This window comes from Phyllopteryx taeniolatus, chromosome 10 (genome assembly GCF_024500385.1).
Source record: "Phyllopteryx taeniolatus isolate TA_2022b chromosome 10, UOR_Ptae_1.2, whole genome shotgun sequence".
Lineage (NCBI taxonomy): Eukaryota > Metazoa > Chordata > Actinopteri > Syngnathiformes > Syngnathidae > Phyllopteryx > Phyllopteryx taeniolatus.
Window position 1 is genome coordinate 18,990,987 of NC_084511.1, and position 121,302 is coordinate 19,112,288.

The 121,302-nt window shown below is 39.8% G+C and overlaps 8 protein-coding genes across 29 annotated transcripts; 4 read left to right on the forward strand and 4 right to left on the reverse strand.

Moving 5' to 3' along the window:
- The first annotated feature begins 386 nt into the window (after positions 1–386).
- On the forward strand, positions 387–29,242 carry zdhhc2 (zinc finger DHHC-type palmitoyltransferase 2). 9 transcript variants are annotated; one of them, XR_009790410.1, is made up of 15 exons: positions 387–702; positions 3,516–3,542; positions 4,006–4,100; positions 4,905–5,025; positions 5,775–5,844; positions 5,957–5,989; positions 6,412–6,532; positions 6,667–6,705; positions 6,859–6,991; positions 7,343–7,469; positions 8,661–8,753; positions 9,435–9,547; positions 9,633–9,698; positions 21,175–21,281; positions 29,116–29,242. XR_009790410.1 is itself a non-coding variant. In XM_061787096.1 (14 exons), exons 1-13 carry the CDS (start codon positions 576–578, stop codon positions 9,671–9,673), a joined length of 1,140 nt encoding a protein of 379 aa, XP_061643080.1. In that variant the 5' UTR covers positions 387–575; the 3' UTR covers positions 9,674–9,698; positions 29,116–29,242. The 9 variants fall into 9 exon arrangements, 7 of the variants coding, with proteins under 7 accessions (XP_061643080.1, XP_061643078.1, XP_061643079.1 ...); XM_061787096.1 differs by lacking the exon at positions 21,175–21,281; XM_061787094.1 differs by lacking the exon at positions 29,116–29,242 and having other exon boundaries at positions 21,175–21,310.
- cnot7 (CCR4-NOT transcription complex, subunit 7) lies at positions 13,653–21,928 on the reverse strand. Of its 4 annotated transcripts, none has more exons than XM_061787098.1 (7): positions 21,768–21,928; positions 21,115–21,238; positions 20,821–21,014; positions 20,432–20,593; positions 18,326–18,470; positions 18,125–18,235; positions 13,653–16,254 (listed from the first exon to the last, which is right to left on the reverse strand). In XM_061787098.1, exons 2-7 carry the CDS (start codon positions 21,229–21,231, stop codon positions 16,123–16,125), a joined length of 861 nt encoding a protein of 286 aa, XP_061643082.1. In that variant the 5' UTR covers positions 21,232–21,238; positions 21,768–21,928; the 3' UTR covers positions 13,653–16,122. The 4 variants fall into 4 exon arrangements, with proteins under 4 accessions (XP_061643082.1, XP_061643083.1, XP_061643085.1 ...); XM_061787099.1 differs by having other exon boundaries at positions 21,717–21,846; XM_061787101.1 differs by lacking the exon at positions 21,768–21,928 and adding an exon at positions 21,319–21,454.
- Positions 24,682–35,460, reverse strand: mtmr7a (myotubularin related protein 7a). 2 transcript variants are annotated; one of them, XM_061787089.1, is made up of 14 exons: positions 35,281–35,460; positions 34,833–34,955; positions 34,593–34,755; positions 33,806–33,963; positions 33,591–33,719; positions 32,438–32,572; positions 32,059–32,191; positions 30,152–30,261; positions 29,129–29,254; positions 27,770–27,819; positions 27,092–27,292; positions 26,851–26,985; positions 26,336–26,462; positions 24,682–26,260 (listed from the first exon to the last, which is right to left on the reverse strand). In XM_061787089.1, the coding sequence occupies exons 1-14, from the start codon at positions 35,302–35,304 to the stop codon at positions 25,922–25,924; spliced, it is 1,953 nt and encodes a 650-aa protein (XP_061643073.1). In that variant the 5' UTR covers positions 35,305–35,460; the 3' UTR covers positions 24,682–25,921. The 2 variants fall into 2 exon arrangements, with proteins under 2 accessions (XP_061643073.1, XP_061643074.1); XM_061787090.1 differs by lacking the exon at positions 35,281–35,460 and adding an exon at positions 35,033–35,212.
- A 5,821-nt stretch (positions 35,461–41,281) lies between these two features.
- On the forward strand, positions 41,282–56,543 carry slc7a2 (solute carrier family 7 member 2). Of its 2 annotated transcripts, none has more exons than XM_061788368.1 (12): positions 41,282–42,621; positions 43,445–43,822; positions 43,911–44,066; positions 45,333–45,498; positions 45,688–45,824; positions 46,668–46,890; positions 48,329–48,465; positions 50,793–50,895; positions 52,134–52,348; positions 52,878–53,044; positions 53,137–53,245; positions 55,428–56,543. In XM_061788368.1, the coding sequence occupies exons 1-12, from the start codon at positions 42,570–42,572 to the stop codon at positions 55,580–55,582; spliced, it is 1,998 nt and encodes a 665-aa protein (XP_061644352.1). In that variant the 5' UTR covers positions 41,282–42,569; the 3' UTR covers positions 55,583–56,543. The 2 variants fall into 2 exon arrangements, with proteins under 2 accessions (XP_061644352.1, XP_061644351.1); XM_061788367.1 differs by lacking the exon at positions 48,329–48,465 and adding an exon at positions 47,969–48,108 and having other exon boundaries at positions 41,284–42,621.
- Positions 56,544–58,977: 2,434 nt separating this feature from the next.
- pdgfrl (platelet-derived growth factor receptor-like) lies at positions 58,978–64,834 on the forward strand. The gene is made up of 6 exons (XM_061786988.1): positions 58,978–59,227; positions 60,687–60,960; positions 61,087–61,238; positions 62,818–63,111; positions 63,224–63,360; positions 64,537–64,834. The coding sequence occupies exons 1-6, from the start codon at positions 59,173–59,175 to the stop codon at positions 64,723–64,725; spliced, it is 1,101 nt and encodes a 366-aa protein (XP_061642972.1). The 5' UTR covers positions 58,978–59,172; the 3' UTR covers positions 64,726–64,834.
- Positions 64,835–65,767: 933 nt separating this feature from the next.
- On the reverse strand, positions 65,768–97,672 carry mtus1a (microtubule associated tumor suppressor 1a). Of its 8 annotated transcripts, none has more exons than XM_061786984.1 (16): positions 97,264–97,672; positions 96,258–96,352; positions 87,737–89,766; positions 87,289–87,511; positions 85,802–86,020; positions 84,956–85,048; positions 81,608–81,715; positions 77,297–77,502; positions 72,072–72,138; positions 70,062–70,276; positions 69,800–69,905; positions 68,631–68,704; positions 68,455–68,547; positions 68,008–68,121; positions 67,814–67,911; positions 65,768–66,845 (listed from the first exon to the last, which is right to left on the reverse strand). In XM_061786984.1, exons 3-16 carry the CDS (start codon positions 89,723–89,725, stop codon positions 66,614–66,616), a joined length of 3,837 nt encoding a protein of 1,278 aa, XP_061642968.1. In that variant the 5' UTR covers positions 89,726–89,766; positions 96,258–96,352; positions 97,264–97,672; the 3' UTR covers positions 65,768–66,613. The 8 variants fall into 8 exon arrangements, 7 of the variants coding, with proteins under 7 accessions (XP_061642968.1, XP_061642964.1, XP_061642966.1 ...); XM_061786980.1 differs by having other exon boundaries at positions 68,008–68,124; XM_061786982.1 differs by lacking the exon at positions 97,264–97,672 and adding an exon at positions 97,114–97,230 and having other exon boundaries at positions 68,008–68,124.
- Positions 97,673–97,958: 286 nt separating this feature from the next.
- sybl1 (synaptobrevin-like 1) lies at positions 97,959–105,789 on the reverse strand. Of its 2 annotated transcripts, none has more exons than XM_061786990.1 (8): positions 105,651–105,789; positions 105,092–105,256; positions 103,080–103,137; positions 102,688–102,825; positions 102,436–102,526; positions 101,045–101,112; positions 100,854–100,946; positions 97,959–98,683 (listed from the first exon to the last, which is right to left on the reverse strand). In XM_061786990.1, the coding sequence occupies exons 2-8, from the start codon at positions 105,235–105,237 to the stop codon at positions 98,618–98,620; spliced, it is 660 nt and encodes a 219-aa protein (XP_061642974.1). In that variant the 5' UTR covers positions 105,238–105,256; positions 105,651–105,789; the 3' UTR covers positions 97,959–98,617. The 2 variants fall into 2 exon arrangements, with proteins under 2 accessions (XP_061642974.1, XP_061642973.1); XM_061786989.1 differs by having other exon boundaries at positions 105,574–105,710.
- Positions 105,790–105,864: 75 nt separating this feature from the next.
- Positions 105,865–115,077, forward strand: polr1d (RNA polymerase I and III subunit D). Its single transcript, XM_061786991.1, has 5 exons — positions 105,865–106,132; positions 106,534–106,631; positions 106,730–106,806; positions 110,508–110,590; positions 114,817–115,077. Exons 1-5 carry the CDS (start codon positions 106,094–106,096, stop codon positions 114,862–114,864), a joined length of 345 nt encoding a protein of 114 aa, XP_061642975.1. The 5' UTR covers positions 105,865–106,093; the 3' UTR covers positions 114,865–115,077.
- Positions 115,078–121,302: the final 6,225 nt, after the last annotated feature.

The following is a 121,302-nucleotide window of genomic DNA, read 5'->3' on the forward strand; positions in this document are numbered from 1 at the left end:
GGGTCTGCAATTCAAAATTATAGATGACATAACAATTCATGTCCTAAATATTTCAACCGCATGGTGGCAGCTCCGATTTGCTCCTAAATAGGACTTGCAGTCCTCACACGTAAAACAAAACAAAAAAAACCATATTTGCCTTTCCAATGCTTATTTTTAGTAGTACGTACTTCCTTCATAAAATTACAAAGTCACATGACCATGACTATTAAAACGCGCTTGCCTACTTCTTGGCTGCCTCTGCCTCTCACATTTCAACACTCGCGCACGAACCCGCTGAACCCATCTGGTTCAGTCTAGGTGAAAGAAGGTGCCAGCCTTGCAGCATCATGCGGCCGTCATGGCAACGCGGGTGGGGGCGGAGCGACTGTTGTGTTGTAGTGTGTAGTGTCTGAGCATGCGGCAGCATCACATGGCGGGGGGATTTGGGGGATTGATGAGGCCGACGGCATCCGATGAGACGATGCACATGCACTGACAGTCATTAGGGAGACACCGAGACGCGCGTGCACATAGGCGAGTAATCACGCACACACTCACGTGAACCCACATTGGATATGATCCGCTCCTAGACTATGGCACCGTCAGGTTCGCGGAATGTCAAACGGAGCTGCAAGAGAGTTTTCTACTGGATCCCGGTCCTATTCATCGCACTCATAGTGGCTTGGTCGTACTACGCCTACGTTGTGCAGCTTTGTTTGGGTAAGAAAACGCATGTCTGGCCACTTGGTGTGCAATCGGTGTGCGTGAGAGTGTATTTGTGAGAGTCGTGAGTCTGATTTGACGATTAGTTTTGTAAACGTGTTCAAACTGACATTGTCTCTAAATATTGTGGATGGAGTGAGTAAATAAGACTCACATGGTCTTGACAGTTCAGTCACCATTTTGAAATGCATACATCTTTTTGGCATTATGTAGTTGTTTACAGGCTTCTCTCTACCTCTCTTTTTTAAACTTGTTATCAAGATATATTCATAGACGTCACTACTTCCCTCTAAACATCTTAAAGACTTAGCGTCATGTTAATGCCCATCTTAATCTGAAATCCAACAAGTACAGCGTTATGTGTTGACAAGAATGAAGCGAGGCCTGGTTTGTTTGTATTGTTAGTCTTCCTCCCTTCTGAACATTAATCGTTTGGGTGTAAACACAGAATCCCTGAATGCTAAACACAAAGTTGGCCTGCATAGAAAGTAATGGCAAATGAAAATAAAGTCTGGAAAAGTGTAAAGCTGAGGGAATGAAGCGGAGTCAAGAATCACAAACCCTGAACCCTGGGATTGAGTGTCCTGGAATGAATTTCTTGAGTTTTGAAGATGACTTGTTTCAAGTGCTGGTCACAGGACAGTGTGACATTGTTTATACATGGGGTACAGCCATCCAATAAAAAGTATGTTTTCCATGTTGTGGAAAAACTAATGATGCTGTAATGGATTTGGGTCACATGGGGCAGCCCGGTGAGAACAAGAGGACAGGACAGTGGCTTGCATATGCTCCGCAGACAAACACAGAGACTGTTGTGTTGGACTAGCGTCAGATGACACTCTTTCAGCAGCTCAGTTAATCCCATTGTCGGGTTTATATAATTCACCTCAAGCAATCTGCGGTTGACCCACTTTTTTTTTATTATTATTTTTTAAAGCAACCAACATCTGCTTTTCAACACTCAGACCATCTATTGCAAGATGAGGCGATTGTTGGAAATGTACACTATAGGTTGGTGTTGGAGTATGAGTACGCCTCACTGTTACACATGTGCAATCTAAAACAGTTACTTTTTTTTAGTGTAAATGCGAATACTATATGTGTTAAGGCAAAGCTCTCGATTTAATGGTCGGTCTACGTCTTTGCCCTCACCGATGGTCATGATCTGTGGGTCGTGACCCAAAGAACAATATCACTGATACTCCGCAGGGTGTCTGGGCTCTCGCTTAGAGACAGGGTGAGAAACTCGGTCATCCGCGAGGGGCTCAGAGTGGAGTCGCTACTCTTCTGCAGCGAGAGAAGCCAGATGAGGTGGCTCAGGCATCTTATTAGGATGTCCGCTGGACACCTCCCTGTTGAGGTGCTCCGGGCACGTCCCGCCAGGAGGAAGGCCGGCTGACCCGGGACGCGCTGGATGTATCCCGGCTGGCTTGGGAACATCTCGGGACCCCCCCGGAAGAGCTGGATGGAAAGTGGCTGGGGAGAGGGATGTCTGGGCTTCCCTGCTTAAGCTATTGCCCCTGCGACACAACCCTAGATCAGTGGAAGAAAATGGATGGATGGATGTGTTAATGGAAGAAGCATATTGAAGTAATAGTTTTTTTTCCTTTTATTTACAATAAGGATTGTCTGTCATTTTATATAGCCAAGTACTTGCCCTCATGGGTTATAACGGTACTGACATACAGTTCGTCATTCCGAGGTTACAAATGGTGTAAGAAAACGTTTTCACACAATTCAAGAAGACACGCTTAGTTAGCACTGTATTTGCAAGTTTTTCATTGGATTGTTTTATATTTATGGTCTATAAATGTTTCTCATACAAATATTTACTCTACTTATGACTTTAATACTCTGTTAGCATAAGTTAATGATATAGCGTGCTTCGACTTACAAATTTGGGTTATGTCGCCACCGTAGAAGCAGTGAAATATTGAATGTGCATCCCAGGTCGGAGTTGCCTTTTATTTAGAAAACAATCTTATTTTGACTGGCATGAATCAGAAACGTTATCACTTGGGGTGTAAACACAACTTTCCAGTGGCATTTAAACAGCCTCTAAAAGATACCATTGGCGTTTTAATTGCATAATTCTCAGACTGCGTAACTGTTCCAGTTCCTTTGGTCTGCATCCTTTGTTTCCTAAAAGGAAGAAAAAATATTGATGTTGCACTTTCCTAAAACATATTCATTTTTGTACATGTAGTCGTAATCAGTTTCTGGGACTCTGAAAGCCGCTTAGGACATGTAAGCACGTGTAGTTAAAATATGATACCAATGTGTTTTCAAAGGCTATTTTAAAAAAATACATTCTCTTTATTGTTCTTATCGCCTCTTAAAACTGCAGGTACCGGTGTAACAACAGTTGAGAACCAATGCTCTATACTATACTATACTATTCTTCCAATACAGTGTAAGTGCTGATGATGGATGATTATGTATGCTTGGCTGAATGTTGTTTAGATAAAGCAGTATCAGTGAATCCCTGTGAAGCAGTGTCTCATTTTATCTGGAATTTTGAAGTCAGCATGAGTGACAACTTCCAGGTGCTTATCAAGTTTGTAGAATGTTTATATACTGTACTTTATACTATACTATACTATAGTATACTATACTATACTATACTATACTATACTATACGTGTCTGGAGCAATCACTAAAACTCAGAACCTGCTTAATTTACTGTACATTTGGTTTCAATGTTAACAAATTCCCACTTCACAAAACACAAGCATGGATTTGTGTTATATAGGTCTCAAGACCACCATATCGGAATATCGTAACATGTATTTGCTTTTTTCATTTTGCAGTTTCAGTTGAAGACACATGGGAGAAGGGTAAGTGTTTCATAAAATGTCTCAAATCAATAAGAATTATTAAATTCCTAGGCATCAGATGTTGAGTTGAATCCAGTCTTTGAGTCCGTGTGGATGCAGCTCTTATCAAAACATTTCTACCAGTCTTTTTCATCTCTGTCCTGACATACTTTTTATGAACTCACTCACTTGGCTAATGTGGAATGCTATTCCACCTTGGAGGATGTTTTAATGTTTTCTATGTCTTTGGAAAAAATCTTAGTAAATATAATGACGTTGGAAGATGTTCTTCTTCAGGAGAAGAAAAAAAAATAATTCCAAAAATGTTATTTGAACCCTTGATCATTTTGTGTGTAATTTGTATGTTTTCTAAGCCTTTTATTTTGATAGGAATTATTAATTGAGATACTCCTGTAACATTTGCATTAAATGACCATTATGTTGACAGATAACACTCACTTGTTTCTTTTTCCCCCCTTTTCAGTTGTCTATTTAATGGTGTACCATGTCATCTTCATCATGTTTATTTGGGCTTACTGGCAAACCATCTTCACCAAGCCCATGAACCCTTTGAGGGAGGTGAGTGAGACAACGATGCAGCTTTATTGACACCTAGATTGTGGCCTCACTGCATTTTGGACTAAGACTACTTCCTGCGGAAATGCCAAGTGGTACACTGATGCTGAGCGCTTAGCCTGACCACTTCAATTCAGCTCTGCATGTAGTGAGAACACGCAACCATTGCAGAGGGCATTTACAGAAACAAAATTCACTTCATTGGAGCCTTTTCTTTATGAGATCACCAAAATTCATTTCCAATTTGGTGATTGTAATATAGATCAGTGATTCTCAAAGTGTTGTACGCTTACCAATAGTACAGTTCAGTTCTACTTAACTTGAAGTACAACACGTTTTCTTTTGATTTTTTACCACGGTTGGTTTTCAAACATTTATTTAGGTACAGATTTCCTTAAAATTTTATGTACAATGCATTTTAATTGAATCATGACTCAATAATTATTTTATTATTACAGTTTTTTTAATCTTACTTGATATAAGCGCAGTGCTAATGATGAAATCCTGAATAATGTTAAAGTGGCTTACAATGTTAAATATACTTTGAAGTATAAAACCTCTGCCTTGTTTTTGATAAATACTTAGGCCTACTATGCTACTGTATTTGAATGTTGGTCATGATGGTTGAACTTGAAGAGTCACATATTTTTTGAGGTGGTACTTGGTGTAAAAACTTTGAGAATCACTGATAAAGATCAAACCTAGGAGCCATTTGTCTCCATCAGGTGTAATTGTTTCTTCATGTATCCTTGGACAGGCAGAACATTCAAGACAACTTTGTTTTGTATTTCCTTTGCGTGGTTCTAGTTCTGCCTGTCTTACTCGGACAAGGAGCTGCTGGAGCGTGAAGACCGGGGTGAGTCTCAGCAGGAGATCCTGAGGAGAATAGCTAAGGAGCTGCCTATCTACACACGCACCAACTCTGGAGGTAGGTCAAGTCCTGGGTGGTTGTTCATATGGGAAAAATTGGTTGTCACCACATAAATAAATGGGCTACATTCCAGTAAAACATTGTCTGAGGTGTGATTTTAACCCTCTTGTTTTATTGAGAGTTGATTTGACCTGTAAATGTCTTTAGAAAAAAAATTTTTTTACACATTTTTGGGATAGAACTTGCTTATTGTTTCTTTTTGTTCTTATCTTATAATTTTTAAAAATCCATTTTTCTTTTTTTATGATTAATTGTCAAAGGAAAATATGACCCATTTTAATTATGATATAGGAGAAGAGAAAAACAACACCAGCATAATCACCCCTCCTCAAGGAAAAAACAATATTTTAAAAGCTGTCAATTATTAAGTATCTAGCAGGTGCAGTCAATTAATGGAATTGCTCAGAATAATTTTTCCTGATCATGTCACTTGTTTGCCTTGACACTTGTTGCTAAGCAGAGTTCGTTGGGTTCAATCATATCTGCCCCATATTGCCACTGAAATAAAAACTATATATTTATAACTAAAATGCCAGTGATTTGACTGAATAGCAAACTTGCGACTGTTAGCACTGTGGCTCTGGAAAGGAACAGGAAGTCAAACAGATGCGGGGTAAGGAAATCAATCCACCAAGAAGCAGCAATATTATGAGACAAATTTATATGCATTCATTTAATTAATTAACTGGTCAAGTGCTTGCAGGGCACTGCTGACGTTAGTTTGATTAAATCGTCTGTCTCCTCAGCAATCCGTTTCTGTGACCGCTGCCAGCTGCTGAAGCCTGATCGATGTCACCATTGTTCAGTTTGTGATGAGTATGCCTCTCCTCTACTCGTGTATCTAAATTTTAAAAAAAGTGAACTCATGATGTACTGACTGACACAATAAGGTTCAATAACACTGATGTCTGACCATGTTGTGTTTCAGATGCATTCTAAAGATGGATCACCACTGTCCCTGGTATGTAGAGTACATGTTGAGCAATAAAGAAAAAAGAAAAACACATTTGGAATAACCAAAGAATTAGACATTGACTGTAATGAGAGCTATAATTATTATTTTAATATTTTCCATATATTTTGTCAATGGAACAAATATATTCAATGTTAGTGACACACAAAGTAAATCTAACAAAATACTTTTGTGTACTAAAAAACATTAACCTTTAGCATTTTCATGACAAGAAAAGCAAACCTAATACTTATCATTGATTTCATTTTGTGAGTGTATTAATCAGCGTACATACTGTATGATGAGTGAGCCCTAAAAGCCAACTTGAATATTTCAAGTTCTTCACATATTTAAATTAGACTGATGGGTGTATGCTGTGTGAATTATATAAGAAAAAAAAAAAATTCTAATGTTTTATTTTGTTCTCTCAGGGTGAACAACTGTGTGGGATTCTCCAACTATAAATCATTTATGCTGTTTTTGGCATATTCGCTACTGTATTGCCTTTTTATAACTGCTACAGACCTTCAATACTTCATTAAGTTTTGGATGGTAAGTAAATAACTTAATAAAATGTACATAATGGACCTACAGTACATTTAGCAGAAGTGTAAGTTACAAAAACGCAATTGTTGTTGGATTTTGGCCTGGTGGTAACGAAAATGTACTGTACATTTTTCCACAAGGCTGGGGGTAAAGCCCATTTTCGTCTGAAAGAATACCTGGTAACCATTTTAGCCATTTAATAAAAACAGTTATAAAATTATTGTAGCTTTTACACCTTATACTAGAGTAGACAACACCCGCTACCTGTCCAGAGGTCAGCATCCACTCTGTTGACATGTATTTGTGTATTTGTAATGCTTCCCCCCCACCAGAATGGCTTTCCAGACACTCAGGCCAAGTTCCACATCCTGTTCCTCTTCTTCTCTGCCTCCATGTTCTCAGTCAGCCTCGCTTCACTTTTCATCTATCACTGCTGGCTTGTCTTCAAGAACAGATCCACTCTTGGTAGGTGTCGTCTGTACTGTGTCTGTCTGCCTCTTCAATGTGGATCTGAAAATAAAATCTGCTCTCAGTCTGCTTGTGTCATGTCAGAATCAACACCCTCATCAGTGCAGGATATTAGACAGGTTTGTGTGTGTGGAGGGAGCAAGTGGATTATCCATGGATAGTGTATGTAGTATTAAAGCCAGACAAATGGGTCAGAAGTGTAAGACATTAAAGCCATTGCTACTCAGGAAGAGAAGTCACAACTGCTCTGACACCAGTCTGGGAACTTCATTGCTGAGGCTATGCTTTTTCCTTTGTTATATACAACTGCATTAAATAAAACCTTCTTCTCCATGGCTGTTTTGTCAGAGGCGGTTCGTGCGCCAGTGTTTCGTCATGGTACAGACAAGAACGGTTTCAGTCTGGGCTCCAGTAAGAATTTCCGTCAAGTGTTTGGTGATGAAGCCAAATACTGGCCTTTCCCGATTTTCTCCAGGTAAGGTTATTTGGTATGACACAATACTGACAAAAGTCATGGGGCACTGCTCTTAATCAGTTAATTAACTATTGTGAAGTACCGGTCTGGGCCACTTAGTTCCCTTGAATATTTATCTTACCAAGACGTAATGGGGCAATTCCATGCTTTTAACTTTGTGGGAACAGTTTGGAAAAAGGTCTCGCATGACTGTGCAAAAAGCAAGGTCCATAATGGCTTGGTTCGGCGTGTAAGAATTTGAGAGCTGTGCACCATGAACTGGTCGCCAGTGAATCGTAGAGCACAACCATTCACACTCACACAGACCGGTTTTAGTAATTTTGTAGACCAGCGGACCCTGTTGGTTCGGAGAGTGGGTGGGCTGCGTTACTGTGGGTGTTTACCGGTAACGTAATTCACTGCCAATTAAAGGGGCTCCTCTCATTCCCTTTGAATGTGGCGCAATGACAGTCTCGCATGGAGACATCTCTTTGCGGACGAGGACGATGCGTAATCGCAGCGATCCATGCGTGAGTGGAGCATTGTCACCGCTCTTCGCAGGTGTGGCAACAGACAATATGAGCGGGTACACTTATTAAATACAGAATGAGCTGGTGATAACCACTAGCGACTTAAATATGTCTGCGGACTTCAGTATCTATCCCCACCCGATCGTTCGTGTGCCCCTCTATAGCTGTGCCGGCCAGTGGGATGATTTCAAAAATATAATAAGGATAATGAAAATAATAATAATGCATTCAATTAATTGATTTCAACAATGATTCAGAGGGTTGCATGCCCGCCGTTCACATATTTATGAATGGAGTACGTCTGATGTCCACCACACGTCTGCAGAACTCACCTATCTGTCCGCCTGTGACCTGATGAAATTCACCAAAATCGCATTAGCCCAGTGGTCTACCTACTGCACCGGAACACACAGGAACACCGAGCTTCTCACAGAACGGTCTGCCAAACTGGCAAACACGCGCAGCATGCCGTGCACTTGCACGAAAATCAGGATACGCCAGCATTTCTATGAAACTAGAGCCCAAAGATTCAAACCAAGAACCTCTCACCTGTGACGCAGAGACACTAACCACAATGTTCCACCACAAACTAGCTGAGACAAAAAAAGATTGTTTGTCCTCACAATTTCCAATACGGTCTGTATAAAATGTATTTTGTTTTTGTATCATCTCAACTGTACAGTTTAGGGGATGGGTGCTCATTCCCAACATGCCTGGTGAATATTGACCCTGAGCAACCCTCTTCGCCCACTAGCTACAACCCTGCACAAAAAGGGTATGTTCACAATACAGTTTTGGCAAATAGCAAAAAATGCAAAGCTGTCTGCAAGTCAATGATTCATGAATATCCCCACGAAGTCATTGGATGAGGCCACATCTGATTCCACCATGTTTGTAGAATTTCTCATCAACTTACAACTTTTCTGAACAAAAGAAAGAACCTGGTGTCCTCTGCATGATATTCAGTAGCGGAGCTAGCTGTTGCTACCCTCCTCCCAGTCATAACAAATGTTAAAAATCTCATGTTCTATGCCTCGGTCCAGGAAATAAATAAATAAAAAGAAAACAAATTCTGCATTACAGTGTATACGACATAAGACGGTTGTAGTCAAAGCATTGCGTTTCTCCTAAACACAATTTTTAAATCCTCATACTGAAATAAAAATATTATTTTACATCAACGCAAGAATACAATAGTTTTTCATATTATTCATATTTCATATGCTTTACTGATCTTGAAACTTCGGTGACTAATTAGAGCTGTTAAACCACACACATGAACTGTGTTGGTTTAATAAAGGATTGGCATCAACCTGTCAGGTCTTGTAAAATGATTTCAGTGTTTACTTTTAGTGATTATAATTACTGTTAAGTATTTAAAGAGAAAATCAAGTGAGGAGCTTTTTTTTAAAGTGGATTATTAAAGTGGATTCTTTGTGGATATTTATGCCTGCAGTACTGCAGAGGTTCACCACTTCCCTTTCAAATCAGTGAGGGAGAGTCAAAGCCGGTTGCTCAGCAGTACCGCCTCTTGGACTGAAAGTGACATCGCGGCAGATGACAAGAATGGTATACTGTACCGTCAGTGAATTGATATGTTTATATTTTTCTGATATTCTTATAACGATTGTTATTTCATTGTCTATTTGTTTAGGCACTAATAACCCACTGATGACCACAGAAAATGAGCCATAGGGAAACAGATCTTCTATTGAGAAGTGTAAGTTTACATACATAAAGACATTACCTACATACAGTGGGTACGGAAAATATTCAGACCCTCTTAAATTTTCCACTCTTTGTTATATTGAAGCCATTTGCTAAAATCATTTAAGTTCATTTTTCCTCATAAATGTACACACATGACCCCATATTCACAGAAAAAAATGTAATTTTTGCAGATTTATTAAAAAAGAAAAACTGAAATATCACACAGCCATAAGTATTCACACCCTTTGCTGTGACAGTCATATTTAACTTGGTTTCTTCTGATCATCCTTGAGATGGTTCTACACGTTCATTGGAGTCCAGCTGTGTTTGATTATACTGATTGGACTTGATTAGGAAAGCCACACACCTGTCTATATAAGACCTTACAGCTCACAGTGCATGTCAGAGCAAATGAGAATCATGAGGTCAAAGGAACTGCCTGAAGTGCTCAGAGACAGAATTGTGGCAAGGCACAGATCTGGCCAATGTTACAAAAAAATTCTGCTGCACTTAAGGTTCCTCCATAATCCTGAAATGGAAGATGTTTGGGACGAGGTGGCCGTCCGGCCAAACTGAGCACTTGGGGGAGAAGAGCCTTGGTGAGAGAGGTAAAGAAGAACCCAAAGATCACAGTGGCTGAGCTCCAGAGATGCAGTCGGGAGATGGGCGAAAGTTCTAGAAAGTCAATCATCACTGCAGCCCTCCACCAGTTGGGGCTTTATGGCAGAGTGGCCCGACGGAAGCCTCTCCTCAGTGCAAGACACATGAAAGCCCGCATGGAATTTTCTAAAAAACACCTGAAGGACTCCAAGATGGTGAGAAATAAGATTCTCTGGTCTGATGAGACCAAGATAGAAATTGTTGGCCTTAATTGTAAGTGGCATGTGTGGAGAAAACCAGGCACTGCTCATCACATGTCCAATACAGTCCCAACAGTGAAGCATGGTGGTGGTGTTTTTCAGCTCCAGGGACAGGATGACTGGTTGCAATCGAAGGAAAGATGAATGGGACCAAGTACAGGGGTATCCTGGAGGAAAGCCTTCTCCAGAGTACTCAGGACCTCAGACTGGGCCGAAGTTTCACCTTCCAACAAGACAATGACCCGAAGCACACAGCTAAAATAACGACGGAGTGGCTTCAGAACAACTCCGTGACTGTTCTTGAATGGCCCAGGCCGAGCCCTGACTTAAACCCAATTGAGCATCTCTGGAGAGATCTGAAAATGGCTGTCCACTAACGTTCACCATCCAACCTTAGAGAACTGGAGAGGATCTGCAAGGAGGAAGGATCCCCAAATCCAGGTGTGAAAAACTTGTTGCATCATGCCCGAAAAGACTCATGGCTGCATTAGCTCAAAAAGGTGCTTCTACTAAATACTGAGCAAAAGGTCTGAATACATATGGCTGTGTGATATTTCAGTTTTTCTTTTTTAATAAATCTGCAAATATTTCAACAATTCCTTTTTTTTCTGTCAATATGGGGTGCTGTGTGTACATTAATGAGGAGAAAAATGAACTTGTATGATATTAGCAAATGTCTGCAATATAACAAACTGAAAAATTTAAGGGGGGTCTGAATACTTTCCGTACCCACTGTATGTGATTACCGTTGAATGCCATAGAATGTTTTTTCTAATTTAACAGGTCAGTGCTGCTCCCTTCTCAGTGGGATGTGTAGCAATGGTGACATAACTAGTGCATTTTCCTGACGTCTAAACAGTGTTAACTTCAATGTCAGCAGCATGCCCTTTTGGTCTCTGAAAGGACTTTCATAGTAAAGTGTGACAATTCTCACTTTGTATTCCAACGACCTTGATATCCTTTTGATGTCAAACTCAAGGCCCGGGGCCCAGATCCAGTCAACCACATCAGTTTGCGTGGCTGACTACAGCAACTACTTCGTTTCTTTCTAAATGAATTTGTTCTTTTCATTTTTGTAAAAATATGCAGAAAATTCTTTACTTTTTCTCAGTGTTTACTGATTCTACAAGCATTTCTTTTCACCAAATCCCATAATATAAATTGTGCAATTATATTTGTTTGGTTGTCACTTTTACATGGCTTTTGATTTCAAATGCAATTGGTTGTTAAACATATATATATATATATACCAATAAAATGCTGGGGAAATTGTGTATATTATATGATATTCAGTCATAACGCCCCTCTGAGGAAAACCATAACCATGATTTGGCCCGGGATGAAAATGAGTCTTACACCCTTTGTAAAAAATAAATAAATAAATAAATAAAAAATGCCCTAAGTTATTGACTGTTTGTAAATGGAGGACCAGTGGCAATGTTTTCATGCTAAGCTGCATATGAGAATAACTGTATTGTGTTGTAACTTCTCTGCAAAGCAAGAGATTGGTTGTTTACCTATGGTATGGTGCATTTCAAAAGTTGATTATCATAGAAAACTTTAAGTAGTTTAATTACAAAAATGAAAATCATAATTATATACTGTATATTCACTACATACAGTGAAATATTTGTTTATATGATTATAGCCAAAAGTCACAAGACATTGGAAAATTACATAAGAAACAATATTTTTTAAAATGAATACAGAAATTAGGTAGGAATATGTAATGAATCTCCACTACTCTCAAAAACAAAATTTCAACTGCACCTTTACTGGTGAACTTAATTTGACTTCTAAACGTTTAAATGCACATTTGCAACTGTTCAACATTTAAGTACTTTTTGAACAACTTGTTCTCAAATAAAGTCATAACAGGTGTTTGATCCATGAATCAACCAATACATTTCCAGGTTCAATTAGAATTGGTATTTAAACAGTCTTCTATCGTGTTGTTCACATTTTGACATCGTGAGACCAAGACGAAAAATTGATCAGCAGTAACCTGCTACAAGGATTCTAACAAGAATCGGTACATAAGAATTGTTCTCTGCAAGTGTCACAGAGTGGCATCAGAAGGTTGCAACAGAGATACAGAGACTGGAAGAGTCACAGAAAGGCACAAAAGTGGACAACCCTGTAAATATATAATTTATATGAACAGTTGGACGTGTATTAAAAAATTATTAACTCATATCAAGTTCATGTGTAATGGTTAGAGTGCGTTTTAGGTTCATCCTGAAATTTCACCCAAAATCCGAATATCCCTAACTTTTTCCACTTTTGAAGTTCTGAAAATAATGAACTTTTCTATGACATAATAAAATTCATTGAGATGCACTTGTATATTCAATTTTGAATTTAATCATGCTGTAAAATTTGAAAAATGTTAACGTCTTTTTTTTGTTTTTAAAGCCCCATCGTGACAGCTAAGCTCTATTTTTCTATCCTTCTGTCTGTGTGAGTCTAAATCCAGTGTGGACGTGATCTATTTTTGTGATCTTTACAACAATTGAAGAAAAATGTTTATCATCTCATTCCATTCTCTAACTCACATAAAAACAAATGTTCAGATATTCAGTCAAAGATGCAAAATAGCATGTTTTCATTATAAAAGCTTTGGGCCTTTATTAACAAAATCTAAAAACAATCCTCAATATTGCATACTCTTGTTCCTTTACAGTGTCAAGGACACTGCAAACAAGAAAACACAAACATCAGTCATCATCCTGACACTAAATTGGATTCATACCTACAGTATATGTAAGAAAATCCACACACCCGTTCAAATGGCAAGTTTTTGTGATAAACAAATGATAAGATAATTATTACAAATTTTTCCCATTTATGTGACCTATAATCTGAACAACTCAATTGAAAAAATATTTGGGTGAAGTAAAAAAAAAAACTGCTATGATGTGGTTGGACACCTTCTTATGACTGGGGATGTGGCTGTGTTTGCAAATACTGTTTCAATACAAATAACCAATCACATTAAAGCTCATATTAAATGGGAGTCAGCATCGTTAAACCCATCGTCATTAACCCAATATGAAGTTCAGATGTTCTAATATGCTTTTCCTGAAATATTTTGGAGTCACCTCTTACAGAAGAAGAATCACCTTTATTGTCATGAACATGCATGCACACGAAATTTGTTCTCTGCATTTTACCATCACAGTGAACACATTGGAGCAGGGGTCAGCTGAAGCACCTGGGGTATCAGTATCTTGCTCAAGGACACCACAGCTGTGAGTCTGGGTGATGTTGGTGGATGGTCCAGTTGGGGTCTTGAACCTAAATCATCTACAGCCACAGGTGATGATCTTAACCATTGGGCCACAACTGCCCAGCACAAGCAATGAACCTTAGAGAGCTTCCATCGCATCAGAGAGATCTCATCAGGAGGGGTACAAAATAATTTCCAATGCATGATATGTACCAGTGAAGTCAGTCATCATCCAATGGAAAACATATGGTACAGCAGTGACATTAACAAGAATGTTAAATAGACTGCACTTATATAGCGCTTTAGCTACACCTCATGGTCCCCAAAGCGCTTTACAAAGCCTCACATTAACCCATTCACACACATTCATTAGGGACGCTACCACGAGGCCGACAGCAACTGCTGAGCTACAGGAATTTCTGCCAAGTACGGACCAGCTGTTTAGAACGTGACAATAATCATCTTGCATTTTCTTCATATGCCTGGGCTATGGGATAGGGTGGCATCACATAAGTCATCTCACAGAGAAAAACATCAACGCACTGCTACATTTTGCAAAAACACACTTGAACTGCATGTGGGAAAATGTATTTTGGTCCAATGAAAGCAAGGTTGACATTTTTGGCCATAATTCCTAATGAAACATTTGGTGCAAACACAACAGTGCTCTGCATCAGAACACCACCATGCCTACAGTGACGCATGATAGTGGCAGCATAATGCTTTGGGGGTTTTACTGGGGCCTTAGTCAAGGTGGAGCGAATAAAGAACAGTTGCAAATACCAGTGAGTGTTAAAAAAAATGGTCAGGAAAGGCCTACTTGAACAGCTTAACTTTATCTGAGGTGATTCAGAGGCACTGCCATGATGTCAGGTGTGTGGTGACTCACATTTAACATGAGCTTGAATGTGAGTTGTTAATTCTGAACACATCACCAGTTATAAGAGGGTGTTCACGCTTATGCAACCACATTACCTCAGTTGTTTATTTTTACTTCCCCTCTTGAAAATGTATTTTATTTGCCATTGATTTGTACAGGGTATAAGTCACATTAGTGGGAAAAGATCTGAAATTATTTATCTTGGTGTCAATTTTTATATCACAATAAAACGGGATTTAAACAGGGGTGTGTAGACTTTTTATATCCACTGTATATGCCAGAACACGTACAAATGTACTACTCAACAACACAGCTTTTGTTGAAAACTTTTGGAACATGCGGTTCCCCTATGCAGCATCTTAGAATAGGAAAGCAACACAAACATAAAACAATCACTTCCAAAGGCCAATGCTAGACACAAACACCACCCAAAAAAATTAAATAAATAAATAAAAAAGTATGTTAAAATGCTAGGTGTTTTCCAAGGAGTAAAAGTGTATTTTTTTTTCTTTTATTACAACACTAAAACTCTACAAAAGCAACTTCCATTAAAACAAAATGAATGAAAACGTACTCACGACAGAGTATTTTAGAAAGATAACCTCTGCATGTGCTACATCAGGTGAGTTTTCTTACATTTCAATTTGGAGATCATTGTCACCTCATGTGGGCATACAGTATGTCTGCAATCGCACGCTTCTTAAGTGAACAATAGCATTTGTGTGCACAAAAAATCCAATCTAAGCTTTGACATTTCACAGATACATACATGCAAAAATGTACGATGGCTGACAGACTTCTCACATTGGGGTTTTTCAGTGGAAATAACAAAACAAACAAGCACAGAAAGCACAGGATTGTAAAAATTATACCATCCATGTTCATATGGGCTCCCTTTCTCATTTTGAGGCATTATGGTAAAGTGTGGTATCTGTGGTATAGAGCTGTGCCTCTTTCTAGAGAACTGGCAAAATAAATTAAATGTTTAAAAGGATGCAGTTAACCTTAAGGCTGAGTGTGGCAAAATGTTAGAACATTACGTGAGCACTGCATGTTCACAATGTAAAATGTGAACGTATAGAAAAAAACAAAGAGCAGAGAGATCAAGATACATACTTTCCATATAAAAGCAAGTTAGAGCTTTAAAGTGCAAAAAAATTCTACAGAATATTTTAGTAAAACTAAAATCCCATTTTTTCAAGCATGTTAAATTGTTTTGAACCACCCAGACGCCTGCGCTGCTCTGCAGGAGTTTAAAGATTAAGCTCACACCAGCGTAGCTGTGTCATGTGTGATGCCAACTGTGGTAATTTTCACTGTTAATCATTTCAATTGTCTACGACAAATGACAAACCAATGACAAACAGCTGGCTAAATGTAGCAATTCCTCAATTCCTTATCATCCGGGTGTCCAAGCTTGGCCTCTGGGCCGCACTGCGAATTGCAGGATAGTGTGAGTGTGCTGTCATGACTGCTGCTTGTTAGCTTCTTCTTCATAAGCGTTCCCTGTTCCGTTCTGGACATAGGCGGATCCAGAGCCAAGCCCATACAAGTGGCCACAATACTTTGCATCATCAATATGATCCTCAAAGAACATCTGGTGGAAACACATACATTGAGCGTAGACATCTACAAATAAATACACTCATTTGATGTACACACATCGCAAGAGCTGTCTTGAAGATTTGACTTCACAAAGATAATGCTCCAGTGTAGAATTGCACATTTGTAATGTTTTGGGCACCCTGTTCACTTACATTTGGAAGGTTGAATATTAGAAACAGCTACTCACTGAAAAATACAACTTCAACAATAAACAGTGTGTGAACATAATTATGTATTGGTAGAATTTCTAATACAGCTCTTGTTTTGGGTCTTACTAAATTATGCACTTTGTTGTTGCCAGTGAGTGTATAACAGCATTAAAAGAATCAGAATTACTGCATCGGTCAATAAGAACATGGGATTTTCCTGTGCAAAAGCATTAAAGTGTCCTGTCGTTCTGGTAATGCCTGGATCAGATGATAAATTTGGTCTTTCACGATGGCACAACATCAGACTACTGCCTTAAAAACTTGCCACATCTCGGTCAGCCACTGGCAACACTACACAACATTTATTACGACGTCCCATTTTTTACAATCTCTGGGCGTTATCGTGTCAAATCAAAGACTGTCCGGGAGGCGGTACCAGAAAACATGTCACCGGTCAACGCGACTGGATACAATCATTACTATGGCGACAACAACAACAAATGATCACACCAATGTATTGTGTAGGGGGTGGGGGATGGGAATGAGGAAAAACGTGTGGTGGTCATCATTGGTGCTTGGAAGAGGACATTTTGGGCTGTCTGTTAAAGGAGGGCTTGAGATAAACTATATTGCCAAAAGCATTCACCCACCTGCCTTGACTCAGATATAAATATACAGTAAGTGAAGTCCTATTCTTAATCCACAGGGTTTAATGTTGTTGGAACACAAAGGGGCCCATCTCCAAACTGTTCCTACAAAGTTGGAAATGTCCAAAATATTAGCCCCTGAGCTTCAGTGAATGTCTGGGTCTGACTTTTGGACAGTCAAAAGGTCTGGGTCTGACTTTTGGACAGTCAAAAGGTTTGGGGATTACCCCTTTCTGTTCCAACATGACTGTGCACCAGTGCACAAAGCAAGGTCCATAAAGACATCGATGAGAGAATTTGGAATGAATGAACTTGACCGGCCTGGACAGAGTCCTCCCCTCAACCCGATAGAACACCATTGGTTTGATTTCGAGTGGTTGGTGAGTCAGGCCTTCTCGTCCAACATCAGTGTGTCTCACAAATATGCTCCTGGAAGAATGGGCAAAAAACTACCATAAACTCACTCCTAAACCTTGTTGAAAGCCTAAAGTTGAAACTAGCTGTTAGAGCTGCAAAGGGCTCGAGAATGGGCTATCACTTAAAATCATATGTGAGTCAAGGCAGGTGAGCGAATACTTTTGGCAATATAGTGTATGTTCACATACTTTTAATATGGCTCGCAAGCAGACAACAAAACATTATGTAGCCTAGCAAGCTAGCACTAAAATTTGTACATAAATATGCCGACGTTCTGTCGAATTATGCTCCGAAACTTCGGTAAACATTGTTTTGTGCGTGTGAATAAATGTTGACAACGACAAGCAGGGGAGGCGATGCACCGGTCACAATATGCAACCTTATTGGTCAACGTGATCTGTTGGAGAGTTGATATGTCACACTACATGGAGGATTAAAAAAATAAATAAAACATGCGAGACTTTTCATTTTGGCATCGTAGCGCTATCGCAGGGCCAAATCGCTGGTCGTGGATTATGTCACACTACAAGAAGTTTTGTCTTCCCCGACAAAATATGTCGGGCCCGATCTGAGAAATCGCCCGCGATAGAAAATCGGGCCAATATCCAGGCTAAAATCCTGTGGTCTGATCTAGGCATAAGGGACCTACCTCCCTCATCTTGAAGAAAGCCATGCCTGTGAGCAAAGAGTCAGAGCCTGCTTGATGTTGTGGTCCGATCCTCTCTAGCTCCAGCTGCTCAGCTACTTCCTGCAGTCCACCCTGAATACATACAATACCTGTCAATCATGTCACCAGCCACATCCTCGGTCAAAATCAAGCCCTAGAATGATGAAAGAGAATGTTGTGTACCTTGAGAATTTTGCAGCTCTTCATTAGGTACTTGACATCATAAATGATTGGAAAGTATAAGCGAACAAGCTCAAAGAAATCAATCTCTTCCTCAGGCAGTTTGGAATTGGAGAGAACCTTGATCAGGTATCCAAAGTCATACCCACTGAAAAACAGTCACACGTTATGAGAGGTAAACGGAATTACGTCCCTTCAGCACATACATCCAGACCAATTAAAATTGGGCGAGAATAACAATTTGCTGATTAATGTTCAACAACTTGGCAGGACAGTGTCACATTAGTTAGTACAGCCGTCTCATAGTCAATTAATTCATAACTCCAGGGGAGGTTGCATGTTGGATGCTTCTGTGGGTTTTCTCTGGGTACTCCAGCTTTCTCCACATTAAAAAAACAGGCATGATAGGTTAATAGAAAGGACCACGAGTAGCTGTGGGCCTGTTTCAAAAATAGCCCACCAGTTGTAGCAGTGATCACCTTAAAATATAAACACTTAAAGAGATTCATTGAAATAAAGTATTGCATGTTGATATTTAGTGCCCGACTGGTTAGCCTCACAGTTCTGAGGACCAGGGTTCAAATCCGGCCTCCACTGTATGGAGTTTGCATGTTCTCCCCGTGCCTGCGTGGGCTTTCTCCAGGTACTCCGGTTTCCTCCCACATCCCAAAAACATGCACGGTAGGTTAATTGAAGACTCTAAATTGCCCATTGGTGTGAATGTGGGTACGAATGGCTGTTTGATTATATGTGCCCTACGATTGGCTGGCGACCAGTTCAGGGTGTACCCTGCCTCTCGCCCAGAGTCAGCTGGGATAGGCTCCAGCACGGCCGTGAGCCTAGCGAGGATAAGCGGTATGGAAAATTAATGAATAAATTAATGAATGTTGATATTTGTTTCCTACCTTGTTAAAACTTGTTGATAATTATTGTGAGAAACATGATGATTAAAATGATGTGTCCTCACAAACAATATCATTAATTATATAATTAATAATGGATAGTAATTAGAGCAAATTTGTTATTTCATTCGTGTGTTTCAAACCGATAAGCCCTGTTTCAAAAAAGGCTGGGCAGCACCTTTGCAAAAGTGTTTTGTCAGTTTGTCAATACCCTACACAGAGACACTGTCAGGAGTGCATTAGTGTACGTATTGTTAAATGTAACAGGCACACAAATTGAATCCCTGATACATGCAGAGACTAAGCGATATAGAATATTATTTAAATTATCTTTTGAAATTTCATCCCTCCCTGGCCTTATCTAATGCCTTCAATTTAATTTCTAATTATTATTTTAAAACTTGTCAGTGCGACAGAACAACATCAGTGACTGTAGAGACAGAATTTGCACACGCACTGCCTCGCTGTCTGTACACCCAGCAGCCTCGCGCAGACTTGTTTATTTTCCCCCAGGTTAGCAAAAAAACAAAAAAAAAAGTAAAAAAGAAGGAGTTGGACAGATTCTGAAACAAAACAAGGGGAAACATATGTAACGTGCACAGTCCATTAGTGAGGGGCGTGGCTTTAATCACAGATGCAGAGCAGGAGAAGGGAGTAGTGAAGTGAGGCTACATTCAAATTATACTAGCAATTTGAGAACTGCAAACTCTACCTTTAAATGTAGAGTAAACGTGTCTGGGAAGAAATTGGGGGCAAATCGGAGTGCACTTCTTGGGCGCAACCACCAGAGGCACTAATAATTCAGTCTCAACTAGTTAGTGATCTAAAAATACAAAGTATTGAACAGGGCTGCACAATATGAGAAAAAAATGAATGTATATGATTTGATAAAATGAATGAAAATTATTTTTGTGTAACTCTTCGATATATACTGCAATCCGAAAGAATACAGGATAACATAGTCGTGACATGTTGAGGGACCTTCCCAAGTGGAACCAAAAACTAACAACAAAATTATTAATTTATTTATTTATATTTTGGGATCCACCTCACCCGGCACCCGAATGAGTATAATCGAGATAGAAAATGGATGGATGAATTACATTTATTCAAATGTCCATACCTAATAGACTGTTGATTTGAGTAATGCAGCTTTGTGAGTTGCAATAAAATGACAGCAAATGGATAAAAAAAGATGACAGGATACCTGTGAAATGACAGCCACTTGATCCCATCACACAGTACCACTCCTGATGTCATCAATAGCTCTGCAAAGTACAACGCCTCTATGCCTTCGTCCTCGAGCTTCTTGAACTGAATTCCTGCAGTTGTCAGAAGTTCAATAGAGTCCTGTGCGTACATATCCTCTCTAAAAAGGAGATGGGGAAAAGTGGCGAGTTTAGGGATGATTCAATTTTGATTTTAGCTCACTTAGCATCACATAACTGCAAACATCACATCACTCGCGCAGTTCTACCTCTGTGCAGCTCATTTCCAGTTTGCTAATGTAAGATACAATTACGTGTAAAGCATTTTAAGCATTTCACTGTGTTTAAAACCCATGACAGAGTGAAAGAAACAGGAGAGTCATCTTACGTGAGGTTAAACTTAAAATTGAACTGCCACGTTGATGTTCCTGGAGGATATTCCCCTTGCTCATTCATAAAGGTGAGGCCCAGCTGGATTATCTTGAGTAAATCCACATTGCAGCGCATTAACTGGTATTGATAATCAGCATTGCTTCGGAATTCTCCAATTGGTCTGGCTACTACGCCTGGAAACTCTGTGTCCTGCAGAGGACAAACCTGTTACCTAAAAGGGAAGCCAATATACCACAAGTACATCTTTTCAGGGCACTGTGCATTTACAGTACCTTTGTGTATCACTCACCATGGCAATATAGTTGTATTTTCGAATGACATGTCTAATTCTCTTCATCTCCTCCTCCAGATTGCTGGCCCAAACCTCACATATTCTTTGGCTGTGATCCACAGTAGCTGCGGGCATAGTGCCACTACAACATGCAAACAGAAAAAGAACTACTTATCAAAAAAGCGGTTCGTAATGATTCCTTGATTCACTAGACATGCTTACAGTCACAGGAGGTGGCAAGGCAAATGAAGCATGGATGTCAACAAACTAATCATCACACATGAATTGTTAAAATAGATAATCCTCTGACGGTCACTAGTGAGCAGTAGGCAGTATGCATTTTTGATTACTTGCACAGCTAAATGTGTAAGTTAAGCAAACACTGTGTGTAGCTGTGTCTTTGGAAGCCGGCTGTTAACATTAGCTCGCAGCGGCACTTTGGGCTAACTAGCAGCTAGCTAGTTTCCACACTAAGCATCTGCGAACGTGTGCAAGACAGTTGGCTCTCAGGCGTGTATTTCATTTCCACGCCTGTTTCTTGTTCACAGCCGTCCCACGGAATAAACAAGAGTGTGTGTTGACGTGAGAAGTCAAGTTAGAGCAGGATACACACACGTTACCTCGCTCACAGTCGGGTGCCACTTCGACTTACTGAAGCTACGTTAACTTACCCTTCCCCAAACCGTTTCAAGCGTCTACTATCTAAACCTCTTAAATTCACCGTGGGTTTCCCTCTAACTTTTTTTTTTTTAATAGTCGTCAATTCAGCATTGAATGGATGTCAACCTGCGCTTGCCATCATAGCTAACCTACAACGTGACGTCATCACGTAGCCTATTACGCAACGAGCGTACGTTAACGTCGATGGCAAACATTATTTCAGCCAAATACAAAAAGGTTTACATTCATCAGACACATTAAAAAGTTAAATAAACTGTTCATTCATTAAAAATGAAAATCTTGAATTGAATTTTCTTTTGTTGCCTCACATATAAAGCGTGTGAAATCCTTTTCAGTGTAAATTACTGTTTACCTCATTACATTAATCATGAATCATCATATCATATATCAATACGAAAGTGAAAATGTGTGCTACTATTAATATTGTGACCTAAATGCTTAACACCAACTGAAAATGCTGTTTTTGAAGTATGACAGATATATGATCGGACCAAGAGTACCAAAATAATAAGAATAACAAAAGAATACAGGAATACAATATTAATTAAATGTTTCATGAAGTACCTAATTATTTCAATATTTATTTATTTCAATACTTATTTTTCTATTTCAATATTCATTCATTTATTTCAATATGTATTATATTATTTCAATATTTATGGCAATATTTATGTAATCTTTTCTATAGTTAATTATTTCAATTTTTATGATGATAATGATAATGATGATTGTTATTCTTATTATTATTATTATTATTCAATTATGTCACTTGTCTCATGCAGGGATAAGCAACTGGATGGGGCTGGATCAACGCTAGTCCCGCATAGAGAATGTCAGATAAAATTATTTCATGACACGCAGGGGAAAACAGTGACAAAATTAAATAAATAGTGAAATACCATAATTAAATATATAAAAATAATTTGCAAAATATTGAAATACATTCATAAATATTGAAATATTTAAATACATTGAAACAAATATTTAAATAAATGAATATTTAAGGCGGCACAGTGGACGACTGGTTAGAGCGTCAGCCTCACAGTTCTGAGGACCTGGGTTCAATCCCCGGCCCCACCTGTGTGGAGTTTGCATGTTCTCCCCGTGCCTGCGTGGGTTTTCTCCGGGCACTCGGGTTTCCTCCCACATCCCAAAAACACGCATGAATTGGAGACTCTAAATTGCCCGTAGGTGTGAATGTGAGTGCGAATGGTTGTTTGTTTGTATGTGCCTTGCAATTGGCTGGCAACCAGTTCAGGGTGTACCCCGCCTCATGCCCGATGATAGCTGGGATAGGCTCCAGCACGCCCGCGAACCTAGTGAGGAGAAGCGGCTCAGAAAGTGGATGGATGAATGGATGGAGGAATATTTAAATTAATCAAATACATATTGAGGCGGCACGGTGGACGACTGGTTAGCACATCTTCCTCACAGTTCTGAGGACCAGGGTTCAAATCCCAGTCCTGTGTGGAGTAAGCATGTTCTCCCCGTGCCTGCGTGGGTTTTCTCCGGTTTCCTCCCAAAAACAAGCACGATAGGTTAATTGAAGACTCTAAATTGTCCACAGCTATGAATGTGAGTGGTTGCTTATTTATATGTCCCCTGCGATTGGCTGGCGACCAGTTCAGTGTGTACCCCGCTTCTCGCTTGGAGATAGCTGGGATAGGCACTAGCACGCCCGAGACCCTAGTGAGGATATGCAGAATGGAAGATGAGTGAATGAAATACATATTGAAATTAATAAATATATATAAATAATAGGCGGCACGGTGGGCGACTGGTTAGAGCGTCAGCCTCACAGTTCTGAGGACCCGGGTTCTATCCCCGGCCCCGCCTGTGTGGAGTTTGCATGTTCTCCCCGTGCCTGCGTGGGTTTTCTCCGGGCACTCCGGTTTCCTCCCACATCCCAAAAACATGCATGAATTGGAGACTCTAAATTGCCCGTAGGCATGAATGTGAGTGCGAATGGTTGTTTGTTTGTATGTGCCCTGCAATTGGCTGGCAACCAGTTCAGGGTGTACCCCGCCTCCTGCCCGATGACAGCTGGGATAGGCTCCAGCACGCCCGCGACCCTAGTGAGGAGAAGCGGCTCAGAAAATGGATGGATGGATATAAATAATATATATAACTAAATAAATCCACATTGAAATGAACACAAATTGAAATAAATATTAAAATATATATATTAAAAGGATAAATACATATTGACATCAAATAATTAAATACATATTGAAATAAATGAATAAATATTGGAATTAAATACATATTGAAATAAATGAATACATATTGAAATAAATGAATATTTATTTCATTTTGGCACTCTTGGTTCACCATATATAAAAGCAACAAGTGACTAATGTACAGTATATTTCACTATATAGGAAAACTGATTTCACATCATTCCATTGTTTTATTTTACTTTTAAACCCATCTACTCCACCAGTATGTCTCCACACTTATCACTGAAATTCTATATACAATATATAGTTATTATCTGTAGTGCTCAGCCAGTGAACTAACATCTCACCAACCAGTCTCAATGTTATTGTCCATTTTTGGTCCACAGCAACCAACTAAGCCTTAGTCTACTAGAAAGGAGGTACAAGGTCTATGTTCAACCTACAAAGTTCTGATTGCCACCTCAGTACAATATACAGGATTGGTTGACGTCGCTCTAAAAATCTACTTTTAGTCTTGCCAGAATCTATATCAGTAATTGATAAAACTACTTGTTTTTCACCATAAGACGTTTCCAACATGCTGTGTAGTATAAAGTAATAAGATACATCTATAGTATTTCCATTTGAATACAAGCCAAGGGTAGAGGGCATTGTATTTTATTGAATTTGGAGACATTTATACATAAGTAGTGATTGTAATAATAGGCAATTTATTAGGACAGTACAGGGAAGAGCATTACCTTTATTTTGTTTTACAAAGAATTGCAATTAACGAACCTTTGGAATACAATAATACAACCAACATGGGCTCTCATTCTACATCTGAATACATAAATCCACTGTCAAAATAAATGTAACTTAGTCTAGTACTTTTTTTTTTTTTTTTTTTTAACACTGTTTATAATAAATTACATGCACAGCAAGATTTTCAAAAGTACAAAAATATATTTACATGCTGCATTGTTCTCTGGCAGGATTGTACAGTACAGTAAAACACCATATTTGCAGACACTGGAATAGGACCTCAATACTTTGCCACTAACACTGTGATATGCTCTCTACTGTTGGCTCCAGCCATCACTATTATGCACAGCTCATACTCAGAAAATATGTTGATGTTTAGAGTTGCTGCTTTGTTCAGTCACAGTCATTCAGCTGAGGAACATGCTCACCCCCCCCCCCCCCCCCAATGTAAACACATTGTATTGTTGAAATCGCTTTTTTCAGTCAATCACACTGAGGTGACCACAAAACATGTCGACGAAATTTCCCATATGCAAATCAGCACAATGTGATATTTACGTGACATATTTTGATTTTGTTCCAAATGGTCCTTTATTCAAATATTTGTTTTGTTTTGTAAGATAAAGCTTTCTTAACTCACAATGTTCCACTGATATTCCAATGATAAATGTCAAGTACTTCCCATTTGTAGCGGTCCATCATCTCTTATTAGGTTATTCCATGTATTTTTGTGTTTATGCTGCTAAGCAAAATATTTGATACATAAAGAAATGGAAGATCGTTGTGAAAGAGGGGATGTACTTGCACATCCTCTTCAACACAAAAAGATGTGTTGAAGTGGATCACTCAGGGGTAATAATGTTTTTGGAGTGGATAATGGTTCCACAAAATGGCCCAGGAGGCACATGATGCACTTCACTATTTTAAACTCTGTCTGCACAAAGGTTTTATTTGGCCCCCGAACATCACAGACAGGAAACAATTAAACTCTTCATTGTGTGGAAGTACAATGTGGACAACTACAGTATACAATGTTAAACTAGTTTATGTGGTAACAGGAAGGGTCCACCACACCACATGCAAAACAAAAGTTTTGACTGAAATTTGCTACTAACTTGCTATTTTTATCCTTTTTTGTGCATATATAGGTAGTGTTTGGTTAATGGCTGTGTGGGGCCATGTGGTAGCTGCTACATCTGCCACAACATACAAAATTTTTTTTAGGCAGCCGAGTAGTCATCATCGTCAGAGTCTTGATCTCTGGTACTCTCCTCACTAAAGGGCGAACGCCAGCTCAGATCCGCTATCCCAGACTCCCGATCACTGCCGTTGGAGTGAATGGAGTCGTATGTTTTGCTTAAGTCTTGGGGCGAGAGGGTCAGGCCGCTGCATGGTGTCTTTAGCTGACAGGTGCTGCTGGTGAGGAAGCCTGATGTGTAGTCTTGAGGGGTGTTTGCCAGGCCAAGATCATGACCAATAACCCAGGCTGTAGGGCTTTTATCAAAGGTGGCTTTTGGGGTATAATTCCTCGCCTGCTTCTCCTCCAGTTTAGAAATTTTCTATTGAACATTTAAGATGAGTGCATCTTTAGCATTAGAAATCAAAATAAAGGTTTATAATTTAACCTATTTTACCTGTTTGTGTGAAGCAAGCAACTCCTCTAACTGTTCGGTTTCCTCTTTAATGGCCTGCAGGTAATCCTCTACAGACTGACGAGGATGCATTCCACGGTCAAACCGGTTGTACAACCGAGCCCAAAATCTGCACAAGACAATAACAATGTACACTTGTATTGACTGTATATAGAACCTTGAAAGTAATGCAAGGATACTTTAATGGTTCAATTCACAAACAGCATACATTGCAAAGTCTTGCTACTGAATTCAAAACTGGCAAACTGTTTTAACAATACAGTGGAACATCCAAAATCAAATGCACCTGAGGTCGTAAAGTGTCCACACCTAAAGTCGCACTGGTATGACAGTTAAGAATAGTCAAAAGATATTTAAAATCTTGCCATTACATTTTGTTTTGTATGTATTATGACAGTTTGACTCTGGGTTGGATCCTTTCTATCGCCATTCTTATTTCCTATGTGAAACATGAAGTCCAAGCGAATCAAAGGCGTTTGATATATCATGTGACATACTTGAACCAACAGGGGGCGGTAGATGGCCGAAGGAGTCCCTGTGCCTGGCCTTGGTCTGGTCTGTATAAGGGGTTGGTGTAGTCTGCCCGGTTTGACCACAGATAACGCCACAGAGAGTGGGTTCTCTCACGCAGCCTATATGATGTGACATTAATTTGCATCCAAGAGCTCAATCATTTGTAGTTTTTTGTAGTCATATTTGTGTACACTGTTAAAAGCAGAAAGAAAATAATGATATTACCCGAGTTCTATCCTTTCCCGCTGGTTGTTGCCAATAAAGTTGCCATACTGGCAGGAGTTGATGTGGCTGTGAATGGTGATCAGAAACCTCTCATTGAACTCAAAGGCGCAGGGAAACTGCTCCATCAGTTGCCACACACACTCCAAGAACTGATCGATAATGGGAGAAACTTCTTTAGGGTCTCCAACTAAGTGGTTGCATCTGGATAGGAAATTAAAAGCGTTAGAACACTGCATTAAAAAGATCATGCGATGGAACTAATGGCTTAAATCAGGGGTGTCAACCTCTTTTTTTTTTGTCTCGGGCCGCATTGTAGTTATGATTTATTTCCCTCAGAGGGCCGTTAGAACAGGGAAACCATATAAATGTTTAATCCTCAAAACATATTATTACCATTTAACAACAAATTGAGGGATAACTAGTTTTGAAATCAGAAGACAAGGATAATAGTTTGTTCAAGTATTGTTTAAGTTGCTGTAAAAGAAGGGTTTGGTAACAGAAAAATGCAATATCAACATTATTGTTTATTATTATGACAATTTGGAATTTGGGTACAGATATTAGCAAAAATAATGGAAGTTGACAAGCATGATTTGCTTCCGCGGGCCACATAAAATGATGTGGCGGGCCACATCTGGCCCCCGGGCCTTGAGTTTGACACCATGGCTTAAATCAAACCTGTGAGAAAACTTGTGGCCGAATGAGACCCAGTCTTTCTCGATGAGAACCTACGTGCAAAAAGACGTCAAAGTCACTTTATAAACAGTTTTGAATATTATTAGCACCACAGAGAATATCATTAATCGTGAACACTTGCAGTTGAAGGAAAACAGCCGTTTGAGAAACATTATGAACAAAAGTATTGAGACAGAACTCTTAAACAATTACTAAATGAATCAGGAAGTTGAACTAGAGCAGGGGTGTCCAAACTACAGCCTGTCACTTGCCAGCCACTCTGTTTTTTAGTGGCCTGCTGCATATTATAAAATGAACAATTAACAGGGCCCATATCATATACCTGCATTGTGCTACTTTCTACATTGAATGGCAATGCAGGGGAGAAGAACAACAACACATTTGTTCTCATCTCCCACTTCCTTGTCTTCCAAAAATCACACCTTATTCGGTAAGCCGCACCGTGGTATCGGTATTGTTTGCTCCATATTCTGTTGTGTGTCAAGATCAGTTTAGTACAGATTGTACTTGCTTTGGTTCTGAATGTATCGATGTCACAGACTCAGTACAGGGGCCGATCTATCCTAGTAGGACACAGAGTCGCTGTGCACGTTTTGCTTTATCACCGAGCTGTTTTTTAATAAATAAAAAAATACTTACATAATACATACATACTTTTCTATACATTTATTTATATATTTATTTTTTATAAAACAGCTAGGTGATAAATAATATAAAAGTTGCTTTGTACTTCTTTGCATACACTGAGTTGTTTTAGAATGTTAAATGTATTAAAGGTGAAGAATGGCCCTTGAATTCATCACCTTTTCCTGTATGCAGCTCTTGGGAGAACAGGTTAGGACACCACTGAACTACATTATCCAGATTATCCCCTTATCTTCATTTTAAGGGAACTTTGCCAATGCATTTCAGACAAATTCCTTGCTTCTACCTTTTTGGTAACGGTTAGGGAAAAACCTTTTCTGCTCTGGCATGACGACCACAAAAACAAACCAAAATTATTCCATGACTGACAAGTCATGATAAAGATTAAAAAATGACAACAAAAAAAACACCCAAAAAACTGTTAATCTGTAAAGAGAAGATCCACCTTCCAGTTTTTTACCATTTTCAGTGCCTGGCAAAGTAATGGCCATTTGGCCACCTATACCTTGGACCATTCTCTGTACATGGTCATACTGTACTGTATGCATCTGCAATGCAATTCTGGATTCCATAGCTAATCCTTTACCTCAAACAGCCCACACCGAATGAAATACAGTAGGTTATATAAATATCAACACGCTACTTCATATACAAACTGTAGTTATAATTTATCTATTTTGCAGAGTCAGTCTGTACCATAAGTCCTTTGATGGTCCGGTAGTATGGCTCCAACAGCACACAGGCCACAGAGCACACCTGAGCAGTACGATCCCAGCCATCTGAACAGTGAACCAGGACGCTGACACCCTCCTCTGCAATGGCCTGCATACATAGACGCGCACACACAGAATATTACACTGACGTTTCACCTGAACGTCTGTACTAGTGTACATAAAACTTGTCATAGCCTAGGTCTGAGGTCTCAGGAAAATTATAGCATGTTGTTATGCAATATAGAATACTTGCTGTTGTATGTTGCTGTTCAATCGTAGAAAATGTTTTTTAGCATAGCATTGCAATATTTGGGTTACAATGGAAGAATGTAATGAATCTGAATAAAATAATACTTTTTAAGAGAAAAACAATGTGGGCTATATTAGAATAAAGTCAAAATTGAAGGAAAATGAAAATTAAAGGAATAAATGAAAAACTCTTTTCCACAAAACCCTTTAATGGCCATGGCTAGAATCAGGAACCAGTTGGTCCGTAGCACTGGTGGTATGTGCCATAGCTGTACATGCGAATGCATTCAATCAGGACCGCCAAGTCAAAGAATGTTTTCCGACCAAAGTGTCATCAAAAAATACATTTAAAAAGAAAAGAAAAAAAAAAAGTGCAATTTTGTGAGATAATGTCTACTAAAAGAGTGACTTTAAAAGCCCCTGTACATCGGATGCTACGTTTGTTTACGCAAGTTCTCCTGGAAGGACATTAACAAGGATTAAAAAATTTAAAAAAAACCTTCGGGGCTCCGTAAATTTCCCCTTGAGGGACACGGGTAAGTATTATAAATTAAGAATTCAAATCTCAAATTTTACTGTATAATTTTCTACACAATTCAAATGGTTTAATCATTTTTAATGGGGGCATATGTAATAGTCAAAGAGCATTATTTTGCAAATTCTATCATTTATCAACTCAGAAAGTAAGAACAACATTGACAAGATAATATTTATAGTGGTGGTGTAGAGGACAGCAGGGATTAATCTCCAGACTGACCTTGGCGATGAAGATGCCTGCATCCAAAACAGCTTTGATGTGCTTCAGCCAGCCTGTGCTCTCCAGGCCTCCCAGGAAGTCAGACATAGAGGGGGAACGCAGCTCACACACTGCATTTCACAACACAGCTGTCTCAGTAGCAGGAAACACACAGAATACTAGACTTTATTAAACAACACACATAGAGTATATTTGTTTTTTGCTCAAAACACATTTTCTTTAACGTCGACTCAAGTGATGCTTCTTTTGACTCTTGATGATAAGTCGATCAATTGAATCAGTTTGTTTTACAGTGAATCACTGTTCATCATTCGTGCCCTTACTAAATCGCTGATTTTTAAGCACTCTTTTTTAATGGGTTTTTACAGTACACAGGCATGTCCAAATTTAGAGTTGCACACCTTTCTGCAACAAGATGGGCAGCACTAAGCTCTACTGGAGGAGATGCAGGATAATTAACAGCAAATAGAAGAGGACGCTCCTTCAGTGTAAGTCAATATGACATTTTACTTAGGCTTTACACGATCAGGATTTTTGGGACCGATCAGCGAGTTTAAAAAAACGATAACCGATCACAAGATGGAGCAATGTGTCTATTTAAATGACTTGTTCATTTTCTGTATATACTTGTGTACTGCATACTGAGTATCTTCAAAAGTATTCTCTAGCATTTTCGACAAACTGTAAAATATTAATGACCTCTAGGGGGTATTCAAGGATTGGCCACTGACATAAATTTAAATTTTCAGTCAGGTCAAACCAACATTACAACATGACAGAAATAATGAGTGCTAACTTAGTGTAGTTAAATGACTTTATTGTAATTAAATTACTTCGCACACACCAAAACTTTTGAGCATGAGTCAACAGAACACCGGCATGTTTACGTACAACTGTTAGTGCTAGCACTAGCTTGCAAGGCTACAGAATGTTTTGTTGCATGCTTGCGAGCCGTATCATATTAAAAGTATGTGAACATACCTCAAGCCATCCTTGAATGAACGTCCACTCTCAAGCATCGGTGCTGACCACCACACACGTTTTCCCTTAATTTATTATGCCCCCCCACAATAAATTGCCGTGATCTATTGTTGTTGGTGTCGCCATGGTAATGAGTGTATCCGGTGGCATTAGATTTGACAAGATAAAGCCCAGTGTTGGTAAAAGACGGGATGCGGTGGTATCGGAATACAAGATTTTATTGCAGTAGTCTGACATAGTACAATCGTGAAGGACCAAATTTGTCTTGTACTCTGATCCAGGCAGGTGAACAAGTTCATATTTACTTTGATTACTTACTGTACGAGAGTACGGCTACCACCAAAATGAAACATTTAAGTTGATGCTGCCAGGTGGGAGTCTTTAAAATTGTATTTAAGCATGCAATAGGACACGCTAGCAATCTCTGGAGGGCAGAGGCTTTGTCTCAACATTTTAAGACTCTTCTGAGCAGCCAGGAGCCAAAGAGTTATAACAAATGGACAGCAGCTACAATTTTTCAGACTAGGAATCACATCATTCTCACGCCCTCAGTTTTGCTTTGGGGGTAGGTCGCAGATTGTGCACTCCAGGAAACCAAAATAGCTCAGAAATAAAACCCAGATGGATTCAAAGTCTTCCAGGGTTCACCCCGGCACAATACCCAGAAATTCTCCTGTGGGCTCAATTGAGGCCCGACTGCAGCACATTGCAGTCTGGCTGAGTACATCTGAAAGCCAAAGTATAGACATGGGGCTATGTGCTATAGTCGTGTGAAAATTACAAAAGAGTTTGAAAGATGATGCCAAATATCAAACATTTTTCCATAAACACCAAAGTGATGAAAACATTTCAGACACAGTCACGGATGCACTGCCAACGAAACATTCCAGGAATAAAGCCTCTTTGAGAATTAGTGGTTATTGTACCTTCCAGCATTTTTTGTTGGCTGCTCCTCATCACATGGATGTTCTCAATGGCGACGAACTGGAATTTAATGTGGGAGTAGTTGTCCTCATTTTCATAGCCTTTTCCTGCTGCTCGATTTGCCATCGCATTTAACTGGAAGGATATTTGGCTAGTTGTTAGAAGATTAGTTTGTTTGTGATGTTTTAGATCAATTACGGTTAGACATTACTGATTGATCATTGTGTTCCTATCCCAAAGCCAAGATTTTCCAGAGTGTTTATCTATGAGCATATCCAGCTGCAAAAATAGATGTTTGGAAAATAAAGCCCACCTAAACATACACCACAATGCTCCTGACTTGTATTATTACACAGCGTTCTTTCCATCTATGGGGCTCACCTTGGGCCTGGTGTCCACCACATACATGAAGTCACTGAGGGGATTGGACCTCAGTATGGCCTCCAGCATCTGCTCATCCTCCAGGCAACGAGCGCTGAAGCCTGAAAGGGGTTGGCTGCTACGGCAGATGGCAGCCTGGGAGGAGGCGAGATTAAGCTTCATATGTTGATGTTTTCTCACCAATGAATTACACTATGGTCACCTTGTCAATTACTACAATCATTACCTTCAATTGACATTTTGGGGGACAATTCTAAAACATTGGAAGCACTTGACATGCATGTTAAAAGGAATAATCTCATGTCTCCATTTATTAGCCACGGGGGATGAGGCAAAGAATTATTACTTAGTTCTTTCTCCCTTCAGACCGATTAACCAAACTTAAGCCTCTTGCGTGTTTTGGGCTTCACACGCTGGACCCTCAACCCTGGGAAGTTGACCTCACACTCATAAAGCACTCCCAACTGTTGTGTTAAGGACTAATAGAATGATTTATGAACATTAAGGATTATGCGCATAAATGTAGCCAAGATGCTTTAGCTCAAGAGTCATATGGGGCCTGTGATTGAACCAGAAGAATATTCAAACATTTACCCAGAATATTGTGCAACCCTTCGCACAAAACCTTCTTTGATCAGAAGCTTTTCACTAAATCGCACTTGACAAAAAGGATGTAAAAATGATAAATGGAGTGCACATATATCTAAGGCTGTATCTCGACCATCACAGTGCCCAAAGCGCTTTACCAAGGCTCACATTCACCCATTCACACACACGCACACATTTATACACCAATAGGCAGCTGCTGCCATGCAAGGCGCTGCCGTGTCCACTCGGAGCAATTTAGAGTTCAGTGTCTTGCCCAAGGGCACTTCGCCAGTAGACGGAGGAGAGATTGAAACCGCTGACCCTTTTTTCACTGGACGACCCACTCGACCAACTGAGCCACAGCCACGCCAAGGAAGAAATGTGACAGCAACAAGAAAACACACCACAGTTATCATACTTAAGTAAAAATGAATCACAATCCAAGTTGTTTCATTTAAACCTATGCTACTGCTAAGACACTACTTGTATCAGAAGTTGAATTTGTTTCCTGACAACTATAAAATTCTATCAGAAAATCAAAAGGAAATATATGCTATCAACTTACATGATTTTCTTTGGAGTAGTATGAAAGAGTAGGAAATCTCCCTCTGCTCCTGAACTTGGAGCTTCCTGTGATGACTGATGGAGTTGTTGACTTGGGTACAAAGAGTTCAGCAGGGTAAGTGTCACTCACCTACAAAAATAAACAAAACCTAGTTATTGCAAGGTCCACATTAGTATGAAGATCATTTGCCTGGTCACTGATCTCAGTGCCCTGACCTTGTAGTGCCGGTTTACTGAGGAGAGTTTCCAAAGGGAGTTTGGGATTCCCATTCTGCTGTACTCAGCTCTGAGATCCAAGAAGTCCCATTCCTGCCGTCTTTCCGTCTCATCGACATTTGGTTTATAGGAAAAGCAATACAGTTCCTCATAACGCTCTACAAGTAACAACAAAGGTTGACAGATGTCAGGTTGCAAATTAAGAGTCTGACATTTGTAATCAGGAAATCAAAGACTGGCAGATCTTTTTTTTAATCTATTTTGTTAATATACCACAATGTGTATATATATATATATATATATATATATATATATATATATATATATATATATATATTGCATTTTTCCCTACTGTAAATTAAGCACTGGCTGATAATCATTCCATGACACACCACAGACTGGTTGCCAGTCAATATCCGGCTGAGTATTTATATACATTTTTTGATAATTATTAAATGCCTTGATCATGTCAAGGTTATTTATGTTATTTATGTGGTGTAGTTGCTCTGTCTTGAGGCAATGGACATCAGAAATCATCAAAAAATCATGAGGTTCTGGGTTTAACAGTTTAACTTCAATACTGTGGTGCTAACTGCAATACAGAGGAGGTTCCAATTGACACTCACAATGTGTCTTTTTCACCGCAGCTCCAGCTACTACATCTGGGGTATCACTGGCTCAAAACCCATGCAAACTAACTAAGCAAACACCATCCAAACTGCTCATCAAATGCTTTTCATGCTTGATGGAATTAATAACCTGCACAGGCTTGAAGCAAGCAAGTCACCTGGCTGGGAGAGCCGCTGCAGGGACACACATACATCATGGCACTCCCGCTCTTGAGGGATGACAAAATGAAGAACCTGGAAGTTTTTGCAGTGTATAAGCAGCGGACAACCCGATGGAGTGGCCTCTTGTTTCTCCAAACTGAAAACCAAACTGTGAAGCACCTAATAATACAAAAGAAAGTCCATACATGATGATTATGTGCTGAGCCGATCCCTTCGTTCATCCAGCTTCTGCTTACCCATGTTTCATTGCGCATTCCACCCTCACTCTCCACAAAGATGCTGTGGGTGGCCGTGAGATAGAGGGTGCCCACCCTGCTCCTTTTGGTGAACACTCTGTCCAGCAGCCTGACCTTCTCCACCTGGTGGAGGCAGAAGAGGAATCAAAACCCCCATGATCCTAATGTGCCCCCTCACGAATGATGTCATTCTCAATCACCTTTGACCCGGCAGCAAGGCGTGGATTGACTTGCACGACAAAGTAGATACTGAAACGCCCCCCCGCCCCAAGCTATCAGTCTACGTGGCTCGCACTACTTGACCCCCTTTCAATGTTGACTGTATGTTTATTCTATATCGCTGCTTATAACCATTACAGAACGTGTGAGGGCTTCACAGGGGGGTGACTTGACTTGTCAGCGGGGGTGCATTGCGGAAATGACTCCATGCAATCAGAATTGCGGTTACCTTTGGAAGTCGGATGTGCTCCATTGGCAGGTATGGAGCGAGTCACAGTTTCGCCACTGACGATAAGCGAGGCACAAATGTCAAAGGTTAGCTTTGATTCAGAACGCCTAGTCAGTGGCGCTCAGGTAAACGCAAGCATAGACAGTTAGAACACGCAAGCAGTTATGATATGATGTGCCCTGGAAGCGCTCAGTAGCGTTGCGCCGCTGGGTCCTAAAACCCCATAGTTTATTACAGTGGCATAAAATTGAACAATTTTTTTTTTTTTTAACAAAAATTTTACAAAAGTTGAATGTTATTTAAACAATTGTACATGTAAAAACGTATTTGTTTGTTTGAAGTTGATTGTTTCAAGCCAGATTACATGTCACAAGCTTTTTCTTTAAATATGTTTAACTGCATAATTTATGTTGACCTCCAGCATATTGGATGGTTTCTAACTTGTTTCATAAACATAAGTTGAAGTGCCATACCCCCTCCTCCCATTTGTGGGGAAAAACAAACAAACAAACAAAACAATTTAAAAAAAAAACCTTTGGACATCGGGGTGGTTATTATGTACATTAGCCTCTGTGTTGCACAACAGTCAGCCTGTGGTACAGATTGCTCGCTTAAAGGCACTTTTTCCAAAAATAGGTAGATGAAAAAAGATTTACACATATTCATTCACAACAAATAGGTAGATGACAAAAGATTTACACATATTCATTCACAACAGTTCAGTGGAGGCAACTGTACTCCTCTTGTTTGTTTTCCCTTTATTCCAAAATGGTTCTTCAGTTCTAAAATTTTAAGGTTGGACTTCTCCCTATTTATGTCTCTGGTTGGTGTGTCCAAAAGGGTTGTTGTTGTTGCCCAGTGTGGCCAGTGAATGACTGTCCTGCATACCCACCAGTTATTTACCTGCCTGTTGGCAAACAGATCATCGATGACCACTTTTCCTGTGGAATGAGAATGTCTTTGGTGGTAAGATGTAAAGACATTGTTGCAAGTAGACAATTGGTGAGAGCAAAAACCTATTCCTCTGTTTACAGAGAGCCTTTCTAGTTGGACGTACTGTAGATGGCTTTGTTCACACAGTCCACCCTATCCAGAATTTGTACATTATTGTCTTCAAGGGAATGTCCCTCCTTTTTGTGCTACAAATGAACTGCTGACTCTAGACCTGAAGAAGCTGCTCTCATGTTCTGCCGTGTGTTTTGTGTAAAGGCTGCTTGGTTTCTCCAATTTATAGGTCATTGCACTCCTCATTACACTGAACTGCATAAACAACATTGCTGAATTTGCTTTTCAGGATTTTGTCGTTTGGATGCAATGAAACAATAAAATTACATACATAAAATACAATTGTTAAATGAAATATGATACAGCCAGAGGATAACAATATTCATAAATTACAGCCATATAGTAGCAAGACAAACAATCGACAAAAGGGACTAAAAGGCGTCCAAATGTGTCAAGGGTAGGTCAGTACAAAATTTCCCCATCAACAAAAAAGATTTTATAACTAGAAACTGAACTAGAACTGAATCAACTACTGCTATGACAGGCCTATTCTGTACATTTCTGATGATGGAGTTGGATAGGCTTAGAATTTAAAGATTAGCATTTTATGTACAGTAGGAATGAATTATGCAAGCAAACAGTTTGTGCACTGGAAGCTCTCCTCAACCTCCTCCATATTGACTGAAAAGTACTGAAAATATTTGTTTACTTTATTTATCGACCATCTGCTTTTGGATATCATTCAAAATCATGTTTTTTTTTTCTCCTCAATGAATAAAATCACCATTTAAAATGGCATTTTATGTTGACTTGGGTTATCTTTTTTCTGATATTTACATTTGTTTGATGATCTTAAACAAAGTGGGGCAACTAAGCAAAAAAATAATACATTGAGAAGGGGGACAATACCTTTTCATAGCACTGTATCAAAATACAAAAATAATGCAGTTACATATACTTTTGTGTACTTGTTATTTTAAGCAATAAAGAAATCAGTTCAATTAAAAGCTGTAATTTTGCAGTTGGACATTAACTGGTTGTATTCATTGTTGATGATTTAATGGTAACAAATGGCTTATCTATACCATAACAACTGTGGACATTCACAACAGTAGTGTATAGTTTTCGTTGCGTTTAGCTGTGTTACAGAAATTGTTAAAAACAAACACTATAGCTGCCGTGTTCATGTCCTATTTTATTGTCAACGACCATCAGTTTCCTAGTGAAACATGTATTCAAATATAATCTTTCAAATTCTGCATTGTTTTGCGGACCACTTGGGAGACCAGAGATCTGATTCAGGACACTAGAGAGAGACGAAAAACAATAAAAGTAGTCAGTTAAACTAAGCAGAAGTGATTAACCTACTGTGATGCCTGGCAGCCTCAGCTCATCCCCTCTCCTGCTGCTCGGCATCTATGCATGAGAAAAGTTAAATTGTGCTCTGATTACATAAGATGATGACTACAGTAAGATGCTTCACCTCTGTTGAGATAAGCAATTATATTATGGTCTTCTGCTAATTAACAGTCTGATCTTGTTGTCAGAACAGATGTTTTATTACTCATATTACTCATTTTATGTTGCATCACAGGTTGATTTTGGAAATATTGAGTCATGTATGAAGGTCAAGAAAGAACAATATTTTTGACAGTGTAGAGTGAGAGCCTAAAACAAATATTGAATTATCCTAAGGTTGTAATGTCATAAAACCCAATTTTGGTGGTTATTGAATGCTTTAGAGGTAATCCTGAACAGACATGACCAACATTTAATCAAGCATTTTTAACTCCATTTGCAAAATACAGTTATTTTTTTGTCATGGCCCGCTTTGGAGTTTAAAGTCAGATTATTGTTTTAGCAATCTTATACTGAGTAGTCCTAGAATGTCACTCAGAAGAATAACTCTGCCAACCGTAAACGGGTGGAAATATATCATAGTTATAAAAATGCACACTTTTAAACAGAAATAAATCAATACCCTCACACTTGAAAAACAAACTGGATATTTCTTTAGACATTATAAAAAAAAACTTTCTTAAAAGTGTAGGCAATGAGCATGTAGCCTACAGTTGACAATAGGTGTCCTTACAGATGTCTGACAAAGTAAAATGAAGCGCAGTAGAGGATTAGAAACAGAGAGTTTTATTTTCATAGATACTGCATCTGCAGCGGAGTGCAAAAACTGGCAGATCCTGATTTTCGTGCACGTGCAAGGCTCGCTGCGCACGTTTGGCAATTTGGCAGACCGTTCTGCAACAAGCTGGGCGTTCTGGCGCACCAAAGGTGTGTCCTTTGACATGTGCCCGGTGCAGTGACAATTTGGTGGCAGAAAGTCGGTCTAACTAAACCTACCCCTGCTGAGACCACAACTAACTTTTAACGCAAGATATACTGCTGGGTTAACGTGATTTTGGTGAATTTTGATCGGAGCACAGACAGATATAGATAACGAGCTCCGTGGACTTGTGCAGGATGTCAGACGTATTCCTTTCATAAATATGTTAACAGCGGGCATCAAACCCTCTGAATTATTGTAGACATCAATTAACTGAACCTATTATTATTATTATGAATATGATTATGATTATTATTATTATAGCCGCTTTGATTGGACATGATTGAAGTTGACTGTGTTCTCAGCCACAGCGGTGAAGACCTCCCTCTTTTAAATATGCCGCCTCGCGCTGGTGTGTGAAATTACAAACACCTAGTCTAACACGCCTCCCCACAGATTTACGGCAGTCATGTAAATACAGCTCAGAGTCTTTGTATTGGAACGTGATCTTTTTTGTTTTGTTTTGTTTTGCTATTGTTACATGTATGAGTTGGGTAGATGCACAATAAGCAGACACCCCCTTAATGTGTTGATAGTACTCACTCACTTATCAGACAGGCTACGAATGCTAAATGCTAATTCTCCTATTCAAAAATGTTGTGTTCATTCATTTTATTTATGCCCTGGCCCTGACTCCAAGACTAACTGACCTATATACAGACAGGAAATAATTCAGCAGTGCACTGAGGTAGACATAAGGAAAAACAAATGCAGAGTTAAGGCCTCATCCTGTGTAATAAACAGAGAATCAAGTTAAGTAAGTACAAGTAATGTAGTGCTGATATTGAAAAGTTATATATATATATATATATATATATATATATATATATACCTTTTACCATTGACCCCAATTTAAGAAGCACAGCATGTAATCTTATCATTTGTAATTTATACCTCAACACTGACCGACCACAACACTTTTGACCACTTGCACAATACACAGATAGATAGCTGAGGTGAAGGTCTTAATTTACCAATATGTTTTTATTCTTGTGATAATAGATGCATTGGACCTGCGATTGGGTGCCAACCAGTTCAGGGTGTACCCCACCTCTTGGCCTAGATCAGTTGTGGTAAGCTCCAGCTCGAACCTTAATCAGAGAATCTTCCAGCTTCATAACATTTAAGAAGCATCTGAAAGCGTGGATTACGACCAACCAGATCTGTGACCAGGTGTAATCACTCTAATATGCACTATGCACTTTTTATTTATAACTCGTAGCTTTTTATACTGTGGCCAATGTACAATATTTGTTAAAGCTCTGTAAAACCTACAGATATGCAGTAGCACTTTTGAGTTAATATTTACATAAGTACCTGTAACTAAAAGCTGAAATGTTGATCTTTTGTGTCATTCATTTTTGATGTTGAATCCAAATGTTTTCAGTCTATAGCAAAAGTAAAATTATTGGCTTCACTGTACCAATACTGTTGGAAGGGAGTGTATAAGGCAACTACTTCTTAATAACAAGAGGCCAAATAATGCAAATCTGTGAGGATGTGTGATGCAGGGATTCACATGCATATGGTGGGGTGTGAAATACTGGATGTGGTGCATGATGCCTTTTTTTTTTTTTTACTGTTTTTTATCTTTTTCTTAAAATATTCAGAGCTGTTGTTCACTCAAGCATTTCCTGGTGAAGCCAGTGTTAATTGGAGCGAGGAGTCCTGCGTCCACAAGGCAAACACCACTCAATCTGTTGACCATATCAACATTTTCGAAGCTAGGTCACTCAGCCATTGGTGGGCAAATGAATTCAATTGGCTTCACACAATTAGTGCAAGTCAACAATGAAATAGATGGAGCAGGGGGTTGCTTTCTAATCGTTCCCTGGTAACAGAGTCTTACATGTGGGTGACAATTTCCATGCTGTAATATCTGCAACACTGTTTTTCCGCTGTTATATAAATATATATATATATATATATATATATATATATATATATATATATATATATATATATATATATATATACTTTGATGAGAAAAGTAAAACAACTCAAACTGAAAACATGAAATTTTATTATCTTTATGAAGTATTATCTGGCGGCACGGTGAGCAACTGGTTAGCACATCTGCCTCACAGTTCTGAGGACCAGGGATCAAATACGACCTCTTCTGTGTGGAGTTTGCATGTTCTCCCCGTCCGTGGGTTTTCTCCGGGAACTCCAGTTTTCTCCCACATCCCAAAAATTCGAACTTGCTCATAGGTGTGAATGTGAGTGCGAATGGTTGTTTGTTTATATGTGCCCTGCGATTGGCTGGCGTCCAGTTCAGGGTGTACCCCGCCTCTCGCACGGAGATAGCTGGGATAGGCTCCAGCACGCCTGCGACCCTAGTGAGGATAAGCAGTGTGGAAAATGAATGAATGAAAGTATTATCTTTATACAGTGCATACTTTTCGGAAGGATGTGGCTTGTGACCGATGTGACCAATTTAATTTAATAATTAACAGCTATATTTGACATACAATGGATGACTTTCTGTTTTTCAATAACATTTTCAATAACAACAACAAATATTTGTTAGATTTATTTAAGCCTTTGAGCTTACACAATTGTACGGTGGCCTGGAAATGCAAAACAATAACGAATTGTGAAGCACTTTTACATTTCAGAAAACAAATTAACAAAAGCCAAAACATTTTTACATTTCAGAAAACAAATGAACAAAGGCCGAAAACACTTTTGCACTTCAGAAAACAAAAAAACAAAAAACAAAACACTTTTACATTTCAGAAAACACATTAACAAAAGCGGAAACACTTTCACAAAAGACGACACTAATTACAATTGAGACAACGCGGAAAGGGAATGTCCCATTTCACAGACATTCTTAGAAATCCCACGGCCTTTCTCGACAAAAGAAAATGTGTTGATAAATGTGCGTGTGTTTGTGCACGTGTGCATGTGCGTATGTGTGTTTGTGTGTGTAGGTGTGTGTGCGTGTGTGTGTGTGTGTGTGTAAAAGACATTAACATCAGTATGCATGTCACAGGTCACAGGTCCCTGCAGCAAAGGAGTGGTGTGATTTAGGTGTGAGAGGATGGACAAACTCAGAGAGAGCAGATTGTCATTTGGTCTTTGGTCTCTAGCTTGGATGGTGTCTCTGGAGGCCAGCTGCCACCTTGCCACTGAGGTTCTAAGCTGGTTTGAGCTGGGTTTTCTTTTTGGGCAGTAGTATTCCCTGCTAACCTCAATTGCTGGATATCAATTGTATCAGATGAGGGGTGGAGTGGCGGGGGATTAACATGTCCCCTCCTCTCAAGAGTTGTGATGTACATCTGAAGTTGCCAAGATTTGTTTCCCCTGATATGACCCTGGTGAGCTAGAATATCGATTCAAAACCATGGGTCCAATAGCTCAGAAAACATTGAGCAATACCTGTCATCCATTAGGAGAGGTAATCCCCCCCCCACACACACACTTACTGTTGCTCGTGCATCCGTCAGTGACCAATCAGCAACTATGCTTTTACCAGCACTCCTCTCGCCTGCAGTGGGTAAACATATGTGTTTGCCACATTGTTTGTCAATGCCAGTTGCTTAACCATTTATCAGTGCTTGCTGAGCATCTACACCTGGGCAGTTGGCCTGTTTTGGCCTCAGTGGGTTTTAAACACCATTTTATCCACTATAACAGCTCTGTCTTTTCCCTCTGCTGTATAATGCCAGATTTTAACAACTTTTGTTGCATTTATGCCAAATGTCAAGCAAGAAATTGAGGAAAGGGGACATCTCTCCCCAGGGGCAAGGCTGGGCAGATACTATGAAGGAGTACTGAGGACAGAGGGGAGGAGTAAAAATCCTGCTCAGCACTTTGCAGTTAGGGAGGTGAATTAGTGCGGAACCCACTGTTCAGTCAGAACTTTAGGCTGCAGCTCAAGGGATCACCAGCTTGACTTTTTTTGGACCAGCAAAAGTTCCATGCAGAAACATCCTGATACATGTTGGTTTTTTTTCATCAGAATTTTGGGCTATTCTCACTGAATCATACAGGTATGAGCATATTTCTGATCATCTATAATCATAAATACTTTTAATGGTCAATCTTGCCTGTTTTCATGTGTTGAGAACCTTATCAGCATCTTTTTAGAAAGATAAGGAAAAAGTCCACAAAATATTGTAAAACAAACAAGAAAAAAATTGGGTCTTTATGGTCTTCGGGTTTCATGAATTGTATTGCACTGTGACACAATGTAGACATTATAATGGAAATGAGCTGTCACATCCAAAATCCATTTCTCATGATTTTCTGATGGGATAAATGCACAGCTGGATGGTTATCAGGCTTCATATATGAATATTCCAAATTTGGCTCAAAAAAACCTTAAAGCAAAATGATTATTCTAACTGGAAAGAGGTTGTATTTAATTTCTGTTTCTGTTAATATTGCACTCATTCATGTATTATTTTAAGGGGACTTTTTATATTCTACACTTTGGCAATATAGGAAAAAGAGCCTGCAGTTACTGTATTTCTGGGGTAGTGTCATTTCTATTGAGCCATATTGGAATGCAGTTGCTGGGTCATACGGATGCATTCATGCTCTGTTAGTGAATGTGGCCCTTTGAATTGTCTGATCTGCACCATAACTTCAAACAATTGTTTTCTAAGTGGATGCTCACTCAATGAATAGTACCCCACTACACACCTTGGCAGCATTCCTAAACTGGCCTCACCTTGTTCTGTCTTTGTGTTATGAAACTGACCTTTCAGCATTTCAAGAGGTGCAAGGTGCAAGAACTTTTCAACACATCGAAGTGCATAGTTCAAATATTCATGCTTAGATATTTTCAGAAAGTCTTCTCTGTGTTAACAGGTGGCAACATGTTAGAACAGGTTCTGTCATTTGGCCGTTCCCTGGTGCGCCGCAAGTTGGTTGACCTTAACAGTTTGGAGGACTCCAAGCTCTGTCGTTGCCTGGGAACTGTGGACCTGATCGCCCTGGGAGTGGGCAGCACTCTGGGTGCAGGTGTCTATGTCCTGGCCGGAGAAGTAGCCAAGGGAGACTCTGGACCCAGCATAGTCATCTCCTTCCTCATTGCTGCCCTGGCCTCCGTCATGGCTGGCCTTTGTTATGCTGAGTTTGGAGCTCGCGTCCCAAAGACCGGTTCTGCTTACCTTTACAGTTATGTGACTGTAGGGGAGATCTGGGCCTTTATCACGGGTTGGAACCTGATCCTCTCCTATGTGATTGGTGAGCTGCTGCCACAATTACTGACATATTTGTGGTATGTTGATTCTGGTTCCTGTTTATGTTCTGTCCTCACTTTTGTCACATGTAGGTACCTCCTCAGTAGCTCGAGCCTGGAGCGGAACATTTGATGAAATGACAGGAGGACATATTGAAATATTTTGTAAAACTTACTTCAGCATGAACTCTCCCGGTCTGGCTCAGTACCCTGACTTCTTTGCAGTCTGTCTGATTCTGCTGCTGTCTGGTAAGACAAAAAAAAATTAAATGCTCACCACAATGTATTGGGCATACTCCAATAATTTTTAATATTTGTATGTACCATTAAAGCTGTTTATCTAATACACTTCCAACAATGAGTCCTTTCACTGTATTTTGCATGTTTTGTATCAATGAGCAAAGTGACGAGAGATGCCATTTTTGGTCCATGCGGATATCTCAGATACTGTTGCAAATTGTGAGGCGGCACCAGCTGGACTGATCCCACTATGAACTACAGAATGTTCTGTTCTCAACTATCAGATCATGTACACTAATACAGAAACACCAATGGTTTTTTAATGTAATGTGGCACAAGAATGATATTTGTATCTCGTCGTGTTCGCAGACTCCCCAGTTCCCTACCGTAATATTGACACATAATTCCAGCTGTGAACTGGTTAGCGGTAGCCCAATGACATTTTGTGTGCTTGTTCATAAAAACTCTAGTCAACCAGTTGAATAGTCACAATACTCATCAGTAACAGTTGTTTCAGATTGATGAGTCTTCAGGATAGGAAATAAATTCCTCCTTTATGACTATCAGGCTCTACCGTACTTTCACTGTCAGACTCACCAACGTCAAAGACCTCTATGTGACTTTTGGCTTGTCTCATAAAAGGTCACCTGCGAGTGACATGATTTGTGCGGCGGTTTTCACACCGGATGACCTTTCTTACCCAATGTACTCATTGTCACATCTGGTCTTGTGATCAGCCCGGGGGGTACTATTAATATTGGGGTACTGGCCAGAAATTAAACCTGCGCCGTCTGCACAAAAGGCAGCACGAACCAGTGTATCTGCTGGTATTTATGCAGTAATACCCTCCCATAAACATTCAACAAAAAAACGAGAAGCTAGTTACATACAATTGAAATCAGGGGCAGTGCTAAGGACTTAGAGACTTCCAATGTCACAAATTAAAAAGAATACTTTCTAGGTTCCCTGTCACACTCATGAGTCCTTAGAATGGTCTTCACTTGTCTCCCCCTCACATCACCCCAAGCATAAAACTGGTTGTTTAGACTGGAGACTCCACAAAAACAAAATTTTTGGATATCAATACCCATCACCTAAGTGCAATTCTCAGTCATCCAAGTCATGGAAATCCACGAAGGTTCAATCAAGGCAACTGGACAGTTGCCTTGATTCAACCTTTGTGACTGAGTTCAATAGCAATGGATGCAAAGCCAGATAGCTAACTCTTAATTTAAATTTGTAGTTTTTGTGCTCATCGAATTTGTGCTTATGCAGGACTCCTGTCATTTGGGGTGAAGGAGTCAGCCTGGGTCAATAAAGTCTTCACCTCTGTCAATGTGCTCGTACTCCTCTTCGTCATCATCTCTGGCTTTGTCAAAGGAGACACAAACAACTGGAAGATAACAGAAGAATCTTTAGTAAATGTCACGATAGTTGCCAGGTAATTCTTTTAATTTACAGTTCTACATTGCACTAAAAGCACAGTGGGTTAAAATATTTATTTCACTTTAAATACCAATAAGGATTCCATAATCGTTTCCCTTAACAGAGTTTTTTTTTTTTTTTAAGCATTGCACAGTACCCTGTCCATTTTATCATATATGATGACATGACAGTACTGTTATTTTAGGAACTTATCAGTCATGGGCAACGTGAGCAGTGATTATGGAGCTGGAGGATTCATGCCATACGGTTTCAGTGGGACATTAGCAGGAGCCGCCACCTGCTTCTATGCTTTTGTCGGCTTTGACTGCATAGCAACTACAGGTATGAGGTCGGCCTCATGGTTGTAATTTGTTGGTCTCAACAAAGTTCATCCATGTTGAGCTGGAGATGCGTAGGAGATGTCTCGTTTTTTGTCCTTTTGATATGTAGTTTCTATTTAATACAGAATAATATATACATTGTAAATGTACTGTGTATAAATACAATTGTCGCACAATTCTTAGGGTGCAGTTTTGGGAGCCTCACTGTGCAAGAGCATAGTTGTCCTTAGTTTTCCATTTAAACGATGAACTATGCCCAGAAACATATTAAGTGGAATTAAGTGCCACCCCCCCACCCCCCTCCACCCCAAGTTGCATAATCAATCATAAATATTTTTTTATTGTTCGTCAAGCTTATAATGTTGAAATAGAAACCGGAACGAAAAAAACATTTTACAATACTATACAGCCCCGGGGCCAGATCTGGCCTGCCGCACACTTTATGTTGCCAACTAAAGAAATTAAAGTGTCTCCTTAATGTTTCTTGCAAAATAGGTTTGTTCTTTTAATGTAATTGCACTTCACTTTTAACAGATATTACAAAAAAAAATGTCCATCAAATTCCTCTTTAACATAAAGTAAACAACAGTTGAATACTTAATATTTGTGTGCCACAATTTTGCATGACTTCTGATTTCAAGTTAAATTTGTTGTTAACAATATGTGTGACAATCAATTGCCACGGCAATTGTGTATATAAAATAATATGGTGCGGTGACTTTATATTAATGTGGGTTTCTTCTGAGGGAAACCATAACTATGGTGTGGAGCGTGACAAAAATGAATTCATCAACCCTTCATAGAGGCACTAAAGTACAGTATTTTTTCTTTTTTACCACTGCAGGTGAGGAGGTGAAGAACCCTCAGAGAGCCATTCCCATCGGTATTGTGATATCACTTACTGTGTGTTTCCTGGCGTACTTTGGTGTTTCGGCCGCACTCACACTCATGATGCCTTACTACCTGTTGGATGAGAAAAGCCCTCTGCCCATGGCTTTTGAATATGTGGGATGGAGCCCTGCCAAATATGTGGTCGCTGTAGGTTCGCTATGTGCCCTGTCTACCAGGTAACCAACTGACTGAGAAACAATGTCATAAATTTGCAATGGATACAAATATTTCTAATTGTACATGCTTACAGTCCTGCTATTGAAATGTTTTTTTTTCTTCTAAATGGGATATTGTGGGTGAAGGGCTTCTCTTTTCAAATATCTGCATCGCTTTGTAAATGACTGTTTGAAATCTAATTGGCCAATCATTTGTCTCAAATGATTGTATGGATTAGGCTCCAGACTGTCTATGTTGAATATGAACAATTTTAAGTATTTTATTTTCATTTATAATGTACTAATGTCACAAGTAGAATCTAATATCAGTCATGAGAAGCAGATCCCATTGAATAATACTGGATGTTAGACACACTTACACCATAGATCAAACTATACATTTCACATGCAAATGTTGGTTCGAATGTTGTTTTACGACAGTAGAAAGTAGGTCGAGCAATGGGCGAATGTACAAGTAAAACACTCAACACCCCTCAGCTGTCATCAAAATTAAATTGTCACTCATTCAATTCAATGGATAATGAATAAAAGAAAAATTAGTGTGTCCAGATAAAAAGTCATAGCATCAAAATGGAGTCTGGAGCCAATTGCGCCTTTCTTCTCTGAAAGTTTATATTTATTTTAATCAATTCCCATTCATTGTTCTTCCAGTGAATATTAAGTCCATCAAATTTAACTTGTATTGATTGACTGACATTTTGGCCATGGTATGCTATTTGCGCTAATACCTGGCCATTGCCGATTTTACAATGCAACAAGTTGCTGTTTTGTTTGTGCTCCATGTAATTGATTAATAGTTGTTGTTTTAAAGCACAAATTGCTGTGATCTCTAAACATCTAAAGAACATTGTAAGAATAGAACCAATTTGGACTTTCTTTGGTGGATGAAATCATATCCACTTGGAAAATGCCCAATTGGTGTTATTTGTACAATAGACAATGCCCCACCAGAAAAGAAAGGCACATCCCCCCCACTTTGAAGCTGCTAAGATGTGATTGTGTTCGCTGTGTGTAGGCATGTGTTTTGGGGTGTCTTGACTAATGTGTTGGGCTTGCATGTCTTTGCTGTCTCATGCAGTCTGCTGGGCTCCATTTTCCCTATGCCTCGTGTAATCTATGCTATGGCAGCGGATGGGGTGCTTTTCAAAGCCTTAGCCCGAATCAATCCTAAGACGAAGACCCCCCTTATTGCCACTATGAGCTCCGGTGTCGTAGCAGGTGAGAGCCGGAGAGCGTCAAGCTTCTTCACCAATCAACTATGAAAGACACTGCCCAACATCGAAAACTCATAGCTACCCATTCGAACAATTTCTGATTCAAATCGTTAGCCATCATTACCATCATCCTGCCATGTACATGTGTGCTTTCACAGTTGTGCAGGTGAAATGTGTCCTTTCCACAGTGCTCTCCACTTAACCATGAACCCTCTTTTCCATAGTCTGTTGGGCGCCATGTTCCCCCTACCACGCATTCTCTTTGCCATGGCACGAGATGGCATTCTGTTCAAATTTATGTCCAAAGTGAGTAAGCGGCAGTCACCTGTGGCTGCCACCATGGCGGCAGGTACCACTGCGGGTAAGCAGCCAAGACAGGGAGCGGCCTGTTGTACGGGCTTGTGGTGTGGAATTTGTTTGGCTGCGAATCGTCACGCAGTGTTGGTGGTGATGGCTGCATGTTCAAGTTCGTGATCGTTTGCTGAAGTGCATGTGAAAATATTTTTTTTATTTATAACTCAAGTGAGCTGGCCAAGAGAAGACCATTCTGGCCTTTTTTGGTTTTTACAAAATAAAAGCTGAGGCAGCTCCAGGTATCTCACTTGGATATAGTTTTGTTGTATATATACATATATATATATATATATATATATATGTATAATATATGATAAAAATTAAGAGACGAAAAATCACTGGACCTTTTTGGGGATTTTGGTATACCGCACGCTCACACGCACCAGCACACCCGCATCAGCTCACCCGCAACTTAATGAGGATTAGCGGTATAGAAGATGGATGGATGGATAAATTTATAGTACTTATTTTCTTCACCGTTAATAGGATTTTCACTCAATTGGCCTCCTCATTGAAAGCATTATGCCTATACAATTAAATAAGATCAGCAGCTCTAACAAAATTAGTAAATAATGTCTTTTTGAGTTATACAAATTGTTACTGTCCAATGACTCACCAAATTCTATCTTTTCTTTGGTTTTCTTTTGTGTCTTTATTTTTTAAATATTTTCTCCAAAATCTGGGAATATATGGTTTTCATTGGGGAAATACCAAAATACGTTCAGAAATCAGATTTGAGAAGGATGAAATTAAATCAATATGAATTGAATAACCCACCAACACCTCTCACAGTTCCCCTTTAGCTGTTTTATAATCCCCCTCCAAAAATACATTTATAAAATTATTGTGGTAACCTAAATAATGTGTAGTTTTTAGTAATAACAGTAACACTATAATGTGTTATAAGAAATTGTATTATTGTTATATTATTATATATTTTTTTTTGTTGCTGGGACATCACTGTTGGGTGTGCTCTAAGATAAATATTTTGCTTACCTTGCAGTAAAGCAAAGCAAATTTATTTATATAGCGCATTTCATACACAAGGTAACTGAATGTGCTTTACATGATTAAAAGCATTTAAAAACAAAGAAAAAACAGCCTATAAACCTTTAAAACAAAGAGAAAAAAAATGAAATGAAAATACAATTAAAACAGCATACAGTACAAGAAATATCATTTAAAAGTGGAAATGCTCTCAAAAGCATGGGAAAAAAAGAAGAGTTTTTAACCTGGACTTAAAAACATGCACACTTGGGGCTGACGTCACTTCTGTTGGCAACTTATTCCATCTGTGTGTAGCATAATAGCTTAATGCTACTTCACCATGTTTGCTTTGGACTCTGTGCTCCACTATTTGACCTGAGTGTCGATCTCAGAGCCATACTGGGTTTATTTTCCATTAGAATTTCATTCATGTATTCAGGACTTAAACCGTTTAGTGATTTAGAGACCAGTAGCAGAACTTTAAAATCTATTCTAAAGATGACTGTAAGTCGGTGTAAAGACTTTAGAATTGGAGTAATATGCTCTGACCTCTTTGTTCTGGTCAGAACCCGAGCCGCAGCATTTTGAATGTGCTGCAGCAGTTTAATGCTCTTTTTGGGGAATCCAGTCAGAAGACCATTACAATAGTCAAGTCTACTTGAGATAAAAGCATGGATGAACTTCTCTTGGTCTGCTTTAAGACCTTAACTTGTGACTAACAATATTTTCGATTCTTAATCATTATATTGGTAGCAAACAATTAATCTGCAGTTTTTTCAACTTCAGATAAGAAAAAAAAAAAAAACACAGAAACTTTTTGCTCATAGTGCACCACTTCCAAAACACTAACTACGACTACTGCTACAGACCTCCTGCTCAGTAGGATGTAGGTTTGATAAACAGTACATAGTTGTGTCATGTTGGCTTACAAAACAACTTTACGAATTGTGCTTTTATGTTTTGACATGACGTTGCACAAAGAAGCAGAATTGGGCGGAGCAGCTGAGATCAGCTCCATACTGTAGTCAGCTGCTGGGACACAAGAGAGGGAGCTGTGAGCAGCACCACGGTGTCACATCACACAAAACTCAGTATGGAGATGATGCCTGCTGGTTTATCAGCTGAAGGAAATATATGGCTAGTTTGGGGTGGAAATGACTGCATGAACTATGCCTGCAAACATACTGTATATGGCTTTGTTGGATCTGAGTGTTTGGTATAATCTGCTGCCATCTCCTTTCGGGAAAGGTTTGAGTTTGCGCAAGTCCAAGTGTTGGTGGTGTATTTTGATAAAATTAGTATGCCTTTTATGTTAAATGCATTATGTTGTCTTTGCTTGCTGTTTAGCCATCATGGCTTTCCTGTTTGACCTCAAAGCGCTGGTCGACATGATGTCTATTGGAACTCTGCTGGCCTACTCACTGGTTGCTGTGTGTGTACTGATTCTCAGGTGGGTACATTCACACTGTAAACAACAACAAACCTGGTATTTTTGTACCACTTTTTTTTTTTGCTTGACAAGCCACAGTTATGATTACCCATTTCTATAAAGTGTAATTTATGATGTAAGCGCTGTGAATGTGACCATTGTATGAATGTGAAGTGGCTGTCTGAGTGAGTAACAGTGTTTACTTAGTAAGTATAAAATTAACTCAGACCCTGTTTAAGCTCTTCTGAATAACATCGTGGTGACTTATCAACAGTGTTGGGGAGTAACTAATTACATGGTGTACTGAGATTATGTAATTTAATCCATTACATTACTGGGAGAAAATATGTAATTCAATGACAGTTGCTCTGGAAATTTCCATTATTACAATTTCAGTTACATTTGAAAAATAGCTGCAAAAGCTCAGATTTTTTTTTTTTTTTCACTTTCTCCTTTTAAACTGACGCTTGTGATTGGCTCTCGCTGGTCATGTGCCCATTCTGCCGGAGTCTCAAACATGATTTTTTCCCAAATATGACCTTGAAGCAGCACCTTGTCGTGCAGTCTGTTACTTTGTCTGAGATTTTGAAAAGGTTAGACTCATAGTTACACTTTGGTTCAGGTCATACCTGGAGGAAAGGACTCAACTTAAAAGTCTGGCGGTACTTTTGAATCAAACTTCCAATTTACAGTGGAGGTGTCACGCATAACTTATATACAGTAAAATGTGTATGCTAACTGTTCTTACTCTTGTTTAAAACCATCACCTTAAATGTCGTTATCACAACAGTAATTAATGTCTGTGTTAAATTAGGTTGATACTTTTAGTTTAGCGTGTTGATCTTCCCTGTCAATTATACACTCGTCCCACACATTTTATACCACATGCCCTCATTAGGGTCACTTGTGAGGTGCAGCTATCTTTAGGCGAGGGGCAGTGTACACCCAGGACTGCTCGCCAGTCAGTCGCACTCAACGTGTCTTATGAAACTAAACTTTGCGTTGTGTAATGTTTACTATTGGTTTCTCTAAAGGCAATGCTAATGATTTCCCTCGTTGTCCAAAGGTATCCAACATTCCAACAAAACAATTCAGTATAGCCATACATAACACCCAGGAGGCCTTTAGAAGTAGAACCTTGTTTGAGAGTTTCAGTCAAAATCATTTAAAATTATTGATTTTTTTTTGGTAAAATGCTCTTTCTTGGTGAAGTGTCATTTTGATGTTGTTCTGCCCAGCTAATAAGCATTCACTTCCAGGTACCAGCCAGATGGAGCTTTGGAGGGGAAAAGGGGTGGTGGCTGTAAAAGGGACTATCTGTCCTCTGAGGAGTGCGAGTCTGAACTGACCGAATCTGAGTCCCACCTCAACACCCTAAAAGCAGAAGGCTCAGTTCTGCTTGCAGTCCTGCACCCACCTGCCTCTCCCTCTGAGCATTCATCTAGCGTAGTCAACATTTCCATTTGTGTGCTAGGTGAGCCATCTTATCATCTACAGTATTTGACATTAACAAACAGGAGATCCAGGGTTCAGATCAAAGCACTGACTCGCAATTGCAACCTGTATCTAGTAATGGCAATAACCTCTGAGATTCAGTGTCACTACTGACAAATGTTGTCACTAAGTGCCAACGAAAGAAAGAGATGACCATATATAACATTATACCTGTATAATGTTGATTAATACACAGGGGATTGCATCAAACCAATCTGTCTGACACTCAGTAAGTGCTATGATCTAAAATAGCATACAACCAAGTTACTGTGTGTTAATTATTTACGTGTTATTGTATGTAATTTCATAATTATAGTATAGTCTATGGGGACTAAAGATAAAGAGGAAAGCTAATAAATACAGTTGCCAAAGTGTTTTTTTGCATCCCACCATATACTAGGAATAGGATACCATATCTTAGATAAAATTAATGTGAATGCTCGACTCACCATTGACAAATAATGAGCCAGAATTAAGTGTTTGCATGTATATTTGTTGTCCAAACACAGTGCTGCTGACATGTGTGATCAGCTATCTGACCACTTACCACATCGACTCCATCATTGATATAGAAGTGTGGATCCTGGCATCACTGTCTGTGTGTCTCCTTGTCTTTGGTGGCTGCGTCGTAATGATCTGCAGACAGCCTCAGACCACTCAGAAGGTTTCCTTCATGGTATGTACTACACGTCTGGAAACAGACTGAGGTTGATGAACACAACAAAAGCTCATAATAATTGTGTGAGTGTGTTTCTGTTGTCACCACAGGTCCCCCTTTTGCCATTTCTGCCTATCCTCAGCATATTTGTTAATATTTACCTCATGGTTCAACTGAGTGGAGACACCTGGATACGTTTTTCAGTGTGGATGGCGCTAGGTAAGTCCGACATTGTCTGTTAAAATATAGTTATCATTTGGAGACAGCTAGTGTCAGAAAAAGGATTTATGATGCACTCTCTTACAAAAGTATTTAAATAGTATTGTCAATTGGTTTATTTTTGCTGGAGACCAAACACATTTGTGTTTGACATCAAAAGAAGAATATGAGACAAGCCATTACAGATGTTTACCTGAATTTCATCTTCCAGTCCTCAAGCCATGTCTTTAGACCCCGTCTTCATGTTATTCAGAATCAGAATCTGAATCATCTTTATTTGCCAAGTATGTCCAAAAAAACACACAAGGAATTTGTCTCCGGTAGTTGGAGCCGCTCTAGTACGACAACAGACAGTCAATTGACAGAGAACACTTTTGAGACATAAAGACATTGACACAAAAAAAAACAGTCACTGAGCAATAAAGGGTTGCTAGTTGTCTGGTAATGCCGGTACTTTTTATTTTATTTTTTTTATTTTTTATTTTTTTAAACAAGTGTGCAAAAGGTGCAGAGTCCTCTAGCACTTAGAGCAGTTCGAATGAATAATATTGCAATAGTCCGGTGCAATGACCATTGTGCAAAGGGCGCCGAGACTTCAAGGAGTCATTATAATAATAATAATTTAATAATTTATAATTTATTCATTATAAATCCATCCGTTAACCATACCACTTATCAGAATCATTGTCAGGGGTGTAATGGAGACTATCCTTCTGGAGTTGTTAAAAAATATTGAATTTCCTTTCAGAATCCCAATGTTCTGTGGCATATTATACTCCAAAAATACAGTATGTTGACTGCAAATGAGATTTGTCTTGACTGTACTATATGTGGCTGCAGAGAACCAACACAGGCACAAGGACAACATGAGAAAGGCCAGGGTCGAGATGCCTACATGGTCCCTGAGCAAAATTTGATTTGGGGGCTTTCTATTTCTGCCAATAATATTGACCATTGGTCATTCATACACCCACTAAAAACTTATTTCAGAAGTGTTACACTCCAAGATAGGCCTGGGATTGATTTGCACAACATTCCAAGTGACAAGCATTTAACTGGTATACTGAATATTGTTTGGGCCTACTAAATGTAAAAAAATATCTAAACTAAAATAAAATAAATAAACCAATATACAATGCATTTACTATAAAAGTGTGCTCTTGGTTTATTATTTTTGATTTTAAAAAAATTGCAAGAGCTATTTGGGAAAAAAATATCTGTCGTACAAAAACAATGAAGTCTAACAACAGGTAAAATCTTGAGTGGTACAATAATCATCATCATCATCATCATCATCGTCATCATCATCATCATCATCATCCTCATCATCATCCATCCATCCATTTTCTACACCGCTTATCCTCACAAGGGTCGTGGACGTGCTGGAGCCTATCCCAGCTATCTTCGGGCGAGAGGCGGGGTACACCCTGACCTGGTCGCCAGCCAATTGCAGGGCACATAGAAACAAACAACCATTTGCACTCACATTCACACCTACGTGGAATTTAGAGTCTTCAGTTAACCTAACCATGCATGTTTTTGGGATGTAGGAGGGAACCAGAGTACTTGGAGAAAACCCACGCAGGCACGGGTAGAACATGCAAACTCCACACACGGGAGGCCTGATTTGAACCCGGGTCATCAGAACTGTGAGGCAGATGTGCTAACCAGTTGTCCTCCGTGCTGCCTATTAATAATAATAATAATAATATGTGCCCAGCTACTGACTGGCGACCAATTCAGGGTGTAGTCCACCTTTCGCCCAAAGTCAGCTGGGATCGGCTCCAGCGCCCCGCGACCCTAACCAGGATTATCAGTGTTGAGAATGGATGGATGGATGAATAATAATAATAATAATAATAATAATGAGTGGGTGCCTTCCATGTCAATCAAGGTGACCTTACAGGATTATAAAAAACAACCTCCATCATATAAAATTAAGAAATACAAAATGAGCCATAAAATACAGCTAAGTAGTCTAATGAAAATGAGCAATAAAAAAAACTTTTTATATTAGTGTTTTTCCTCAATACTTTTTCAAAAGTAAAAAGTAATAATAATAATAAATATAATACCGCTCCAGGCTGTGTTGACTCCCAATTGTCTTCGGGAGGCCACAAGCACGTTCTTAGTTTGGCCAACCCAGTAATGTTACCTTTCTGTATCCGCACACCTTTCTCAGGCTTCTTGATCTACTTCAGTTACGGCATGTGGCACAGTGTGGAGCGCCGGCGCCTTCTCCAGGGCAACAGCAGCAGTGCCAAGCAGGCTGGCTCGGCAGCAGTAGAGAAGGAACAGGAGCAGTTCATCTGCCCAGAGAAGACCAGTCAGTTTTAAGGTTACTCAATTTTACTGCTAATAGACTGTGAGGTGAACGCAGGCCCAACACACATGTAACTACTGTAAGCCTTGAGTAACTTGTAGAAACAGCTTCGCCAACGTGGTCCTCGCTACATTCAGTCTGTGAAAGCCATGTCAGTATTTTGTGTGATGAGGAGCTCCTCTATTCTGATCTCTTTCACTGTGATGGACCACACACACTGCAAGGAGACATTGTGTTTAGAGCACAATGGAAAGGACAGGTAACACACTGGAGAGTGACTTTCCCGCAGACTAAAGCAGTCAGAGGAAGACTGAGATTTTTTTTTTACTATGGACGTTACGTTAGAGATTTAGCGTATCATTATAAGCAGATTGACTTTTTAAACTTTTTTTAAAATTCCTGTCTTCATTTAATGGTGTATTTTATTTTTAGGCTTTTGATACAACAATTAGGTACACCTGCACAAACTAAAGCAGTACCACTGTGAACTAAAACCACCAAAACACATTAAAGCAATATCTCTCTGGCAATGACCATCCAAACTGAACATTTGTATCTCTGCAAATTCAGATTTATTGATACAGCTCTTGCAATACATATCATTACAGTATTCAGGTGTACCTAATGTGGTGACTGGTGAGCGTGGTTTGGTGTGATTTGCAGTCTTATTTTAGAAGGCCTTTGTTTGTTGCTTTGATTCTTGAAATACCAGAAGAGGCACAAGGTGCCTGTTAGTGCCTTGTGACGATAAATAGTCCTTGTATTCTCAGCTGCTGTCACAAAGGGTCTTATTTAGCTGCCTTTCTGAAGAATATGTATAATGTTTCAATTGTTACAGTCCGAATAAATGATGTTATTTGACAACAAATTATTACAGTATGTATGTGTGTTCAATTTGTTATCACACTATGACAAACTGGGCTTTAATACTGTACACTACTAATGCAGAATAAATTAAATATTATGTTTCCCAAATATCTGGAATGCATTGTCTTTATTCAGCTTGTATAGCTTTATTAAATGTGAAGGGAATTAAACAGTCTGATGCAGAGTTTATAAATCCATTTCTCTTGGCTTTTAGATTTCTGTATTGTTTTCTTAATGGTCGCCCGTGCTGCACTGCCAGTAGCATGACATCTACCAAGTTGTTGTGGTATAAAAAAACATGTTGAAGTAGCATCCGCAGTGATCTGGCACTGGTCATTCCACAAATCGCCAAACCTGTACATTAAGGCATTGATTCCCAATAAGGGTGCCAAGATATCATCAGGGGTGCCGCAGGATATTATCCAATTTTTTATTTGCCTGAAAAGTTATTATTAACAAGATAAAAAACTATGTATCCACCTGTTGCCATTCATACAACAGAATAGGTTATGCCTTCCTGAGAATATACCAGCTGTGTTCAATTAAACAGGCCCAGATATCACACTAAGTCCATTTGTGAGCACACTGAGATGAGATCATCATTGTTTTACTATTCATACTTGTGAGATTTTTATTTGGTGGTGTGCTGTAAAGATTTTCTGATGTAAAATGGGTGGTTTTTCTCAATAAATGTTGGGAAACACTGCATTAAGGGATGCTAAGTGTAAGTGAGATGGGTTCACCTTCTGGCCAGCTTGGAGACAGCTGTATTTCTATATTTTCATTCTTATTGTTTAGATTTTCTGCTCCAACGGACAGAAGAATCAACAAATTAATTATAAAATGTTCAAATGCCAGGTTTTCATGCTATCGAAAAGTTAGACCAAAATAATTTCAAAACCCTTCTGACCATTATGTTACCAAAAAGCTGTAACTGAAATTTTGCACACCATCTTATAGGGATGTGACTATCTTCAGAAACAACCACTCGCAGCACGCACACCTACCCGAAGGTTTTGTTCTAACACTAATTGGTATTTGGAAATGTGCATAATTCCTTCCATCTTAACTAAGGCCCAGTTCTAGCTAAAGAAAAATCACCTCAGAGCATGATGCTGCCACCTGGCATAGTGTTCTTTTGTTGATGTATGTGTGTGTGCCCTTGTGTGTGTGCATGCAAGTGATTGACAGCCTTCTGTCGCTACAGTCTCTGATAGGGTGTTCCTGTCTTGGTGGGACAAGTTATAAAATATCCACCCATCCATCCATCCATTTTCTGAGTTGCTTCTCCTCACAAGGGTCGCGGGCGTGCTGGAGCCTATCCCAGCTATCATCGGGCAGGAGGCGGTGTACACCCCGAACTGGTTGCCAGCCAATCGCAGGGCACATACAAACAAACAACCATTCACACTCACATTCACACCTACGGGCAATTTAGAGTTGTCAATTAACCTACCATGCATGTTTTTGGGATGTAGGAGGGAACCAGAGTACTTGGAGAAAACCCACGCAGGCACGGGTAGAACATGCAAACTCCACACAGGGGAGGCCTGATTTGAACCCGGGTCATCAGAACTGTGAGGCAGATGTGCTGACCAGTTGTCCTCCCTGCTGCCTATTAATAATAATAATAATAATATGTGCCCAGCTACTGACTGGCGACCAATTCAGGGTGTAGTCCATCTTTCGCCCGAAGTCAGATGCGATCGGCTCCAGCGCCCCGCGACCCTAACCAGGATTATCAGTGTTGAGAATGGATGGATGGATGAATAATAATAATAATAATAATAATAATGAGTGGGTGCCTTCCATGTCAATCAAGGTGACCTTACAGGATTATAAAAAACAACCTCCATCATATAAAATTAAGAAATACAAAATGAGCCATAAAATACAGCTAAGTAGTCTAATGAAAATGAGCAATAAAAAAACCTTTTTATATTACTGTGTTTTTCCTCAATACTTTTTCAAAAGTAAAAAGTAATAATAATAATAAATATAATACTGCTCCAGGCTGTGTTGACTCTCAATTGTCTTCGGGAGGCACGGGGAGAACATGCAAACTCCACACAGGCGGGACCGGGGATTGAAACCTGCTCCTCAGAACTGTGAGGCAGACACGCCAACCAGTCGGCCACCGTGCCGCCAGTTTTAAAATAATAATTAAAATTATAATAGAGGCATTGGTTGGAGCCAGGTATATAGTTTTGTCATATATATATATATATATATATCAGAAAAATACCAGTTTAGCAATGTCAGGCTGTTAATTTGTTGGCAAATATAAGCGACCGTTTAGCTCATAAAGGTGGAAATATGAGTCTAACTGACTCACCAGCCATAAACTTCATCACACGTCACTGGACTGCCACGTGCAAAAATGACCATCATCCAAGGCAATGTAAAAAGGAATAAAAACAGAATGAAAAGCACAGCCGGCAGATGTCATGCACGCTCTTGGCCAACAGAGAGCATTAAAGAACATATTTGGCTCAGCGGATCCAAGCGAGCAGTGGGAGTAAACAGAAGTTCCCTCGGTTTTTTTCCCCCCATTTTCCCTTCCCTCTCACTCTAGAGGAGGGATGGAGCTGGAAAGCTGAAGACTGCAGCTGGAGCCTGCAGAGTTCCGGCAAACTTCAGAATCTAACCTCCTGTTGCACTCTGAAGCCCCTTTAACGACCCTCTCGTCAGAGGTCTGTCGCCCTGCAGATCCTTGGGACCCAACATCCAGCACAGCATGAAACTCTGTGTTGTCCTTTGCCTTGCACTGTTTTGGTTGGAGCTCCAACATGGTAAGTCTGTTGCAACATTTAAATATTGATGCATGTTAGATTGAACAATAAAAATTGTCCATGAGTGTCAATGATTGTTTGCCTATAATCAGGGGTGTCAACAAATTTTTGACACGGGCCAAATTGTAGTTGTGGTTTCCTCCAGGGGGCGTTGACTGCGAAGCCATAAAATGTATTGTTGCTTCATTAAATTGTTAAATATACAGAACAAATTGATGGATAACTAGTTTTGAAATCAGAAGTCAAGGAAAATAGTTCATTTAAGTTCAACTCGTGTTCAATTTATTATATAAAAAAGGGCTTGGTAACAAAAGGATACTTGCGATATCTCAACATTTTTAAAAGTGAACACAATTTGCAAAAAAAAAAAAAAAAATGTTGGTACTTTTTTTTAGTAGAAACATGGAGTAGACACACATGATTAGCTTAAGTGGGCCACATCAAATTGGACCCTTGCCTTGAGTTTGACACCTGTAGTCAATTTGTACCTCGGTTCTCATTGAGTCACCTCGGCCACAACACTAATGAGGACGAGCTGAAATCCTGAAAAACAAGCAGATTATTGGTTTAGGGGCACCTTTGCACATGCAGTTTTCTCAATTTGTAGTTTCCTTGCACAGCAGATGTTTTTGATAAACCTACTTTTACTGTGCACCTTTACGGGCAGCTGTTCTTCACTTTATCGAAAAATAAAACACAGCGCGTTCCCACCAAAATAAAGACTGTTTTCGTAGGTTTATTTCAGTGTTCACTGAGACTAAAATGTACAGCATTGACAGAGAAAGTGAAGCTGGTCACATGTGCACATGTGACAAAAGAAAGGATTTCAAACATCCTGCTTAGATGTTAACACAGCTGCTGGAAACACAAAAAGCCCCCGAGAGCAGCAGCTTGGACAACTTGGACCCTATTTTGGTCTCCCAGTGTAAATGACATTACAGTAACAGAAAATTGCCATCTTAAAGGAGACATATTATGCATTGTTTTCCACAATTCCAAGGTTCCCGGGTGTCTTAATCAAATGTATGACATTCTATGTTCAAAACACTCAAAGGATATAAAAAATGGTGGCACTTGAATATACTTGTTACATTCTGGTTTAAACTGTTTTTGGGTGCTAAAAACATATCAGGTTTTTGTGACACTATAGGAGACTTCTGGAGACGCTGTCCAGAGCAGGAGATGCATCCAGACTGCAAAAGAATGTCACTTACTGCTGGCTAATTAAACCATATACTGTTACTGTTAGTGTTACAGTACTGTTACTGTACTCTTGTCACTGTTACGTAACGGTGATGCGGAAGTGCAGACATATTTTTATAAATAGGCGGATAAAAAAAGATTGACTTGGTTGTGTAATGTCACACTTGATGGATGAACAAGCTCTCCAGAAATTAAAAGAGACATTTTCCATAATATTTCCCCTTTAAGTCACCTATCCAATACCTCACTTTTCAAGGCTCCTGCCAGCAAGCCAAGAGAAGAAAGGATTCAGGTGAGAACCGCATCAGACCAGGAGGGAAACGGGGGAAGATGCGTCATCCCAAACTAAAGGAAAGCGGTGGGAGAGGCCACAGCCTGCTGACACAGGTGCTGGAAAAGGGCCGTTTCCTGCGTTTGGGCCAGAGCACGATTCTGGCCCCCAGGGATATCATAGAGCTGCGCTGCAAAGGCAGCAACATCGGGTGGTCTTACCCCTCCTACCTGGACACCTTCAACGACTCTCGGCTCAGGTGATCAGCGGACTTAGTGTCTTATTAGTGAGGACGAAGAATGTATTAGTACATACTAGTACATGGACCTTAAGATGGATATAAAGGATATGGAATAAATGCTCAAACTTTCTTTTCCACCTTCAGCATCATACAGAGCGACAAGTACAGTCAGCTCATCCTGACGTCGCCCTCAGCTGCCGACACCGGACAGTACAGCTGCTGGATGATCGTGTGTGATGGTCGTGAGTGCCAAAAGGACCACGAACATGTGTATGCCTCCCACATCTATTTTGCAGGTGAATGAACATACATCTTCTTTCATGTCATAATTTTATCAAATCACTTTGAAACTTCCTTTTCGCAACCATTCTGCTTCAAATAAGGCATGTTATGTTGTTATGTGCCCTGCGATTGACTGGCTACCAGTCCTGTGTGTTCCCCGTCTCTCACCCAAAAGCAGCTGGGATAGGCTCACCCACGACCCTAATGAGAACAACCCCCCCCTCACAAAATGCATGGATAGAAAACCACAATGCTGAGTAAAACCCAACTCATACTTCATGCAGAAATAATCTGAGTGGGTTTTCTTTTTATCATCTTTTTAAAGTAACAGATTAAGATTAAAAAAAGTCTTCAAAAGTCAGATGGTTAAACACTTCACATTCAGTCCTAAAAGATTCAATCGTTGGCCCAAGAAAAAGTGCTATCGTGCTCCTGTAAACTTATCACTTACTGCTAACTGGTGATGTGTGGAATGATTGCCATGTAGAACAACCAATGTCTGTGTAAAGACTGGATGAAGGAACCAACCAATCAGTGGTGCTGCCTTCAATGATGGGCACAGTTCAGCCAAACAACTGCATCTATTTTGTACAATTACATCATTCCTCAAACAATGGCGCCTACGGAAAGCTTTTGAGCGATTATTCGATATTTTGACAATCTTTTTAAGGTCCATGTACTAGTACGCTTTTTGTTCTCACTAGTAAGCAATTCAGCACACTAGTAGAGCAATCAGGGTGCACTAGTAAAAAGACTGTATCTTACTAGTAATCATAATAACAATCAGAATCATCTTTATTTGTCAAGTATGTCAAAAACAGACAAGGAATTTGTAGTTGGAGCCGCTCTAGTACGACAACAAACAGTCAATTGACTGAATACTTTTGAGACATAAAAACATAGTCACTGAGCAATAAAAGGTTACCAGTAATGTGGTAATGCCGATAAATATTATCGGATATATATATATTTTTCGATAATTGTCCAAATGATGCAGAGTCCTCTAGCAATTTAGAGCAGTTCGAAATTACTAACAGAATAGTGTGGTGCAGTGACCACTGTGCAAATGGCACAGAGACTTCAATATATTTCTGAAGTTCAAAGCGACTCGTAGTGTGATAATCTGGAACAATGTCAATTGTGCAAATGGTGCAGATACTTCTCAACCACATGAGTGTCCAGTATTGGTCAACAACAGATATGGTCAACAACAGATATGTAAGTAGTGCAAGTTGGCGAGATTATGTGAGTGTACGAATAATGTATAATTGGCCCGACAGAGACGTGACGAGTATCTCAAGACAAAATTGGCAGCATGTTACAGTGGAATTGTAAGTTAACTGTTTAAGAAGTTAATGGAAAGAGGGAAGAAGCTGTTGGAATGTCTGTTAGTTCTAGTTTGCATTGTTTGATAGCGCCTGATGTGGGAGGAAACTGGAGTGCCCGGAGAAAACCCACCCAGGCACGGGGAGAACATGCAAACTCCACACAGGCGGGGCTGGGATTTGAACCCCAGTCCCCAGAACTGTGAGGCAGATGTGCTAACCAGTCATCCAACGTGCCTACTTCCATACATCTCTGCATCTCTTACAGACAAGGACAATCTCTTTGTCCCGTCGGACATTCACTTCCAGATTGTATACCTGCGCCCAGACAAGCCGGCCGTGGTGCCGTGTCGCGTGACCACTCCGCAGGCCACCGTGTCACTGCACAGAGAAGTACCGCCTGAGGAGATCCCTGCCAATGAGACCTTGGTGAATTATGACCCCGCCAAGGGTTTTGTCCTGCAGAAACCCGGCCACGAGTATCAGGGGGTGTTCTACTGCAAGGCCGTGGCCAAAGGAACACCACAGATCTCCAATAAATACCAGCTGCTCTATGTAGAGGGTGAAGCTGCCTTTACTTATATTTGTTAACTGTCTGCTTACGGTTTCAAACTGCTAACTAAGGTGAGGCCATCTGGACCTGACCATTCTTGCATCCTTTCTGATGTCAACAGTCCCCAGTAGTCCACCATTCGTGAGCCTGCAGGCTTCTTCTGAGGTGGTCAGCGGAGGCGACAACATCAATGTGACCTGCAGTGTGATAGGGGAGCCGGACGCCGACGTAAAGTTCACCTGGTCTTATCCCGGGCAGGTGAGAGGAATGCCAGGCTTGAAACAACAAATAAAACAGTCAATTCACTTTAGGGGATATTCATGCTGGTTCACTGAAGAGCATCATTGTGCGATCTGTGAAATTTAATCTGTAAATCATAGTCCGATCAATGAAAAATGTTCAGCCCCCGAGGTTTTTCCTTCCACAATCGAGAATTAATTTAATAGAGCATGCTAAAACACAAGATCCTAATTGCAACATTAGCCGTCTCGACATATTTACTTACAACGAGAATGTAAAGTTGAAATAATTTACTAATGTATTTGTAAAAGTAACATTTTTGTTACCATCTATCCATCCATTTTCTGAGGCGCTTCTCCTCACTAGGGTCGCGGGCGTGCTGGAGCATATCCCAGCTATCATCGGGCAGGAGGCGGGGTACACCCTGAACTGGTTGCCAGCCAATCGCAGGGCACATACAAACAAACAACCATTCGAACTCACATTCACACCTACGGGCAATTTAGAGTCTCCAATTCATGCATGTTTTTGGGATGTGGGAGGAAACCGGAGTGCCTGGAGAAAACCCACGTAGGCACGGGGAGAACATGCAAACTCCACACAGGCGGGGTTGGGGATTGAACCCCGGTCCTCAGAACTGTGAGGCTGACGCTCTAACCAGTCGTCCACCGTGCCGCCATTTTTGTTACCCCATTTTCTCGACTGTGAGCTTTGTATGTCAAGGAGGAGTTGCGTTTAGTCTGGGTTGTTAGGGGAAAATGCAAAGGCAAATGACAGAGGTCTCGTTATTGCTTGAGAATTGCTACTTTTACAGCTTACAAAGCAACAACATAGCAAGTCAAATGCAGTTCGTGTGAATAGACGTTCGTCCTGGGTGACGGTTATGGCATGTTTGATGGGACGCAAGTGGGGCGAGCAGATCACACCACACCGTCACCGGCTGCGAGAGTCACGGGGCAGCGGCCTGTGTTTAAAGACCTTAAAAAAGTGCTGTAAATGCTATAAAAACATGCCTAGGGTACAATTTATTAATTTATTTCTATATGGCAGATTTCACTTATTGCGAGGGTAGTCTGGAACACAACTTCAGCAATGGATGGATGATTATTGTCGTGTGCTGCCTTATGAACTCCATATTATATTGAAATATAACATAGCTATCTATTTCTGGGAATGATTTGTTGTTTGTTTAAGGGCCAGCGTCCTGTTCACATCCAAACTTCATGGAGGCTGGTCAATCGAGGACGTGGTCAAACGACACGTATCACACAAAGCGTTCTCAGTGTGGAAGACATGGAGACCATTGACTTCGGAAAATATATCTGCAAAGCCAAGAACCAGCATGGCGAGACGCTTGTGATGACCAGTGTCATGTCCAAATAGCCTCTGTTATGCTTATGTTGCTTTATTGAAAACACACTCGATAAAGGTAAACCATTGCGTATTTTTTTTTTTTTTTTAAGAATCACTATTAAAACGTTACAAAGCTGAACGATTGAGTACATTGTGAGTCCAATTTACAAGAGAACAAAGCTCTCCAACTTATCCAACACCACTGTGCACTTTGCTGCGCTTTTTCATGCTAAAGTGTGACACTGGACGAGAGCATCATTAACAGCTTTGCTGTGGCTTTGTAGCCTGACGAGCAGAAGAATCTGGTAGAAAACTTTTTCCAGACTGAAATGCTAATGTGTTCCACATGTGGAATGTGTTACACATGCCCAGAATGTGCTTTATTTTAATGCTGCCCCCACCCCCAACCATTTTCTCAACAGTAACTTTCTGCATAAAGTTCATGATAGCTTACCAAATGCCATGTTTTGTTTAAAAAACAAAAACAAAAAAAACCAATAGAAATAGAAACAAGTGACATACTTTAACAAACTGCAATATATTGTCAAATGAAGATCAAGCATTTTTTTCATATTTGTTTATTTTTTTGTAGTAAATACCCATCTCACAAAAAGTTAGCGGTCTTCAACTTGTACGTGACATTTCAGGATGAACCTACAATGCACTACAGGTGTACTTAATTTGAACTTCTCAACTTTTGAATGCACATCAGACTGTTCAATGTTGCACAACTTGCTGTTATCTAACAAGGCCCTTAAAATATTTTTCAATTATTGTTTTTTTATTTTCAATGATGTCCACTTCTAAGCCTCTGTTAACTCATCCAGTCTCCGTTGCAAGCATGCGACACTAAACTCAGGCCAATTCTGCGAGCTTCCTGTTCGTTCAAATGTTAGTCGTTGTCTTGATCTCATGATGTTAAAATGTGAACAGCAATGACAATTACAAATCCGACTGAACAGAAAATGTATTTGCAATTGATGGATACAAACCCTGTTATCAATTTTGCCATTCAGCTCCTTGCTTGAGAACAGCAAGTTGTGTAAAAAGTACTGAAGCATTGAACAGTTGGTCATGCACATTCTAAAGTTTATTAGTCAAATTAAGTTCATGTTAAAGTACATTTTAGGTTCATGCAAACATTTCACCCAAAAGCTGTCAGTTGTACTGTATATTTAAAAAAAAAAATGTAATTCATATAGCATGTTTAAAACAAATGTTCTATTGCGTATTTCAAACAATGCCAAAACACCAATAAGATTTCCACACAAATTCTATATAGGAGACATTTCCAAGACAACGTGCTGAAGCAAAACCTCCTCCTGGCCAGCAACCCAACTTTAAAGCTGCGTTAGGACTCCTTGAGCGAGACGTAGGTGGAACTGACACACAAAAAACACTTAAGAATTTGTATTGGTCCTGTGGCTACCTGGACCTGCCACAGCATCAAGCTGGTGTCGTGCTGAAACTGTTGGCTTTAATGGTACAGAGATGATTGAGGGTCACACCTTCACATTCTTGTGACTTAAGGTGCAGGAATCCACAGCCGGTATCCGGAATCTGGCAGGACTGTATCCCAACGTGTGCATAAATGTACATGCAGAACTTCAAAAAGACAAACATCCAGTGGCTACAAGTAGGACAAAATGTTTCATGACATACAAGTCCTAAGATTCTTTTGCCCCACCCACGCACCTCCCTTCCTTCTAGCTAGCCAAACAACATGGCCTTGCTTCCTAAGTGCTTGTGTGCATAATTTTTAGTCTGTGTGTCTGTCTAGATCATGTCAGCGTTCATCATGAAAAGATGACCCACCCCCACAGGCTGATTTGTTGCGCCACCAATAGGTCACCAGGTTGACCTTTAAGAGGGCTGACTTCAATGAGTCTGTCTGCTTCTGGGAAGCAGGGAACCGTCGTTATCTGTGTGAGAGCGGGAGAACAGAGCAGGCGCTGGAGCAGCTGGACGACTGGAAGCTGAAGGAGTGAGAAGGAGATGTAGAGGTGTTGGGGGACACCTTCAGGGGGCTGCTCGGGTCACTGTTTTGGAGTTTCCAGAGCAGCTCTTCATTCTCCCTCGACAAACGCTTGTTCACCTTGGACTCCTTCTGGAGGGATTCCTGCAGCACGGCCTGCTCTGTAGACAGTTTCCTGTGAGCCACAAACGCATCAGCTTAAGACAACTGCCAAGTTGTCATTTTGCCATAAGCACCCACCACACACTTCTGCTGACAATCACAGTTTATGTTCCGGACTTTCTCATGCATTATACAGTACGTTAGCAAGTGGAAGAAATTCAAGTGTAGCAATTCTACCTGGTAGGGATTCAACTTTATTGAATGATTCCCAAATGACTCAAAATTGAAGTAGTAGTTTAAAATCTTGAGTAATGCTAAAACCTAAATGACAGTGTGATCAAAAGCCGCTGCAGTGCTGTATGGCTGACAATTTTTCTTACAGTATACAGTAACGCCCATAATCCAAATCACACGACAGTATTTATATAGGAACATGTTTTTAAACCACCAAATGTACCCGATACCTGGAAACTGCTTAGAATCAGAATCATCTTTATTTGCCAAGTATGTCCAAAACACACAAGGAATTTGTCTCCGGTAGTAATAATAACAACATAATAATAATAAAACATTTTATTATTAAAGTGCCTTTTAAGCTACTCAAGGTCACCCAACGGGACAATTAAAACAGTTAAAATACAATCAGATATACAGTGAACAAACATAGAATTATATACAGTTTGCAGCAGACCAACTATCAAGGCAACAGTTGCAGCACAATAAAAGCGGGAACAACAATCAGAGCGAAGAGCTGTTTAGGAGGGTTTTCAAGTGAGTTTTAAAATTGGATATTGGGTCCATGTTCCTGCTTTCTGACCAAATATTTGACATTAAAATACACTTTTTACTTACGTACGATATATATCTTAAAAATACTTTCGGAAGGAGAATAAAAAACATTGTGTGTGTAATATGGCATAAAAGAGGCTGGGGTCTGCAATGTTGAGTTTTGTCATCGGAAAGGTAATACAAGTGGTTAGATAATTAAATGCAAATAAATGACCTTCTATAAGTAAGGAGACACCACTGTGGGTCACTTACCGAGAGAGAGTGGCATATTTCTCCATGCGCGCCTTGAGGTCCTCATTCTCCTGCTGGACCTTTTTAAGGCCCTCATCTAACTTCACATTTTTCTCAAGCTGGCGGCAAAAAGAAGTGATCAATGCTACATTTGAGACTATGACAGCTTTCATTCTTGATGATATGCAGTCCCTCGTCTCTGCACTAACTCTTACCAGTTCGTCAATTTTGATAATCTTCTCCTGCTGTTGGTGAAGTTGTTTGTTTTTGATATCCAACACCACTTTCAGGCTTTCCAGCTCTTGCTCCAGATACAAAGTGTGCGAGTCCTTCTAGAGGGAAAGAAAAAGATATTTCGGGACACCTTAGGAAAATTAAAATAAGGTTCTCAGAAAACCAGAAGCAACAACACTCCAGTGACATTCATTCAATCATACTATAAATACTACGGTAATAAGAAAAATCAAGTGACTGGGTTTGGAATCAATACTTATGAGGAAAGGTAGATTCACTGTACCACTGCACTCAGGAGAGATTAAAAACGTGAAAGGGCAGTGTTTTTAGTTATTGGGCCCATTGAAGGGAAATAAATAAATAAAAATTATAGTTTGGTTTACGATTCCCCCACCTGCAAAACAACGTCAAGATACAGAGACCAGTACCTGACTTTCTGACAGCTCGCTCAGTTTGTTTTCCTCTGCTGTTAGCTTCTCCATCAGGTCAGCATTTTCCTGAGTCAGCACTTGAATCCGTGCCTGCAGAAAAAAAGGCAGACTTTCTTTAATCCATGACATGGTGACAGGTTATTCGTGTTAGGAGACAAAACTGTCCAACTCACAGAGAGTGCCGCTTCTGCATCCTTCAAACTTGCATTCAAAGACTCCAGCTGCAGAGTATGGCTTTTCCTGAGCTCTGAAGAAGTTATAGGATTATTTGTATTTAAAACAAATTTCAGAGCATGATTCAGTTCCACTGCTTCAATCAATAATTGGGAAAGTTGTATATTTTGAGTCAAAGTATATATAATGGAAACTAAATCCGGTATATAAACTACTTCCACATTCAGCAAACCAGGTAAAAACACTTCCTTCTCGCTCAAGTGAATGGGGACAGTTTCAAAGCTCCCGTAGGAACTTTAAATAGCGACAATGACTTTTTTTTTTTTTATAAATCAACAAGATGTCACCATAGAGCCACCAAAGATGACAACAGAATGTGTTTGGGCTTTGTTCATGTATGATACCATATGTGTATCAATAAATGATGTACATGTATTTAACTTTTGTCCAGACACAAGCCATAAAGAAAACAAAAATTTTGCAAGTTCGGCATCAAACAATCATGTAATCAATCCAAGTTATGATCGGTAGTATAGCATACACAGGAGGTCAGTCATCGTGTTCCATGGTGGTCACGTGACTTTCCAGTATTGCGATTAAGAGGTAGAAAGCTATGCATAACATCATGAGAGACTTCGGGTCAATGTACATATTAAAGCATTCACTTCACAAATTTGCTTTGTTTTTTCTTTGGATTTCATGATGCCAACACACCACAAAGACATATTGGAAGATGTTATGAAAACTGTATACAAGTCTCTGTCCTGGAAAGTCCGTAAATCATTAAATAATAACGGAACGGAAAAGTAATGTACACTGTCGCAGTTAGCCTTAAATTATACAGTGGCTAACTTCGTTTTACACTTCATTTTAAATGAGAAGCATTGTTTCTAAATATAATGTATGAGTAGTGTTACTTCAGGGTCATTTAGTTTAACTCTGCTATTTAGTTTAACTATTTTTTTCATACTAGTATGAGAAAAACCTAAATTGATGATTAAAACAAAGTTGTTTTCCAAAAACGAACAAATCAGACATTGAGCAGCATCATGGATCGACCTCAGAGGTTCCACTGCACTTGCTTTGTTCAAGAGGCACAATACCAAAAGGCAATGAGTGTCAAATGAAATGCAGCTTTTCAAAGGATGTAATGTTTCCACTCACTCACCTTCCAGTGACTGCTCATGTTGTTGTTTAACACATTGCAGCTGTTCTACTTGGCAGTGCTCTAACTCCAGCTTTGTGGCGTCATGACTGACTTCAAGATGCTCCATCTTTTAGAGAAATATGGGAACCATTTCCATTTCTAGCAAATCCCTGAGAATTACTGAGTTGATGTGCATTTACTATTTATAATAAAATTGTTTACATATATATTGTATGAGCGCGCTAAAAGCTCAAGACTCAATGGGTGCAGGGGGGGCGCAAACCTGCTTCTGGAGCAGAGCTTTGACCTTGTCTGCCTCTTCCTGGTAGCTAAGGTGGCCCTTGTCACACTCAGCCTGGTAGAAGACCTGCAGTCTCTGCTCCATCTCTTCCAGGTCCTTCTGGTGCTGTTCATGCAGTCTGCCCATTGCACACTCCAAGCCATCCTGCAAGTCCTGCTTTTCCTTTTCCAGCTGTTCAGATGAACTGACTGAGCACACTGCAAAATGTAAAGTGCAATTAGTACACCTGCTCTTAATATCCATGATGCTGGGTGAGGTTAGCTGTAAAAATTTGTGACAGCTTTCATTAGAAAAGGTGCAATAAATGGGCCCTTAGAGAACCTGTTTTTGATGAGACAAATTAAACAGTACTTATTCTTCAGTGTAATGGATACTTTCATGGGCAGTGCTGCCGACACTTGACTACAAGTTATTTATGACCACAAGTTACACATGTTCACGTTGTGAAAACTGGACCATGGGTAAAAAAAATTACAGATGAGGCCCTTTTACATTGTAGTAGTTGGTCTTTTGAACATTGTGTAAGCAGAAGCTTTTGCTCTGCTTCCCTCTGCTACTCTGTCTCAACTGGTTGTAAGCAACAAGCTGCTCAACATTAGTTGATGGTGACAAAATCCATAATGCATCTGCTGTCTACAATGACCAAGATGGACCCACATAATGCAAATTATGTCTGAGAGTCTCATAGTTTCAACTGTACGTTAAGACTTGGGGCTACAGAGGAATATAACGTGAGTACGGGGGTGTGAGGCACCACCTTCGTCAGAGTGGAATAACTGCGGCAGATTCAGGAGCAGAGGCCGGAGCCAATACTGGGACCAGCTATCAGGCTCCAGCACTTAGGGGACAGGAAACTCTATTCCGCAACCATGCGCAAGTGTGATCTGGTCATATGAGCCTTTCCAGTCCAACTGAAACAAACACCATTTAGCTCATATTGTGACTGTAGGTCTATTTTATGCCATAACTAAATTTAGATGCTCTGGCCCACAGTCCGACACCGGGTTGGTCTTATGGGGGCAATAGATACAGTAGACACAATATGTGTGATAATTAGAGATTTGTGGCGCAGAGTGTCGTGCTGGCTGAAGACATCAATGAATTGTATTAGGAGGAATGTGAAGCCTGCAGAGGAAAGTGAACAAAAACACTTTCAAACGTTTGTTGCTATCGTACATTTAACAAGGTCAACTTGAGGTCAGGGTAGCTGATGGACCATTCAACTAAAGAATGTGTCAGAACAGTGCTCAGTATTTAATAGCAGTCATGTGTAAGTGACCCAAACCATCATTCCACTTCAATACTCATTGTGCTTCACTTGTATTGCTCTTTTCTACCTTCAAGGTACTCAAAGAGCTATTAGCCTGTAACCTCATTCACCCAGTAACTCAATGATTAATGGAACATATCGTCACGATGGGACGAGCTTATTTAAAGACTGATGATGAAGCCCCTCAACAACCTTAACATACAAAGTTCTTATAACATGGTATCACTTCAAAATAGTTCCTTGAAAGCAATTTCTTCCTAGTAGCTAAGGCTTTGGCGCCATCTTGTGATGCTACAGAAAGTGCACAAAAGGTTTTTCAGTGAACAGCTGAACAGGTTCGGTGGGTTGGGGGGAATTCTCATATTCATGAATAGCTAACCGTAAATAGGCGGACGTGCACTGGAGAAAATGGGTAGCTGGATGGTCTTCTGCCAGTTAACACTGTTATTGTTCAAATGTCTGATGATATTATTGATTCAATTATAACTGTTTCGGAGGTCTACTTTATGCTTTGTCTGCACAGAGGGCATACGTTCTGCTCAAAATTTTAAAATGAGATTCAAGCATGCTGCTAAAAAAAAAGTAACAAAATAAAAGCTGAGTGGCTGAATGCTTTTAAGATGCAATTGTGGCCTTATTGCCCAACATTGATGGTCTGACAATTATGAAACACATGCAATAAGTGTGTACAACCACCGACTGCATGGCCAGGGTCAACTTACCCAGCTCTCCTCGGAGGTTGACCAACTCCTGAGACAGTTCTCTGCACTGCTCTGTGGCTTCATCACGCTGGACAGAAGTTAAAACAGTGCAAACGCATTGATAAAAATGTATAAAACTCAAAGCAACTGAGTATTATCAGACACAAACACTGGATAGTCACAATCTCTAAATTAAGATGAAAGACAATGATGCAACAGATTATTGAAGTACAGAACACAATTTGAAAACAGCCGGCGATCATTCAAATGTTTAATGAATGCCGTTATCATGCCAGGATATTATCAAATACAAATACATGACTGCAAAATAACCACAGTTTCTGACTAAAGTCAACATCAGGAATAAGGGGAAGCTATTAAAAGTAAAACTTGATATTCCACTTGTGCTCAATGTTAGCTAATGATTATTGCTGGCACAGATGCTTTACGTCTGCCCTTCTGACAGAGTGGGGGAAGCAGCACTTGCTGCAATACTCTTCCAAGGCTTCAAGCTGATTCATAACTGTTTACTACCTCAACTGCTCTTCTACTGTGCTGATCCCTAGATATCATACTTTACATGTGACATCATGGATGGTCATGCATGTAAAAGTGAAATACAAGATCAAAGATAAGCTAAACATCACTTTCCAACATGTAAAACATAAAAGCCTTTCATCTGCTACTTTCATCAGGACCAACAAATAAAGCCTCAAAGTACGTTACCTGCTTTGAAGCACAGGGAGCATTAAGGCACACTCTGCTGCCTGAACAGCCCATGATATATCAGCCTTGGAATCCTGGGTACCCCTGCCCCCCACTGGGGTTCGGACACACTGAGTAAGCCAGGACAAACGGCAGTCCAGGTGGGTGCACCACCTCTACTTACATCCTGCTGGATTATAGGCAGGAGCTAACAGACTGCAAAGTGCAATGCTGTATTAAAAAAAAACACACAGAAAGGGGGCAGGCTTCCAAAGGAAGAACAGGCTCCTCCCTCCTGAGGTGAGGTCACTTTAAGACAGCACATGCAAGCAGTCGGAATGAAGCAACCAGATCATTTGAAGAGATGATGGAGCAGACCTTAAGATGGGAAGTGACCTTCCGAGGGCGGGGACAAGGGGGAGAGACTTCATTACCAATCCCCATTCTCATCCAAAGAAGCATTGAATCATCCACTAAACCTCTGCACCAGTCCCTCTGTGGAACTCATGCTCACAATTCCACTGTTACACACTCTTTTCCTACAGTGACAGATCATATGTCTAATTTCACTTTTCAGGAATGCATTATTAGGAATCCTACTCCTAATCCTAGGCCGGACACACCCCACAGCAACATGATTGGCTACTGCAACGCAGGAAGGGCAGGCTACCCAGACGTAATGAGATAGCCATTCTAAATATACATCACATTTGTACACAATAAAAACAAAAGTTTGTTATGGTTAGGTTTAGGGCTAGGGTTACACGTTACCCGTTTTTGTGATTTTTGTGTTCTATCCTGTACAGCTTCTTTGAGAACCTTTTAAGAGCTTCTGACAAATAGGATGTATTATTGCTATTATCATTACTATTAAGGGTGGGTGGGATTCATAATGCCGCCAGACTTTCGTCACATACGTCTTTTCCCATCTGGAAGCAGTAGGGCGTGTTTGACTGGGATTCAGTAGCCAATCATATTGCAGTGATGCACGTCCTGCAGTCAGTAATATTGGAGTGGGGTGTGTCCTACCTAGAATACAAGTGGGATTCCTAACAACTCAAATCTCAGTCAATAAACTATCTGCCACTTGTAAAGCAACCTCAACCAGGCCAAAGAATTAGAAACCAGTTCAACCTTCCCATGGGATGAGAAAATGAGTCTCACTCTCTGTCTAGGAGGAAGGCCTGAGAAAAGTATATACTGCACAAAATGTTCCTGCCACAAGCTGACTTCTGTGGAGACACTTGTGCTGTATGTGAGCGCTAATCGAGAGTGACATAATGGTTTTGGTCCGGAGAAGCACCTTGCATCCCCAGGTTTTTAATGAAACAAACAGAAACATCAATTCAGTTTAAAATGGTCAATTTAACTGTTAGTGAAAGAGAATAATAAGACCTCTCGTTTTTTTATGTTGAACATAACATGCAGTTTCTCTCCTGGTAAAGATTATGCCCCCAGCTAAGGGCAAATAAAATGTCTCGTGTCCATAAAGAGGATGCACATCAGGTATACAATATCACTCAATGTTTTTTCCAGTAAATTATTCAGTTACGATGGCTTGAAAATGTTTCAATTGTTGAATTAAAGCAGTTAAGTAGGCTATAGTAAAGTTATTTGCAGATGCCTAGTGGTGTCACAGCCAGTTGTCCACTGCAGTATCACACCACCCAAACAGAAGATAAGAAACAATGTGCAGCACTGGCCAAGTGGTGTGGCTACTACCTCATTTTACCATATCAAGTCAACAGCTGGGGCATTCTAACGCTGTGATGTAAGACCCTTCTATTCTTGGGCCTTTGAATGGCTACTAGTTTTCCACTGTGCACTACTAGCAAATAGTGGCCTAATTATAAATATCCTACACTGTAAAATTTTGAATTTTATTTACTTCAACTAATATTTTGCAAATTGAAGCGGTTCAGTAAATGGATGGATGGATGGACCTAATGTTTACTGCGTGCTTTGCACATAGTGCTTTCAAAAGGAGGAGAGTAACGCTGAGGGGAATGACACTATCTTGCATTTACTGATGCAATCAGTTTCACAACCCTGCCAAGCACAAGAGGGAAACTCAAAAGTATTAGCAGGACATCATGTGATCAGTTTCAACACAACACTATTGACACATGTGCTTTGATGTTTCCAGAGAACTCTTTTGTTAAAGGTCCCCCTTTCATCCCCGTTTTATTCTGTAATTTTGATCATCTTTGATGTCCTTTTATCTGATTTGCATGATAGATTTGGTTGAAAATGCCCAAAATGTCCTTTTTCAAGCTATTCGGTCTCTTCCGCCTGGCGTTTGAGACTGTCAGATTTCTCATTATTACGTGACATGTAAATTTGTTTTGCTTTTATTGGATCGCTCGTCTTCCCAAACAGCTTGGATCCGATTGGTCCTTACCACTGGGTCTGCTAGATACAGTGTCACCCTTCGTTGCTTACTGCTGGTTCGAATCCCTCGCATGAGTTTCTTCATGGGAATTATTTATACACTCTGAACGCTTATTCAAATACAGTCTATAAGTATACATATGTTGTGTTTTACAACAACACCTAGCTACATCTGCAACTTCCAGTGCAACCGTGGTGGCTGAAATAGCGAGGCCTGCACTCATTGTCGCCAGTGATGGTCGTCCGGCCACCCCATTCACATGAAGGGCAGCAAAAGACGAGCTCAAAATAGCCCCCTCTCCCATGTCACCCACGTCCAACATCACATCTCAGCCAGGCCACGCTGGCAACAATTACACCCGTGAAGTGTAGCTCACAATGACCTTCACACACACCGAACGGGCATCGGGACCGTCCAACCCGCGCCACACCGATATGCCACCACGGTCCTCTTCAGTGGCGGCGCGAGAGTGCTCCACAGCACTCCTGCTGCACTGAATATTGAACAAGTAAATAAATAATACATCGTTTTAAAATGAGTTGTCATGGCCTGTGTGATCCTCTAGGAGGCACCATATCGATGGCTGAGTTTTTCTGCCTTAAATGGGTGCTTTAGGACACCCTACTACCATTTAAGTCATCTTGGAGCACATCTCACTCGCTTTCTTTCTGATCCTGTCCGTGGCTACTAGACAGCACATTTTATCCTACACCCCACTATTTTGGTCCTGGGTTTTATTGTTTTGTTAACGTTAGAATATGTTTGCCCCTTAAAACACCCACGGATAGATCTTCCACTCATCCACTCACTACACAACTGACTAGTAATTACTCACATATGTGAATACTTTAGGTAACATCATACTTTGCTTTAATTTGGTTCATTTGGGTTCCTTTTGATTTGTGTAATTCAATAAAATATTCTTTGAGTAAGCCTTACACACGATCTTTCTCCCGTTTTTCTTTGTGGCCTTTGAGCCAAGGTCACAAAGTGTATTTTACAAAATGAATACATTTAAAAAAAAACAAAAAAAAAAACAGTCAAAATCCATGTTGTGATGTGTTGCACTACTTGTATTGAAGATATTTTCATGCCAATCTGCCCAATGCATCATGGGATGTATTGCATTTCTAGGTTGTTCACCACTCTTAAAAATGTCTAACTGACTATTATATACATAGTGGATAGGGAGTGATTCCGAACAAAGCCTAGGTCTTGTCTAAAAGTGTCAAGATCATTCATATCAAAATGATTGCTGATGTACATGTTTGAAACCCCTTACTGGCAAGGATTGCTGCTGAAAGCAAGTTTTGCTTTTTCTTCTCACTTGTTTAAACAATCTAATTACCAGTGTTTACATTTGTGATTAATGTAATATTACTTGAATAAAATGTGTTTTTCCCACCATATTTTGTTTCACACATTTTTCCATAGAACTTAAAAAAATCATACTGATCATAACACCAACCATCAGTGTTAAAAAAAATAAAACAAGATTTCACTATAAGCAATTATCAAAGCATTCAGAATCTGAATTGTGGCTTTTTGCATTTTTTTAAATGAAAAAACAATGCCTATTAGTTTGGTCCTCTGACAATTCAACATAATTAAGCTCATGCATATTTGAGAAATACAACTTGATAAAAACGTAACCAGAGATAATGACAGTTAAGACTACTTTCCCAGGTTATAATTTTGTTTTGACAGTAATAAAATAAGATGAGTGAAGTTGAGCTATATTCTGATCGTACAGGCCTGCTCTAACGCACTGTAGCAAGAATAATCCCTGGAGGTACTTGGTTCCTGGAATCCAATCACATGACACTGCGACACATCCAAACAAAAACAAAAACAGTCGTGGTTATCAATGTCTGTATATATAAATAGCTCTTGGCTTGTATAATTGGCTTTTATTATTGTCATGTTAAATTGTATTCTAGCATTGTAGCAGCAGATAACATTACTTGCTGTGTACTAAAAACTTTCATTTCAGTGTTTTACGACTTAACGTTATAACAGTCGCAGTATTAAATCAAAGAGTATTTTACATTAAATATTCTAGATGGAATGGGTTGTTATTCTCAAAATAATATGTATATTTCTGTTTGATTGTGCAAAATTTAAAATCCCCCCAAAATAATTATCCTACCTCAGCCAGTGTTTGCTGCAAGATGATGGTAATGGCTTCAAATCTGCAGTTGGATGCTGCAAGGAGTCGGCCAAGATTGTGGATCCTCTGTTTATTTCGATCATCCCGTGGGAGAATGGGTGGCACGACATCTGGAGGTCCAGTATTCTGTTTGGTTTGGGATGTTGACACTTGCTGCCGGCAAGATGTCTTGGGCTTATTTTCGACTGTAAAAGAACATGCGTCAACAGTCGTGACAACGTTCATGATCATAATCAATCCCCCTTCCATCAGACAACACCACCCTCAACTTGATGCATTCCTAAAAGATGCAGCATGCTCCAACGACAAATTGTGGATTGTTCTACAGCAGACAGATCTGCCCAATAAACTGCACTGCACTGACAGTTCCCAGTGCAGCTTTACAGACAGCACTAGCATAAAAACAGAGCCTCTGTATACAATTAGTTTTCCATTTCCTAATGCAATCATAAGCTCTGTGGACCTGGTAACCCAGGGCAACTTGTCTTGCAGTTCAGCCTAGATTTATAAGTTTTATAAATAAATTGTCCACCCAACACACACAGATTTATGACACCAACAAATAAGGGACCTTTGTTTACTAACATCATCAACTACAACCCCAATTCCATTGAAGTTGGGATGTTGTGTTAAACAAATAAAAACAGAATACAATGATTTGCAAATGATGTCCAACCTATATTTAATTGAATACACTACAAAGACACGATGTTTAATGTTCAAACTGATTAACTATTGTTTTTAGCAAATAATCATTAACTTAGAATTTTATGGCTGCAACACATTCCAAAAAAGCTGGGACAGGTGGCAAAAAAGACTGAGAAAGTTGAGGAATGCTCATCAAACACCTGTTTGGAACATCCCACAGGGGAACAGGTAGGTGCCATAATTGGGTATAAAAGGAGCGTCCCTGAATTGCTCAGTCATTCACCTCTTTGTGAACAAGTGCATGAGAAAATAGTCGAACAGTTTAAGGACAATCTTCCTCAACCTACAATTGCAAGGAATTTAGGGAGTTCATCATCTACGGTCCATAATATCATCAAAGGGTCAGAGAATGTGGAGAAATCACAGCATGTAAGCGGCAAGGCCGAAAACCAACATTGAATGCCCGTGACCTTCGATTCCTCAGTGGGCACTGCATCAAAAACCGACAATGTGTAAAGGATATCACCACATGGGGTCAGGAACACTTCAGAAAAAACAATGTCAGTAAATACAGTTTGGCGCTTCAGCCGTAAGCGCAACTTGAAACTCTACTATGCAAAGCAAAAGCCATTGATCAACAACACCCTTAAACGCTGCCGGTTTCTCTGGGCCCGAGCTCATCTAAGATGGACTGATGAAAAGTGGAAGAGTGTTCTGTGGTCCGACGAGTCCACATTTCAAATTGTTTTTGGAAATTGTGGACGTTGTGTCCTCCAGGCCAAAGAGTAAAAGAACCATCCGGACTGTTATGGACGCAAAGTTCAAAAGCCAGCATCTGTGATGGTATGGGGCTGTGTCAGTGCCAATGGCATGGGTAACTTGCACATCTGTGAAGGCACCATTAATGCTGGAGGTACATACAGGTTTTGGAGAAACATATGCTCCCATCCAAGCAACGTCTTTTTCATGGAAGCTTATCAGTTTGAACATTAAATATCTTGTCTTTGTAGTGTATTCAATTAAATATAGGTTGAACATGATTTGCAAATCATTGTATTCTGTTTTTATTTATGTTTAACACAACGTCCCAACTTCATTGGAATCGGGGTTGTAGAAAATAGAGATGTACCAAACTTGCATTATCAATATAATAAAAAATATAATTACATTCTGATCTAAGTAGTATAAATAATTGACACCTGTAGAAAACATGTTTTATAATGAAATGTTCATGGGGAGGAAACAAGCAGGGTGTTACGTAATGTGGCAATAAGGCTAAGCTAAGACATATTTGGAAGACCAGCTTTCATGAGTGGAATTTATTGTACCAACAGTCGGGATACTCAGAGTTGTCAGTCCATTCAAATACTGAGTAAACAAGACAGATTAGTACCAATTAGTGATTTTAGAAAATGAATGCTAACATCTGATCCACTGTAGCTGAATACATTCTGTGGTGTGCTCTAGACAACTTCAGAACCAAAACAAATATCCATACAGCATGAAGCCAATTAGTACAGTTAATGTGAAAAGAAATCCAGGCACATTTATTCATTGTGGCCTGAGTTTATTGCTCATCCACATAGAGTAAACACGGGAAAAATTGGGAAGCACTATTAATATCATGAATGACTGTGTCAGTGCTTAAACCTGACCACACAAAATGCCTTAGCCATGAAAAGCAACACATGACTGTTTATAATTTATTTGTAAAGCAGTGAAGTACATTGTAGATAAAAATAAAAAAATTGTATTTACATTAAATTTAATGTTAAAATAAGTATTAGTAACTGTGATTGCTAGAGCAGATTAAAACAAGTGCGTAAGTCAATAGATGACAGACATTGCTTGTTGATAGGAAATGTTAACTTAAAATCTGTACAATTTGGCTGAACAATCATTCATCAATGATTAAACGGTCATTCTTGTTGCTTCTCAGCAACTCTATGGGTTTATTTGAATGAGGTTGCCCTCTGCTGTCTGCACAAGCACCGTCACATAAGAGATTACCATGAATCTGTCTTCTTATAAAAGGCAGCCAAAGTGTAATGAGGAAATTAGACTAATATGTTCAGTAACAAGCTAAATGCAATCCTTTGCATACCACTATTCCTCAATAATGGGCTCCTTTTAAAATCCAAAGTTGCAAAGGCAATGTTATGTTAGATGTGCTGTGTGGTGCTGTTTATTAGAATTTCTACTTGTAATCAAGCTAATAGAATGGCCATGAAAACTGATTTCTGGTTCATTTAAAACATTTATGCTCATGGCCATTTGAATAACTGGACAGGAAGCTTCTGATTGAAAGAAGATAGTGAGTGCACCAGAATGTTACGTCTTTGCAACATACTGAATTATTCAAACTAATACATTTTTCAAAAGTTTCTTCATTTAGCCATGGACTTTCTATAAACTGCTTTGTCGTTACTGTATATCTCTCTCTCTCGCTCCACATAGATAAATTTTAAAAAATAAAATACAAATAAAAAAATGCATGGACAGACAATATGCACCATTTAATGAAACAAATTTACACCAATCTTATTTGTATCCAGCAGTAAACTGCCCTGGATGAAATTACAGTGACTGCTGTAGTTAAATGAAAGATGAACCTCCTGGTTTACCAACAAGTAAACAACCAGCTAAACATAAAGGCTCACAGTTTACAAGACAGGTCAAGTCAATACCAAAACCTCAGCAAATTTAACTTACCAGAGGCTATACAGCCAAACCAATATTAACATAACGATGAGACTAACCTGCTTGGAAAGAAACTGTTTTTCCAGCATCCTGACAGCAGCCGAATGTTTCGGAGTAAGCCTTTTGCCGGCAGAAGTACATGGATGTTTGCGGGGGAGAGCTTTGGAGACCATAACATCTCACAGAAATCAAGGTAGAATGCCAACATATACAAGTATATAAAGAAAAGAAGTTCAATGATATAATGTTGGCTAGAACCAAAGACAATTCAGCCAGGCAAGCACTGCAAAAAACCAACTATGCCATTGTGGCATAAGAGACAGAAAAAAGTGAAAGCACCCAGGTCAATATAATACAGCTTCCATGTAATACATTCTGCAGGCCTTGAAAACCTTAATCCTGATTGTAAAACTAGTCTTCAGTCACTGGGCAAACACTAGAAGCACATGACTTGATAGTGGCAGCGCTGTAGCTGAGGCAGGATGCTAGGACAGGAAGACAGGGGAAAGTGGTGGAGGGGGGAACGAGGTTGAGAGCGGCACGGGAGGAGCAAGCAGCAATACTACAGCCAATGAGGAATTTCATCTAGCCCTCCATGCTCTCTTGGTGTTACTCCATTTTTCCCTTCTTAGCCAACATTTAGACTTGCAGAGATGACAATTCAGCTCTCTGCAAGGGTGTGCATGTTAGCTGAGCTGAGAGCAGCCTTGCTGAGACACTGACACAGCTGTCCTCAGCGATCACTGTGCAACATTCTCAACTCCAAAATATGGGCTGAAGGTTACTGTAGCATGCATAAAGTGTCAACATCACTTGAACAGAAACATTAAATTTATTTATTTTAAACAGAAAACATGGAGGAAGGTGGAAAACCATCAAATACATTTAGAGCTAGATGAGGTATTTGTCACAGCACTGAACTCAAAAAGAGGAACCTCTTACCGGCCTTACGTGGTGTTTGACGAACATATCTAGAAGCAGCTGTTCTTTTTAGCGGACTCAGAGTAGAAGTACCTTTGTTGGCATTAGTAGCTGGTGTGTTTGTTGTGGCTACAACAAGACAAAAACGTTTTAGAAGGGAAACTATGAATGATTAAATAAAAACCTTTTTGATGGTGTTCATGGAGCAAAAGTAAAAAAAAAAAAAAAAAAAAAAACAAAAATACATGACTCAACAAATTCCCAACAATAAAAATATATATTTTTTTACCATTTAGGATATGATTGATTAAACAACTTAAAAATCAGATCATAATCATATGCATCAAAATGAATGCTTAAGCATGTTTATTCTCAGATGGCTTCACAGAAATATATACAGTGGGTACTGAAAGTACTCAGACCCCCTTAAATGTTTCACTCTGTTATATTGCAGCCATTTGCTAAAATCATTTAAGTTAATTCCCCCCCCCCTCAATGCACACACAGCACCCCATATTGACAGAAGAAAAAACAACAACAACAACAAAAATTTTTATATCTTTGCAGGTTTAATAAATAAGAAAAACTGAAATATCACACAGTCATAAGTATTCAGACCCATTGCTGTGGCACTTAACTCGGTGCTGTCCACTTCTTCTGATCATCCTTGAGATGGTTCTTCACCTTCATTGGAGTCCAGCTGTCTTTGATTATACTGAATGGACTTGATTCGGAAAGCCACACACCTGTCTATATAAGACCTTACAGCTCACAGTGCATGTCAGAGCAAATGACAATCATGAGGTCAAAGGAACTGCCTGAAGAGCTCAGAGACAGAAAAGGCACAGATGTGGCCAAGGTTACAAAAAAACAATTCTGCTGCACTTAAGGTTCCATAATCCTTAAATGGAAGACGTTTGGGATGACGAGAACCCTTCCTAGAGCTGGCCGTCTGGCCAAACTGACCAATCGGGGGAGAAGCGCCTTGGTGAGAGAGGTAAAGAAGAACCCAAAGATCACTGTGGCTGAGCTCCAGAGATGTAGTCGGGAGAAGAGAGAAAGTTCAAGAAAGTCAACCATCACTGCAGCCCTCCACCAGTCGGGTCTTTATGGCAGAGTGGCCTGGCGGAAGCCTCTCCTCAGTGCAAGACGCATGAAAGCCCGCATGGAGTTTTGCTAAAAAAAATAAGATTCTCTGGTCTGATGAGACCAAGAAGGCCAACGTTTTGGCCTTAATTCTAAGCGGTATGTTTGGAGAAAACCAGGCACTGCTCATCACCTGTCCAATACAGACCCAACAGTAAAGCATTGTGGTGGCAGCATCATGCTGTGGGGGTGTTTTTCAGCTGCAGGGACAGGATGACTGGTTGCAATCAAAGGAAAGATGAATGTGGCCAAGTACAGGGATATCCAGGACAAAAACCTTCTCCAGAGTGCTCAGGACCTCAGACTGGGCCGAAGGTTTACCTTCCAACAAGACAATGACCCGAAGCACACAGCTAAAATAACGAAGGAGTGGCTTCAGAACAACTCCGTGACTGTTCTTGAATGGCCCAGGCAGAGCCCTGACTTAAACCCAATTGAGCATCTCTGGAGAGACCTGAAAATGTCTGTCCACCAACATTCACTATCCAACCTGACAGATATGGAGAGGATCTGCACGGAGAAATGGCAGAGGATCCCCAAATCCAGGTGTGAAAAAAGACTCATGGCTGTATTAGCTCAAAAGGGTGCTTCTACAAAATATTGAGCAAAGTGTCCAAATACTTATGGCTGTGTGATATTTCAGTTTTTCTTAAATACATTTTTTTTTTCTGTCAATATGGGGTGCTGTGTGTAAATTACTGAGGAAAAATATGAACTTAAATGATTTTAGCAAATGGCTGCAATATAACAGTGAAAAACTTTGGTCTGAATACTTGCCGTACCCACTGTATATACAGTGCCCTTTGCCTCCTTTCTCAATTACTTTTTTTGCTTTGTTTCCTCACTTTAAGATTATCAAACAACTGCAAATAGACAAAGATAACCCAAGTAAACATGAAATGCAGTTTTTAAATGATTATTTATTAAAGGGAGAGTATGTTAGTTTTCAAAATGCTATAAAGACTTTAATCTGGCCTCATGCTCCTTCAGGATTTTCTGGGAAAGAGTAGAATTCATGGAGCCATCAATCACAGAGAGTCGTCCAGATCCTGAAGTGGAAAAGCACCCCCAGACCATCACACGACCACCACCATGTCTGCCTGTTGTTATATTGGTGTTTTTCTGAAATGCTGTGTTACATTTACACCAGATGTAACGAGACACACACACCTTCCAAAAAGTTCAACTTTCGTCTCTTCAGTCCATACAATATTTTGCCAAGTCTTTTTTTTTTTTATTTTTTTTTTTAAACAAAAGTAAGACAAGCTTTTATGTTTTTTTTTTGGTCAGCTGTGTTATTTTTCCCTTTGAACTCCACTGTGGAGTCTTATTGTTGAGTCATGAACACTGACATTAACTGAGGCAAGGGTCCCCTGCAGTTCTATAGAGGTTGTCCTGGGTTCCTTTTGACCTCATGGATGAGTCCTCACTGAGCTCTGAAGGTAATTTTAGTAGGCCGATCACTCCTGGGAAAGTTCACCACTGTTCCATGTTATTTCCATTTGTGGATAATGGCTGTCACTGTAGTCCTAAAGCTTTAGAAATGGCTTTGTAACCCTTTCTACACAAATGTCAATTCATTTCTCATCTGTTCTTTAATTTCTTTGGATTGTGGCATTTTTTTAAAGCTTTTTGAGATCTTTTGCCTGACTTCATTTTGTCAGACATGTTCTACTTCAGTGATTTCTGGTCTGGTCTGGAGGTAAGGAGGCTTGGGTGTGGTCAGTGATAATGAATATTCCCCAAAATATGATTATCCAGAGTTAATTCTTTATTGAAGAGGCTGCAATTACTTTTTCACAGAGTCAGATAACATTGAACAGTTTTTTCCCCCAATAAATAAAATCATTTAAAAACCATTACATTTACGTGGGTTACCTTTTTTCTCATTTATATTTGTTTGAAGATCTAAACATAAAATAAGAATTTGAGAAGGGGGCAAATACTTCTTTTCACTGTACTGTACCTTTGACATATTAAAAGGAAAATGTGCATGCACATGCAATATTGTGCAGACCAATGTGAGTTTTAAGCAATCGTGTGGACATTTAAACCGATCACTTCCAATGAACTGACAATTGATAAGGTTTGATTAAAGCGGTAATGCATCAAAGACCTTGGGTTTAGGTATTCAGCTGTGAGAGTTAAAGTTAGGACACTGTCCGTGAAGGTTCTCTTACTGTTTAAGGCTTGATACTTAAAAACGTGTGTGTGTGATCATACTTGGTCCAGTCCACCTTCCAGGAGTTGGTATGACTCTTGCTTTCAGTACAACAGTCTTAACAGGAGTTTGTTTATGTGCAGCTAACCCAGAAACTGTCAACAAGCAACAAAGTGATTAAAAACTGGGAAATGGCATGTGTGACAGCATCGCAAGAAGCCCTTGTAGTACAACAGCTGCATTACCAACTGACATTATGTTAGAGATCAGTTAATGCTACCGTTTGATAGCCAAGTTAAAATTATTTAGATTGTACTCCTCCAGTTCATTCTATCATTCCCCTTTAATGCGGCCAGCAATGAAATGATACAAAAGCAATAGGATCCACTGAGCAGGCATGTCAGGAGGGTGAGATCATAGTTAAACACTTCATTCCCTTAAGTCATTAAGAGTTTGTAAATATGTGATCTCTATCCAAGTACAGTGTTGAAGTCCTTTATAACCAGCCACTGGTCTTTAATAAAACAGATTGTAATGGAGACAGACACAGAAAGAACCTATCAGTTAAAATACCCTGACAAAAAACTCAAAAGTGAGGTGTAAGGGCTCATGCAGATCATTAAAGGGCATAATAAAAAAGTATGAAAAACTGTACTATATATTTGTTTTCATGTAGCTAAGCCTCAGCATCTTGGCAGATGACCTATCAAAGATTTGCCTGCAGGGGATTTTCACCAAGTCTTGGCCTTTAAGTGGGTGAATATTAAGGCCCTTCCCCTGAACATAGTGTTCATATTAAACACTTGATCTCATCTCATCCTTGAAAACAATCAGCATAAGCCTCATTTCGCCATACAGTAATCATGTACAAACCACAACATCCCCAATGTAAAGCCTGATAGACTCACCTTGTGTTCTTGCAGTGCCATCTTGATTACTATGAATGCTTTCTTTATTTCGGCTCCTGGATGTCACCACGGTCTTGCGAGGTAGTCGTGAGACAGGAGAAGGGAGAGGGCCCATACAAGAGGGACGCAAGGGAGCTTGAGGAGGTTTGGATACATTCAGTTGGGGCTTGACACTTTCTGCTGAGACTGGTTCTTTTGTTGTTGGAGTCCGTTGACTCCCTGCAATGAAATGGAGTGGGGAAACATTTGCTAGGATGGACCCACGGTGCTTGGTGCTACATTTTTCCCGACTGAAATAAAACATTTTCTAAAACATCATATGCATGATTTAATTTCTTTTTTTAAAGGTCTTAGTGCAAAAACATTCCCATTGTCTTGGAATCATTAAGTATCTAAACAAACCTAACAAGTGTAATTAATTTTCTTTTAAATAACCATACTTAAAGATAAAACACCAATGTTATAGAGGCTACTAGAAACATGCCAAATTAAAAAAAATATATATATCCCCTTAAGTCAGAGAATGCATCCTTTCCAGGTGTGTCAGTAGTGACTGTGCCATTTAAACAGTGAGTTTCTATGTGAACAGCAGTGATTGAACTTACAGCCTCCCTCTTTCCTATGTTTTTCCAAATCCCTAAATAATTTCTTATCAGAGGAAGACTCCTTTCCCTTCCCAAGGACTATGCTTAAAATGACAAGTAAAGAAAAGCTTATAGGAGGCTGTTTAAACACATGAAATAACAAGAACCCAGACTCAGGGGATTATTATTAGGGCTGTTGCCCTGCTATACAAGCTGGGAAATGTCACCCTCTAAAGGCCTTTTCACACCGCACTTGCTCAGTGAAAGGTCCGCGCACAAGGACAACGGCATACCGGTTTGACTATGCCCATATTTGGAGGTGCTGATGTAGCAGCTTAGAAGGGAGTAATCGGCGCTTTCACAACAGTAGATGAGTAGTGATAATTAACCATGGTATATATGAGTAGACTGCACCTCTGTAATTATGTGTTTGTCATTGTTGCTGATGGTTGGGTTCCCTGAAGCTTATTTGTGAACTACAGTTCCACGAAGAGTGCTTCAGTGCATTTCAGGCTGAGCAGGGAGCAATTTGAAAGGCTCCTGCATAGACGTCTTGGTCTATCATTTTTCTACTGTCATTTTTTCATTCTGCCAGTCCCTCTCCAATTGGAGACACTTTCGGACCGCAGTACCACTAGCAAGTAGAATTTCTTTTTATCCGAGGGCCTGTCACATCAAATGCCCTCTGCACTTGCCGTGCCACGGCATTCCATTGTCCCGTCCCCTCAGCACATACACAAAGAATTAGAAAGTCGACGGCTTGATGTGCGTTGTGCAGTGTGAAAAGGCCTTAAAGGAGAAGTTCCTAAACTATCCAAAATATTGTTCAGTAGCAACCAAGTCAATCGTTTATTCCTTTCTACAATCCCTTTAAATGCACTTGCAATGTTAGCATTATTTTACCTGCAATACTATTCTGCTTGGACTGTGGGGTGCCTACATGTTTCGACACCCTGAAATCAACCGCATAATTAGTTCCTGGTCGCTCCCTAATAGACTGAGTAGAAGGCCTAGGACTGGCAACGGGAGGATGCGAAACATAGGTCCCTCTTGGCTGGTTTGGGAATGTCTGTCCTCGGTTTCTGCTGTTTTCTGAAGAGGCATTCCCTGCCCTGCCAGAGTATGTCTGCAAAGAGATTGGGGTAAGATTATCAGATTCTTTATCCATTGTGATCAATATATCAGACATACACAAAACCTATGGTCTCAAATAGATCACAGACATGGCTAGGGAATCCTTTATGTTCAAGTCTAGACAATTTGCAACTCTTACGGACAAGTTACGTTCATATAAACAGTAATTTGAAATACATTGATTTTCATACTTTTCATATGACAAACATCTACTTACCACTAGGCTGATCCTATTAACCTCTCTAGGATAGCTTACAGCAGGTCTTTTAGAGGATTCAGTCGGTGAGGTCAGTTTACTCTGAGAAGAGTTGTTTAGGGTCACCGATTTTGTTCGTTTCTCATGTCTTGAAATTGTAATGGGAGTTGATAACTTAGAAACTGTATTCCTTTCCCTGGGTGGCCGAGATGAAGGCAAACTCTCTGATGAACATCGAGGCCGTGTCTTGGCCTGACGCAAAGCTGAGGCTGACTTGATTTCAATTTTGTTTGATGCATTCTTCTTTGGAGTTGGTTTCTGATCTTTCTGGAAACTTTTATCAGGAGATTTTTCAAGGGATGATGAGTAGAAAGTTTGGTTGCTAGCGCACTGAGCTGGAGGGTCTGCCACTTTGCTTAAAGTGGTTTGCTCCATGTCTGTGCTGGCCTTGCTGCATTGGGCTACAGGAGCAGATTTCATTGCTCCAGTAGACATGCTACTATTGCATTTTCCACTGCCCAGAGTCTTCTCAGGTGACTGTATGGTTGCAACAGGCAATTGAGCAGCCTTTGAATTTACTTGTCTCTGAGCATTGTTTGCTCTTTTAGTAGAGACAGAAGCAAAAGCATTGTTATTTCTTACTTTAGTTGGACTAACTCTGCTAGTTCCACTTGGACGTTCAGTGCATTTCCTGAGCACATTTGTTTGGATTTGTTTCTGCTGTGGAGATGATCCTGACTCAATTGTTTTGTGCACAGTTCTTGTTAGAGCTTTGGAGTTTATATAACTCAATTCTGATTTAGGAACATTAATTTCCATTTTCTTTACTTTTCTGGCAGATGGAAACAGTCCTACAACACAGTGCTTTGTAGGAGTGACAGATGTATGATGCTGTTCGTTGTGGAATAATATTGGACTGCATGCATTTTCAGAGCAAAGGGACTCTGAAAAGGAAGGAAGGATTTTCCCCCCAATGTTTAGTACCGGTGTGGAAGTCTGACCATCCTTATCCCTGTCCTGTATAGTTGACAGACTGGGCACAAAGGTAATACATTTTTCTGGTGTGACGCCTCCAAGGAGATGTCCCAATGGCTCAGATTCAACACAAGTCAATGGCAATTGTTTTTTATTATCTTGAGTGTCTTCGCAAACAAAAGTTATCTGAAGACCCCCATGATTTTCAGCTGGCATAACCATAGGAAATGTAGCCACACTTAAGGAGTCTGCCTCAACGGCGAGCTCACAGTTATCAGACAGTGTGAAAGTCATGCCAAGGTATGGATGCCCTGAGTTCTCAGTATTTTTTTCACACAAATCTGACAGGGTGGGTGTGGTCAGTATATTAGATTCATTATGCAATGCTGCATGCCCTGCAGATGGTGAGATGGATGATTCATCAAGGGAAGAAAATACCAAGGGTGACTGGTCTGCTAAACAAAAACTGTTTTTTCTTAACAACATTTCACCAGAGCTCATGGAGCAGCTAGCATTCTCAATCGATCCCCTTCGAGAGGTTTCACATGAAATCAGTTGGCCTTCTGCAGCAGAGTCGGAAGATGTCATAATACTGTCCCACGCATTCCTCTTGGTCAGATTAAAAGATTGAGACTCCTTTGTGTCTTGATTGCCTTGTGCACTCAAACTTGTATTGCAGAAATCCGCATGGTTATCGAGAGTTGTGGGGATGCATGCTTGGTACAGGCTCATAGTTGTGTTACAGAATGAATTATCGTCTAGTAAGGAAGTGCTTTGAAAGTTATTGACAAGCAACGCTTTGCTTTGGAAGGAATCCAGCATGTTGATATCAAGGGAGCTGCCGGCTTCTCCATCAATATTAGCGATAGTGTTTGAGGATTCCAGTGACGGAGATAAGGACACATTATTGCAAGAGCTTTCAGCAGTGAGACACAGATGCATGTCTTTGTGTGGTGTATTGTAAGATAAGTTAAATGTCGAATTAAACATTGAGGGGCTCTGGCAAGGTAGTATCTTCAGGTTCTGAAAACACATCTGTTTCGCCGCACTAATCCATCATCTGTGCTGATGAACATCTGTAGATGAGACAAAAAAAGTTTAAATGTTTTTAGACATTCTGTAACCATGAATGCAACATCTAAAATGTTAAACACTTTTTCCTCCTCTTACTGTATTATGCAATATTTATGGTTGTAAAATACTGCTGCTCTAATGGGTGCACAGGCCAGTGCTGGGCTAGGTCTGAAGCCCAGATAAATGCAGGTTACGTCAGGAAGGGCATCCTGCATGAAACTTTGCCAAACAATGAGTATTCTTCCTAAGTATTTCACACCAGATTGGTCTTGGTCCGGGTTAACAACTACAGCCAATGGCGGCGTTGACCTACAGGGGGTAGTGGTATTACAGCAACTGTTGATTGAAGATGACGGAGACGAGGAAAGCTCATCTACAGGCAGAAATGGAAGAGGAAAGCAAAGAGCCTGACAATGACAAGAGCTAGGGAGTTAGGGGAGAGAGCTAGTGGGATGTGTGGCTATGTTGAGACTTAAATCACATTCAAACTTATGTTACCACTTAAAGTGTCTCTTATTAACCCTAAATCAAGTACGGATGTTCTAGTATGGTTTTCCTGACATTGTTTCTATTTGCTTTGGAGCATAAGCCTGAAAGTTTACACTGACTGGTATTTGTAACGGCTCGGAATTTCCCCCACCTTAACCGAGTGCCCCGTCCCTGCTGAAGAAAAACAGCCCCAAAACATTATGCTGCCACAACCGTGCTTCACTATAAGAATGGTGATCTTTCGGTGATGAGCATCGGTATTTGCACCAAACATACCATTTGGAATTATGGCCAAAGGTTAAACCTTGGTTTCATCTGATGTTTTTTCTCAAATGCCTTTGGGCGATGTCAAGTGTTTTTTTTCCCCTTTTCTTTGTAATATAAGCCTTCCGCTTCGCCTCCGAAAACCATAGGCTAGACGTGCAGAAGACTGGAGGTTGTTGTCCCATGTGCTAAACAGCAAATACTTGGCAGAAATTCCTGCAGCTACTTCAATGTTGCCGTCGGCCTCTTGGCAGCCTCCCTGACCAATATTCTTGTTTCTTGTCTTTTCGTCATTTTGGAGGGACATCCAGTTATTCGTAATGTCATTGTTGTGTCATATTTTCTCCATTTGATGATGACTTGCTTTACTGTGTTCTGTGGTATATTTAATGCCTTAGATTTTTTGGTGTGAAAGCTCTCTTTGGACCATGGCTCATGCTATAAGATGTGACCACAAAAATGTCAGTAATGTCCATTAATCACAGCAAGTCATCCAGGTCATGAAGGGGAATGCAGCCCCAGACATCACACAACCACCACCATGTTAGACCGTTGGTATGATGTTCTTTTTTTGAAATGCTGCGTTACATTTACATTTTTGTTTTTTGGTCAGTAGGGGTTTTCGCCTTGGATCTCTGCCATGGATGCCATTTTTGCCCAGTCTCTTCCTTATTGTTGAGTCATGAACACCAACCTTAACTGAGGCAAGGAAGGCAGGCAGTTCTTTAGATGTTGTCCTGGGTTCCTTTGTGACCTCCTGGATGAGTCGTCTCTGTTCTCTTGAGGTAATTTCTGTAAGCCGGCCACTCCTGGGACGGTTCACCGTTGTTCCATGTTTTCTCCATTTGATCATGGCTTTCACTGTGGTTTGCTGGAATCCTAAAGCTTTAGAACTGACTTTGTAACCCTTTGCAGACTGATGGATGTCAATTACTTTATTTCTCATCTGTTCTTGAATTTCTTTGGATCATGGCACTTTGTTGCAGCTTTTTTTTTTTTTTTTTTTTTTTTTTTTTTACATCACTTTTGTCAGACAGGTTCTAGTTAAGTGATTTATTGATTGAGAAGTTCTGGAGGTAATCGGGGATGGATGTTGAAATGAACTCAGCTTTCCAAAAAAAATTAATTAATGTGATTAGCCAGTTAATTCATGTTTTAACAAGGGAGGCATTTATTTATTTTTAACATGATCAGGTAGCTTTAAATAGATTTTTTCCCTTAATAAATAAAAACTTTAAAAACTGCATTTTATATTTACATGGGTTATCTGTCTGATATTTATATTTGTTTGATTATCTGACAGAAAATGGGGAAACTGCAAAAAAAAAAAAAAAAAAAAAAAATGAATTTGAGAATGGGGCAAATACTTTTTCACAGCAACGTAACATGGAGATTTTCTTTTCATTTAAATTTGGCAATCTTGTTAGCAATACTCTACTGTGCTGTGTCAAAGTTAGAAGACTTTGTTGCTCTACAGAGTCTTTAATCTGTCCACAGTTAATGCACGACAAATATATCTTGATCCATCTACGACGTATAGTGAAAGGCAGAACAATTATATAGCCTTCAATTAGATGGCAGAATGTACAATAAACCTGCGCATCCACCTGTTGCCATTCATGCAAATGAATAAGTAATGACTTCCTGTGAGCATAGCAGCTTTTTCGTTTAATTAAGCAAGTCCAGATTTCACACTGAGTAAGTGAATTTGTGAGTAAGTTGAAACAAGATTATTATTTCAAATTTTTTTGGTGGTGTGCCATGGGATTTTGTGTAAAAATGGGAGCCTTGGCTCAGTAAAAGTTGAGAAACACTGGCTGAGAGACAGTGGCACGAGGCAGAGATGGAGGTGGCAAAGATGAAGATGTTGAGGTTCTCTTAGAGCATGACCAGGTTAGATAGAATTAGAAATGAGCTCAGAGGGAGAGTCAAGGTTTGTTTTGGACCAAAAGTTAGAGAGTAGACTTTGATGGTTTGAACACGTTCAAAGGAGAGATATTGACTTTGTGGGTAGAAGGATGATGAGGATGCAGAGCTAAACGAAGACCAAAGAGAAGGTTGCTAGACAGTGACAGAAGACATTCAGGCAGTCAGTGTTAGAAAGGATGCTGCGGAAGATTGGCGTAAATGGAAAAGGATGACACGGTGTGGCAACCCCTAACAGGACAAGCTGAAAGAAAAAGACTGATTATTGTAAAACAATGCTTACGGTTTCAAAACAGCATCTGTTTGCACTCATCAACATTGACCATTGTAACAGTAGCTGGGTGAACAAATTATTCATGGATTTTTCTAGCCGCATGAATAGAGCCACCAGCAGTACATCTTTTACACAGGGTGCAGGCACAAGTCGATTCTACAATGAGTCAAAAGAAATTCAATATTTATAGATGCAAATTGCAATTAGTGAAGTCTCATTTTAAGATCAGTCTTTTATGACAACAAAGGCACCACTGTGGCTTATACCACAGGAAAGTATCAAATCACCAGTGAAATTCAAGTGTTCGAGTATGCACTGACTGACATCCTGGTGCATTATTAAAGATTCAATTAAACTTAAATATATATTTAAAAAGTTCTTGCTGTAGCATGTTTGTCTAAGATTTTATTTTAATTCATTTGCCAATACATTGTGAGCAACCTCAAATTGTGGATACGAAAATACTATTCTTGATTAATAGGAAGAACGTTCTGAATGGTTCTGTGCCCTAATCCAAAGAACAACATGATGGGGAAACCTGTTCAATTTTCTCAGGCATAGGGCAGCAGCAAATAAACTTGACAAAATATAACTTACCGGGCTTTATGAGAATTATATTTGTTTTATATTATTCAAGCTAAGAATGACAGAAAGAAATAACCATAGAATTATTGAGGTTAAGAAGAACAAGACGTCAGTATTGGAGCAACGTAAAATAAAAAAAACAATTTAAACAAAATAAAAAAAATAAAAAAAATCATACAATTATGGTGTGGGATACTGCTGTTGTAATCAGCAAGTTTGAGGTGGACAAAATTATACAAAAACTGTATTTCTACAAATTATTAACAAGCAACACATTTTACAAGGACTCAACATGATAAATTCACATCCATCACAATGCACACTCTCCACAACCATGTGTGCATTATAAAAAATTTGGTCATGATTAATCCGATAACCGCGTCCATTAAAAAAACATGAATGCCAACAACACAAAACTGATTTTATGGTATGGTAACAGACAGAAACAAAGAATTATAAATTCAAACAATGCTTTGGTGATAGTCTGTGCACACTGAACCTTGGTAGGGTCTGTTCTATGGGATCAATGTACTTTATTCCTGCATTAGGAAATAAAAGGGCAGGGCAGAAATTCATCTTATCTGATCCTGAAGGCTTATGTAAAAGTGTGAATAAACCCTGACATTATTTATGGTACAATTAAATATCCGGATTCACGATACCTTGCAAAAAGAAACAAAAATAAAAGAAAACCTCACTAAACAATGAACTCAATGGAATTGCTGTTTTTGCTAAAAAGTCTTATATATCACCAACTGAGCAACCAGTAGTTATGAGACTCACTTATAGCACCAGCGCAAATGCAGCTCCCTCCTCGTGTCAACCGTGCAAACGTAAGGTCATATCCTGGGTTAAAGTGCGCTGTGAGCTGCTTTTAGCTCCTCTTTTCTCTTTGAGGGCCTTTTGTCAAAAGGTGACATTACCTACAACTCATTGTGGCACTGTAAGAGTCAAAGACTGTGCCCAGATCCAAGTTAACCAAGAATGAACATGTTACCTCATTCCTGCTGAGTCCAGTGCAGTGGGAGTGGCCACAAACTGCCAGGCTTAGACGGTATTCACTGTTGCTAAGCAGCCAAAGTCTCCCTTTTATGGGGGAATGGAACAGGCAGCTTTTTAGAAACTAAGAGGTAAAAAGGGGATCGGAATGCAGTATCACAGAGGAATGCTGCACAATCCTAAATTCTAGAAACCACTAGTTTGCAAGTAAACCAACTCTGTCAGCAAGACTAAAAATGATCTTACACTGAAAACGTCACTGTCTGCCTCTTGCTGAACACACATTGCTTGACACTTGATCCCAACACTACAGCAGCGGTGTGACACCAGTCTAAGACCCCTAAGACACTTGCTATTTAAGCTTTATCTGTACAAGGCACCACGTACTATAGTCTAATCTGGACAGGAGTCTCGTTTAAATCATGGTGCAGAATGCTAGAGTCTAAGAAACTGAAAGATTAATTGATTTTAGTACAGTAATTCAGGCATTTTAATGATTATTTTCCCAATTACAGTTGCTTTGACAATATCCATTTTAACAGTGTATACGTTTTGTTTGTGTGTTTGAACACAGAATAAGCCCACAACCCAGCCACCTAAATTTAAAACATTTACTTCTACTTTAACAGTTTCACAAATTGTCTACAAAGAGAATAAGTCACATTTTTAGTGTTCCAATTCTGCATCTTTTGAAGCACCTCATCTACTGTGCAGACAAGCTACAATCGCTTCCCTTTGTCTTTGCATGGGTGCCTGCAAAGATCAGTATTAGACAGAAAGCTGTTACAAAATGTGGGTTTAGCCATCAAAAGCCAAAATTCAGGGTGAAATGTCCGTGGGGATTCTAGGCAAATCATCACAGGGACAAAGGTGTCCTCTGTATGGAAACACAACCCCTTAGCAGCTGCTTTCAACAGTCAGCCATGTTTTGAGTCACTTTTCAACAAGAGATTACTGAGTCTTACCTTTTTAGATGTGCATACTGAAAAGGATTTAGGTAATTGCATGCAACTGCCAAAATACCAAAGACAAAAAGAGTTAATAAATTTACTACAGTAATAACATTACGGCAAAACACAGTGGAGGCAAAGTATGTTGGCGACCAAGCCCACCACCGCGAACCCCCCAACCCCAGAGGTTGACTAGGGGTTGAGTCAAACAAAAACCCCAAGGTAGACATTGTAAGCATGGGTGGGTCCCCCAAACTGCTATTTTATGCCACAGATTCAACCAACCAACCAATCCACCTGTGCACAAGGCCATGACACATTTCCCTGCAGTGGGCAAAGTGTGATACCACAATTCTGCAACAGTCTGACGCTTGCTCACAGACATATTTTTAGAAATAGAAGACAAAATATTAAGAGTTCTTTAATTCATACTTAATGAGTGGGCAGACACTCCATGTACCCAACTATTTTCAAACAAGCAATTAAAGTAAACTTTCCACAAGACAGTTTTTGATTACATAACCATTGTTTGTTAGCCATGTTGGAACTTAAGTTGAGATCAGAAAAATAAGCTAAGCTGGAAAGCGAAAGACTATAGACCGACTCGTTCGTTTTGTTTTGTTTTTTTTCCTCTATACAACCATAATCACAAAGTGGCCATTATAAACAATTACAATAGCTACAAAATTCAAACATCTATCACTGCCTAACTGTGTGCCAGGACAAGCAGAAATAAAACCTATACCATTTCACTTGACCCGGAGTAGTTGACACCTTGGCTTACTTTAGCCAATACAGTAATGACTGTACCTAATAGTAATCAAGGAATCCTGCATTTTGATGTACAATTATTATAAATACCTCAGCAACAATCAACCAATATCCAACACAAGATATATATTTTATGAATCTGTGGTAAGAGTACTGACCTACAATGTAAAGATTGAAAATGGAGCTATATAATGTTTGTACATTGTTTTAATTTTTCTAAAGTGTTAAAGCTTACCTTCATTGAAGTATTCAGAACAAACACAGACTAATCGAGTTCAGCTCTGCTGATTCGTGAAAGCCACAGCCTGACTTTTCCCTTGGCTCTTCCACCTGTATTGTTGAAGTCAAGCACCGCACAGTAAGTCACCATTTTTGACAATGCCTACCAAATGTATCCATTAATTCAATAAGCACCGGACAAAAACAATTTCTTGAAGTCTAAAATGCAGGAGTGTCCTGCGGTGCTTGGTAGCTATGTGAACTTGTGGCTACAGTCATTTTCGCTCTTGCATGATGGAAGTTGAAACGCTAATGTTTTGATCAGCCAATGGGGCCTTCATTTGATGTTCCACTGCATGCCAAAAAAGCTGTTAGCAGCAAAGGCAATAGCTTCAGAAAAAAATAGTTTCTCGTGAGCTCTGAAGTGAAAATTCACAACGGAATTACTGTCCCTGACTTAAGTATTGCAACTATTACCAACAATCCCGTTGAGGTTATTTGCAGTCACGTTCAATTGAAAGCACCTGCTTTCCCACACGAGGCGATTGCCAAACACATAACGTACGGATTTTCTTCCAAGTGGTCTCTATGTATATGCCATTTTAAACCTAATTGGACCATAGCTTGGAGCTAATTTAAAGCTAAAAATGGCAAGTTTTTTTTTTTTTTTTTTTTTTAATTACTACAGACGACCTAAACAACTCGCCAGTAAGAACAACTGGCTTGAAGCCACAAACACAACATTGGCTCTATTATCTAAACTGCCTCTAACATTGGAATTTGAAATAACAAAAGGCACAAAATTGTCGTTGTCGCATCGTTAGCTCTCAGTCACGAGAACATCGGCATGTTTCTGTTGAGGAATTATGTACCTAAATTCTCAATATATGTAAATAAATGAAACAACGGACACAGGTCGAGCGAATGACGAGCACCCTGTAGAGTGAATATTAAAGGACACAATACTTGAGTGGCATGGAATAGTGGTAACAAAACAAAGCACTGGAGTACAAAGTGTGTACCTGTAACGGGAGCGGGCACAAGCATCGGGAGCGCGCCCTTGATGAGGTCAAAGTACTTATAGTGTTCGTTTACTTTTACAAATATGATTGTTGCAACAATCCTATTTTAGAGCATCAGAAGTGTCGGCAGTGTATGACATCCCATTTCCGACATGTATGTAGAGTCGAGACACTCATGTCGAACCACTTCCACGTGTGCATTTGCTTTTTAGTCGCGTGAACTTTGACGCCATATGAAATGACAGTTATTAGTCTCTTATCGGTTACGTCAATTAAACTACTACAGCACAGCAACAATCGTCCTTTCGTGAGTTTTTTTTAATTGCAAATGTCTTTTCATTTTGTGTTTGGAGGATGATTTATTTGCTTATTGGTTTATAGAGTTTCCAGCTGTCATTTTTTAGTTCATATAGCATAAACTGTTCAGGAAAGCTAAGTCATAATGACATTCGCAAATAATAGGTCTGTAAATCTTTCAAACTCTTTAACATGCAAATCTGGGTTTGTTTTACTGCTGCGGACATCAATCCCATAAAAGCATCAGATTTGTATTATTTCAAATCAGGATGTAATTATTAAATACTAATATGATTATAAACAATATTAACACATATAAGGATGAAACGTGCATTGCTATGAGAGACAGAAGTATAACAGATGGCAAGATTAGTCAAACAAGAAAAACATCACATACATTATTTTGAAGCACTTATTCCAGTCAATCACATGCCAGATATTTAATATTACATACATAATCAGTCATGTGTAATATATTTTTTGTATAATAGTTTTCTGTTTTACAGCATTTACTGCATGATATACTATGTGATTGGTAAGAAAACACACAAAGATTTTCAACACTTGTGTTGGATATTCCTTGGACCCCACAGTTGGTTTGTTATTTTTCACATTTTTGTCCAATATTAGTATTCTGTAAAGGGACCAGGACAGTGTCTGGTAGATCGTCATCATTTCTCTGAAGCTTGTAGGTTCCATATATCAAGTTTCAGTGCAGATTAATGAACAAGCATGTAAATTAAGTCATTGGTGCATTTTGTTTTCAGTTTGAATGGCTGGACTACATAAATGCAGTGACAGTGCTACAAATAAGACGGACAGACATCACTTGTTGACCACCTCGCTGCTGTCCATTCGGGTGGTATGAGGTGGGACTTTCTCAACTGAAGGCAAGTGTACAATATCAAAGAAGCAGCAGTGGGAGCAGTGTCATCCAGGCAAACTGAGGCTAAAGAAGTAGAGCAAGGATAGTGTCCTTTTACTGTCCATTGGCAACCATGGTTAAACAGGTGCTTCTCTCCTTTTCCACATCAGCCCAATTATGTCTATAGTCTTCTCATTTGACACAAGAGGGCCAGGTGAGGCCTCCACAAGAAGCAGAGACAATAATGTAAATGACCACCTTAAAGAAGCAGAGAGAAAGAAGTTGTGATGGATAAAACAGATTTTGACATATAATTGTAACAGAAGAACAAATTGAAAATCCTATTTATTTAGACATAGAGTGGTACTCTGATGTTGTTTGTCCTGTCGTTAAAGGAAAGCTACATAATCCTTTATGTTAGTGACCCCCCGAATTTGGTCCAAAAGAACATTTTTGGTTTTCGGCTGAAAGACGGAGCCAAAACAAAACGATCGATACAGCATGTTGTAATGACCCAACCAAAAAAACCCCGGCCAGCGCGGGCTTCTCTAGATAAAGGTTAGAATGGCCGCCAACGACGAGGTGGAGTGCTCCGCGGGTGTCTCAGTCTCACTGTTTAGCGGCTACAACGGTCCGTCCATGTTCTGACAGACAGTACAAATAGCAAACAATAATTTGAGTTGCTCCACGCCGAACTAATCATGTGGCATCAATAGAACCGTGCCAAGTTAGGCTGACGGACACAACACATTAGCATAGCACGCAACAGGCACTAATGTTTAAAGCCTACTGTGCTGCAGCCGTGGCAGAGTGCTGTTCCCTCAGAAGAAATGATAGGCGACAGCCGAAGGCTGGATGTCGGCATCAATGGATGATATCGTTGACAAGAAATGGCCGAACAGTTCGGCAGTGAAGAGTTATTTTGTTTTTTTAAAGTCTGACAAGAATCAGTAGAGTGCACCATCCACCCATCTGAAAACAACAAACAAATTGTATCGCAAAACAAATGCTACCAGTAAGCACGGTTGAAAATAAGGGATTGAAGTTGATGATTAAATAAATGAACACTAAATTGGAATTGTTAAACTTAAAAGCTTTTGCATGGTCAAATTATACACGTTTATGAATATATATGTTTCACTTGTCTTACAGTTGTATAATGTTCAATGTCATGTTCAACTATTGACAGAAAATATTCAAAAAGTTAAGAGTAACAGGGAACACTTAAGATTGAAAAAAAAAAAGTGATTTGTTTGCTATCATGATATATATTGGTATCGACTGATATGAAAAAAATTGTTATAGGATTTATTCCTATATTGCCCAGCCCTATCTGTGCATTATTGGAATATCCATCCATCCATCCATTTTCTGAGCCGCTTATCCTCACTAAGGTCGCGGGAGTGCTGGAGCCTATCCCAGCTATAAACGGGCAGGGCGGGGTACACCCTGAACTGGTTGCCAGCCAATCGCAGGTATTGGAATATCAGTACTAAATAAATATTTTCATTTTGTAATGCAATTGCAATGCAGGCGGCACGGTGGACGACTGGTTAGATCGTCTGCCTCACAGTTCTGGGTTTAATCCCCGCCCCCCCTGTGTGGAGTTTGCATGTTCTCCCCGTGCTTGCGTGGGTTTTCTCCGGGCACTCCGGTTTCCTCCCACATCCCAAAAACATGCATGGTAGGTTAATTGACAACTCTAAATTGCCCGTAGGTGTGAATGTGAGTGCGAATCGTTTGTTTATATGTGCCCTGCGATTGGCTGGCAACCAGTTCAGGGTGTACCCCGCCTCCTGCCCGATGATAGCTGGGATAGGCTCCAGCACGCCCGCGACCCTACTGAGGAGAAGCGGCTCAGAAAATGGATGCATGGATGGAATTGCAATGCCTTGCTTTTAGTGAACTTAGTACAGAGTCATAGCCATAAATGTAATTCTAGCAATACTTGGCATAATAATTTACTAATAACTGGCAAAATAATTTCTTTCAGTGTTTCTGTTTTCGGCCTTGGTTTTCGGTTTCAGTCAAGAATGTTCATTTCGGTGCATCACTATATGTTCAAGCGTCTCAAAAGTAAAGTGTGGTCTGCCGGTGTTCCAAAAAAATCTGTAACCAGAAAAAATTGCAACCATGATACTACCCAGGGCGTGATGTCAGCCAATGTCAGCTTATTGTTTGCGCTGTTGCATGCCTGCGCGTCTGCATTAATATGCACCTGTATCAATCAGTCCATCAATCTTTAAACCTTCCACCTACATATTTGAATGCATGCGTTTCTAAATGTGCAGTGTTGCTTAAATATCATGAAGAAAGGCAGCCACCCTGGATCATAAACACCTCACGTACAAAGCAGTAACCATCAACTTTGAAGGAAAAACAATTATATTATATCTCATAAACAACCATAAGACCTGCAGTTACTCACCAGGCACACCAGCACAACAACAAAGGTCAACTTGAGGTTTTTCATACACATGGCTCTGGCCAAATTACGACTTGTGGTCTTAAATGTGACAGACTAAATGAAAAACAGAAAAGGAGTTTTCAATCAACTTTACATAAATAACCAGCTCTTATGTAGTATACACCAGCAAACAAAAAGGACAAAATACTCACAGAATCAACCAGATTTTCCGTCTTGTCAATCAACAACTCCAGTTTCTCACCTCTTTGAGCAACCAAATCTGTAATGCAGACGAGGAGATAATTTAAAATGGACAAAATTTTAATGTCACAAGTGAAGCCTCTGGTATGTGTATTCCGGATGGAATTAATTTACACACTATATTCCCAATTCAAATAGATTAATGTAGACATGTCAATGTTTTATTATGTTATGCATAATGAATCTTAAACTAGAACAGCTTTGTAGAGCTCAGCAATCCACCAAGGCCCAATAATCCTAATATGTATCAGCCTCAGAATTTGGGATCTGGATCATAGAAGGAAAAAAAAAGAAGAGAAAATCACTTTTGGGTCATACAGAAGCCACACACGAAATGTAATATACATATTTTGGAATTTTTATCATACTTTGGTTGAGCGCTCTTTACAAACAAAAACGAGCCTGCAAGGGTCATGAGACCTGAGCGTTCTTGCTTTTTATGGATTTGCGATGAATAATCCAAAAGAAGAACCAGTCTGAAGAAGTTAAAGACCATCCTAATTGTTGACCACCAAAGCATTGTGAGGCCGAACTGAAGTCAACTGCAAGGAGAGGTGGGCAGTTACGCACTACATTTACTCCATCCATCCATCCATTTTCTGAGCCGCTTATCTTCACAAGGGTCGCGGGAGTGCTGGAGCGTATCCCAGCTATCATCGGGCAGGAGGCGGGGTACACCCTGAACTGGTTGCCAGCTAATCGCAGGGCACATAGAAACAAACAACCATTCGTACTCACATTCACACCTACGGGCAATTTAGGGTCTTCAATGAACCTACCATGCATGTTTTTGGGATGTGGGAGGAAACCCGAGTGCCCGGAGAAAACCCACGCAGGCACGGAGAGAACATGCAAACTCCACACAGACGGGGCCGGGGATTGAACCCCGGTCCTCAGAACTGTGAGGCAGACGCTCTAAACATTTACTCTGTTATATTAACTTAAAGGTCCAGTATTTTTGGTTATTTAGACTTCCATAGACTCTCTAATATGGACTTAGTATTACATTGTTTCCCTTTAAAAAAACAAAACATCTTGGTTTTGTCATACTACTGTTCAGAAAAGGCCCCTCTGACAGCTACTTCTGTTTGACCCAGTTTTGTATCTGCTTTGTCCATATTTGTCTAAGACCACTAACTTTCCTGTATGGTTAATGATGGTCTTATGAAGTCGACACTTTGACCTTGGAATGTACTTTTCCTATTTTGAGTGTTTCTTTCTGTAAAAAATAATTGGAGGTTGACGAACATCACATAATGGATTGTGTTTGAACTTCGGATGCCACAGTACATACTGTACAAACACGTGCAAACACTACGCTCTACATTGACGAGGCACTCACCTATGTTGCGGACCATAATGCCCTTCAGGTCATCCACTTGCATCTGTGTTTCAGTAAGACGATCTGATCCCCGTGGGTCCGAGTGATGTTTCTGCAGAGAAAAGTGCAAAGAAAGGAGATCCCATATGATGGTGTTTTACACATGCATGAATAGAGCAGGCAACACAACTTCTCACTCAAAAGCATTTAATATTTAGCCAAACGAAAAACAGCAAAGAATAAAAATACTCAGGGCACTCTTGTCTAATTCACCATCTGAGCAGCCAGCGTCGATGAGAACTCGCTGTTCATGGCGTACGGGAGGGCTGTTTGTGCTCGTGACCCATACGTGGTCTGGAACCGCCTCTTGATCTCACTGAGGAAGCTGAATGCACGTGACCTTTCAAAGTCCTTTCGCGCACAAGAAATGTATATGACTAAACATATAGATACATATAGATAGAGACGTAAAATGACATCTGAAATGAGTGAAATGCAACCTTCCCACCAATCAACACATCTTTAGCTTTTAAAACAACTAGTAAAGTCACAAATACTGTACATTAGATGTATGTGTTTAATTCCATGTCAGTTTTTCAAAGTGGCCGAGATGCTAAGCAGGTTAAACAACAGAATTTTATATAATGATGTGAACCAATACTTACATCATCGGTGATACACAGGTATATGATTCTGTCATGGCAGATGTAATGAAAGAGATAGCTGAAAGATACAGTGTATTAAAGAATATTAATTAATATTCTACCAGATACTCTGCGTTAAAGAACATGAGCTGAAAACAAGAGTGGCACTGTTTCTGTCCAATGAAAGAAATTAAGAGCCTCTCTTCCCTTGCCAATGTATTTGTTTAAGGGGCTAGACTCAGAGGCTTAGGGGTGCCGAGCTCCCGGCCAACCCAGATCAATTTCACATACATTCATACACCATATCACTGGAAGATAGCATATTTCTCCATGCCAAAAAGGTTTAAACTTTTGCCTTAATCAGAATCAGAATCATCTTTATTTGCCAAGTATGTCCAAAACACACAAGGAATTTGTCTCCGGTAGTTGGAGCCGCTCTAGTACAACAGACAGTCAATTTACAGAACACTTTGGAGACATAAAGACATTGACAAAAAACAATTGTGCAAAAAGATGCAGAGTCCTCTAGTACATGTACATAAATGTAAGATCGTACGTAAATAAATAGTCTTTCATATTTTCGTCATAGACTAACTGCTTCAAACGGAGACTGAGGGCTGGGCAATTTGGCCTAAAATTCATATCATGGTATAAATTTAATTCCGTCACGGTAACGGTATGTATTACGATATGTATAAACTTCAGTGTAAAAATTATAATGGAAATGTTTCTGAATGGGTTATTTAAATGTGAAATGTAAATATTTCCAGTGAAAAGGGGCAGAACGTATGATATTCTTTTCTCTGCTTCTCAATTCAAATGTTTAATTTTCATGTAAATGTCTTATTTTTATTTTATGCAATGAAATTTGACATTAAAAGCAAATATAATCTGTTAACAAAGCTAAATTGATAAAAACAAAACAAAGATACTATTCAATTTTGAGACCTATCACTATGTGTAGCTCTCAAAACTGATAAATCTCAGCACACTATGGTGCAAAATAGCAACGATGCAAACAAACATTTAAAAAAACAAAGATGCAATGTGATTTTGAGACCTATAACTGTGTAGCTCTCAAAACTCATATCTCAGCACTCTATGGTGCAAAAGAGTACTAACGAATGCAAATACCATTTCTGATATTATAAATATTTAACATGCTAATATAGTTTTGGGATTAGAGCGCCTGCCTCACAGTTCTGAGGAACGGGGTTCAATCCCAGGCCCCGCCTGTGTGGAGTTTGCATGTTCTCCCCGTGCCTGCGTGAGTTTTCTCCGGGCACTCCGGTTTCCTCCCACATCCGAAAAACATGCACGGTAGGTTAATTGACAACTCTAAATTGCTCGTAGGTGTGAATGTGAGTGTAAATGGTTGTTTGTTTGTATGTGCCCTGCAATTGGCTGGCAACCAGTTCAGGGTGTACCCTGCCTCCTGCCCGATGATTGCTGGGATAGGCTCCGGCACGCCCGCGACCCTAGTGAGGAGAAGCGGCTCAGAAAATGGATGGATGGATGGATGTAGTTTTGACCTCAATAACCTCTTCTGTCTGACTGACATATGCGGTAACCAATTCATGTCCGGGGATGACCCAGGACACGCTGGAGAGACTATGTCTCTCGGTCAGCCTGGGAACACTTTGGGATCCCCTCGGAAGAGCTCGACGAAGTAGCTGAGAAGAGGAAAGTCAGGGCTTCCATGCTTAAATTGCTGTCACTATGACCCGACCGCGGATAAGCAGAAGAAGATAGATTGATAAAATGCTTTTATTTTTAGTTTGACAATGAGCCAGTTATGTGGAATTATACTGACCTACCTTTCCCTCGTGTGCAAAAATATAAATAAAATAGATCTGGTTACGAAACTAACTTAATATAAACTTAAATATTTGATTTGTCTTCGTTTACAAGCACACGGTTGAATTGAAACGGAAGTATTTAGGATAAACAATAGAGATAACTTACACTGCAGAGCACCACGTGAAGTGAGTGAGGGTGAAAACATTATGCGTGTGGAGCAAATGCACACCTACCTGCCATGGCTGTATGTCAATTTGTTATTCTCTGATGGAATTTTAGCTAAGATCTGTTCAGTCACTTCGAGGAAGTTCCCACCACACCATGCATGCTTGGCTAGGATGGTGGTTCCACGAGCCACCACGGCAAATAGAATTGCCATGGTAACAGCTGCCACGGATCTGTCAACACAAGAAAGGATTTGGGGAGGTAGGCGAACATTGCTTCACCTGAAACGCCCCTGTCGAACGTTCTATGATAACTGGTACTGAAAATGTTTTGCGGTAACATTCAAATAACATTGTGAATATACAAAAAAAACCATTGCTGGAGTTCATCTGGTTGTCGGAGGTACACTAACAAAGAACACGAAAAATAAACTATGATGACAAGGATAGCTAGTTATTTTTTGTGCTAATGTTGACAACACTAGGCGTTGCGCATTTCATGCTAATCCAATATGCGTCAATAGCAAAATAGAATCACATGCAACGCTTACTGCAAAACCCTGATGGAAAGTGATGTTCAAAAAATCACATTTACGCAAAACTCCAACATTTTACAAGACTTCCGCACCTAGAAAATCCCTTTCGAGTGACTTCTGCTTTGTAAAATCCCAAACCACTAGACCGGAAACTAATTCACTGGGTTAATGGGTAATGTAGTCCACATAACAGTTCGTAAACACATAGCTCTGTAGAATCGGTCAATGTTGGACTACATCCGTTAACTTTCCGTTTTCTAAGCATACTTATAGCGTCACGATTTTGCGACTGTGACAATCTGGAGTTACATTTTCCCGATATTTATTCTTACAGGTTATTTTGAGGCGATTTGTTCTATAACAGCCTGACTTTCAACGCTTAAAAAAACGAAATTAGACGACATAATAAATCTGATTGATACATGATTTTTTGGCTTTTGTAGCATGTAAACAAACGTACCCCACCATTACCTGTCAGACAAAAACAGGTTCGTTTTCATCAACAATACTCACTGTGGCAGTGTAAGCTTACAGCATGGCAGCTGAAGGCGAGAAGAAATGCATTCTGGAGATGGTAAGAGTCATAAACATCGTAGAACCGAGTAATTTGACCAGACTGTTTATTTGGCAACCGATAGCTTTAATTGCAAGCAACACACCAAGATACAGTCGATACAACTAGCTACTCTGGGGGCTATTAATTTCAAATTGTTCGCATTACACGTGAACGTTCATCATCAAAACAAGCACACACTTATAATCAACACTTGAGCTCGTCCTTTACTGGTCACCTTTAATATACATTACTGTATAATGTAACGTAAACGACATACTGCACTTTTACAATTTACATACTGTATTTACTTTTAGCCCAACAGGCGACGTACTTGCCACTAGGGAGCGCTATTGATAGGTGACGTTAAAGCTAGTATTTGGAGTTACAGTACCTGTATTATTTTCTGCGCTGTGATTTAGGTCCAAGCTGATGGTTCCGATGAGGGCAGTGTGACGTTTGTGTTGCATGATGAAGACCATACACTGGGGAACTCCCTGCGATACATGATCATGAAAGAGTTAGTGATTTTGACCAAGTTGGGCAAAGCAGTGTGTAACAAATAACCCAACCCAAAATTCACAATTATCCCACTTTTGCTTTCTTTATTCACACCAGCGAGTCAGTTGAGTTTTGCGGCTACACCATCACGCATCCATCAGAGAGCAAGATCAACTTTCGCATTCAGACACGAGGTAAAGGACACCCCTGATATCGATATTTTTGCTTAAGAATCTTTTGGTTTCTTTGACGACGTGCAACATAGAGAGTAGCCATTTAGCCCAATTGCTACTAAATCCCATAGGCTTTCAGCAACACACTCAGCCCACTTTGCTCACAGATTATACAATTTAAGAATTGCAGGGTTAAACTGTCACCGTCATAAAACCTGTAATAACTATACAGGCACAATTTTGATAAACATTGCAACACATACAAGTATAAAAATAACTTACCCCTTTAATATTAACGTTTAAAATGTAAAACACTTGCAGGGGCACTCAGCCATTTGAAAGCATAATATCCCCAACAACATGCAAATATGCAGATTTTTCTTTTGAAAGCTTCCTACTGAATTCTTATCCACGAAGACACTGGAAGATGCATTCTGATTGGACTTATATTGATGAGAGACAGATTGCTTCCTCATTTTTTTTCCATTGTTCTAAAACACCGTTTTGGCTGTGGATGATGTCATGTTTCACAAATGTACAATTGAGACCAGAAGTTTACATACACTATATAAAAAGACATAGGCTTTTTTTCCCACTGTCATGAAATACGACTAAACTTTTCCTGTTTTACTTCAATTAGGATTACCAAAATGATTTCTATTTGATAAATAAAGAGAAGGATATTTTGTTGGACAATTTTTCATTACTTTCTTCAAAGTCAGAAGGTGACATACATTTCAGTAGTATTTGATACCATAACTTTCACACTGCATGAATTGGGTCAAAGGTTTTGGATATCCTTCCACAAGTCTCTCACATAGTTGGCAGGAATTTTGGCCCATTCCTCCTGACAGAACTGGTGTAAGTGAGCCAAATTTGTAGGCCCCCTACATGCCTTTTCATGTCTGCTAAAAACATTTCAATAGGATTGATATCAGGGCTTTGCGATGGCCACTCTGAAATGTTATTCATAAGCCACTTCGTAACCAATTTGGCAGTATGCTTTGAGTTATTGTCCATATGGAAGACCTATTTGCACCCAACCTTAACTTCCTGGTTTATGGCTTAAGACGTTGCTTCAGTATTTCCACATAATGTTCTTTCCTCATGATGCCGTATATTTTGTGAACACAACATAATGCTGCCACCCCCGTATTTCAAAGTCTGGGATGGTGTTCTCAGGCTTTCAAGCTTCCCTTTTTCTTGTCCACCGCATAACGATGCTCAGTATGGCCAAACAGTTCAATTTTAGTTTCGTCAGACCACAGGACGTCTCCAAAAATTAAGATATTTGTCCCTGTCTGCATTTGCAACCTGTAATCTGGAATCTCTTTTGGAGTAATGGCTTCTTCATGTCAGAGTGGCCTTTCAGTTCATGTGGGTACAATACACGTTTCACTGTGGATAATAACACTCTCCTACCAGCTTCAACCAGTACATTCACAATAACTTTTGTTTTTGTTCTGGGGTTGATATGCACAAATAGAATGTTCATCTCTGGACGCAAAACCCTTCTCCTTCCTTAGCGGTATGATGGCTGAACATTCCCATGGTGTTTATAATTGTGTATAATTGTTTGAACAGATGAACTTTGCACCTTCAGACATCTGGAAATTACAATTCCACAATTCTCTTCCTGATTTGTAGGCTGGTTTCTTTTTACTTTCCCACGATGTCACACAAAGAAGCAGTGTGTTATGGGTGTTCAAATAAAGTGGGTACGGTAAGTATTCAGACCCCTTAAAATTTCACTTGTTATATTGCAGCAATTTGCTAGACTCATTTAAGTTATTTTTTTTCCTAATTAATGTACACACAGCACCCCATATTGACAAAAAAAAAAACGGAATTGTTGAAAATTTTACAGATTTATTAAAAAAGAAAAACTGAAATATTTCACAGCCATAATTATTCAGACCCTTTGCTGTGACACTCATATATTTAACTCGGAGACAGAATTGTGGCAAGGCACAGATCTGGCAAAGGTTGCAAAAAACAAAATCTGCTGCACTTAAGGTTCTTAAGAGCACAGTGGCCTCCATAATCCTTAAATGGAAGATGTTTGGAATGACCAGAACCCTTCCTAGAGCTGGCCGTCCAGCCAAACTGAGCAATCGGGGGAGCAAAGCCTTGGTGAGAGAGGTAGAGAAGAACCCAAAGATCACTGTGGCTGAGCTCCAGAGATGCAGTCAAGAGATGGGAGAAAGTTCTAGAAAGTCAACCATCACTGCAGCCCTCCACCAGTCGGGGCTTTATGGCAGAGTGGCCCAACAGAAGCCTCTCCTCTGTGCAAGACACATAAAAGCCCGCATGGAGTTTGCAAAAAAAAAAAACACCTGAAGGACTTACTCTGGTCTGATGAGACCAAGATAGAACTTTTCGGCCTTAATTCTAAGCGGTATGTGTGGAGAAAACCAGGCACTGCTCATCACCTGTCCAATACAGTCCCAACTGTGAAGCATGGTGGTGGCAGCATCATGCTGTGGGGGTGTTTTTCAGCTGCAGGGACAGGACGACTCGTTGCAATCGAAGGAAAGATTAATGCGGCCAAGTACATGAATATCCTGGACGAAAACCTTCTCCAGAGTGCTCAGGACCTCAGACTGGGCCAAAGGTTCAGCTTCCAACAAGACAATTACCCTAAGCACACAGCTAAAATAACAGAGTGGCTTCAGAACAACTTCGTGACTGTTCTTGAATGGCCCAGCCAGAGCCCTGACTTAAACCCAATTGAGCATCTCTGGAGAGACCTGAAAATGGCTGTCCACCAGGGATCACCATCCAACCTGACAGACCTGGAGAGGATCTGCAAGGAGGAATGGGAGAGTCTCCCCAAATCTAGGTGTGAAAAAAACTTTTAGCTCAAAAGTGTGCTTCTACTAAATACTGAGCAAAGGGTCTGAATACTTATGGCTGTGTGATAGTTCAGTTTTTCTTTTTGAATAAATCTGCAAAAATTTCAACAATTCCTTTTTTTTTTTTTTTGTCAATATGGGGTGCTGTGTGTACATTCATGAGGACAAAAAAATTACTTTTAGCAAATGGCTGCAATATAACAAAGAGTGAACATTTTAAGGGGGGCTGAATACTTTCCGTACCCACTGTATAGCCATAGGTGTCTCAAATTAAATGTCGTCAATAAACCTACCAGACTCTTCCAAAGAAATCACATCATCATCTGGGTTTTCCCAAATTATTTAAAGACATTGTCTTTAAACCTATGAATTTGAAAAAAAGCTTTAAAAAATCATTCTGGCATTGAGCAAATAGAAATAATTTTGGTAATTCAGACAAACGTTTTCCTGTTTTAGATCAAGTAGATCTAAAACAGGACGTTTGTCTGAATTTATGTCAGATAGTGAGAAGAAAAACTGTCTTTTTATATCGTGTATGTAAACATCTGGTTTCAGCTGTATATATATTAGTCCTGACTGCACTGTTGCAAGCCTTGACATTTGGCTTTGAAGAACAGAAAACTGTCACGTGACTGCAAGAAATTATCTCATGTTGCAAATTGTAACTTGCATGCTTGAAATGTATTGATAGGTAATAAAAAACAGTTGTGAAATCCAAATTACAGTGAATACCTTGTTGTTGACAGCTCTTTTGGGAGCAGGCTTAGAATATACATTGCGTCATTAAAAGATTGCTAGCACAATTTTTTTAATTTTGGGGTGGTGGGAGGCCACTTTCTCACAGGTACCTGCTGTTTCCCCCCCCAGATGGAACTCCAGCTGTAGAGCCTCTGAGGAGGGGTCTAACTGAACTCCGGGATGTTTGTCAGCATGTTCTCAATACCTTTGAGGTAAGCTTTCACAGATTTAAACTCAGTAAAGCCATCAACAGTCCAACAGTTGGTTCACAAACGACCCTGCTGACCCAACAGATCAGTTTACGAGACAGATTTTTTAGCATGTATTGGTCTGGTTTACAAACTATGCTTCAGTTTCCGCGTTGTCATAGCATCAACACAGAAAGGTAGGTTGCGCATTTTCTCATGCAGTGTCAACATTGTTCACTCTGTGTGGCATGTATTTCACATCCAGGTACAGTATTATTTTCTTCTTTACTCTAAATTAGCCCTCAAGTATGGTTTCCAAGAAAGTAAAAAGTGCAAGTGCTATTGGGAAGTGTATTTGTTTTACTGTTAAATAGCTAAACAAGAGAATGCTTCCATGTTCCCGAACTTGCTACGCAGTTTGACGGAATCTCATCATCTGTTGGGAAGCAGCCACCCTGCCGTCCGCCCCTCCCCTTTGCTAGAGCTGCGGCGTGGGTGCGTAATCAGCCAGCTCGACATGGTGCGCTACAGATGCAATAAAAACTTAATTTCTTTATTTTTAAATTTTTTTTTAATTAAGCTAAAAAAAGATACACATAACTTGGTTCTGGGGCTGCAATGGATTAATTTAGATTCATTTTAAAGGGCAAAACTGCTTCGGTTCCCAGAGTCTTGGAAAGAAATTAGTTTGTGAAGTGAGATTCCACTGTGTGTAATTCACTGGGCGAGTCACGGATGTGTGTGATGGTTAATTCACCTGACTTCTGTGTAGGCAGCGTGGGTTGAATTCCTACTCACTGAATGTGATGTGAAGTGTTTCTGTCTCTGTGTAACTCTGTAATTGACTGGCGTCCAGTCCAGGGTGTAGTTTGCATTACACCCAAAGTCAGCTGTGATAGGCTCCAACTCACCATGACCCTGAAAAGGTTAAGTGCAATTGAAACTAGATAGATAAATAATTTACTAAACCTGGTCGGCAGTAGACACAGCATATGTCATTCCCAAGCCTCGCTCAACAAATTGCGGCTCAAATAAACTGTTTCACTCCACAGCTGGTCATGACGCGCTCTTTCTTGTGGAACATCAGGAGTCTGATCCAAAATGTGAGAAAATGTTCAGATCTGAGAGAGATATGGGGTGGCTTGGCGGGAACGTCACATCACATGCTAATGTATGGAAAGGCATGCTTTAATGCTGTTCAGTTTATCGTAGGAGTACTTTGATGAAGCTTGGGATAGTCACAAAATGGATAGATATTGCTACATGATCTCAAAAATGAAACATTTTCTTGGAAAACAAGTAGGACTCTGTTTTACTGAGCTCCGCTGAGAAAGACAAAGAAAAAGCACTCGCTTTTCTACATTGCATCAGGTTCCTGATGAAATGTAATAATACATATGTAATAAAGTGGTGCAATTTGTTTGTTGAACAACATTTTCTGGAAAAAATGTCTCAAAGTCAAAACTGTCACACTTACTATCTGATCTAAAGCTGGGATGAGGCAACTTTGATAAACGTGAGGGCCACATTTGTTTTATCCATAAGTGGTAATTTTGTTGATGAAAATTTGTCATTATGGTTAGGCTGGGCATTTATATGATCGCAATAAATTTCTGTTTGATCATGGTGATCAGCTATGAGCTGATCAAAACTGGTGGAAATATGCATGACATCAGGCAATCCGACCTTTTCCTGCTCCACTTTCGTTTGTGTAGTGCCGTGCAGAAAGGATTTGTCTCAGTCTGTTGTTTAAATTTGTTTCTTTTTTAATATGTAACACACAAAAATATATATATAATATTTGTTTTCCAACGTTCGCCATCACACACTCTGTTCCAACATGTTGTGTGGCTCTTCTGGCCATTTGTGCACTCTGGGTGGAGTAACCGTGAAGTGTGGCATTCCCTCTCCTTTCTGGCTGAGTGCGTATTCTCCCATCCAAAAACAAGCATGAAAACTCTAAATTGTGCCCGTAGGTGTGAATGTGAGTGCAAATGGTTGTTTGTTTATACAGTATGTGCCCCACGATTGGCTGGCAACCAGTTCAAGGTGTACCCAGCCTGGAGCCCACAGTCAGCTGGGGTAGGCTCCAGCTGGCCCGTGACCCTAGTGAGGATAAGCGGTACAGAAAGTGGATGGATAGATGTTACAGTATCTACTTTTAAGTTGTCTTTTTGACGAACAGTGCTCTCGTCTCACTGGCAACGCCTAACTATAGTATCCGCAACAGGGGTTAATTTCACATTTAAAGCATCAACATTTTTCCAATGGATTTGTCTTGCAATCACTTGTCTCAGGGAAACTCCACTTGTTAGTTATTGAAGCCTCTCTAAAACGTCGATGAGTTACGCCTCATGTGCAGTTGCGTATATATTCACCCGGTACATGCGGGAGATTGTCAGAAGTCAGGGGAGAATCACCTCATCTTGACAGCGCAGAAGCCCAAGAGCGACTTACGCACCAACGGGAGAATGCGAGCCTCTCCTCTGCTGGTCTGAGTTGGACATTATATCCTATTGCACCAAAATGTTATATTTTCTTCTACAGTTGTTGAAATGTAGAGTAAAAATTGTTTTATGTTTCTATGTTCATCTTTTTCATTTTTGTTATATACATTACTGCTTATTAAAATGTATTTACAGTACTGCTTATTAAATAAAGTATGTTTACTTTTCAGTACAGACGCTTTAGATCTGGCAGCTCAAAAACAATAAAAAAATACTGATAATAATCGAGATCGGATGATATGAATAAATGTATCGTGCCAAATTTTTTTTGCCATATCGCCCAGCCCTAGTTATAGTCAACCTTTTTTATCTGCCGATAACGAGACGAAAACTACATACAAATTTATTTTCGTGAAGTAAGCCGACGGCGAAATGTATTATTTTTTTCAAAAAAATAAAAATGAGACAAAAATTTCTGCTCGAAGTGAGATCCAATCAGAACTAATTTTGTTTGAAGAGGCAGGTTTCATTGATGAGAACCAACAAGAATTCCATTGTAAGCAATAAGTAGCCAGTTTGAGATTGAATGTGGGGGCAGGTAATGCCTAAAAATGCGTTCAACAAACACGACCAACTTTTACATTACATATTTTAACGTTTACAGTCCAGTCATTGTGAAATTCACGCACAGGTGAGTGTTTAAAGTAATTAAAAATATGACATAAATCATTTAGCGTATATAATCTATTTGTCCAATGACTTTCCCGGTGTTTTTCTAACCCTGCCGTTAGTGTTCCTTTTCAACATTCGCAAATTAAGTATAGCCTACCACTGCTAGAACAAATTGGAATTCCTCCACGGGTGGTCAAGGATAGACACAGCTGCCGGTGGACTTTCAATTGCTTTATTGAACAAACGGTAACAAAATAAACGCTTAACAAGCACATTCATACACAAGCTGCACGGCCACAACTGACGCCCAGGCACTCAACACGCAGACTGGCTAAAAGTTACCCAGTGAAGAGCCCGCTGTTATCCTGCGCCAACAGCAGTCTACTCTACACTCTCATTCGGTTATTCCCACATCACTCAAAAGGTGAGAAAGCCCCCCTTTTAAAGCCTCATACATTCAAAGACAATGATCCTACAATTTAGAACATGATCGCGGAAGACCCCAAGTCGACAAAGTAATAACTGCACCTCACATGCAGATTTTGTATTGGTATTGTGCATAACGCTTTAAAATACAGTATGTATGAATGATAAAATGGCTATATGGTCACTGCTTTGCGGATTTTCGTTTATCGCAGGAGGTTCATAAAAACCAATAGACCGACTACTGTACTGTCAACTTTCACATGGAGCAAGTTTTTTTTCCTTACCCATGTGCCACTCCGCAACTAAATATCTCTGTAGTTGACACATAATCCTGATAATTTATTAACCAAGAAATAATCATCATACTGTACATCATCTTATTCTATATTTGCTCTGGCGCTTTAGCATAAGTTGGTAATATTGCAACTAAGCCTTTGTGCTGTGACTGCCTTATGTATGGCTCAGGAGTCACTGTTATCTTCCTTTAGTGTTAGCAAGCACTACTCAGCTAGCCTTGTTTCAACCCATGACAGGGCCTCTGCCTTCTTGCCCACCCACCGTGTTCACTCAAAAGTTATTTTTGTGTACACACGCACGCACAGTCTGTTTTTTTCTCATGTGGGTTGCAGGCAGAGATTCCGTTTCAACAAAAGATTGTTGTCACTGTCACAACTTGACTGAATGTTCGGTTCGGTTCTGTTCCAGGCAAACGTAAAGGAGTTCAAAGAGAAGCAGGAGCAACCCATGGAATGAAGACCATTAACCAAAATCAGTTAACATTTCTTCTGTATATATATTGTCTTATTTATATACTAAGTCTAGTTTTATACAGAAGGGACGGCATGTTCAAAGATGTTTGTAGGGCCTTTTTTGTGAAAAAAAGCATGTTTGCATTTTTTTTCTGTACCATTTTTCTTGAATTGTTGGCATGAGGAGAGAAAACAACATTAAACTTTCAAACACAAATGATAAATGTCAAATAGTTTTTCCACATTTGTCATTCTTAAAGTCCCCGAAGACTCAGACATTTTCTGCGATATGTATTGTCATAACTGCTCGTGTGTCACTCATTTTAACTTTTTTCCAAAGCATTGATGTGATCCTTGGAACACAAAATTGTTCACATCTGTCCTTTTGAAGAGGTGTTTCACATACGAAGGAAACTTTGGGGTTTCAGCTGTCATAATTAGCTAAAAAATGCAGTCTGAGTTATTTTGCACTGTGCCGCCAAGACAAGCAGAAAAAGAATGGGCGTAGTGAAGTGTAAATGCAAGTTTTTGGGTGTTAATCATATCCCTCTGTTGGTCACATGTAAAAACATGCGTGCGTTGTTGGGAGCAGAGGGAACTTTGGAACAATCGTCAAGAAGTAGTTGATGATGTTCAAAATGAAATAGGAATTGTATATGCTTTAACAATTACGTTTTCCTCTTGGCCTTGCTGCACCGATGCACTCAGTAGACATTTAAATGCACAGGCCACATTATTGATGGACATTTTCTGCCAGAACGGGATAGAAAGACTGCCTGCATGTAGCCATGTAATGACGTCTTGCTGTTAACGTCCATGCAGTATCAGTTATTGTGTCCTATACTTCCAAAAAGCATTGTCTTTTGAAAGTGTTCAATGGCAGATGAGATATTGTCTTGTTGCATCCAGAAGAGCAAATCCAATTTGACATTGCCAAAAATACTTTGGTCGTTTAATGACAGTGTAGCCCTCATAGGCAGTACTCACAAAACCGTTGAACCCTCAGTTCACTGGGGGAAAAAAACCCAAACCGATTGTCGTAGGAACGAGCCCTCAAAACGCTTCAGTAGGCACAGCGACTCGATCCCGTAGCGTCGAAGCGGCAGCCCGGTGGCGTTGACCAGGCGGGACCCGTGGCGTTCAGCAGACAGGACCCGTGGCTTTGAAATAGTAAATCCGTTCGCGTCCAAAAACAGTCCAAGCATCCGTTCGTGTCCAAAAACCAGGTGCAGACCCCCGCCCCAAAAAAAAAACTCTCTCCCTCTGGTCCCGCATCTCCCGCTCTTCCTCTCCACGACTCACCTCCTTCCCCCAATCCCATTGGACCACCACCCCTTCAATCAATCATTAAAACAAAAAAAAACCTGAAATGTTCACAGACCCCTCGGGACGCAGGACACCCCAGTATCCATCCACACAAAGAACCAAACAAACTTTTAACTAGTTTTCACAACAGCAATTCAAACAAATACAGTTTAACACATTTTAGTCAGTACACTACAACAGTAGCAGTTTTTACGGTTTCCAGTCCAAGGTAACAATCTCAAGGATTGAACTTCTCTGAACAGACACATTTTAGTTATCCTCACAGTTAATTATTGGCGTGAAGAAACCCAAGAGAGTGTAAGCTGTTTATAAAACAAAGAAATTAGGCATGTCAACAAATAATTTGTTTTCTGGTTCACTTGTTTGTTTAACTGTTTTTAACATATCAAAATGTACAGGTGTTGACGACTGCAAGGAGTCCTCTAAAATGTTCAGTTGTGAAAAAGCCCCATCAAGCAAGGGCCCAGGCCTTGAAACTGTTGTTTGCTCAGTGGTTACATATTATTTCTTGACATGCAGGGAGGCTGAAACACAGAAGTTGACAAATGATCCTCTCAACCAGTGGCGTTAGGCCAATTCTAGGGTGGTCTCAGCCCACATATTTTTGTTTTGTTTTGTGGTTAATGCTGTAAACATACTTCTTGTGTTTGTGTACTGTATTTAAAAAAAAAAACTGTCTGAAATAACACTACAAATGTCACGGTGACTTTGAACTTTTACGCAGTATGGTATTGTTTTAAAATCGGTCCAAAAACGTTAAAAAGCAATTTCTCAGTCTTTGTTAGCTGTTTGTGAAATTTTGTGCTGGAGCACTACATTCGCTCACATCTTGTGCATGGACTGGGGGCTAAGCCCCTGACCCCATCCATAAAACCTACTAATCCCCCTTATCTAAATAGCTTCCACATCAGTTTGCATGAGCAATCCAGTTTGCACCCGCTTTGCACAATTGTCCAATATATGGACTACATATCAATTTCTTCTATAATATTGACAAGACAATTCTAGGATTTAAATTTTTTTGGGAACAGTTTGGCAAAGGCTTCTTTTTATCATCCAGCATGACAGTGACCCACTGCACAAAACAAGATCCATCAAGGCATGATTAGATGAATTTGGAACTTTCAACCTTAAACCCACTTGGGAAACTTGCATCAAACATCGACATAATGACCTCTGAGCCCCCCCCCCCCCAAAAAAAAATCACACACTCCAACATCTTGTAGAAAGTTTTGACACTTTTTATTCCATTCACAGTCCTGCAGGTGTCCCAACATTTTTGTACATATAGTGCACTGTATGATGGCACTAAAAGTTTTGTCACAAATGTTGAACGCTTTTAAGATAATCTTGCTGTCTGTCATTCACATTACAAGTGCTCTCCTTTCGAAAAGCACATTTTAACAATATACTTCCAGTCTTCGCAATATATTTAATAGAACAAAGGTATAAAAGATTTGCTACTGATGCCCCTCATCTAAATACTTGTGCTGCATCTTGATGTTCACTATAAGAGCACTAAAAGGCAGGAAACTCAGCAATGTGACACATTTGAATGATTGCTATACTGTAAGTAACAAGATGAGTTCTAAGGTGTATAGGGCCATATTGTCTGCTCACTTTCAGTCAAAAACTACAAAACTGATTTCTATGTGCTCTGAACTTCGAGTACACATTGATAGCAATGTGTTTTCATCCAATTACAGTACTAGAAATAATGGTCGTTAATTCCTACAATCATGTCAAAAGTCCAAACTTTTATCCCCTAAAATTGATATACAATATTCTAAGTTAAATAGCTATGTTGCCTGAATAGTAAGTACAAAGGCAAAATCATAAAAATTCTGTCACTGTCCAAAAATGTGCAAGATTTAACAAATTCTAACATAATTCAATACAATTTAAACGTAATAAACTATAACTGACAAGAATGTTATCCACCCCAAAAGACAATCGCTCAAAACACTAACTTATGCTATAAAATCTTTATAAATCTTTATAAATACGTAGTCTGAAATTTGGGTATCAACATTGCTTTGTACTTCAGCACTGTACATCTTTCTGACGCTGTCTCAGTAATGTACAGTGCAGTGAAAAAATATTGCCCCCTTTCTCAAACTCTATTTTTGCATGATGCAAAATGCTGTTTTTCAGTGATTTGTATTTAAGGATTAATATATATATATATATATATTCAAAGTTACCTGGCCCTGTGTGGAAAATGTAATGTTCCTGCACCTTCAAGAATCAACTGTGGCTAATCACATTTTTTTGGTTCATTTTCATTGACCACACCCAAGCCTGTTTACCACCAGACTTGTTCAATAAAGAAATCACTCAAATAGAACCTCCATCCATCCATTATCTACACCACTTATCCTCACTAGGGTCGCAGGTATGCTGGAGCCCACCCAGCTAACTGCGGGTAGGAGGCGGGGTACACCCTGAACTGGTTGCCAGCTAATCGCATGGCACATATAAACAAACAAGCATTCGCACTCACATTCATACTTATGGACAATTTTAGGGTCTTCAATTAACCTACCGTGCATGATTTTGGGATGTGGGAAGAAACCGGACTGCCTGGAGAAAACCCACGCAGAGACTGGTTAGCACATCTGCCTTACAGTTCAGAGGACCGGGGTTCAAATCCCGGCCCCGCCTGTGTGGAGTTTGCATGTTCTCCCCATGCCTGCGTGGGTTTTCTTCGGGCACTCCGGTTTCCTCCCACATCCCAAAAACATGCGTGGTAGGTTAATTGAAGACTCTAAATTGCCCGTAGGTGTGAATGTGAGTGCGAATGGTTGGTTGTTTCTATGTGCCCTGCGATTGACTGGCGACCTGTTCAGGGTGTACCCTGCCTCTCGTCCGAAGATAGCTGGGATAGGCTTCAGCACGCCCCTGACCCCAGTGAGGATAAAGCGGAACGGAAGATGAATGAATGATGGTCTGGGGCTGTGTCAGTAATTCAAGGCCTGGACTGACTTTCTGTGAATGATGGAACCATTAATTATACGCTTTACCAGAAAACCTGAAGGAGAAGGTTCAGCCATCAGTTTGTGACCTCAAGTTGAAGCAAACTTGGGTTGTGTAGCAGGATAACGATTCAAAACAAACCAGCAAGTCAACTTATGAATGATTTAAAAAAAAAAGAAATTATTTTAAAAAAAGTATTAGAGTGACCTTGTCAAAGTTCAAACTTGAAACCGACTGAAATGCTGTTGCGTGACCTTAAAAAGCCATTGCTGGTCGAAAACCCTCCATTGTTGCTGAATTAAAACAAGTCCACAAGGAAATGTAGGCCATAGTATCTCCACAGAGATGTGAAAGACTCACAGCCAGTTATAGAAAACGCTAGATTTCAGTTGTTGCTGGTGAGGGTTGACAACACTTATTAGGTTTTCGGGCGCGGGGCATTACTTTTTCACACATGGCCGGGTCGCTGAAGATTTTTTTTCTTCTTAATAAATACAATCACCATTTCAACAGAACATTTTATGTTTACTTGGTTTATCTTTGTCAGATACATTTGCTTGATGATATTAAAGTGTGGAAACGATGCCAAAAAAAAAAAAATTCAGAAGTGCGCGAATACTTTTTCACAGCACTGTAAGCTCACAGCTTGGATCTTTCTTGCAATCTTGGGATGGATTTGGAATAAATGTACAAAATTGAGTTAATCGTTGTGCATGATCTGCTAAGCGCTTCTGCAAAACAACATACCGTAGCAAATGTGTGAAAAATGCATTTGTTGAATAATGTTAGGGAAAGCAGATCACACGACAACATAAAAAAACTGATGAGTACCACGTGTAAAAAAAAGAAATAATTAAAAATAAAACAAAAACCCATGCTGAAACACTTTTTTTTCAGGAAAACAACCAGATGTAAAATGCAAGTTTCCCCAAATGTACTTGCAGATATAATGACCTGCATGGGCAGAAGACTGTTTCAGGTCAAATATTACCTTCTCAATCAAGTAGCCTACTGTACAACAAATGGCAGCTTCTACATTTAATCACACTTTGAAGGGCCAAACCTTATTATTTTCTTGATACACTATACAAAGGACCTGAATTACTAAATTTCCAAATAGTGGGTGCTAAAAAGTGTTCACTCTAACAGTTTACACGAGTTGTTGGTGGGCATGTAGTGCTTGATCTACTGAGATGGTGGCAGAATTGGCAACAATTTTGAAAGCAGTACACTTTTCATCAAATATTAATTGAGTGACAAAAAAAATATTTTAAAAAAGTAAACATACTCTTGAACACTTAGGACAAACACCAGCAATTGAACAAGATTAATTTCAACCTTGTTTTGTGAGATTTTGCACACTGGAATGACTAAATCAGGGGCGTTTTTTACTACATCTTCTTTTCCTTTCGGCTTGTCCCTTTAGGGTTTGCCACAGCGCGTCATCCTTTTCCATTTAAGCCTATCTCCTGCATCCTCCTCTCGAACACCAACTGTCCTCATGTCTTCCCTTACGAGATCCATCAACCTTCTCTTTGGTCTTCCTCTAGCTCTCTTGCCTGGCAGCTCCATCCTCATCATCCTTCTACCAATATACTCACTATTTCTCCTCTGGACGTGTCCAAACCATCGAAGTCTGCTCTCTCTAACTTTGTCTCCAAAACATCGAACCTCGGCTGTCCCTCTGATGAGCTCATTTCTAATTTTATCCAACCTGGTCACTCTGAGAGCGAACCTCAACATCTTCATTTCCGCCAGCTGTGCTTCCTGTTGTCTCTTCAGTGCCACTGTCTCTAATCTGTACATCATGGCTGGCTTCACCGCTGTTTTATAAACTTTGCCCTTCATCCTAGCAGACTCTTCTGTCACATAACACACCTGACACCGTCCTCCACCCGTTCCAACCTGCTTGGACCCGTTTCTTCACTTCCTGACCACACTCACCATTGCTGTGGACGGTTGACCCAAGTATTTAAAGTCCTCCACCCTTGCTATCTCTTCTCCCTGTAGCCTCACTCTTCCCCCACCACCCCCCTCATTCATGCACATATATTCTGTCTTACTTTGGCTAATCTTCATTCCTCTGCTTTCCAGTGCATGCCTCCATCTTTCTGTTCTTCCACCTGGTCCCTGCTTTCAC

Excerpts from the sequence above, each read along its gene's own strand:
- zdhhc2 (XM_061787096.1), top strand. The coding sequence starts at position 576 with ATGGCACCGTCAGGTTCGCGGAATGTCAAACGGAGCTGCAAGAGAGTT. Across the intron at positions 5,026-5,774 it reads CACACGCACCAACTCTGGAG|CAATCCGTTTCTGTGACCGC; the intron begins GTAGGTCAAGTC and ends CTGTCTCCTCAG. Across the intron at positions 6,992-7,342 it reads CAAGAACAGATCCACTCTTG|AGGCGGTTCGTGCGCCAGTG; the intron begins GTAGGTGTCGTC and ends CTGTTTTGTCAG.
- cnot7 (XM_061787098.1), bottom strand. The coding sequence starts at position 21,231 with ATGCCCGCAGCTACTGTGGATCACAGCCAAAGAATATGTGAGGTTTGG. Across the intron at positions 18,236-18,325 it reads AGAGCTGCAAAATTCTCAAG|GGTGGACTGCAGGAAGTAGC; the intron begins GTACACAACATT and ends GTATGTATTCAG. Across the intron at positions 16,255-18,124 it reads CTTTCTTCAAGATGAGGGAG|ATGTTCTTTGAGGATCATAT; the intron begins GTAGGTCCCTTA and ends TGTTTCCACCAG.
- mtus1a (XM_061786980.1), bottom strand. The coding sequence starts at position 89,725 with ATGTGTTTTCAGAACCTGAAGATACTACCTTGCCAGAGCCCCTCAATG. Across the intron at positions 86,021-87,288 it reads CAAGCAGAATAGTATTGCAG|GGAGTCAACGGACTCCAACA; the intron begins GTAAAATAATGC and ends ATTTCATTGCAG. Across the intron at positions 72,139-77,296 it reads TGCAGCAAACACTGGCTGAG|CGTGATGAAGCCACAGAGCA; the intron begins GTAGGATAATTA and ends ACTTCTGTCCAG.
- slc7a2 (XM_061788367.1), top strand. The coding sequence starts at position 42,570 with ATGTTGGTTTTTTTTCATCAGAATTTTGGGCTATTCTCACTGAATCAT. Across the intron at positions 43,823-43,910 it reads GATCCTCTCCTATGTGATTG|GTACCTCCTCAGTAGCTCGA; the intron begins GTGAGCTGCTGC and ends TGTCACATGTAG. Across the intron at positions 48,109-50,792 it reads GAGCTCCGGTGTCGTAGCAG|CCATCATGGCTTTCCTGTTT; the intron begins GTGAGAGCCGGA and ends CTTGCTGTTTAG.
- polr1d (XM_061786991.1), top strand. The coding sequence starts at position 106,094 with ATGGCAGCTGAAGGCGAGAAGAAATGCATTCTGGAGATG. Across the intron at positions 106,807-110,507 it reads CTTTCGCATTCAGACACGAG|ATGGAACTCCAGCTGTAGAG; the intron begins GTAAAGGACACC and ends TTCCCCCCCCAG. Across the intron at positions 110,591-114,816 it reads ATGTTCTCAATACCTTTGAG|GCAAACGTAAAGGAGTTCAA; the intron begins GTAAGCTTTCAC and ends GTTCTGTTCCAG.
- pdgfrl (XM_061786988.1), top strand. The coding sequence starts at position 59,173 with ATGAAACTCTGTGTTGTCCTTTGCCTTGCACTGTTTTGGTTGGAGCTC. Across the intron at positions 61,239-62,817 it reads CTCCCACATCTATTTTGCAG|ACAAGGACAATCTCTTTGTC; the intron begins GTGAATGAACAT and ends CATCTCTTACAG. Across the intron at positions 63,112-63,223 it reads CCAGCTGCTCTATGTAGAGG|TCCCCAGTAGTCCACCATTC; the intron begins GTGAAGCTGCCT and ends TGATGTCAACAG.
- sybl1 (XM_061786990.1), bottom strand. The coding sequence starts at position 105,237 with ATGGCAATTCTATTTGCCGTGGTGGCTCGTGGAACCACCATCCTAGCC. Across the intron at positions 103,138-105,091 it reads TTGACATACAGCCATGGCAG|CTATCTCTTTCATTACATCT; the intron begins GTAGGTGTGCAT and ends TGTATCTTTCAG. Across the intron at positions 100,947-101,044 it reads CGGAAAATCTGGTTGATTCT|TCTGTCACATTTAAGACCAC; the intron begins GTGAGTATTTTG and ends TTTTTCATTTAG.
- mtmr7a (XM_061787089.1), bottom strand. The coding sequence starts at position 35,304 with ATGGAGCACATCCGACTTCCAAAG. Across the intron at positions 34,956-35,280 it reads AGCACATCCGACTTCCAAAG|GTGGAGAAGGTCAGGCTGCT; the intron begins GTAACCGCAATT and ends TGCCTCCACCAG. Across the intron at positions 30,262-32,058 it reads CCAACAAAAAATGCTGGAAG|TGTGTGAGCTGCGTTCCCCC; the intron begins GTACAATAACCA and ends TGTGAAATGCAG.